Here is a 144,179-nt window from a genome sequence, read left to right as displayed (position 1 = left end):
TTTAAAATTAGGTTAGAAAGAGTTCGGTGTTAGGTAAGTATTGGGTTTAATATTAGGTTAGGACAGAGTTTGGTGTTATGTTACAATTGGGTTTGGATTCAGGTTAGTAGTGAGTTTAATATTAGGTTAGGACAAGTTTTGGTTTTAGGTTAGTATTGGGTTTGGTATTAGGTAAGGGAAGAGTTTGGTTTTAGGTTAGTATTGGGTTTGGTATTAGGTTAGGGAAGAGTTTGGTTTTAGGTTAGTATTGGGTTTGGTATTAGGTTAGGGAAGAGTTTGGTTTTAGGTTAGTATTGGGTTTGGTATTAGGTTAGGATTGTGTTTGATATTAGGTTAGGACAGAGTTTGGTTTAGGTTTGGATTGGGTTTGGTTTCAGGTAAGAACTAGGTTTTGTATTAGGTTAGGACAGAGTTTAGTTTTACGTTAGGATTGGGTTTGATACTAGGTTAGGACAGAGTTAGTGTTCGGTTAGTATTGGGTTTAATATTAGGTTAGGACAGAGTTGGTGTTCGGTTAGTATTGGGTTTAATATTAGGTTAGGACAGAGTTTAATTTTACGTTAGGATTGGTTTTATATATTATGTTAGTATTGGGTTTGATATTAAGTTAGGACAGACGTTGGTTTTAGGTTAGGATAGAGTTTGGTTTTAGGTTAGTATTGGGTTTGATATTAGGTTAAGACCAGTGATGGTATAGTTACTTTGAAAAAGTAATCTGATTACTGATTACTGATTACTCCTTTAAAAAGTAACTTAGTTACTTTATGGATTACTTGATTTTAAAAGTAACTAAGTTACTTTACAAGTTACTTTATTAGTTACTTTCAGCAGCTGCAGACACCACCTCCCGCCGCCTTAATATAAACATTATAAACAGTTTTACCAATACTCCCTTTATTGGAAAATGCATTTTTAACAGCAACAATTTATCTCTATTAAGTTGAACTATTTCCTAAAAAAATAAGTTTTTTTGTATAAAAATAAAAAAATTAACTTAACATAAATATTTTTTTTATAAAAAATTAAATATGGTCTTTCTTGATTTTACTAAACATAAATACTTGTTTTTATAAAAAATATATAAAATAAAGAAAGTCTTTCTTGATCTCACATATTTAACACTGTAAAACTGAACATTGAACTTGTTGTTCTCTGCAGGGCAGCAAGGACTGGTTTTATAAAACAGAACCGTGTATATGGTCTAGACCAGGGATCACATATTTGCAGACTGCGGTCCGGGTCCGGACCCAGACGTTGTCCAATACGGACCCATACCGGACCCAACTACTGAGAAGGATTTAATTCTGACAGTGTTCATTTAAAGCACCGGAACTTTTCTTGTCTTTACGGTATGTGCGCTCTGCGCCACAGTGAACTTCCAATCACGTGTGGTGTAAAATCTTTAAATGCTCTCCTCTGCCAATCAAATTTGTGGCAGACCGCTGCCCTGGCTAGTGAATTGGGATGCGGCCGCAAAAAACGCCTTTATAAAGAGATAGGGAGCCCGAGAACTGGCGAAAAACAAAAACGGGCGGAATAGTAAGGTAATATTGGGTTTGATATTAGGTTTGGACAGAGTTTGGTTTTAGGTTAGTATTGGGTTTGATATTAGGTTAGGACAGAGTTTGGTGTTAGGTTAATATTGGGTTTGATATTAGGTTTGGACAGAGTTTGGTTTTAGGTTAGTATTGGGTTTGATATTAGGTTAGGACAGAGTTTGGTGTTAGGTTAGTATTGGGTTTGATATTAGGTTAGGACAGAGTTTGGTTTTAGGTTAGTATTGGGTTTGATATTAGGTTAGGACAGAGTTTGGTTTTAGGTTAGTATTGGGTTTGATATTAGGTTAGGATAGAGTTTGATTTTAGGTTAGTATTGGGTTTGATATAAGTTAGGACAGAGTTTGGTGTTAGGTTAGTATTGGGTTTGATATTAGGTTAGGACAGAGTTTGGTTTTATGTTAGGACAAAGTATGGTTTTATGTTAGTATTGGGTTTGATATTAGGTTAGGACAGAGTTTGGTGTTAGGTTAATATTGGGTTTGATATTAGGTTAGGGCAGAGTTTGGTTTTAGGTTAGTATTGGGTTTGATATAAGTTAGGACAGAGTTTGGTGTTAGGTTAGTATTGGGTTTGATATTAGGTTAGGACAGTGTTTGTACTTAGGTTAGTATTGGGTTTGATATTAGGTTAGGACAGAGTTTGGTTTAAGGTTAGTATTGAGTTTGATATTAGGTTAGGATAGAGTTTGATTTTAGGTTAGTATTGGGTTTGATATAAGTTAGGACAGAGTTTGGTGTTAGGTTAGTATTGGGTTTGATATTAGGTTAGGACAGAGTTTGGTTTTATGTTAGGACGAAGTATGGTTTTATGTTAGTATTGGGTTTGATATTAGGTTAGGACAGAGTTTGGTGTTAGGTTAATATTGGGTTTGATATTAGGTTAGGACAGAGTTTGGTTTTAGGTTAGTATTGGGTTTGATATAAGTTAGGACAGAGTTTGGTGTTAGGTTAGTATTGGGTTTGATATTTGTTACACCTTAGCCTGTGTCTGTCCAGTGTCTTTCCTTTTTTGGTTCCTTCCTGCTCCTGTCTTCTGTTCTCGTGTTTTGTTTACCTGTCATGTTTCCCAGCCATGTGCTACTGTGTTTTGGTCATGTCTCCGCCTTAGCCCCGCCTTGTCATCTGTAACCCCTCCTGTCTCCTTTGTAACCCCGCCCCCTCATTACCTCCACAGGTGTCCCTAGTGTGTGCCTGTGTATAAATACCCCATGTGCTCCTTTGTAGTTTGTCGCATCTTTTGTCTCTATTTGTCATGTTACTCTGTCCCGATTGTGTTCATCTGTTTTGTTTAGCCACAGACCTGCTGTGTTGTTTGTCCTCAGTGTTTTAGGTTTGCTTTATTTAGTTTGTTTCTTTGTTTGCGTAGCTTGCTTGTTTGGTTCAGTATTTTAGTTTATTCTCTGTTTCATAGTGTTTTGTTTTAGTTACCTTTTCTTTTTATATTCCCTAGTGTTCTTTTCTTTGTTAGTTTAAATATGGAAAATAAAAAAGACTTGCGTTTACATCCTGCCTCCTCCATGTTACATAAGATGCGACCCACTGAGGATGTAGCAAGTCTTTATTCGGCGATGCAGGAACAGCAGGAGTTTTTGGAGAGCCTTGTTTCCATGCTTCAAGATGGACAGCCGCTGGTATTACCCTCATTGATGTCTTCCCCCGGTGAATATGATGGGGAACACGGGACCTGTGAGGGCTTCATCATGCAGTGCTCCCTCTACCTCGACCATTTGTTGTGCCCTACCCTTCCAGAACTTATAAAGGTACTTTTTATCAAGACTTTACTGAGGGGTAGGGCTTCACAATGGGCGGACATTGTGTCGGACCAAAGGCCTGAAAAGGCAAAGACGGTGGAGGGACTCTTTGAGCTACTGAAGCTCAGATTTTCAAGAGCACCAGCAGCTCCCGCTGCTCCAGCCTCAGCTCCAGCTCCAGCACCTGCTGCCCCAGCTCCAGCTCCAGCACCTGCTGCCCCAGCTCCAGCTCCAGCACCTGCTGCCCCAGCTCCAGCTCCAGCACCTGCTGCCCCAGCTCCAGCTCCAGCACCTGCTGCCCCAGCTCCAGCACCTGCTGCCCCAGCTCCAGCTCCAGCACCTGCTGCCCCAGCTCCAGCTCCAGCACCTGCTGCCCCAGCTCCAGCTCCAGCACCTGCTGCCCCAGCTCCAGCTCCAGCAACTGCTGCCTCAGCTCCAGCAACTGCTGCCTCAGCTCCAGCTCCAGCACCTGCTGCTTCAGCTCCAACACCAGCAGCTCCCGCTGCTCCAGCTCCAGCAGCTCCCGCTACTCCAGCACCAGCAGCTCCCGCTGCTTCAGCTCCAGCGCCAGCAGCTCCCGCTCCTTCAGCTCCAGCGCCAGCAGCTCCCGCTGCTCCAGCGTCAGCTCCAGCGCCAGCAGCTCCCGCTGCTCCAGCCTCAGCTCCAGCTCCAGCAGCTCCCGCTGCTCCAGCCTCAGCTCCAGCTCCAGCAGCTCCCGCTGCTCCAGCCTCAGCTCCAGCACCAGCAGTGCCTGCCGCCCACGTGGTACCAACTGCTTCTGACCCTGTGCCAGCGGCTCCGGCCGCCTCTGACCCTGTGCCCGCGGCTCCGGCCGCCTCTGACCCTGTGCCCGCGGCTCCGGCCGCCTCTGACCCTGTGCCCGCGGCTCCGGCCGCCTCTGACCCTGTGCCCGCGGCTCCGGCCGCCTCTGACCCTGTGCCCGCGGCTCCGGCCGCCTCTGACCCTGTGCCCGCGGCTGCCTCTGACCCTGTGCCCGCGGCTCCGGCCGCCTCTGACCCTGTGCCCGCGGCTCCGGCCGCCTCTGACCCTGTGCCCGCGGCTCCGGCCGCCCCTGACTCTGTGCCCGCGGCTCCGGCCGCCCCTGACTCTGTGCCCGCGGCTCCGGCCGTCCCTGACTCTGTGCCCGCGGCTCCGGCCGCCCCTGACTCTTTGCCCACGGCTCTGGCCGCTCCTGACCCTGTACTTACTGCCGCCCCTGTTCATGTACCTGCGGCACCTGTCCCTGATCCTGTTCCCACTCCCAGAACTTTGTACACCCCCAGGCCTGCTCCCAGGCCAACTCCCAGCTCACAATCACCTAGACCCGCCCCAAGTTCTCCTGCACCAGCTCCTAGAGCTATACCCCAGCTGGCCCCTCAGACTTTTGTAAATTTTGGGCCATTATTGTTTGTACATGTTCCTGTATCTCTCCCAGTTGTGGTTCCTGTGTCCGTCTGTGTCCCTGTGCCCTTGTCTAGTTGTGTTTCTGTTCCTGTCCCAGTCACTGTATTGGTTTCTGTCCCCATCCGAGTTATGGTCCCTGTTCCTTTATCTAATTTTGCCCCGTCAACTGCCCAGTCTTTTGCTCGGTCCCCTGTTCAGTCCCCATATGCATCCCTGGTCCAGTCTGTTTCAACCCCTGGTTCTGTGTTCGGCCCTGTTCCACCTTTGTTTCAGCCTCCTGTCCAGTCTTCGTCTATGTTAAGTGTCCAGCCCCTAGTTCAGTCTTTCGTCCAGTCTAAGTCCCCTGTCCAGTCTCAGCCCTCTGTCCAGTCTTTTGTCCAGTCTAAGTCCCCTGTCCTGTCTCAGCCCTCTGTCCAGTCCTTGTCCCCTGTCCAGTCTTTTGTCCAGTCCTTGTCCCCTGTCCAGTCTAAGCCCCCTGTCCAGTCTTTGTTCATGTCCCCTGACCTGTCTGCATCCCTGCCCAATGTCCAGCCCCCTGTACAGTCTGCATCCTTGTCCAATGTCCAGCCACATGTCCAGTCTCTAGTTCAGCCCCCTGTCCAGTCTGTGTCCTTGTCCAATGTACAGCCCTCTGTCCAGTCTCTGTTTCTACCACCTGTCCAGTCTCCGTTCCAGTCCAAATTAGTACCCCCTGTCTAGTTTCCTGACTCTGTTCCAGCCCCTGTGTTCGTCCCCAGGTCTTGTCTAGCCCTGTCTTTTGTTTTTCTGTTCCCTCTCTCTCGGCGCCTCTGGTAGTGGCGCCGTTGAGGGGGGGTAATGTTACACCTTAGCCTGTGTCTGTCCAGTGTCTTTCCTTTTTTGGTTCCTTCCTGCTCCTGTCCTCTGTTCTCGTGTTTTGTTTACCTGTCATGTTTCCCAGCCATGTGCTACTGTGTTTTGGTCATGTCTCCGCCTTAGCCCCGCCTTGTCATCTGTAACCCCTCCTGTCTCCTTTGTAACCCCGCCCCCTCATTACCTCCACAGGTGTCCCTAGTGTGTGCCTGTGTATAAATACCCCATGTGCTCCTTTGTAGTTTGTCGCATCTTTTGTCTCTATTTGTCATGTTACTCTGTCCCGATTGTGTTCATCTGTTTTGTTTAGCCACAGACCTGCTGTGTTGTTTGTCCTCAGTGTTTTAGGTTTGCTTTATTTAGTTTGTTTCTTTGTTTGCGTAGCTTGCTTGTTTGGTTCAGTATTTTAGTTTATTCTCTGTTTCATAGTGTTTTGTTTTAGTTACCTTTTCTTTTTATATTCCCTAGTGTTCTTTTCTTTGTTAGTTTAAATATGGAAAATAAAAAAGACTTGCATTTACATCCTGCCTCCTCCATGTTACAATATTAGGTTAGGACAGTGTTTGTACTTAGGTTAGTATTGGGTTTGATATTAGGTTAGGACAGAGTTTGGTTTAAGGTTAGTATTGAGTTTGATATTAGGTTAGGACAGTGTTTGTTTTTATGTTAGGACAGAGTATGGTTTTAGGTTAGTATTGGGTTTGATATTAGGTTAGGACAGAGTTTGGTGTTAGGTTAATATTGGGTTTGATATTAGGTTAGGACAGAGTTTGGTTTTAGGTTAGTATTGGGTTTGATATTAGGTTAGGACAGAGTTTGGTGTTAGGTTAGTATTGGGTTTGATATTACGTTAGGATAGAGTTGGGTTTTAGGATAATATTGGGTTTGATATTAGGTAAGACAGAGTTTGGTTTTAGGTTAGTATTGGGTTTGATATTAGGTTAGGACAGTGTTAGTGTTTATGTTAGGACAGAGTTTGGTTTTAGGTTAGTATTGCATTTGATAATAGGTTAAGACAGTGTTTGTTTTTGGCTTAGTATTGGGTTTGATATTGGGTTAGGAAAGAGTTTGGTTTTGGGTTAGTATTGGGTTTGATATTAGGTTAGGACAGAGTTTGATGTTAGGTTAGTATTGGGTTTGATAGTAGGTTAGGACAGTGTTTGTTTTTGGGTTAGTATTGGGTTTGATATTACTTTAGGATCGAGTTTGGTTTTAGGTTAGTATTGGGTTTGATATTAGGTTAGGACAGAGTTTGATGTTAGGTTATTATTGGGTTTGATATTAGGTTAGGATAGAGTTTGGTTTTAGTTTATTATTGGGTTTGATATTAGGTTAGGACAGAGTTTAGTTTTAGGTTAGGACAGAGTTTGGTTTTAGGTTAGGACAGAGTTTGGTTTAGGTTAGGACAGAGTTTGGTTTTAGGTTAGGAATAGGTTTGATATTAGGTTAGGACAGGTTAGGTTAGGTTAGGAGTTTGGTTTTTAGATTAGGACAGAGTTGGTTTTTAGGTTAGGACAGAGTTTGGTTTTAGGTTAGGTCAGAGTTTGGTTTAAGGTTAGGAATAGGTTTGGTATTAGGTTAGGACAGAGTTTGATTTTAGTTTAGTATTGTGTTTGATATTAGGTTAGGTCAGAGTTTGGTTTAGGTTAGGACAGAGATTGGTTTTAGGTTAGGAATAGGTTTGATATTAGGTTAGGACAGAGTTTGATTTTAGTTTAGTATTGGGTTTGATATTAGGTTAGGACAGAGTTTGGTTTTAGATTTGTATTGGGTTTGATATTAGGTTAGGACAGAGTTTGGTTTTAGTTTAGAATTGGGTTTGATGTTAGGTTAGGACAGAGTTTGGTTTTAGGTTAGTATTGGGTTTGATATTAGGTTAGGACAGAGTTTGGTTTTAGGGTAGTAATGGGTTTGATATTAGGGTAGGATAGATTTTGGTTTTAGTTTAGCATTGGGTTTGATATTAGGTTAGGACAGAGTTTGGTTTTAGATTAGTATTGGGTTTGATATTAGGTTAGGACAGAGTTTGGTTTTAGTTTAGTATTGGGTTTGATATTAGGTTAGGTCAGAGTTTGGTTTAGGTTAGGACAGAGATTGGTTTTAGGTTAGGAATAGGTTTGATATTAGGTTAGGACAGAGTTTGATTTTAGTTTAGTATTGGGTTTGATATTAGGTTAGGACAGAGTTTGGTTTTAGATTTGTATTGGGTTTGATATTAGGTTAGGACAGAGTTTGGTTTTAGGGTAGTAATGGGTTTGATATTAGGTTAGGACAGAGTTTGGATTTAGGCTAGTATTGGGTTTGATATTAGGTTAGGACAGAGTTTGGTTTTAGTTTAGTATTGGGTTTGATATTAGGTTAGGACAGAGTTTGGTTTTAGTTTAGTATTGGGTTTGATATTAGGTTAGGATAGAGTTTGGTTTTAGGTTAGTATTGGGTTTGATATTAGGTTAGGACAGAGTTTGGATTTAGGCTAGTATTGGGTTTGATATTAGGTTAGGACAGAGTTTGGTTTTAGTTTAGTATTGGGTTTGATATTAGGTTAGGACAGAGTTTGGTTTTAGATATGTATTGGGTTTGATATTAGGTTAGGACAGAGTTTGGATTTAGGCTAGTATTGGGTTTGATATTAGGTTAGGATAGAGTTTGGTTTTAGTTTATTATTGGGTTTGATATTAGGTTAGGACAGAGTTTAGTTTTAGGTTAGGACAGAGTTTGGTTTTAGGTTAGGACAGAGTTTGGTTTAGGTTAGGACAGAGATTGGTTTTAGGTTAGGAATAGGTTTGATATTAGGTTAGGACAGGTTAGGTTAGGTTAGGAGTTTGGTTTTTAGATTAGGACAGAGTTTGTTTTTAGGTTAGGACAGAGTTTGGTTTTAGGTTAGGTCAGAGTTTGGTTTAAGGTTAGGAATAGGTTTGGTATTAGGTTAGGACAGAGTTTGATTTTAGTTTAGTATTGTGTTTGATATTAGGTTAGGACAGAGATTGGTTTTAGGTTAGGAATAGGTTTGATATTAGGTTAGGACAGAGTTTGATTTTAGTTTAGTATTGGGTTTGATATTAGGTTAGGACAGAGTTTGGTTTTAGATTTGTATTGGGTTTGATATTAGGTTAGGACAGAGTTTGGTTTTAGTTTAGAATTTGGTTTGATGTTAGGTTAGGACAGAGTTTGGTTTTAGGTTAGTATTGGGTTTGATATTAGGTTAGGACAGAGTTTGGTTTTAGGGTAGTAATGGGTTTGATATTAGGGTAGGATAGATTTTGGTTTTAGTTTAGCATTGGGTTTGATATTAGGTTAGGACAGAGTTTGGTTTTAGATTTGTATTGGGTTTGATATTAGGTTAGGACAGAGTTTGGTTTTAGGTTAGTATTGGGTTTGATATTAGGTTAGGACAGAGTTTGGATTTAGGCTAGTATTGGGTTTGATATTAGGTTAGGACAGAGTTTGGTTTTAGTTTAGTATTGGGTTTGATATTAGGTTAGGACAGAGTTTGGTTTTAGTTTAGTATTGGGTTTGATATTAGGTTAGGATAGAGTTTGGTTTTAGGTTAGTATTGGGTTTGATATTAGGTTAGGACAGAGTTTGGATTTAGGCTAGTATTGGGTTTGATATTAGGTTAGGACAGAGTTTGGTTTTAGTTTAGTATTGGGTTTGATATTAGGTTAGGACAGAGTTTGGTTTTAGTTTAGCATTGGGTTTGATATTAGGTTAGGACAGAGTTTGGTTTTAGATATGTATTGGGTTTGATATTAGGTTAGGACAGAGTTTGGATTTAGGCTAGTATTGGGTTTGATATTAGGTTAGGACAGAGTTTGGTTTTAGTTTAGTATTGGGTTTGATATTAGGTTAGGACAGAGTTTGGTTTTAGTTTAGTATTGGGTTTGATATTAGGTTAGGACAGAGTTTGGTTTTAGGTTAGTATTGGGTTTGATATTAGGTTAGGACAGAGTTTGGATTTAGGTTAGTATTGGGTTTGATATTAGGTTAGGACAGTGTTAGTGTTTATGTTAGGACAGAGTTTGGTTTTAGGTTAGTATTGCATTTGATAATAGGTTAAGACAGTGTTTGTTTTTGGCTTAGTATTGGGTTTGATATTGGGTTAGGAAAGAGTTTGGTTTTGGGTTAGTATTGGGTTTGATATTAGGTTAGGACAGAGTTTGATGTTAGGTTAGTATTGGGTTTGATAGTAGGTTAGGACAGTGTTTGTTTTTGGGTTAGTATTGGGTTTGATATTACTTTAGGATCGAGTTTGGTTTTAGGTTAGTATTGGGTTTGATATTAGGTTAGGACAGAGTTTGATGTTAGGTTATTATTGGGTTTGATATTAGGTTAGGATAGAGTTTGGTTTTAGTTTATTATTGGGTTTGATATTAGGTTAGGACAGAGTTTAGTTTTAGGTTAGGACAGAGTTTGGTTTTAGGTTAGGACAGAGTTTGGTTTAGGTTAGGACAGAGTTTGGTTTTAGGTTAGGAATAGGTTTGATATTAGGTTAGGACAGGTTAGGTTAGGTTAGGAGTTTGGTTTTTAGATTAGGACAGAGTTTGTTTTTAGGTTAGGACAGAGTTTGGTTTTAGGTTAGGTCAGAGTTTGGTTTAAGGTTAGGAATAGGTTTGGTATTAGGTTAGGACAGAGTTTGATTTTAGTTTAGTATTGTGTTTGATATTAGGTTAGGTCAGAGTTTGGTTTAGGTTAGGACAGAGATTGGTTTTAGGTTAGGAATAGGTTTGATATTAGGTTAGGACAGAGTTTGATTTTAGTTTAGTATTGGGTTTGATATTAGGTTAGGACAGAGTTTGGTTTTAGATTTGTATTGGGTTTGATATTAGGTTAGGACAGAGTTTGGTTTTAGTTTAGAATTGGGTTTGATGTTAGGTTAGGACAGAGTTTGGCTTTAGGTTAGTATTGGGTTTGATATTAGGTTAGGACAGAGTTTGGTTTTAGGGTAGTAATGGGTTTGATATTAGGGTAGGATAGATTTTGGTTTTAGTTTAGCATTGGGTTTGATATTAGGTTAGGACAGAGTTTGGTTTTAGATTTGTATTGGGTTTGATATTAGGTTAGGACAGAGTTTGGTTTTAGGTTAGTATTGGGTTTGATATTAGGTTAGGACAGAGTTTGGATTTAGGCTAGTATTGGGTTTGATATTAGGTTAGGACAGAGTTTGGTTTTAGTTTAGTATTGGGTTTGATATTAGGTTAGGATAGAGTTTGGTTTTAGGTTAGTATTGGGTTTGATATTAGGTTAGGACAGAGTTTGGATTTAGGCTAGTATTGGGTTTGATATTAGGTTAGGACAGAGTTTGGTTTTAGTTTAGTATTGGGTTTGATATTAGGTTAGGACAGAGTTTGGTTTTAGTTTAGCATTGGGTTTGATATTAGGTTAGGACAGAGTTTGGTTTTAGATATGTATTGGGTTTGATATTAGGTTAGGACAGAGTTTGGATTTAGGCTAGTATTGGGTTTGATATTAGGTTAGGACAGAGTTTGGTTTTAGTTTAGTATTGGGTTTGATATTAGGTTAGGACAGAGTTTGGTTTTAGTTTAGTATTGGGTTTGATATTAGGTTAGGACAGAGTTTGGTTTTAGGTTAGTATTGGGTTTGATATTAGGTTAGGACAGAGTTTGGATTTAGGCTAGTATTGGGTTTGATATTAGGTTAGGACAGAGTTTGGTTTTAGGTTAGTATTGGGTTTGATATTAGGTTAGGACAGAGTTTGGATTTAGGTTAGGACAGAGTTTGGTTTTAGGTTAGGACAGAGTTTGGTTTTAGGTTAGTATTGGGTTTGATATTAGGTTAGGACAGAGTTTGGTTTTAGGCTAGTATTGGGTTTGATATTAGGTTAGGACAGAGTTTGGTTTTAGGTCAGGACAGAGTTTGGTTTTAGGTCAGGACAGAGTTTGGTTTTAGGTCAGGACAGAGTTTGGTTTTAGGTCAGGACAGAGTTTGGTTTTAGGTCAGGACAGAGTTTGGTTTTAGGTCAGGACAGAGTTTGGTTTTAGGTCAGGACAGAGTTTGGTTTTAGGTTAGGAATTAGGATAGTTTTCCATAATACTGATCAAGGAATTCATTTCCAAACTACTGCTATTAGGTTTATAAACCCAGTTTGAAAGTTTGAACCTGGATAAAGGAAGTCTGTTGTAAATAAATTTGTATATTTCCATTGTTCACCTCCTTTAAGTTAGGTAAACATTTGCAGCCACATTACATTATATATATTATATACATTCAAATGAGACCTTTGAGATGAATCAGATTATAATAATGGGGTTTAGTTGTTTGCCATTGGAAGCTTCTTTTCCATTGGCTTCTGGTAGCATTTATTTGCATGTTGGATGCTTCCCCCAGTTTCTGAGACACACTGTCACTGTGTAGTCATCCCTCCAGGCTGCCTTAGGTAACTTGTAATTGATTATGTATTAAGTATCTGGCAACTATCCATCAACAAACAAAATTTTAAAGATGCTTACATCAGCGCACTCGACCGAAAGTTCAGTGGTCAGGTCATGTGCCGCATTGCAAAGACAACCAGTGGTCCAACCGCAACACTTACTGGTGACCATATAACTTATGGAGGCAAGTTGAGAGGACATAATAGTCGAGAGTACAACCTGCAGATCGATAGCACAAGCTCCTGCAGTAACTAGCATCAACTCACAAGAAACATAATGTAAGTTTAATGCGTTTAAACTTTGATTAAATAAAGCTATTCATTGATTTATTGATCTGGCCTTGATGTTGTAGTATATAAAATACAAAAGTTTGAACACACCTGTTTTTCAATGCGTTTTCTTTATTTTTATGACTATTTACTTTGTAGATTTTCACTGAAGGCATTAAAACTATGAATAAACACGTGGAGTTTTATGTACTTAACAAAAAAAGGTGAAATAACTGAAAACATGTTTTATATTCTAGTTTCTTCAAAATAGCCACCCAGCTCTGATCACTGCTTTGCACACTCTTGGCATTCTCTCAATGAGCTTCAAGAAGTCGTCACCTGAAATGTTTTTCCCAGAGGTGTTCCCAGAGGTGTCCCCCTTTGCCTTCACTCTGTGGTCCAGCTTACCCCAAACCATCTGGATTGGGTTCAGGTCCGGTGACTGTGGAGGCCAGGTCATTTTTTTGTTGAGAACATAGACTAACTCCACATGTGTTTTCATGCCTTTAGTGAGAATCTACAATGTTAAAAGTCATGAAAATAAAGAAAACGCACTGAATGAAAATGTGTATATATATATATATATATATATATATATATATATATAGATAGATAGATAGATAGATAGATAGATAGATAGATAGATAGATAGATAGATTGTTAATAAATATTTGCCCTTACTTTTCTTTTGTTTTGATACTTTTCTTTTTATCATACTCTATAATTCAGCTAATCCAGGCTTACAGTATGGATAAGTATGGACAGTTGATCCTTTAAATGCATCACTTGTTGGTGGTAACCGACTGCAGCTTAAGGTAGGAATTTTCCTTAAACCAGTCATGAAGGTGATGGGAATGAAAGGGTGCCTGAGACCGGTCAAAAGACCAGAAGGATGGTGTTTGTTTCCAACTTTTTTTTGCTGGCTATTATTTTTTGAGTCAAAACAAAAAGTGAAGACCTCTGTAACTCCTTGATAATAAAGCAGTTTTTTATTGCTTAGTTTCCACTGGTTTGGCCAGAAGCTTTTTTTTTTTTTTTTGCAGTGGACCAAGGCATTCTCTCTAATAAAAAAGAGCTGTATTTGCTGTAATTGGCTTAATTTTGCCTTCATTCTCAGCACCTATTTTCTCCCGGTGCCGCATTAGCAGAAGTGTTCTTTTCTCTTTCTCCTGGGTTGTGTTTATAGATTTTGATTTTATGATTAGATTCTATGTTTTCTTTGTGCATGTGCTTAGGAAAGTTAAGGCTCTTTGCCAATTTGAGCGTGTGTGTTTATGTTTGTACAGAGAGTGTGTTTCTCTCAAGTCTTTCTCTCCTCTGGCCTGTTTGATGTTCAGGGTTGTTTATAAGTTTCTAAGTGCATTTCTTGGATTAGTGCTCACACTTCTAAAGCTCTTGGAGCTAATGTTTAAAGGAATAAGAAAGCTACTGTCTTGCAATTGTCCTGTAGTCGGCTGTGGCCCACTTTACAATGCACATCATTCACTTTTCTCTTCTTATTTTGATTATTTCTCACCTCTTGTATTTGTTTTTTTTTTTATTTGAAGCAAGTGTTTTTTTTACCCCAGTGGACTTCAAAACTGCATTGGCAATGGCATAAAAAGTTATCTAAAACCACACACAGACACATGCAAACTTGCACTACACCATAACAAACTCAATTCATGTAACTGGTGCTGCTACCAATACGTTTGAATATGCTAGCCCTCCCATATTAATGGTAGCTAACATGACTGAATCAATGATATATACAGACATGAGAAAATAAATTGAAATATTCAGGACACACCATAAAGCTCTTTTCCATTTTTAACATAGTCAAACAAACAGGTTTCAAACACATTCCATAGAATCTACTGTAAGCCTCAGCAATATTGTGGGGTATTAAAATAAAACAGCTGAGATGCTATTAAGAGGGAATTTGTCACGGATGAGAGGGATGGACGTAAGTGCAGAATATATTTTATTAAAATAAACAAACTAAAACTAACAAACAAACAAGATAAACAAAAGTTATACTGAAAACAACTGAAAACAAACACTGGTAGGGAAACGCAAAACAAACATTAAACAGTACAAGGATAACTAAACTATGAAAACTAGACAAGGAAAACAAACTCTAAATGACTTAACTAGAAAACAGGAACTTAACTACAAGCAGCATGAGACACAACAAACCTGACAAGACCACAGACACCAAACTAAAGACTAGACAAGGAAGACTTGAAACAAAGGGGCTTATATACACATGAGGAAGGAACAGGAAACTGGAAACACCTGAGGATCTGTTACGAGGGGGCGAGGTTACAAATAACTAATGACAGGGTGGGGCTAGGGCGGAGACAAGACAAAAACACAACAGTTGCACATGGCTGGGAAACATGACAGGAAAACAGAGGGGCAGGAGTACATGGAACCAAAAGAGGGAAAAACAAGACAGACATGGGCTAAGGTGTGACATTACCCCCCCTCAACAGCGCCACTACCAGAGGCGCCGAGAGAGAGGGAACAGAGGAACAAGACAAGACAGAACTAGTACGCAGGAACTCAGGACAAAAGAGGTGACTGGACTGTGGATGGAAATAAAGACTGGACTATAGACAGGACAGGGGCTGAGAATGGACAAACGACTGGACAGGGGGCTGAGACTGGACAGGGGACAAGGACTTTACAAAAGACTGGGCAGGGGGATTAGACTGGACAGAGGAGTGGACAGAGGAGTGGATACTACACTGGATAGAGGGCTGGACACTAGACAGGGACTGGACAGGGGGTTGAAACACAGACTGGACAGTGGCCGGGAACTGGGACTGGACATGGGGCTGAACACTAAACAGAAACGCAGATGGGGTAGTGGACGGGAACGAGGACTGGACAAGACTAGACAGGGGAACTGGGACAAATACATTGACAGGGACGGACACGAACAGTGACATGAACAGGAACTGAAACATGACTAGACACAGGTACAGGGATACAGACAGAAACTGGGACTAAGGCAGGAACTGACACAGGTACAAATACAAAATTAGACTGGAGCCCAGGACTGGTAAAATTCAAAGTCTGTGGAACCAGCCTGGGCAGAGTTAGAGGGGCTGGAGCAGAAGACCTTGGAGCAGGTCTGGGAGCACACGACCTGGGGGCGTGCTTAGTTTTGGGAGCGGGTACAGGATCAGAGGCCGCCGGAGCCGTGGGCACAGGGTCAGAGGTGGCCAGAGCAGCGGGCACAGGGTCAGATACTGCCAGAGCCACGGGCACTGTAGCAGAAGCAGTGGGTACCACATGAGTGGCAGGCACTGCAAACACAGAAGCAGGAGCGGCGGGCACCGCTGGCACTGGAGCAGAAGCAGTGGGTACCACATGAGAAGCAGGCACTGCAGAAACAGAAGCGGCGGGCACCGCTGGCACTGGAGCAGAAGCAGTGGGTACCACATGAGCGGCAGGCACTGCAGAAACAGAAGCGGCGGGCACCGCTGGCACTGGAGCAGAAGCAGTGGGTATCACATGGGCGGCAGGCACTGCAGACACAGGAGCAGGAGAAGCAGGCACTGCTGTCACTGGAGCTGAAGCAGTGGGTACCACGTGGGTGGCAGGCACTGCAGACACTTGAGCTGAAGCTGGAGCAGCGGGAGCTGCTGGTGCTGGAGCTGGAGCCGAGGCTGTAGCAGCGGGAGCTGCTGGTGCTGGAGCTGGAGCTGAGACTGGAGCAGCGGGAGCTGCTGGTGCTGGAGCTGAGGCTGTAGCAGCGGGAGCTGCTGGTGCTGGAGCTGGAGGTGAGGTTGGAGCAGCGGGAGCTGCTGGTGCTGGAGCCGAGGCTGTAGCAGCGGGAGCTGCTGGTGCTGGAGCTGAGGCTGTAGCAGCGGGAGCTGCTGGTGCTGGAGCTGGAGCTGAGACTGGAGCAGCGGGAGCTGCTGGTGCTGGAGCTGGAGCTGAGGCTGTAGCAGCGGGAGCTGCTGGTGCTGGTGCTGGAGCTGAGACTGGAGCAGCGGGAGCTGCTGGTGCTGGTGTTGGAGCTGAGGCCGTAGCAGCGGGAGCTGCTGGTGCTGGAGCTGGAGCTGAGGCTGTAGCAGCGGGAACTGCTGGTGCTGGTGCTGGAGCTGAGGCTGGAGCAGCGGGAGCTGCTGGTGCTGGAGCGGAGGCTGGAGCAGTGTGAGCTGCTGGTGCTGGAGCTGGAGCTGAGGCTGTAGCAGCGTGAGCTGCTGGTGCTGGAGCTGAGGCTGGAGCAGCGGGAGCTGCTGGTGCTGGTGCTGAAGCTGAGGCTGGGGCAGCGTGAGCTGCTGGTGCTGGTGCTGGAGCTGAGACTGGAGCAGCGTGAGCTGCTGGTGCTGGTGCTGGAGCTGAGGCTGGAGCAGCGGGAGCTGCTGGTGCTGGAGCTGAGGCTGGGGCAGCGGGAGCTGCTGGTGCTGGAGCTGAGGCTGGGGCAGCGGGAGCTGCTGGTGCTGGAGCTGGAGCTGAGGCTGTAGCAGCGTGAGCTGCTGGTGCTGGAGCTGAGACTGGAGCAGCGGGAGCTGCTGGTGCTGGAGCTGAGGCTGGAGCAGCGGGAGCTGCTGGTGCTGGTGCTGAAGCTGAGGTTGGGGCAGTGTGAGCTGCTGGTGCTGGAGCTGAGACTGGAGCAGCGGGAGCTGTTGGTGCTGGTGCTGGAGCTGAGGTTGGAGCAGCGGGAGCTGCTGGTGCTGGAGCTGAGACTGGAGCAGCAGGAGCTGCTGGTGCTGGAGCTGGAGCTGAGGCTGTAGCAGCGGGAGCTGCTGGTGCTGGTGCTGGAGCTGAGACTGGAGCAGCGGGAGCTGCTGGTGCTGGAGCTGGAGCTGAGGTTGGAGCAGCGGGAGCTGCTGGTGCTAGAGCTGAGGTTGGAGCAGCGGGAGCTGCTGGTGCTAGAGTTGAGGTTGGAGCAGCGGGAGCTGCTGGAGCTGGAGCTGAGGTTGGAGCAGCGTGAGCTGCTGGTGCTGGTGCTGGAGCTGAGACTGGAGCAGCGGGAGCTGCTGGTGCTGGAGCTGGAGCTGAGGCTGGGGCAGCGGGAGCTGCTGGTGCTGGAGCTGAGGCTGGAGCAGCGGGAGCTACTGGTGCTGGAGCTGGAGCTGAGGCTGGGGCAGCGGGTGCTGCTGGTGCTGGAGCTGAGACTGGAGCAGCGGGAGCTGCTGGAGCTGGAGCTGAGGTTGGAGCAGCGGGAGCTGCTGGTGCTGGAGCTGGAGCTGAGGCTGGGGCAGCGGGTGCTGCTGGAGCTGGCGCTGAAGCTGGGGCAGCGGGTGCTGGAGCTTGAGCTGAGGCAGCAAGTGAGTTCTACCAAACAATGATTAAACAATAATCAAGTCAATGTTTTGGAAAGGCTAATAGGCTAAAATTCCTACAAGCCGGTGTGCAGGACTGATCAATAGTTAATTTAGTTTTTAATTTAGAAGTTATTGCAGCATGGGGGTCACACCAGATACTGAAAGCATAGGTTCACATACTTTTGCAACCAACAAATATGTAATATTGCACCATTTTCCTCAATCTAAAATGTAATTCAGAGAAAGATATTTTTGCACCAGGAGTGGCATAAGGTCACCTAAAAGCAGTGTAAAATACTGGTGGAGGACATGATAAGGTGCATGAAAGTTGTGATTAAAATGCAGGGTCATTCCACCAAATATTGATTTCTGAACTCTTAAAACATTAGTATTGTTGTTTATTAATGAACATGAACTTGTTTTCTTTGCATTATTTAAGGTCTGAAAGCATTGCATCTTATTAGTTATGTTGAACATTTCTCATTTGCTGCAAATAAATGCTCTAAATGACAATAATGACAAACAAAATGTCAAAAAAATGTCAGTTGTAGTTGATTTTACTCAATCATATACCTATAAATAGTAGGTATTATGGAGCTGTATATGGAGCTATATATATATGACGTAAAAGTAAAACAACAGCTGGCATGGCCTGGTCTAGCCATCCTAGCAAGTCATCTAGCTCCTAGGTCCTAGTCTAGGTGTTCTCTGGCAAACACATTGCTTTTGATTTTTTTACATGTTATCATCATGAATTACTTGCTTATCTTATAATAATGCTGGATAACAGTTATAATGTGGTTATAATGTAGTTATAATATAGTGTTGTGATGTGATATAGTGTCTAGAATTCTATTATTTTCTTACTATTATTATGAGATATCTCTTGTTCAGCTAGTTACTATATCTGTGTTGTCTACTGCATTTTGATCATTGGCAGCTATGGCAACAGTAATTAGGATGATGAAAGTTATTTACTGGTTTTAGGAGATTGGTGGTTAAGATACAGTTATTCAGGAAACCTGGTAAAATGTTCATCTCTGTCAATCTTGTCCACCCAGATTTGGAAACCCTTTTCTCAGACCACTGAAAACCCGATCATGCTAACTACTTCACAGACTGACTGATTTAACTTTATTATTTTACATTACATTACATTACATTTGGCAGACGCTTTTGTCCAAAGCGACTTACAATAGTCAAGTACAATGTAAAATAAGTTTAAAGGTAAAACATCTTTGGATAGGGATAAAAGGAGGTCAAAGGGGAATAATAGGATAGAGGAGTGAAGGAGGGGAAGAAGGAAATGAGGTTAGAAGTAGTTAGTGTGTTAGAGGTGTTAAGAGAGGAAGTGCTCTTTGAAGAGCTCTGTCTTCAGGAGTTTCTTAAAGATAGTGAGAGATTCTCCTGATCTGGTAGTGGAAGGTAGTTTGTTCCACCATTGGGGAACTCTGTATGAGAACAGTCTGGATTGCTTTGTGTGAATGTTTGGCTAAGCGAGGCGACGTTCATTGGAGGAGCGCAGCGGCCGGGAGGTAGCGTAAGCCTTCAGGAGTGATCAGTGCAGGTAGGAAGGAGCTGTTCTGTCATCGCCTTGTAGGCGATTGTAAGCGCTTTGAATTTGATGCGAGCATCAACTGGTAGCCAATGGAGCTCAATGAGCAGCGGGGTGACATGTGCCCGTTTTGGCTTGTTGAAGACCAGACGTGCTGCTGCGTTCTGGATCATCTGGAGTGGATTTACTACACAGGCCGGGAGGCCAGTTAGCAGGGCATTGCAGTAGTCGAGGCGTGAGATGACGACCGCTTGCACCAGGAGTTGGGTGGCCTGTTGCGTCAAGAACGGTCTAATTTTTCGGATGTTATAGAGAGCAAAGCGGCAGGACCGAGCAACTGAGGCCACATGGTGCGTGAAGGAGAGTTGGTCATCAACCATAACACCCAGGTTCCTAGCAACCTTTGTCGGTGAGAGAGAGAGAGAGAAGTTGTGTTGAAAAGATGGTTTTGCTGGTATAACCAGAAGTTCAGTCTTTGAGAGATTTAATTGAAGGTGATGCTCCTTCATCCATGAGGATATGCCAGAGAGACACTGCGATATCCGTGCAGAGATTGAGTGATCTTCAGGTGAGAACGACAGGTATAGCTGGGTGTCATCCGCAAAGCAATGGTAGGAAAATCCGTGTGAGCGGACAACCTGACCAAGAGAGGTGGTGTATATGGAGAAGAGAAGGGGTCCCAGTACCGAACCTTGGGGAACGCCAGTGGATAAGGAGCGGGCTGAGGACAGCTGTCCTTGCCACGACACCTTGAACGAGCGCCCAGTGAGGTACGATCTGAACCATGACAGCACATTGTCTGCGATCCCCATGTTTGAGAGTATAGTTAGGAGGAAGTCATGGTTGACTGTGTCAAATGCGGCCAAGAGGTCCAGCAGAATGAGCACTGAGGACTGACCTGCAGCTCTGGCAGGTCAGTGTTTAAGAAATGAACAAGCACATTTTTGCCTCATAAAAACATATGCTTTCTGTGCTGTGAAGAGGTCAGGCTCTGAAAAAACACTTTCCCTTAACAAACAAATCAGCTCCTGAATATGCAGCAAGAAGTGCTAGTTATGCAGTTGGAAGATGTGAATGAAAAAATAAAAAGTATACAAAAATGTAAGGAAATTTACACTTTGCAAGACATTATCTTACATTTTCTTATCTTATACTCTTACAATCGCCTACAAGTTGATGACAGAACAGCTCCTTCCTACCTGCACTCACTCCTGAAGGCTTACTCTACATCCCGGCCGCTCGCCTCGCTTTGCCAAACCTTCACACAAAGCAGACTGTTCTCATACAGAGTTCCCTAATGGTGAAACAAACTACCTTCCACCACCAGATCAGGAGAATCTCGCGCTATCTTAAATAAACTCCTGATGACAGAGCTCTTCAAAGAGCACTTACTCTCCTAACACCTCTAACACACTAACTACTTCTAACCTAATTTCCTTCTTCCCCTCCTTCACTTCTCTATCCCTTTATTTCCCTCCGACCTCCTTTAAGCCCTAGCTAAAAATGTTTTATCTTAACTTCTATTACTTTTGTACTTGACTATTGTAAGTCGCTTTGGACAAAAGCGTCTGCCAAATGTAATGTAATGTAATGTAATGTATATTCATAAACAATATGTGTATTTCATATCAATACTAAATAAACACAATACACAAATTTACACTGAAACTGGAGAAACATAATTGCAGAATAAATATTAATATATTATACAACATATAATGTTATATCAAACATTACCCGCATTTGCTGATTTTAAAAACAACACATCTAGTAGCAAGGATACACTCTCAAAAGGTAACTATAGAATCTGTTAGAACTCTTCAAAATGATTCTGTGTCTGCTATATATGCCACTGAACAAATATGGTGAAGTATATGTTATAAGATACGATGACAAAAACTAATTTTCCTATTAACAAAAGCTTTCCTTTGTATCAGAAATGTTCTCTGTGCATGTGGTGGCAAATCATTTGTGGATCATGTTCAGTTCTCTTTCACATTGTGTTGTGCTCCTCCTTTGTAAATGTGTCAGAATGCTTGATTCTCTCATGCATCAGTATGAGTTCAAGATGTTCATGTCAGTATCACTTATCTTCTCTGCCCTCACCCATAGGCCTTCCTGGGACAGAAAGCCAAGTTAGCAGAGCAGAGCGAACCCAAATCTGTCTTCTCGGAAATGATTGTGTGTCTCGTGCAACTTTGCTTGCACGTGAGGAGCTGTGCCTATATTTAGCAACTACATGAATTATATACAGATTTAAGTGCATGTAACATTCAACACCTTCTACAGAATGACTGGTGTTGTAATTAGAGAGAAAAACATCATTTCAGGGTTGGTGTTTTGACAGGTAGAATGAGTTCATGGAATTATAAGGGATACTCTAATCAATATACAATAGTAATTACAAGTGGTGGCAAAAACTCCTGCTAATAATAAAAAGAGCTCAAGGTACAAACTAAAATCCCTGTGAACATATTTCACATTTTAAATCTCCAGCAAATATTAAGAGAGCATATATATGCTGTGTCATGTTTAAAGTTTAACATTTTCTTTCAGCCGGCTCTCGTTTACCTTAAATGTAAACCTTGATAGCCGACAAATATGAGCCGACAAATATGGCCTAGTTAAGACACCTAAGATGGTATCACATTTCTTGGTAACACATTGCCCACAAACAACCTACAATGATTTTCCAGTATTCCAATGTTGGCTAAAACCTAGCCCAACTGTAGTCAGCTGTGGCTGCGTGTGATCTGAAGGCAGACACATATTTTTATACAACTGTTGTGGTCCCCTTGACTTCATAGTTTAGGTTACTTTTCTTTTTAAAATGTACTTTGCGAAAAGGTAGTTAGTCCTCTAAACCTGTCGCAGGTGATGGATGTTATTTTAAAGTCAAGTTCTTGGTAATAAGCAACGTTAAGATATTGCAGGCGTTTACAGTCCCAGTAAATGCTTGGAAAGTCTGTGTAGAATCATTAGTGTAGAATCAAATGCCAGTATGAGTACCTTTGTTTTATCTTGGGGCTTTTTGGTTGTGGTCATTCGTCTTACAGTTCCAGGTCTTGCTATACTCTGTAGATAATTCCTGTTGATGGTCTCCTGAGACTATTAAGCACAGAGTGCCTCCCTCTTTTTGTTGGAGTGACTCAGGAGGACCTTGATTTACATCTGCACACTGTGCAGAGTTGTAGCTAATGTGCTCCCCCAGGACGTGATTGCACACTTCATCACCACGTTTGGCAGCAGCACAGAGACTAACCCTGTTTGAACCCACTGTTTACTGACCTTAATGCAATCAGCTCTGGCTAATTCAGCCGAGTGCTTGCGTCACAACGGTCTTACTAATGGGGCGGCTACTGTATGTATGCTGGAAACACAGGCCTGGCTTCGTGTTCAGATTTAAATCAGCTGCTGTCTCTTTCTTTCTGTATCTTCTCTTTTTGACAGCTTCAAAGAATGATGTTAGAGGAAAAGGGAGGGATTTGTAAACAACAAGAGAGGAAGTGAGAATGCTAACTCTGAATAGTCCATGTTAGTGGTAAGGACTGAGGTATGAAAAGTAGGAGCAGTAAAGGGACGAAGCTGTCAGCAATGGAATGATCACAGCTGTTATAAAGGTTTAACAGAGATGTATCAAAAGGTGCAATCTATTGTACTTTGCCTTTCTGTAGTAGTACCCTATGAAATAAAAATGTTAAGGAAACTCTCACTCACTCACTCTCTCTCACTATCTCTCTCTCTCTTTATCTCTATATCTACATTATAGCTTGTCCACCTGACTGCCAAATGATTTAGGGTTTCTGAAAGACTTGAATGTTCCTGTTTTTGCTATTTTATGATCCTGTCATAAACATGTTAAAGACCATGGTGGATACATGGACCCTTTAAAATGTTATTACTCTATCCCTATGCCTAAAATGCCAGATGTCCTAAACCAAATTAGATATAGAAAAAAGAATTGTTGACTTAAAGTAAGCTTAAAGGTCTCATTCCACTAAAATCCATTTTTTCTTGTTCTTTGTGAACTACTATGCTGCCTGCTGCATATGATCGTGCTGCCGCGGATAGGGGGTTATTCGCGCTGCTGTGGGGAGACTGGCTCTTGGCCGCTGGGTAGAGGTTAAGTGAAGTTTAGGGGTTAATTTTACCTAGCACTCAGTGCTATATCTATATAACTAAAGCTTTATCTCCGAAAACATTTTGTCCTTTTAGTTTTAAAGCTATAAAATTGACTGTGGAATATGCATGAGCATGAGCCAAAAATCTTGCTTCAGAGACCACTAATTCAGTGATCTAAAACAGGGCTAAATAGAAACACCTGTATACTTTTTCACAAAAAAGTACTTGAGACCACAACTAGACTATTTAAAATGAATGAAAAAACTATGGAATGAGATAATAATTATAGAAATTTTGTTTGATTATGCAAACTATTCAAAATGTCCTTTAGAATGCACTTGAAAAGAAAAACTGGTTATATAGTAAATAGACATTTTAATTAAATGAGTGATGATGACATGTAGGTTTTACATGACATGTCATGAACATCAAGTCTTGCAATGCTCTAAGTTCATTGCCTAGAAGAGACAGTTTAGCTTACTGACCATCAAACTGCTGAAACATCCACAAGAACTGTCTCTTCATCTTGCTGTCTCAGAGCTGCAGGGAGGAGAGGTAACCATAGGTTGGTTAAAGTCACGTCATTTATGTGCATTTGTGTCTTTTTTTTAATATTACTTTACGGTAATTGTAGTTTGTGTGTATTTGTCACACCTGGTGCAAAATCCCTGACTTGTGACTGTATTCAAGATCTAATTAAAGTAACCAGCTTGATTCTACTCTATGTATTCTGGTTTATGACTGCTAAATGAATCTGATGGCCCTGGTTTTGAGGATGAGGACAAACTTGAGACTTGTGTGTTACCAAAATCTTGTATTTGTCTAATGCTGCTGATGATGCAGAACAGTCTCTATATATTGCTGATAGGAATGAGATTTATATTAACAATAAAGATGCAAATAGTTTCCAAGTTCCTGATTTATTATTTTAAACTGAGGAGAAGCATACAATCATTAAATTGTGATGAGTTGGTCTAAGCAGGTGAGCAAGGCTATCAGTTTTTCTGCAGTCCATCATCTTTACAAACTAACTTGGGAAGGATATCAATATTAGGTATTTTATAGAACGCAACATGAAGAGCATGTTTGTTCAAACCAATGACAGATTACAAAATTCTAAAGCACAGATTGCTATTGAACAATCAGCAATGTAATATTCTTTTTGAGATTTATATCAAGTTTTCTGTAATTTTCACAAAACTGACCAGAAACTTGCAGATGTTAAAGTTTTTTTTGTAAGTAGTGCAAGTATAAATCTATAAATCTATAGACATGAGGTAAAGACAAGTAGAAAGAATCCAAGCATGAATTAAAAAAATACAGAAATGTGTGCAACAGACAAGGTTGGTCATGTATATGTATATTTGACAAAATGTATAACAGAGAGCTTTCTCTTGTGCAAGTGAAATGACTAATAGGCGTGTGTATTTAGTCCAGTAAAATGCATCTGGGGAACTGTCTCTCACTGGTGGACTGGTGACCTGTGACTATTATGTAGGAAGGCAGAAGAGGATTGTGGTATCTGTAGTAGGTGGACTTGACAGAAGCAGCAAGACAAACTGGAAGCATTAGAACTTCCTATGAACATGGAGTCTATGACTGGGAAGACTAGGAATGTATCTAACCAATGGTTCACCTGATGGCTTTATTTTAAGTTCTATGATTATTTTTTCTTTTTGTGCTTGCCCTTCCAATTTTGACAGAACTATAATTGAACATTTGCCATCATTGTTATTTTAATGCTACGTGCTTTTGATTAAAACAGTTCTTTTTAAAAAGTTGCTTGAGAAAACCCTGGTGAGAGTGAGTAGAAGCATTCTACATTTGACTTCTCTGGTGTTAGATGTTAGAAGAATAGCTAATAACCCAGGGCATTTCCTGATTTCCACTCACTCATAAAATTCCCAGTGTCATCTTTGATTAGGCCTTAATGCAATAAACAAATATGCTCTGTTTAAGAGGTAGTTCAAGGCTTTTCTGAGAAAAGATATATACTTTTCAGAATTGACTTAAGCCAGTTCTTCTAAAAACAAACCAGTGAATAAACACAGTGCATGTGATTTTAAAAGGTCTTTATTTTCATCTAGACATATTTCTTAGTGTGTTTTTTATTGTACTGTCTCTATTGTCTAGAATTTTCATGGTAATGTAAACATATTAAACGATTGTAAATGTGTACAATTTACAATGTATAGCTTTATTAATTAATAAATAAATTATACAGCAATTATTTGTCTGACTAAATCATTTTTGTTGACTAATGCTTATGCTTGACACTAGTCAAACAACATCCTCTAATTGTCTGTTGATTATTGTTGGCTCTAGTTGCATCAGACCATGAATTATGATAAACTGAAACCGCACCTAGTGACATGTTTAGTAAAGGTGGTTACCTCAAAGATTCTTAGTTTAGAAAATGTTTATGGCATTTTCATGGCACCATGCTGTCTCTTATGGGATATGTCAATTGGTGACCTCGTGGGAACTCACTTTACGAAGCATAAAGGAGGAGTTTTATGGTACCATTTGTACACACTGTACTATGTGCTTGATAACTTTTCCACAACTTCCTCATTTTTTGCTACTTGTTCAAACTCAGGTGTAGAGTGGGTTTCATAAAAAATGTTTAACATGTTAAAGAAAACTTGGCCTAAATGAAATTTGGCCTAAATACATATCTGTACATTACCATTTATTATCCAAAGAAATCAATAAAGTTTAACTCATGATATACCTTTTGAATAGACTCTTTATAGTTGTCATTTTTATGGTCATGTTTTGTCAAGCTGTCAATACATTGCTTCTTCTGTATTGGACCTCTTGTAAATTAAGTCTAATAAACGTCCAATGTCACAAGCCTGTGCGATAACTTGCAAAATACATGTAACTTATAGGGCATATGAAATGTATAAGATCACACAGACACAGAATTCCAAACCTACAGGGGGTCTATGACAGGAGAAGAGGACAGTGAGGCCAACACTATTTTTTTATTTTTATTGGGCTGCACCGATTATAATGCACAATTTAACAAGCAATACACTAGATTGTAATCACATATCAGCCAGAAACTTACACCATTACTTTATATTATGATGTCAGTACTTAGTTAACTTTTAAATAATATATAACTATTTGTTATCAGTCAACACATACCCTTTATTATTGCTTATTTCTCTATATTTGACTATGGCCACACTGGGCTTAATATGCAAACACAATGCATTGTTTTTGATTTCTGGCATTGCATCCCATATACAGTACAGGCCAAAAATTTGGACACACCTACTCATTCAATGCGTTTTCTTTATTTTCATGACTATTTACTTTGAGTCTATGAATGAACACGTGGAGTTATGTACTTAAAAAAAAGGTTAAATAACTGAAAACATGTTTTTTTTTATTCTAGTTTATTCAAAATAGCCAACCTTTGCTCTCATTACTGCTTTGCACACTCTTGGCATTCTCTCAATGAGCTTCAAGAGGTGGTCACCTGAAATGGTTTTCAGGTGTGCCTTATCAGGGTTAATTAGTGGAATTTCTTGCTTTATCAGTTCATCTGAGTCACCATCCTCAGAAATCACAAATTAACAGCAGCTTAGATCAGAGAGCAGTTGAATGCCACACAGAGTTCCAGCAGCAGAATCTCTAGAAAATCTGTTAAGAGGAGACGCACAAATCAGGCCTTCATGGTCAAAGAGCTGCTAGGAAACCACTGCTAAGGAGAGGCAACAAGCAGAAGAGAATTATTTGGGCCAAGAAACACAAGGAATGGACACTAGGCCAGTGGAAATCTGTGCTTTGGTCTGATGAGTACAAATTTGAGATCTTTGGTTCCAACCACCGTGTCTTTGTGAGACACAGAAAAGGTGAACGGATGGATTCCACATGCCTGGTTCCCAATATGAAGCATGCAGGAGGAGCTGTGATGGTGTGAGGGTGTTTTGCTCGTGACACTGTTGGGGATTTATTCTAAATTGAAGGCACACTGAACCAGCATGGCTACCACAGCTTCCTGCAGCAACATGCCATCCCATTTGTTTTGTGTTACTTGGACGATCATTTATTTTTCAACAAGACAACGACCCCAAACACACCTCCAGGCTGTGTAAGGGCTACTTGACTAAGAAGGACAGTGATGGAGTGCTGCGACAGATGACCTGACCTCCACAGTCACAATCCAGATGGTTTGGGGTGAGCAGGACCACAGAGTGAAGGCAAAGGGGCAACAAGTGCTAAACACCTCTGTGAACTCCTTCAAGACTGTTGGAAAACCATTTCAGGTGACGACCTCTTGAAGCTCTTTGAGAGAATGCCAAGAGTGTGCAAAGCAGTGATCAGAGCAAAGAAACTAAAATATAAAACATGTTTTCAGTTATTTCACCTTTTTTGTTAAGTACATAACTCCACATGTGTTTATTCATAGATTTGATGAATTCAGTGAGAAGCTACAATGTAACTAGTCATGACAATAAAGAAAACGCATTAAAAAGAAAAGGTGTGTCCAAACTTTTGGCCTGTATTATTGAAAGTGTTCAGAAAAAATCACAACACATTTGTTTATAAACTTTTCAAGTAGAAAACAATAAAAGCTTCTTGACTTAAATTAACATCATTTAATATGGTTAGTTTCACAACCAAATCAGTTCTCCTTGATAAATATAAAACAATATAGACTTGCGTTACATATATGATATTAATTTGAGATCTATTTTTTTTTGTGTTATTTCATTGTTGAAAGAAGTGTATTCTTTTTCACAGCAGGAGTATTTGGTAGCACGATGCATTTGTATATTTAATTATATTTAAGTTGGATTCAATAAGAATCTGTGGCTAAATGTGCAATTGTGTAGTATAGTGTAGGCAATATTTTGTAAATTGTGAGAGCTACTTGCTTCATCTTTTCTAGACAGGCTTACAAACTAATCCACTACAAAACAAGGACATTTCCCCCTGTCTTGGAATTTTACATAAAGTTTGTTGTTACTCCGGAAATACAAAGTATAATACAGCTTGTGCTTGAAAATTTCTAAAACATTTCTCTTTATTTTCTATTTTTACATTTAAACTTACACTTAAACTTGATCAGAATTTTCATTTTAAGCCACAAAAGTAGAAAAGGGAATCTGGGATCTATCAAAATCACATTTTTGAAAAACATGTTTGTGGAAATGTATTATGGCACAAACAAAAACGATTTCTAGGCTCCTTATAAGACGGGCTGTGGAACTACCCTACTTAAAATTGACCACTGTACACTGAACAACAATTGTGTCACAAAAGGAGAAAGCTGCTGCTTTCAGAAAAGACCATTGCTACTCATCTACAGTATGCTAAAGATCACATGGAGAACCTAAAAGTATGTTGTAGAATTGTTTTGGATGAAAGAGACCAAAATACATCTTTTTGGTTGAATGATTATGTTTATAGAAAGGAAAACAGTGCATACCTGCATAAAACCCTGTCCTATCTGTGAAACTCTGCATTTAGGCACATGCATAACTGTGAAGTACATCACTGTTTTACAAAAGAGAGAATGCCATTAATCAGTGTGTATGTTTTTACTGTTGACAAAGGCTGTAGAACTGTATTTAATATTTGTTGTTATTGATTGACATATACAGTTTATCCTAATTATTGGTAATCCTATATCAATGTTTTTTTTTTTAGTTTTCATTAGCTTTGTTGGCAGAGTAATATAGGATATATTATTATTATTATTATTATTATTATTATTATTATTATTATTATTATTATTATTATTATATAGATATTAACTTTGCTGTACACAGCCTGGTGGATAAAGCAAAAGCAAATATGAGTTTGTTTTCTGTCTGTTCTCTAGACACCCTCTTTTTAATAAGGTTTAAACAATGTTGTAAACTTTTCCCACAGTCTCTCACCTGAAAGGGGTGCTGGGAAATAGCAGAGGGGTACGTGGGCCAGTAGTGCATCTGGAGATTGAGAAGGAAAAAGTCTTTTACTGAGATTCCTGAACAGTTAGCAGTTTGGAACTTATCTACGTGCTGACGCAAGAGGAGGAGGATGGAGTGTGTTTTTGTTTGGAGGAGCAGAGGGGAATAGCACATTTCTGAGGGACTTCCTGGTCTTGCAGATTAGATTGAGGAATGAGATTGGCTGATCCAGGAACCTCTCGGCTGCAGTATGAGAGAACAGCTAGTACCCAGGGGACAATGAAACAAAACCCTCCAATGAAGTATGCCAAATGTGACAAAACACTCCTGACAGGAAATGAGTGAGCACTTAGTGGTCTTAGTGGCCCACTGCAGTAAATAGCCTAGCATTAAGCTCAGCATTGTGACAATTTTTTCTACTCATTTTAAAAGTCATTCTGATCTGACTTCTGATTCTGATCTGAGCAAAGGTTGGAAAAAAATCAAGAAATGTCAGATAATTCAGAAAATTTAAGCAATGAATTTGTGAGCAAAATTCCATTTTTATCGAAACTCTGTTTCTTCTCATGAAAGATTGCCCCTAGTTACCATTCACTTCCATTGGTAAAATTAGTCAAAAAATTGTTATTATTAGTTAAGATATTCTCCATATAGTCAGAATTTTTATATCATAATTTATTTTTCCAAATTAATGTAGGAATAAAGAAGTGTTGTGTTGATTTGCCATGATTGAATCTCACACTGAAATAAATCTACTTTAAGCTCCTGCAATGTGATCCAGGCAGTGAAATCAATCATACCATAGTCATTTGTTGGAGAAGCTCAATTAAATTCAAAATGTTTATGAAACATTTCATTTAAACTGTGTTACACTTCACAACCTCCAATGCTGCTGTGATTAGAAGAGATTTTTTTTTAAAAAGAAGATACTGAGCCCACCAGAATTGCTGGGGTTTATGCATATGAATTATGGAAGGGCAGAAGGACCTGAAAGTGAGTAGTTGTACTCAGGCCCCAGGATCTGTGTAAGCACACTTTTGTGCTCCAGCTCCTGATCCCTTTGTTGAGGTGGAGAGTTTTTCCTGCCAACCTTTAGACAAACACACAGTGATTGCATTGCACACTAACCCCCTGCGTCAAAACCTTTGATAAATAGCTTTATTTGGTATTACTTAAGAATCTTATGGAAACAAATAGCCATTCTATTGGGGCCCAAAAAGGGGAAGTGTTAGAACTATGAATGAGTAAATCATGTTTAAGGGTATGTGCAATGTGGCCTTAAAGCAAACAGGCTGCTTTCCAGCTGTTCACCACTACACCCCTCACCTCTGCTCCCTAGGTGCCAAACAAAGAATGAGAAAGTATTTTTTCATAGTAGTTTCTAATCATTGTGATTAAATTAGGTTAAAAGACCTTACAAGCTTGATAAAAACAGATTAAACACAAGTATCACAAGTGACATTTTTATGTTCTTTAGGAACATAAATCTAAAAATCACATATGAAGCAGAAGGTACAAACTTACGATTAAAGTAGGACTAAGTTCTGTAAGGCAACAGCCAATGCAAATGCTAACAGAAGTGAATTAAATCACCAAAACTTAACTTACAGCTGACAGAATGGGATATATATATATATATATATATATATATATATATATATATATACATGTTTTTTTTTTCATTTCATCTTTAGATCAATTTAGTAAGTAATAATATGATTATTCTCAGGACGTTACTATTGTAAGAATGGAAAAAGGTATGGCCCTCTGGTTCATATACAAGTGGTGCTGCTCTACTTCAGATTTATTGTTATCATCAATCCATGGAACAGTGCTTTGTCTTTCAGTCATATTAAAGCTGTCTGGCAACCTAACCTATTTAATGGTTTCCCATAACCTCCAGCTGGCAGGATAGGAGCTTTATCATATAGATAGAAGAGAGACACATGGCTCTTCTCAACTGTTACACATTTAACAAGCTCATGACTCAGTTATTCATTAAATTCTCTGTGTATGCATGCAAGTGTGTTGCAGGGAGACTGTTTATACATCACTGGATTTAATTGAAGGTTTTGCCACAGTGCTAGCACATTTTCTTATAGAGAGCCTTATCAGGAAAGCTCTATGATACAGTCTATTACCATACTCTCCAAAATCAACCACTCACCTGCTTAAATAAAATCAATAAAATCATAGTCATCTATCAAACACAAAAGTACTAAATTTAAGTATACCACTGAATGTCAGCAAGTAACTCTTATATTCATTGAAAATGTAGCTTTAACCTTATAAATTCACATGTGAAAAAGAAAAAAAGTCTGCATTGTTTTGTTCATACATAAGCAGCTAAGTCTATAAGCTTGAGTCAGTCAGATGCACAGCTGTGGCCCATGTGTCCAAATGGGAATTTGCCATGTGCCTTAATGGGAAAGCAGTGACTGGTGAGTGGAACTGCGTTTTTTACCTGCTTCAGTGCTCTCCACAGAGTACATTCACGGTTCAATGACCAGAAAATAATGAGCTCCTGATTTAAAGTGAGCTACTTATTGACCCCAAATTAAACATTGTTATGGTTATGAATCACACTAATTGATGGGAACTAAAAATTCACCACTCAGTGAAGTATTCTGAGGTTCATTGACTCACCTGGAACACATACTGATAGTGAGTGAGGTAAAATAAGGCCTATGTACACTGACTTAGTGCTGAACTCGGACAAGCTACACTGCTCATGTGGTTCATATTTTTATTTTATCTTGATGTCAATAAACTGCGGATCACCCTTCGTAGACTACTAGTTCAATAGTAGACTACTAGCTTTGTGACAACATAAGTTGTAAAAAGTGCTATACAAATAAATTTTATTTGATTTGATTTACTTGGAATTTGGCACACTCAGAAGATACACACTGTAGTAGAGTAAGAACATGTGTCCGGAGAGGTGGGCAGCCATTGCTGCAGTGTACAAAGAGAAATGAAGAATGAGGGCCTTGCTCAAGGGCTCAAGTGAAAGCCCACCAAACCTGGATGCAGTATCCAGTGTGACTGTAAGTAAAGTGCAGGATCCATGATTATCATGTCAAAAACTAATACTATATAATGATGTAAACAAACACAGGTGTGGGCTGAGGACACAACCCTAAGGGGTTCTGATGTTAAGGGTGTGTGAGGAGACCACTTTGGCCCAATCGCATTTCACCCCTTGGCCCTACCCCTACCCCTCTGTTTGGCGAGTGCACACCAAGGGGTTGGGTATCCCGATTCTTGTTAGGCACACTAGTCAGAGGCACACTTCAAACCAAAGAATATGAGAATCACTGGTAAGAACAGCACAAATGTAAATATTTTCTTGTTAAAAGTGACAATTAGCACTATATTACCATGGTCTAATTTGTAGTTTCAATATATCATGGCCAAATTCTTCATCATTCATTCATTCATTCATTCATTCATTCATTGTCAGTAGACGCTTTATCCACTAAGGGTCATGGGCGGGGATGGGCGTGGGGGCTTGGAGCTGGAGCCTATCCCAGCTGGCATCGGGCAGAAGGCAGTACACACTCTGGACAGGCTGCCAATCCATCGCAGGGCAGACAGGCACAGACAGACACACAGACACACTCACTCACACACTCACACCTAGAAGGCAATTTCAACTGATTCCCAATTAGCCTAAATTTGCTGTCTTTGGACTGTAGGAGGAAACCAGAGGACCCGGAGGAAACCCATGCAGACACGAGGAGGACATGCAAACTCCACACTGAAAGACCCGGGTCACCTCACCCGGGAATCCAACCTGTCTTGCTGTGAGGCAACAGCGCTACCCACTGTGGCACTGTGCCACCCCAAATTCTTCATAACAAGCAGAAAAAGATCATTAATAGTTTTCTCTGTAGCTAGCTAATTTTTCCATTCCACCTTAAATTTAAGGCAGAATAGAAAAATAAAATAAAACAAAAGTTAATAAAAGCTAATTTCAGCTCTCATTTTTAATCATCTCCCCCCTTTCTGAAGACATACAATAAACCCTACAGTTAACTAGTTAACCAGCAGCTAGGTTACTGATCTTTAGAGCTCCTGGATTTCCCCCTTTCCCCTATAACTCTGTTCCAAGGGTAAGTGTTACACTTGAAAAGAAGGGGTTGGGGTAAGTGGTAGGGCCATTGGGTGAAATGGGATTGAGCCTTGCTGTCAGCCAATCAGTTTAAGATTTTGGTATGAACAGAACACATTGCAGCTGGATTAAGGAACTGATGGTTTTAAATACTGACCTGTTGTCCAAAAACAGCATTCTCTTCTAGGTTAGACAGTACAGTGTCAGGGCTAATTGCATCAACAGTGGATCTGTTCCACTTGTATATAGTACACTGCAGTAGAACCAGGGTGGCAGGTATAGGAGCAGATGAACTTTCTAATCAAGTTCTAATCAAGCATTTGTTTATGATGGTGATTAGGGCAACTGGAAGCCAGTCATTTGGGCAAAGTTGCATTGGGTGTTTAAAAACAGTTACAGTAAAAACAGTTTTAAGCATGTCAGCATGACAAAGAGAAAGAATGAGGTGATAAAAATATCTGCAAAAACTCCTGCTGACTGATCAGTGTAAGGATTGAGCACTCTTCCAGGTATGCCAGCAGCTTCTCGTAGATACACTGGTCTGCACAAGATGATACTGTGGGTCTGGAGAGTAGAAAGACTTAGTAATGTCTACGTTTGTCAGTAGCATGCTGAAAAGAAGTGGGCAACTAATGCATTGTCTCAGCCTGACGAGAATTGCTTTTCTAGCTTCTCCTGTAGATGTATTGCTGGGGAACCCACATGAATTGGCTTGGATTGAGTTTATGTACAGTGCTGTGAAAAAATATTTGCACCCTTCAGATTTCTTTTGTATTCGCTTTTGAGTAAATTTAAAATGTATTTTTTAAATGATAATTGTATTTATTAGGGGGAAAAAATCTATTCAAACCAATCTGGCCTTGTGTAAAACGTATTGTTCCCTAACCATATAACTTGGGTGTGCCACCCTAAACAGCAACAACTGCAATCAAGTGTTTGCTAGCAATGAGTCTTTCACTCATCTCTGTTTACACATTGTGTGTTAAGTTATTTTAAGGGCAGAGCAATTTAACACTGTTATATAAGCTGTACACTGACTACTTTACACCAAATCAAGGGGTTGTCCCATGAAAATGTACACTGCCTGCCTAAAAAATGCTCACACATTATAACTGATTGCAGAACGCATTCACTGTGGCATTGTTTAAATAAACTTCTGCAATGTCACAAGATTTATTTCAATCCAGTGTTTCATTAATTTTTCACCAAGATCTTGCATTGATGATGGTCTGAGCACTGCACAAAGTCTTCTCCAGCACATCCCAAAGATTCTCAATGGAGTTATAGTCTGGGCTCTGTGGTGAACAATCCATGTGTAAAAATGATGATCTCGTGCTCCCTGAATCACTTTTTCACAATTCCAGTTCCATGAATCCTGACATTATCATCTTGGAATATGGCCGTGTTCAACAGGGAAGGAAAAAATCATTGATAGAAAAATAACCTGGTCTATATTCAGTATATTCAGGTAGTCAGCTGACCTCATTCTTTCAGCATATACTGTTACTGAACCTAGACCTGACCAACTGCAGCAAACCCAGATCATTTGCTTAGTTAAATCCAGGTTGCAACTTTTTTGGTCAGGCAGTGTATAATAAAACATTTACAAAATTATCACTTTTGTGAGATACTGTTTATGACCCAGATAATGTCATAGACCATAAAATAGTTTTTATTAGGAAATTGATAGCAAAATGAATCACCCCATGCCACCGTGGTGTGACCAGCAACTTACAATTACTTTCCACTAAGCACTGGTGGGACTCCAAGATCACTGATATATAATCAAGGACCGTTCTCACATTCCATCTCACTAAAATTACCTTCATGTTTTTGCAATTACCACTGTATGTATTTATATTCTACAGTGTGTCAAAGACTTTGTGAAGTTTTTCCAAATGTTCCTGTTGTGTGCTGATTGCTTTTATGTTTTGCCTACCTGTTATCAATCTCTGTCTGTTTTTCCTGTATGTTCTTGTTGTTTTGCCCTTTTTTGGTTTGGCTGCCTGGTTGTTTGGTTTGTATGCTTTTGACTCTTTTTGACTTGTATGTTTTTTGATCTCCCATGTCTGTTTTAGTAGCTCTCATATTGTTTCCCACAATTAACTTGCTGTATTCACAATTTTTAGCTCATGAAAACATTTTCAACCATTTATAGCTGTGAACATGTATAATGTATAATGATTCAAAACAGCATTTGTGGTATTAAAGTAAACAACAAACAAATAAACAACATGCTTCAGTTTTCTGTACATCTGCAAACACAGCGCTTGTCTGTCTAATCTACTGTCAAAATACACTTTCAAAAAGTTTTAAACAGTTATATATTTATATATTCAAGTTTCTTCAAAATAGCCACCCTTTGCTCTGATTACTGCTTAGCACGCTCTTGGCATTCTCTCAATGAGCTTCAAGAAGTCGTCACCTGAAATGCTTTTCCAACAGTCCTGATGGAGTTTCCAGAGGTGTTTAGCACTTGTTGCCCCTTTGACTTCACTCTGTGGTCCAGCTCACCCCAAACCATCTGGATTGGGTTCAGGTCCGGTGACTGTGGAGGCCACATGTGTTCATTCATAGTTTTGATGCCTTCAGTGAGAATCTACATAAATCCATGTAAATAATCATAAAAATAAAGAAAACGCATTGAATGAAAAGGTATGTCCAAACTTTTGGCCTGTACTGTAAATGAATATGCTTTACATATATATTTTTTATAAATGTTGTTGTTGTAAAGATTATAATGATGATTTTTTTTTGCATGTCCAGTGCACAGTGCATGATTCACATGGTCAGGGTGCTGGCACTGCATGTGTTTCCTGCATTGTAAACATGCATATGCTCCTCAAGCAGCACACTCCAAAAAATGATGTGCTAATTTTTGCAACCTTGTTTTAAAGTATAACCCACAATGTTTTTTGGTCATTTTTAATACAAACACATAAATGAATCTTAGATCATTTCAAATCAACTAAAACCATGCCAGAGAGGAGCGTCAGGCAAGCTGGATTAGCATCCTTGGCAACCCAGCTTAAAGCGTCAGGCTAGTGGCCTCAGTGTCCCTGAAGCCCAGGCTGGACGCATCAGGCTAGCAGCATTAGCATTCTCGGCAAGTGGAAATTATAGTTAAAAATATATATTTTAATGAGCAAAGTTTACTGGGCTCAAGATTAATTTTTACGGTGCAAGGAACAAGTAGCTTACCGATACCACTAGTGGCTAAATTTAATAAACAAAGAAAAAATGTATTATTACAATTTATCACCACAAGAAGGATTTTTTTTTTTAACCAAAAGTAAAGATTTATGTTTGATTGTTTGCAAATATACATTCACAAGAAGTAACTTCTGCAATGCACTTTTTTATTTTATTTATTTTATATTGAATCATAAATAAAATACTGTCCACAGTTAGATGTGACATGCTCAAAGGTCTACATCAGTAGAACAAACTCTATTTGGCTGATTTAACTTTTGATAGCCATCTTTGGGTATTTATATAAGTAATACACAGGGCAGGAGTATTCTCACTGCACAACATGTTTAAGATTTACATCTAAACTGGGCTATTAAGAAGGCAGCTCACATGTCCAATGATGAATTTTCACAACTACTTCATGGTGGATTTTGATTTTGATGTTTTAGATGATTGTCCTGTAGTAGGAGGCATTCTCTTTTTAACTTTGGTTTACATTGGTCACTTGCTGCCACGCAAGTTTAACAGTTGGCAAGGTGTGCTGTTATATTTACACAGATACTTTTCCTATTCTATAGAAATGTTAACGCCAAAGTAAGTGCCTTGTTGATGAACTTGCAATCACAGCACAGTAGAGACAGTAGAGGTGGAGCCAGACTCACCTACTGATTTGGCAGCTTAAAGGAGCAGAAGCAAAGCAAATTTTTCCCTGGGTATCCAGTTTGTACAGTAAGTGCAATGTTCCAAACGTTAAAGTGAAGTGCATTATTATAAAACAATTTACATTTTCATCAAGTTACGGTACTGGAGCCCTGTTGCGCTCTGTTTGCCACTGAGGGAAAGCAAAGCTTTTGCAAGAGAATCAGTACACACCAGTGATGATACCAGAAAATGAATTATCATATTTTAAATATGATTTTGAATTTATCCATACCAGAAAATGAATAAGATTTCTTGAGAATGCCAGCCGAGTACAAATACTACAGGAAGAACTCAGAAGTCATTATTTCAGAAACGAGATAAAAGGGAAATGACCCACATATCTGAATACCCCGGAAGTTATGAGTGAGGGGGTCTATATTTTAGGCTATGTCTGGAAAATGACAGGCATTAAAAAAGCCACCATATTTAGTTTTTAGAATAAAAGGGTGCTGCTACTCTGTACTTCACTAATATTTCTTAGTGTAACCCACCTTTTTGTGAAACTACAAATTTGGCAATATAAGCACACTAAAAACTGCTGGAGAAGAAACTGGATATGAAAAAAATGGGAATGGGTGGAGCTTCACATCATGCCTACATACAGTCATTGGTCCGAATGTTCCCATCTGTCACAATAAAAAAGATTCTTTAAATATATAATTTAATCTAATATACTAATAATATCCTTGTGCATTAGTATTGTCAACATTTATAAACGTTGTTATAAATTGTTTATAAACAATATATAAACGTCCTTTATAAAATATGTTATTTTTCTAATGCATGCAAACCACCTTTTTTCTATGGCACTAACATTCTCCTTACTGGTCAACAAGCAGTATATTATTAATAGTCCTCAGGTGTGTACTTGAGTTGCATATGGTCTGTTATCTTTTTTTTTACTATTTTACCCCCTGTAAGAGAACAGCAGTGTGGGCTGATTCATTATTGATTTTTATAGCTTTCCAGCATTGCATCTCATTTAGAAGTATCGGTATTATATTGGACCCATTCCCCTGCATTTCACCACTTTATGTTTTTTAAGAGACAGATCCACAACAGGCCTTTCATCCTGCTGTCATCTAGTGTACCATTTACTCTAATTCATGCTGTATTTGATGATTACCAGGGTATGTGATACTTTAAATACAACATTAGCTGTCCTTTATCTGACCTAGGACCGGACGGATCTTTGGGCTTCTTTTGCAGCTTTTCAAACATTCCACCAGTCTGCTGTTCATCAGGGGCAACCAAACCACAAAAGTGAATGTTATTGTGGAGACAGAGACACACATCTATCTAGAACTTTGAATTGCCCTCAGTGGACAAACTTTTTAGTTAACTTTACATCTTCTGAAAAATCTCTTCATTCCTTTTACCTCTTTATTACTGCTGTCCCCCTCTCTATCTATATCATTGATGATGTATTATTACAACAAATATTACACAATTAATAGTTTTTTTGCTCAGGCTAATTGTGTATGCTGAGTGGAGAAGATATAAACACCCACATGAAGTATAAGATCATGCATGGTCTATTATTTCCAGCACATACCATTTATGAATGATTGAACTAAATTTAGAGTGTAAATGTTAGAATTTACCTCATATACAAGATTAGTTGTAACATACTGAGACGCTGGTGGTTACAGTTACTTACGAGTCTGTAAACCTGTATCAGACACAAACTCAAAACAAATGTACATGCTAATATTGGTTGATCATTTTCCCCCACCAACACTGGTTTGGGCATATTGGGTTTGTGCTGCTAGTTTATTTTCAAAATTATGTATTTTATTAGTAGCCTAGCTGCCCAGTTAATGACTAATAGCATAGTTGCAATTCAGCCAATTGGTTTGTTTCCACTTTTAGTTAACAGCACCTGAGGAATCTGATTAGAAAATGTCAGTTTAGGAGCTTTCAACTAAGCATTATAAAAAAAAACTTTAATATGAAAGCAACAAGAATGTTTTGTTTTAAGGTTTGTTATAAACTGTATTATTCTGAGCTGTTGATGTGTAACTGATTATGCTTACTTTTATGTTTTTTGTACATGCTCTTGTAGATGGGCTGTAGTTACAGCCCACCTGTATATATAATATTAGGCAATGATAATGTGAATATTAATATTGTTTGTGTACCATTTGTATATTACTATAAGTTACTTTATAAAACACATAGAATAGCTAGACTATTACTAATCTGTTCTATCGATATTCAGCTTATTTTTAAAAGTTAGATCAAGCACGCCATAGTTCCTGTAGTTAAGGACAAAACCAATTTTGTTCATTAAATAAATATTATGATTAAATGGTTATTTCCTGAGCAGTGTTTCTGATAGCCATTCTGTCATACCAATTTAAAATGAGGTTTTTGTCTTAATTATGGTTAAAAACAAACAGATGGTCAAAACCTTTCAAGTTCTGGGTCAAAGAAATCATAAATGAGCATGCTAGTGTGCTGAGTTAATCATAATAAGTAAAGAAAGAGGAAATATCAGAAAGATACATTTAGATTTATTTTTATTAAACTGTCCTTTGTAGTGTGTTGCAGATGATTCTGTGCATAAACAGACAAAAAAACAGGTCTGAACACCAATTGATGGTGTCCTTAAAAAGGGGGGAATATCATGTGGCTAATCCACACAATTTAAAAATTGAAGAAAAAAACATGTATGATTAGGGTGAATCCTGGGAAATAGTGTGCTGTCAGATTTCTCAAATTATCCAATTATGCAATATGATGCCTGGGGGAAACTACAATAGGAGCAGAGGTTCCAAAACTATGTTTTCTAACAGAACCATATGGAAATATTGTTATGTGTGCACCCCCAGCATTTCCTGTCCTCTCCCCAAATCTTCTGCCTTGCTCTACACGTTTGTGTTTCGTTTCGCAATACCTGGACAGTCTTTCAGCAATTGAGCAACGTCTGCGTTCAGATTTAATATATTTCTACGAAAGCTTGTGGACAGAGACAACATACAAGCTCTCACAGCTGGAAGTTGGGTTTTATGGTATGGAGGTTACTGCGCCCCGGTGTAGTAATCAGGCTGTGCTCAGTTATTGAGCAAAAGCGTGGCTCAGTATCTCTCAGAGACAAAGACAGATTCCATGCTTCAGCGGAATCGATGAGGCTGTTCCGGTCTGTTTAAGCGGCGGGTCTAGTGTGTGTTCTGTGTTCGACTGGCCGCGGGATGTAAAGGAGCAGCTCTGTGGCGTGTGCTGTTATGGACTGCCTCGACAGAAACGGGACGCTGGCCAGTTTCCTACGGAGCGAGCGGCACGGCGGAGCGCTGAGAGGAGCGAGTACGGACCGCGGCCGAGGCTGATGGCCGTGTCTGCGGGAGCGGGGGTTGATAGATTGAGGCTCTGAAGCTCGGCTGAGGGAAGAAAAGGCGGACGCTGTGCGGAGCGGAGAGAGGCTGGCGCGCGGGGCTGCTGCAGAGAGGGCGGAGGAACAGAGGGAAGACATTCAGTCGCTGATGTGGAGAAAAGCAATGGCCTCCGTGCGCGAGACGGCAGTAGCTTTTCTTCCCTCTGCTTCGCTGCTGGACGAGCACGATCACTGTTGTTGTTGTTAGGCTGGCTTGTTATGGCGCGCAAGGGGACTGGTGAGGACTGAGGTTGGTGCGTTAAAAGCGAGAAATCCTGGCCGTGTGCATGGCATGTGTGTATCCCACAACGACCCCCCTTCCAACGAACAAACAGACACGCGCGCGCACGCGCGCACACACACTCGCACACAAGCGCGCGCACAGCACAATTCATTTTTTAGCACATGAACTTTTTTTGTATTTTTGTTTACGAAGGCATAAATATGTATGTTTAGTGCGAAAAAGATTTGAAAGCGATTCGATTTGCACCGAATATTCGGCATCCGAAAAAAGCACTGCCGATGTTCGGGCGAATAAGTGAACAGACAACATAATTTACACCGAGCAATGTTTTTTTTATAACTAGCTGGTATTCAAAAAAATATTTAAAGTACAATGTAAATGTAACTATTTTTAAATTGTAGTTTTGTAACAGTAACTTTGTAAAAAGTCGGCCTTTTGCCAAATGTTTTATTTTGTTCGGTTTCGACCAAAAAATTAAATGTCGGTGCATCTGCAGCAGCAAAACACCGCCATCCCGCCAATTCCACCGATCCCCCGCGTCCTAAAGCACTCCCGCGCAGCTTACGCCATGAAACTCCTCCGGCCGCAGCGCCTGCAGGCGTAGAGCGGACTCGGCGCGCTCGGCGTTCTCCACTTGGCGCTGACCGATGGCTGCGGCGGCGGACTGTGACAGCGGAAGAGGAGCAGCAGCAGCATCAGCAGAGCACAGGAGCCCGCGGGCCAGCGAGCGCAACGGCTACGTGAGCACGTGCGTCACCCCTCTGGAACAGGACTGCTGCTGTGAGTGCGCGCAGGGGTGCGGCGGACTCGCATCTGCGGCGTGCGTCGCCTTCGTCTCCGTTCTCCTCGCTCTGCTGCTGCAGCTGGTGGACTGGGATGCGGAGCGTGGCGGGACGAGTGGCGGCGGCGGCGGATGCAGCTCGCGGACAGCCTCTCTTTGTGCTCCTCAGCTGGTAGACGGCGGCGCCCTGTGCCACCTGATCTCGCCCGCCTTCACACTCTTATGTGCCTTCTTCTGGCTCGGCCTGTACCTGATCCGCGGCGGCGCGCTCGCCGGCAGCGTCGTGCTCCTGCTCGCCTCGTGTCACGTGGGCGAGGCGGCGGCGCAGTGGCTCGTGCGCGGCGCGGACGAGCAGCTGCTATCTTTCACGGCTAGCGCGGCGGTGCTCGCGTGCCTGGCCGGCGGGGCACTCATGGTGGTTAGACTGGGCCAGGGTGTCTCCGTCATCGTCTTCGTCAGCGTCGTGCGCGCCCTCGCGCTCATCTCTCTGCAGAAAGTGCGCGCGGGTTGGAGACCGTACGTGGCCTACCTACTGGGGGTCCTTGGAATCCTGCTGGCACGCTATGCTGATCGGCTGCTGCCGAGTCCGGGCCAGCAGCAGCAGCAGCGCGAGGGCTGTGCCTTCGTGACAGGCGCGCGAGGAGACATTCCCGTCTTTAAAAGGCGCAGGAGGTCCAGCTCCGTTGTATCTTCGGAAATGGCACACCACGCGCTGTCCAGCAGCAAGTCGCACAGGAGGACATCGCTGCCATGCATCCAGAGGGAACAGGTAAAACTTTAATTTGACTGTTAAATCATTTATACACTGCTATTGAGTTCTGTAATTCTTAAACATTAACATAAACATGCATTTATTGTTATTTTATAATATGCATAAAATAGCCAACATGAAACGAAGCAGGGTGGATGATAATGATGATGAACAGACAAGATGCTCATTCGTGCGAATGCATTGAATATTGTGTGTTTGTGTGCAATGGCAAGTCTAAAATCTAAAGGTTTTGTTTAGCACCTCGTCCAGTCTTTTTGGACTTGTTTAAGATCTGGAAACTTCTCCAATTTGTAATTTTTAAGCGATTTTCTATTTGCCTGCCACCTTTTAGTATTATGAATCTGCGTTTGAATTCATGGCACTTTATTTATTAGATGTTTTTCCTAAAAAATTCCATTGGGCACTGAAAAAAACTGTAAAAATGCTGAAATGTGGTAAAACGTTATTTGGTGATTTCACACTGAGCAGATCTAATTTGGAACAGTGGTGCAAAGTGGTTATGTTTTCACAGTTGTTTATTGGCGTGTTTTTGAAAGAGGCTAGCTTGCCTATTTTACATCGTGCGCGATAGAGAACAGCTTCGTTATAAAAGCCCAAATGTAACTGATCCACTAAATCAGAATTTCTTGTGTTGATTCTATAATGTTTTCAGAGTGCATTTTGCATGGGGACTTGACTGTTAAGTTTAATATTGTAAATAGGGTTTTACCAAAAAGTAAGTTGTTGATTGGTATTCTTGGTTTTCCTCGACTTTGAAACGGGAAAGGACATCACTGTGACAAATAGGTCCAGTAAAATAAGATGTGTAAAACATTACATGTGTAAAAAAAGAGTAAAATGCATCTGTACTTGTGCAGTTAACCACAACCTATATAATTTGTATAATTTATAAGCAATGTAGTTTTGTGAGTTATTGCTACATGTAATAGAGGTTTTGCTGCTTCTTGTCTTTTTATTCAGCAGTTTAATACAGCCTTATTTCACTTTCTGACAGCCTGCTCAATAGGCTGCGCCCTCTAGTGATAATATTTTGCGATTAAGAGCCTTTTTAAACCAATCCTCTCCTAGCACAATCATTTCTGTTACAAATACGTTACTGTTTTGAAGGCGCACTGTGTATTTATCTTGGCTTTGGAATGTAAATGAAACAGATTTCCCCCCCACACACACACAAACACGTACAACCGTGTACATTTACTTGCATGCATACACCTGGTGCCCACGTGTGCTGCCTGCAATGATGCTTATCCAGAAAGGGCATGTGCAGTTGTCCCATCTGGCAGTGTAAACACATCATTGCACATTTTCTGCACTCATCATGCTTCTGTGGTCCTGTGTTACTCAGTGGAGCCACACACTATAGCCATCACCGGCTACACAAACACACACACAAAATTCATTATTTTTCAATTATTGTAATAGTAAGTGATATTTGCATTAATAAAGCACTGCTTAGTGCTGCTACTCTCTGCTTTCATGTAGCATGTACTGATTGGACAGGTTTTTTTTTCGTTATTTTTCTAGCTTGTTGTTCAAAAAGGTGTGTAAAGAACAATGTATTTTTCATATAATGTATTGTGGATTTGCATTTGTAAAAAAAAAAAAAAAAAAAAAAAAAAAACTTTTTAGTACCTGGAAAATAAATTGTCTTTTTTGTTACAATAGAACTAAAATTAATTTTGTGTGACACCAATACACCAATCAGGCTTTAGTGCATTAGTTTATGCATTTAAGTTATCATTCAGCATTAACACACACAAATACAGAGTGCTGTAACTAGTGTTAGCGTTGGTGGGATGTTGTTAATACAGATGTTGGAACTGAAAGAGTAGCTGTGCAGGAGAGGGTGTCAGCGTTTGAACAGCTCGGATGTCCATTAGCAGCCCCCATTAGCCTGGCAGGCAGTGAGGAGATGAGGAAGTGGACTCAGAGACATGGCTGCGCTGACTGTGACATTATCTGTCACCCACTCCACAGAGCACATGCCCTGGGCACTGTCAATGGCAGAGATAAAATTTGGTACGCTATGAGCATTGTTGCCGTGTGAAGTGTATTACATAAGCCTCTTTAGAAGGACCCTGTGCCTGCTAACATGACTGAAAAAGTGACTTTTTTTTCCTTAATTGCATGACTTTGTCATATAACACATGGCACAGATGCTTGGCAGTCTATAGAGGTGAGGTTTCAATAAATGTGAATGAAAGGAGAATTTATATAGTGTTGCTTAGAATCATGAGCGAATGTCCCTTTACTGTTGCATTCACATTTTTACCTGTGGTGTGCAATCTTTGGAAATGGGAATGCTGGCTTTAATATTTTTTTATGGGAGAATTATTAAATGAATACAGTTAATTGTGATAATGACCCCAAATAAAAATGAAAGTGAAGCATGACACAAAGAAGCCAATCTTACCAAAGCTGTGTGCATACATAAATTGTATACATTTGTTATTAAATTGTATAAAAGGCACTGGTATAAATTATACTTAAAAAGTTATATATTCTAAATGTGAAATAAGAACGAAATTCAGCCTCCGTCTTACAGTATATACAGTCTTTTATGTTCGTACTAAATACATAAGGAATTGTTGAAATCACTGTTATTAGTAAGATGTATATCGATTAGATAAAAATGTCACTGCTTCATAGGGCACAGTCAGATCATGGTTTAGATTCAGATGAGCTTTTAGTGGGTTGATAATTACAGGTCCAACTGGATTCTAGTTGCAGTACCCTAGGTCAGTGTGTCTTAAGGCAGGTTTTAAAATGCTAAGGCTGCCATCGTATAGTTGCTATACACTTTTGTTTTTCACAAATTCTAGCAGATGTTGTTTGGTGATAGGTCCTCAGTATGTGACTACAGTGATGTTCAGTGTGTATCTAAAATGTGTGATTTACAGTAGCTTTGATATTTTTGTTTTTTATTATAATGGGAAGGATAATAGATGAAGTTTTTGAAGGAGAAAAAGGGTGTGCTATGATCTATTTGAGGAAGAACAATATTCCCTCACTGACGCAAATGGTGTTCCATGGAGACCGGGAGTATATTTTGGTGCCGTGGATGCTTTAGGGGTCCAAGCACTGAAGGTGCTGGAACCTTTGGAATTGCAAGGATTTTTCCTCCACCTCGTCCTCTTCTTTTACTTTTTCCTTCTTATTTTTCTCTACTTGTTTCCATTAAACTTTTATGTGCTTTTTTCACACAAAGGCCTTAGTCTACCATGATATTTTGGAGATGACTGGTTTTACACATGATTTTTCACAGAATAGGCAATATTAAATACATAAAATCACAAAATCACACAGATATACTATCTCATCCTTTTAAATACATAAAGGATAGAGGAATCTAATTCCAATGCCCATTAATCTCCAGCAGATAGGGGTTTGGGGGTGGGGTGTGCAACCTGCTGGCCTCATTATACATGTTTTTAACAGAGTGAAGCTGTAAAATGGAGGGAGGGAGCTTGATTGCACATCGCTCTCAGCAGACGATGTGCTCTGAAGCTGATGGCTTCCTGTCATAAGTGGAACATATTCCTTCACATGCAGTTCCGTTCCATCTTTACCTGCTGTAGCTTCTCATCCAAGCTGAGAGAATTTTAAGCTGCGTCAAAGTACTTTACACATGGAAGGTTGTTTTCTTCCTCTTGTGGTTCTCTCTCTCACTTTCCTGCTCTTTCTTGTTCTCTCCCCCCTCTTTCTAATTGGCCTCGTCTGCATTACTGCTGCAGACAGAGAGCGCTTTGACATCAGTAGGGCCAACACTCCGTATTTTACTTGTGAGGGGCCTTGCGTCCGGCCCGTCTGTGCCCAGCTTGGAATGTGTAGTTTCAGCTGTCTTGCCTGCTTGGCCAGCCGCCTGACAAAAACCTCATCCATTTTAAACGTGAGAGCAGCCAGGGCAAGCTGGAATTACACAGGTAGACATTCTAATGGAAAGCCATGATCCTGTCCTAACGAGTCTACAGCTGATTCAGAGACCTTCATGATCAGGGAATTTACTGAAATCATCAGCTGTGCCTAATTAATACCCATCACCTTTATGCTACAGTTCGTTCTCTGTTTAATCATGTCTTCCAGCTGTTCCGTTTCTTACCTCAGCAGGCACTGTGCAACATTTCACCATAAAACTAAGCAATGAACGATTATTAAGTAATTAACTAAATCACTTAATTGTGTTACTGATGGAATGTGTGTATATGTGAGCACCACATGCGTTTCAGTGAGCTCAGCGGCCGATGGCTGCTGAGAGGCAGCTTGTTATTTTAACCTGGACTAGCCAGGGCCCAGTGTGCCTCTCTCTCGTTGGACTCCTGCTAGCCCTCCATATGAGCTCTATGCCCTAGACAAGGCCTGTCTTGTTACCCCACTCAATGGTGTGTTTTAGTTTCGAAAATATGCCAAGCAGATGGAGAGGGGGCCGGGGGCGTATTTGAGGGCTGAGCCAGCCGTTAACAAAAAGTATGCCTGTACATCCATCTATTGGTCAGAGAGTTTCTCACCCTTATTTGCTACTTTATAAAGGGTTTCAGGGGTTAAGGCAATGTTTGCTTTGTCTGCATGATTTTGTGGATATAATTTGCATTGGATTCACTTGTTTTTGGTTGTGAGATGCATACGGGTAAATCAAGCAACAGACTTACTTAGGCTAAAGTTTAAAGGCACCTGACTTCAAGGCTGTCCCCGCAGACACAAGCATAAATGTTTAAAAAGGAAACAAATATAAGCCCATGTTCCAGACTAAGGGTTAGTAATATACCTGATACCTAACATATAAAATACACTGCATTGCTGACACAAAAGAAAAGTAAACAACCATTACTTTCAAATTGCTTGTCTGTACACAAATACCCCAAAAAAGTGCACTGAAAATTATGCAAATCAAAATGATATATTTCCTTATTTTTGACTGGAGTTATTCATGACTGGATATTGGCTATTCAAATGTGTTTAGTTTGAAATTAAAGATTAAATATGCATTGTGTTATCTTGTAATTTTTTAGTTAAAAAGTGTGATTCAGAACCACTCAATATAAGCATCTTATATAATACATCAGAAAGAAATAGCCAATGAAGTTGGGCTGGCAAATTAAAAATAAATGCTGATTAATTGCCTTTCTTGTAGCACCTCGACCCAGCGCTACAGTTCTGGGCACTTTAACATGATGATAGCTCTGATTGGTTATTTTGGCTCATTCTGGTGTTGTGACTTTCATAATTGAAGACCAGAGTAATGTACAGACTTTATACACATATCATATCAAACAGAATCAAATGTTTGGACACACTTTTTTGCATTGGATGTTTTTTTTCCTGGTTTTCTACATTGCATAGTTAATACGGATTACATTAAAGCTATACAGAAACAAACAAAAAGTGTTAAACAAACCAGAATATGTTTAATACTTTAGATTGTTCTTAGTACCACATTTAGCATTAAGGACAGATCTGCACACTCTTGGTATTTTCATGAGGTAGTGTCACCTGGATTAGATTTATTAGATTTAGTCTTGAAGGACTTCCTGGAGATGCTTTAGTCACCATTTTAGTTGAGTTTAGGTCAGGGGATTGTGGAGGATAAACATTTTAAATAAAGAAACAAAGAAAAATATTGAATGAGAAGGTGTTTTCATTCATTTCAACATTAGACTAATACTGTACTCTATGATATTAAACTAATTTTAATTTAAAAAAATCTGTTTTTAGTTCAGCTCGAAAACAGTTAACATCACCTGCTAGCTGGCAGTCATCATTGCATCATTCCACCAAGTCCCTGGACCAGATTATATTAGTAAAAAGATATATATATATATATTAAAATAATAAATAACATGTTTTTATTTTGATGGGACTATTTTATTCAAATAGTTCTAAATATGGTCAAATGTTTAAATTGTGTTATTATTTGAATCTCATTTTATGCATTTATGCTTTTTGTATGTTATTATTACAAAACCATATACTTTAGTTATTATTGTAAAAATGTCTTAGAGTCTTAGAGATTTTAATAAATATTTGAGTAGCCTAGAATCTCCTGAAATTACCTCTGGCATGTGTGATAGAAATTCTTTGTAATTCTTTGGTGAATAAATGTGCAGCTATTAAAACTGGTCAAGAGTTGTCTATGCACATTATTCATTCATTTATTTGCTCCTCAGCTAAAATTATTTGAAGTGCAGTGTTAAATGGAATTAATTTAGATGAATACAGTATGTAGATAATTAGATATTTTTTGAATCATTTAACAGCACTAGTTTAACTAGTTTTTTTGGTAGCAATTATTTAGCCGATCTAACAAAAAGCACATAATCCTCTTCATACCTTCAAATTGTTTCTATATTGCCACAGTTTACAAAGTAGTTACTGTCTTTTTGATTATGTTGCTTTTATTGCATCTCATCCTGCATTGTTTTAAACAACTAAGAAATAATGTTCCTTATTTAATTAATGTGAAACAATCAATCTGCCAACAACTACTAAATGTTACAATAGATAGAGAAACTGGTTTGCGTTAACATATTTACCATAGTAATATTCTGTTATCCACACAACATATATAAAATTTTAGACAGAACAAAGCACTATTACACCACTATATATGGCACCGTGAAACCTTGAGGGCCATGAAAGAGTGCGTAATTTGTAGATACAGATGGATGTGTCTTTCAGGCAACTCTTGCAGACTGGATTATCCAGGTTTGTTCTCTCCCTTTTTTATTTATAATCAATAAACTAATTTGCTAAACTCTTAGCTAGCACGAGAGGGCTTGTTTGTTTTATTCCAATGATTGTCAGTGTGTGATATCACCAATCAGCATGCTCCCTCAGCCCTCACCTTCTAAACATGTGTACTAAATAGAGACCTAACATAACTTTGGACCCCTCACACACATCATAACTTTAAAATGTAAAATTTACTCTCATGTCGCAAATGTGAAGATCACTGCCCTGACCTGGGTATGCATGTGGCGCCTTCTGCATTGAATGTGTATGTGATTTCTGTTTGCACAGAGAGTTCTATCACGATGTCGCTGGTCATCATAATAACTATCCAGTGGACTGTCCTCTGTGGGTGATAATGCCTTCTTTGGCATTTTTCCAGCATAAGGTACCACGGTACCACATGACATTGTAAAAAGAGGAGTGTTAAATACATGCACAACTTCAAAAATAGGATGTCCCATTCATCTGGTACTCACTATCGGGCCTCATTGGAATAATTCACATTGCCTTGCCTTGAGCACGCTGTCCATTGTTCAACCTCACTCACAAAATAACACCTCACAGCCTATACAGGTGTGCGCATTCCCAAGCTGTGCCCTGAGGTAACATTTTATGATCAGTTTACCTACTGTTGTCCCATGACTTCTGGCAAGTTATGGACTGACTTCATTTTGAGATACTGTCAACTTTTTAAAATGCTATTGTGGTAGACTCAGGGACATGCACAAAGTATAAACCCAGGACCCATGGCAAAGTTAATCCATTCCTATTAATAAATAAAGGAAGTATTATTGAAGAGTACACTATTTTCTTTCATTCATAGAGCGTGTCATTACAATTCTTTGCAGAGCTTATTATTCAGGTACTTTAATTATATTGTATTTTTAGTGTACCAGTGTTTAAATATAAAGTATACAGTTTGAATAAAAGTGTTTTATTCTCAAATACCCACGATGCATACTCAGTTTTTGATTGCGGATATAATGGACAGTATTATCGCACAATCCAACGTGAGTAGAGGAGCTACTCATGTCTGGAGTGATTAAAAAAGCAGCAGCAATGGTGTCTGGAGAACTTGTACAGTGATGTATGTTGGCATAGCAATGCTACATCACTTCCTGTTATCACAAAACAGGTTAATGTGTTCATATTTTGTGTAATAACCTGCCAAACCTGCACTGTTAAGATGAGTTAATAGTATATATGTGTGTGTATGTTATTGTGCAAAACACAATTGGGATTCAGCCAGTCTTCTGTATATTTCTCTCTGTTATGAGCAGTGCACCCAAAGAGCAATTTAAAATAAATAAATGTAAGACCAAATCTTCCTAGTCTTAGTCCTGAAAAGTTCGGTTCGTGGGGCGCGTGAAGTTGCGTTCAGAACCAGAAAAAACAGCTCAAAACAGGGTGTTCGCTATGAGCGTGAGAAGCCGCTGCACTACTGCACATCGAAATCTTGGTCCAGAATGTGAACATAAAGAGAGTGAAATAAATTTTATTCTCTTTTCCCCATTTTCCGAAAAAAAAAAAAAAAAAAAAAACACAATAAAAACATTAAACAAGGCTGTGTATGGGGAGGAAAAGTAGCAAATCCTGGAACACTAGTAGAAAGATCACAGTTTGTCTTGTGTATATGGTGGCTTATGTAATACAGAGGAACACAGCTGGTAGTATTTTCAGCCTGTGTGTTTGTAAGTGAGCGTGTGAAACTCAGTGTGTAGACACCTGGCTAGCATGCATAACTCAGCTAACTATTAGAAGCTTATACTGCTACCAGCTGTGCTGTTTGTCTGAAGCTGCCACCCAACAGGTATGTCCGGAGATAGATCTGACTCGGACCTCCTGTGCTTTCTCCTCTGCACTCAGTGACAGTGATGGGGAGGCAGAGCAACAGTTTTTCAAGTCAGCTGATGCTTTCTGCAGTTTAGTAATCCCTTTGAGGGGAGGTCAACAGGGGCTGACCTAGATGTAGTGGTGGCCCAGTCAGTCAAGTACAAACAGCTTTTAGTACACCAACAGTGTCCCAAAGACAAAGAGCAGTGTATAATAAAAACTAGAATGTCTTAAAAAAACTAATATGGGAACACGGTATTGGAAAGATCTGGGCAAAAGAAAATTCAAATGTAGTTAAAGTGACAGTCGTTTTTGGTTAAAAAGAGTAATTGCACCAAACATACTAAAAAGCACTTGCAATATTGCAGAGGCTATTTTAAATTGGGTGACTTCGAGGGCTTTATTACACTCTCTTTTATCTTTCCAGCTCTATTTAGCTCTAATTCTGTATTTCTTTGTGAAGTGTTCTGACATCCCTGTGTTCACAGTAGCCCTTGTCTCAGCACCATAAGCACCAACATGGTTGCTCAGGTAACCAACAAAAGAAAAAAAAAACAATAGCCAGAAAAAATCCTGGGACCTACCAGACACCCTGTTTATTTTATAATGAATAAACAGTATTATTTTCATTTTATTATTTTCACAGTAGTGTAAAGTGTTTTCTTTCATGACGGGGAAAATCTTGCCTTATCTGTGTTCATATTTAGAAAGTTTTTAAACCCACCTTAACAAATGAAAATTAGCCGCCTTGTTCCTATCAGCTAACTTTTGATTATGGCCATTAGAGGCAAGCATTAAATTGCAGTATTACACATCAACACATAAAGCAAAAAAAGCAAACAAACAATAATCTAAACTAGATAAATAATGAGCAATAAGAAAATGACCACTGACCAATGTGTCTTCCATATCCCCTTTTAACTGCAGTTTGCCAACAATTAACAAAATTTATAGTTTAAAATATAAATAAAGAGGTTTTCTGTGAGCCTTACCAAAATGATGCTGGTATGTTTGGTGTCGTCTCTCTCTGCCTGCTCTGTGTAGTTCTGTTGTTTGTGTTACTATTGTGTGGTAGTGCTTTTCGTGCTACAATTGTTTATGATTGTCAAATGCTACTCTGGTTTTCTACACTATCTTTATGTAGGATATCGGGAACCAAAATCCTAAGGGACTGTAGCTGTTATTTCCGGGCTCCGTCTCCCTGGCCCAGGGAGGTTTGGTGTAATCCCTGCACCATAGAAAAAGGGGAACCGGACATTTCTCTGCTCCTGTTTCAGGCTATTTGTCCAGATATAAGAGTTTATCCACAGCTAATGATTTCTCCAGATTTTTTAGAGAGACACTAAAGTCGTCCAGCCATGGTTTGGCTCTTTTCTTGTCTTGTTGATTTAGTCACTGCATTATATTAGAATTGTTTTTAATACTTTGCATACTGTTGCACTCTTGAGAACTGTTCAATTGTAAAGTTCAACACTGGTAGAAATCCTCGCAGGATTACAGCCTGTAAGATAGCTTTGGAAGAATGGAAAAAACCACAGACAACAAATAAACTTACATTTTAAAGATGTTTTTTCAAGTACTATTGGTAAAAAAAACAAGAGTTTATTAATGCTTTACTTTAATGAAATTGGATTTGGTAGACCTGTTACAATAACACAATTTTCAGGATGATATATTGTCCCAGAAATTATTGCGATTAATGTTAATATTGTCATTTTAAAGCGCCACTATATAAAATGCTTTTTTCTGCTTCTAGGCTCCCAAAGGATGTGCCACAGTAATCAATTACTAACATAATAATACTATTATACCATTTTACAGTTAAACTAACTTTTTATTATTAAGAACAGACATTGGGCTTCTAATATAAAAATATTTTAACATCCTAAATAACTAAAACAAATAAAGTACAACCACCCTGAGGCTCTGTGGCTTCTGAATATTACATTTTTATTTTATATTATTATAAAAAATTAAGTAACGACATATAGATTCAAGTAACATTTACATTAATTATTTTTTAAACTCTGGACACAAAGGCACTTGCAGATTCTTTTTCTCTGATTATATATATTTATACTATAAAATACAAATTAGCTCAAAGACACAAGTGTTCATATTATCCATATAGCTCTTGCTATAAATGTATTTTTTTTTATATCAGACAAACAATATTCAGCTCAGAAAATGGGCTGGACGGTTGTGTTTTAAATGAGATCTCAGCTTCATTGTCACTGTTTTGAAACAAAGTCAACATACCGCCTCGTTCACGTTGATGGGTTCTCCTAACTCATTTGGCTTAAAGCCAAAATACTCCCACACCAGAGCCGTGGACCGGACTACTCTAAACCTTATAAACGTTCTCTAAAACTGTTTAGCCTTGGATACGTGCGCAAGCTAACATCTCCACACACTCAGTCTCCGCTTTGTGTGTGTGTGCGTGTGTGTGTGTGGAGGCTCTGCGTGCACTACAATAATTTCCTAGCTGATAGATGTATCTAGCTGCAGTTTGTTCTCATGTAAACAAATTCATGCGGAACCCAATGGCTATAATCGACGTCGGCAAAAATGGTTGAGGTTAAAAAAGTATCGGACGATAAGTCAATAACCTAATTATCACACCAGGCCTAGGATTTGGTCATAATCCTTTCTCTGGAGTAAGTGAAGATTTTTTTTGAATGATTTATTGAAAAGACAGACACTATTAGATTTTGTAGGGTAATTTATTACAGCATGACTTTTAGTTCAGAATTTAAAATATATTACAGTTTTTTACAACTGCTAAGAAGCGTTAATCAGTACTTTAGACACTTTTTTAAAACTCTAAATACAGCAACACATCTACCTCATTCAATCAACCGAATAGATGATTTCCTGCACAAAAGCACATTCTGTTGTCAAAACACAAAAAACTGGATCAACATCAACTAATTCTTTCAAATCACTAACGCATGTTCTCTGGTCCAGAGCTACGTATAGTCAATCACTCAGCAACCACCGTCAAAATAATAAAAGCTAGTGACATTACAGAAACAGCATCACAATTGTTTTTTTAACAATTTAAAAAATGCACTTAAGTTTCAAATGTGTGCAACATTTTGTCTACAAGTAATTGAGTGATATTTATTTTATAGAACTACAGTGCAGACTAAAAATTGTCTGTGGCCATTCATTCAGGAAAAAACAGTAGGGACATGACGCTGGTGCCAAACTCTGCAAAAATATTAATATAAACTTCATTAGCCTTAGTCCCATATGTGCAAAATTGAAATACAAAAATAATCCTTACTTTTATTTGAACACCACCACACATTCTTACTCCTCTCTCTTATCCTGGAACAACTACTTATTTCCAGAGGTGTCAAATCACGAAGAATAAATATTGATACTGTTACTTTACTAAAGTAGAAATGTTGATTACCTATATTTTTACAGGAGTAATTATTTTTACATTTTCACATAATTATCTAAACTTTTTACATTTTAAAAATAGCCTCGTTTTATCCTGGCTTCTCATCGTTCAATAAAACCCCTATCCAGATAAATCTCTCCATCCAGACAGAGTGAATCTGATTGTGACTGGATAATAAGAAGTAAAAACATTCAGCCTGTTGGTTTACTTTTACAATTTTACTTACTAAACCTTTTCCTGGACTAACTATTACTTTATCCCCATCCAGACATATTATTTTCTCTCAAAGAGCAAATTATTTTAATGCAAAGATTCAGAACCAGCTGTGATTGGCTTATTTATTATCAATAATCTGTAAATTTTAAATTGTGTATTAATCATAATAGCTTTACACCTGCTATAACTGCAGAAGCAGTAGTTATATATTGTATTTAAGGTGTGGAAATGAGGTATTTAATTTTGGCATGCTGTATTCAAGCAATTGTAAAGAAGATAAGAAAGATCCAGAGTGTGTTAATAAAATGTAAGCATGTTTAAAACATGTTAATTAATTGTATATTGTGTGATAGCAATATAGATTGTATGAACAGTATAGTCCAAAACAGACAGATGTTGTGTTAAGTGTATTTAGAGTTTTGAAAATGGGACTACAGATTGGACAAATGCATGTTAGCAGCTGTAAAAAACTGTAAGAGTGAAATAGAAACTAAAACCCAGGCCAGCAGGTGAGGACCCTTTGGCGTCTCCTCCTCTAACCCAACAATGTCAAATGACCTCTTAAATCTAGATTTTCCATTTTCTCCACCAGGCCCATGTGTGTTTAGATCATTTGAAACAGTGGCAGTGTTGATTTGGTGCTGAACATAAATGCCCCCACAGCTGGATAAGAAGACTTGTGGTGTTTAGGGATGTATCTGTGGTGAGGTGGTCAGTACCTATCACCCAATCTTTAAAATGACCAATATCACATGAACTGGAATTGAAGGAAAAGGTTGTGTATCAGCATGTTTAACCGTTTGGTAAAAATAATGTCTACGATTTTTCTGTCTGTTTTTAAGCAGCACTGGTTTTAAAACAATCGACTACAACATTTTTACTGGTTACTGAGAAGACTGGGAGGTGGCGCTATAGGGGTCTTATCCTGAACGTAGAACCTTTGTTCTCCTCTGCTGAAATGACTGATGGTGTTCGACAGGGGTCCATATTAGGACCCATTCTCTTTTCATTATACATCATTATGATAAACTGTTCTACATTTAAATTGTCATGAGAATTAAGAGGTTAATGGCTGTCAATTTCATGCAGGTGAATAAAGACAAGACAGAGGTCATTGTTTTTGCTGCTCTTTATCTCTTTGAGCCTAGTGCATTTTACCTCTTGAGTTAAGCTTTCTGTGAGACAGGAGAAGCTTAGTACTGCTTGGGTTTAGATTCAGGTGGTGAGGTGCTGAGACCTGTGAGTCAGAAAGGATGAAATAAGTATCATCATCATAAAAGATGTAGGAAAAGCTATATGAGGATATTAGAACTCCTTGTGAGTAAGTATAATGTGAGAAGGGAAGGGACCCTGCACTGAGCCTTGTGGGACACCAGTGGTGAGTTTGAATGAAGCAGATGTTGAACCCCTCCTCCATGTAACATAATACAGATAGGACTTAAATCACTTCCACACATAGCCAGTGATGCCAAGGTCAGAAAGAAGGAATAGAAGGAATAATCTTGTGAATTGTGAAGTAACTGGTTATTATTTAGATAAAGTGTATATGTATTACAAGTGTACCCAAACAATTTCATAACATTTGCATAAAGACTTTTTTTTACTTATGTTTTGTCTTACCAATGAGGCATGTTTTATGTGGTGGCAAGGCCTGGATGAGTCCTAGATTACAGTTATTTCATTATAGAGAGCTATGAAACTGTTTTGCTGTGTCACTAGACAGAGTAAAAATAAACAAACTGGATGTTACCAATTTAAATGATTATGAAAGGTGCACACCAGCTTACTTGTAGTAATCGCTACCTAAAAACAGATAAAAATTCGCTATCAGTTTTTTTGTCCTACTGCATGGATTATAAATACCACCACAGAAAGATAAACAGAAAATGGAAAGGGTGGTTGGTGAGTACTAAATGTGCGTTTACATATATTGCTACATGAAACCACCATAACAATGCTTATAATGTGGACTGACTTAGTTAAAAGTATGATACTCCATATCCCATGAGAGAGTTTCTGACAAAAAGCATTCGTTTTTCACGCACACACGCTTTATACTTACAGTATGTATATGTGTAAAATGCTTTTTAAAGATGACTGTTTTAAATGACTGTCATAGCTGGTATCGCTTTGGTTCTTGTCTTCTGCAGTTGTAGTTTTTATTAGTGTGTTCAGTGGTGCTCTGAAGTAGCTTTCCATTGTCTGACCTTCTTACATCTGCTGCAGAAAGCTGTAATGTGCTGTCAAAGTGAAATTTGTAAGGAGTGCACTGGAAGTGTGTAGTCTTTTCCAGCTGTGGGCTTTGTGAGCAGTGTAGACTCTGGGGGCTAACCCCTCCCCCACTTATTCCTCGCCCCCATTCCTCTAGTTCTTGCTTTCCTTGTAACAGAGCATCTCACGTTTCAAACAAATGTGGAAGCAGACAGCCCTGTCAAATAAACACAGCAAGGCTGCTCTGGCTGTTCTCTCTCACTCTGCTGCTCTGATCCAGCCTCGCTCTATAGAATAACCTAATTTATTACACGTCTAGCATCAAATGAGTCAAAACCGTCTCTTGTGGATAAATTGCTCATTAAAATTTGTGCATAAATATGGTGTGTCCTGCTGCTTGTGATGCAGTGAGAGTCATTGTGCTTTTTTTCTGGGTGTAAAAAGAAGAAGAGCCTTTCTGTTGGCTTGAGCACAACCTCATTACTGGCATTGGACTTTTCTATTATATACTTGTTGTTGCAAATGTTTCTTTTAGCTGATTTCCAGAAATTACTGACGATGCACATCTTCACTTCAGCATCTGTCTATCTGTAGTTCACTGTCTGTCTGTCTGTCTGTCACACAACACACACCACACACAACACACACACCACAAACAACACACACACCACAAACAACACACACACCACACACACCACAAACAACATACACCACAAACACAACACACCACACACACCACACACACCACACACCACACACACCACACACACACCACACACAACACACACACCACAAACAACACACACACCACACACACCACAAACAACATACACCACAAACACAACACACCACACACACCACACACCACACACACCACACACACACCACACACAACACACCACAACACACACCACACACCACAAACAACACACACCACACAACACAACACACCACAACACACACCACACACACAACACACACCACAAACACAACACACACCACACACACCACACCACACACTACAACACACACCACAACACACACCACAAACACAACACACACCACACACACCACAAACACAACACACACCACACACACAACACACACCACACACACCACAAACACACCACACACCACAACACACACCACAAACACAACACACACCACACACACAACACACACCACACACACCACAAACACACCACAAACACAACACACACCACAAACACAACACACACCACACACACAACACACACCACACACACCACAACACACACCACAAACACACCACACACCACAACACACACCACAAACACAACACACACCACACACACACCACACACCACACACACACACCACACACCACAACACACACCACAAACACAACACACACCACACACACCACAAACACACCACACACCACAACACACACCACAAACACAACACACACCACACACACAACACACACCACACACACCACAACACACACCACAAACACACCACACACCACAACACACACCACAAACACAACACACACCACACACACACCACACACCACACACACACACCACACACCACAACACACACCACAAACACAACACACACCACACACACCACAACACACACCACAAACACCACACACAACACACACACCACAAACAACACACACACCACACACACCACAAACAACATACACCACAAACACAACACACCACACACACCACACACACCACACACACACCACACACACCACACACCACACATACACCACACACAACACACCACAACACACACCACACACCACAAACAACACACACCACACAACACAACACACACCACACACACAACACACACCACAAACACACCACACACCACAACACACACCACAAACACAACACACACCACACACACCACACATACAACACACACCACAAACACAACACACACACCACACACGCAACACACACCACACACAACACACACCACACACAACACACACCACACAACACACACCACACACACACCACACACACCACAAACACAACACACACCACACACAACACACACCACACACACACACAACACACACCACAAACACACCACACACCACACACACACCACAAACACAACACAAACACAACACACACCACACACACAACACACACCACACACACAAACAACACACACCACAACACACACCACAACACAACACACACCACACACAACACACACCACACACACACCACAACACACACCGCAAACACAACACACACCACACACACAACACACACCACACACACACCACACACACCACAAACACAACACACACCACACACACAACACACACCACACACACACCACACACACCACAACATACACCACAACACACACCACAAACACAACACACACCACAACACAACACAAACCACACACACCACAACACACACCACAACACACACCACACACACACCACACACACACCACACACACCACACACCACAACACACACCACAACACACACCACAAACACACCACACACCACACACACACCACACACCACAAACACAACACAAACACAACACACACCACACACACAACGCACACCACACACACAAACAACACACACCACACACCACAACACACACCACAACACAACACACACCACACACACAACACACACCACACACACACCACACACACCACAACACACACCGCAAACACAACACACCACACACAACACACAACACACACCACACACCACAACACACACCACAAACACAACACACACCACACACACCACACACACCACACACACACCACACACCACACACACCACAACACACACCACAAACACAACACACACCACAACACACACCACAACACACACCACACACACACCACACACACCACAACACACACCACAACACACACCACAAATACAACACACAACACACACCACACACACCACACACACCACAAACACAACACACACCACACACAACACACACCACACAACACACACAACACACCCCACACACACACCACAAACACCACAACACACACCACAACACACACCACAAATACAACACACACCACAAACACAACACACACCACACACACAACACACACCACACACACCACAACACACACCACAACACACACCACAAATACAACACACAACACACACCACACACACCACACACACCACACACACCACAAACACAACACACACCACACACAACACACACCACACAACACACACAACACACACCACAACACACACCACACACACCACAACACACACCACAACACACACCACACACACACCACACACACCACACACCACAACACACACCACACATACAACACACACCACAAACACAACACACACACCACACACACACCACACACCATACACCACACACACAACACACCAGAAACACAACACACACCGCACACAACACACACCACACAACACAACACACCACAAACACAACACACACCACACACACACCACACACACCACAACACACACCACACACACCACAAACACAACACACACCACACACAACACACACCACACAACACAACACACCACAACACACACCACACACCACAACACACACCACACACAACACACACACCACAACACACACCACAAACAAAACACACACCACATACACTACACACACCACACACACACACCACACACCACAACACACACCACAAACACAACACACACCACACACACCACACACACCACAACATACACCACAAACACAACACACACCACACACACAACACACACCACAAACACAACACACACCACAAACACAACACACACCACAACACACACCACAACACACACCACGAATACAACACACACCACACAACACAACACACGCCACAACACAACACACACCACACAACATACCACAACACACACCACAACATACACCACAAACACAACACACACCACAAACACAACACACACCACAACACACACCACAACACACACCACGAATACAACACACACCACAACATACACCACAAACACAACACACACCACAAACACACACCACAACATACACCACAAACACAACACACACCACAAACACAACACACACACAACACACACCACAAACACAACACACACCACACACCACAACACACACCACACACACACCACAACATACACCACGAATACAACACACACCACAAACACAACACACACCACAACATACACCACAAACACAACACACACCACAAACACAACACACAACACACACCACAACACACACCACAAACACAACACACACCACAACACACACCACAACATACACCACGAATACAACACACACCACAAACACAACACACAACACACACCACAACACACACCACAACACACACCACAACATACACCACAAACACAACACACACCACAAACACAACACACAACACACACCACAACATACACCACAAACACAACACACACCACAAACACAACACACACCACAACACACACCACAAACACAACACACACCACAACACACACCACAACATACACCACGAATACAACACACACCACAAACACAACACACAACACACACCACAACATACACCACAAACACAACACACACCACAAACACAACACACAACACACACCACAACACACACCACAAACACAACACATACCACATAATGGAAGGAGAACACAGCATTCCAAGAAAAAACATTTGCTACCCACATGCTGTGGGGCTGTGTGATCAGTGCAGGTACTGGGAATCTTGTTAAAGTAAAGAGTCACATGAATTTCAGTCAATATCAGCAGATTCTTGAGAACAATGTTTAAGAATCAGTGAGAAAGTTGACGTTGCGCCGGGCTGGATACTTTAACAAGACAACGACCCTAAACATAAACACTGCTCAAACTCTACTAAAGCATTCATGCAGAGGAACAAGTACAACGTTCTGGAATGATCATCTCAGTTCCCAGACCTGAATATTACTGAAAATCTGTGCTGTGATTTTAAACTGGCTGTTTATGCTCAGAAACCATCAAACCTGACTGAACTGGAGATGTTTAGTAAAGAAGAATTATCCAAAATACCTTCAACCAGAAGCCAGACTCTCATTGGAAGCTATAGGAAGAATTTAGAGGCTGTTATTTCTGCAAAAGAAGGATCTACTAAATGTTGATGTAATTTTATGTTGGGGTGCCAAAATTTATGCACCTGCCTAATTTAGTTTAAATAATTATTGCACACTTTCTGTAAATCCTATAAACTTCATTTCATTTCTCAAATATCACTGTGGTCGTCTGCTATATGATATATTTAACTGGAAAATAAAGGAAGATCTGGAAAATTATTAGGGGTGCCCAAACATTTTGATACCACTGTACTATTTTATAGACTTATATTTAAGATACTTTCTTTGCTCTTCCCAGATCAGATCAGTTATTAACAGTATTTATTTATTGTATAACCAGGCTTATATTAGATTCCTATGCTGGATAATGTCATATATTTGTTGATTGGTCTGCGCACCATCTTTAAAGAGTAAGTGATTACAATAAAATAGTATATAGCATGCTATTACAGTTCTGCCTGTAATAGAGCTTAGTAAACATACACACATTGGGAATTTGTGCTTATCTGGGTCACATATCAGCATGTGACGTTGGTTGACATTGCTTAGGGCAGATACACACACACACAATGTGTAAAGTCTTGTTGGTCATTCTATCTCACTTAGAAGGCAGTGTAGTGATGAAGGTCTCTGGTTCTTAAAGAAAATAAATACATCTGGACATTTTCAAGGTTTCGACAGCTTACTGATACAAATAAGGGTTTAGCTGTGTTGTCTTTAGCTATTAGCATTATGGCCCAATAAAATAGAAGGATTTATAACATAACTTTAATTCAGAAATGACTTTGTGGCTCAGAAGAGTAGGCAGCATTTCTTATATTTCAGACACAGTGCTAGTATTTTTCTCTTCAATTGTTCTAGAAACCAGGATCTATTAAAAAGTGCTAGAAACATCTCATCTATAAGATGAAGAAGGGGATGGTGAATTTCAGAGGAACTGTTTTGGTGAAGGCCCTGGTAAACTCCTAAGAGTCAGACAACCAAAACGATGGGCAGAATTAGCTCTAGTTCCTGTGAAGGCTGTGCTACGTTGATGTGTTTAGTGTAATTGTCTGTGCTGCAGTGTTCTGGGATAATGGCATAAACTATGAGAGTGCCAAACAGTTCAAGTCCAAGTTCAGGTTTATTTATATAGTGCTTAGACATTGCCACAAAGCTGCCATACAGAGATCTGGGTCTGAGGCACTAAGCGAGAATGATTCTCTTCTGATGGACATTAGATAGCAAAAAAAAAGACAGCAAATGCATGAAATGGACAAAGGTAATAATGGTTATTTAACCATTGAAAAGAATAAAGGAATAAAGATTACTTTACATACTACACAAAATGCTTGGATTAAACCAATAAATGTCAGAGATGATTGGAAGAAATTTGATCAGAATGATCATGTAAATATGAATATGTAAGGAACTTAGTATAATTCTGTTTGTGATTAGGGTTTAATAAGAGTCTCTGTAAGGATCGCTGGTGATGTTTGGGGTGAATGGTTCATGTAGGTGGCTGCATGATGGTGGCAGATGAAAGCAGACACAAGGATGCATCAGTTAAGTTCTGTGATGGTGACTGGGAATATAAGACAGATATAAATGTTGTTCTCAGTGAATCCTGTGATCTATTGAATGGACCAGTAAAACCTCATATTGTTATTATGTGTAAGTACATTCTAATATGTCTGATAAAATTAAATCCTGTAAAATCTCAGTAGAAGTCTGTAGATTATAGTCAATACAAACTATTTTTTGTTGCTGGGTCTGCAACTTAGAGAATGGTGTGTATGTAACTGTGGACTGTGGGTGGTGTTGTTTAAGCCATTTGTCTGGTCTAATCCAAGTTTCTGCAATTAAAATTTCAGACTTTTTTCTGAAATTGTGTTGAGTGTAGAGATCATAAACAGTCTCTATTCACTTTACAGTATAATGTATTCTGTAAAGTATATAAAGTGTGTGATTGTGAACTGAGATGTTTCAACGTAGATAGCAGATGCATATGATAGCTCTGGTTATAAGTAGTTATAAGTTTTATTTGCAGCAGCATGAGAGCAGTGATGTCTCTTACACCAAACATGGCAGGGTGCACTTTTATCAAAGTCTTTAACATGTGACCCACCTGTCTATAGAATACTGTTTTATTTGAGATTTGGAAATTTAAGCAGTCTTTCTTGAATTAGAAATTTAAATTATCAGCAATGTTTTTAAAGAGGTGTAACGGTGGTCCTGATTTTTTGAACAAAAGAATGTAATGAACAAAGACAGATCCTTGTGTATAACCATTGTATTTGCCATTTATTGAATGATTCTACAACATGTATATCATGTATATCATTACAATTATATATATATATATATATGTGAGAATGCTGACTCATTGCAGATATAGCATGAATAGTGTAATTTTTGTCTGTAAATTCTGACTGTGGGCTGAGGGAAGTCTAATAAAACGTACGTGTACGTGTGATGAGCTTCAGTAGCTTTTTTCTGATGTCCTCCAAAAACTTTTTGGACTGAATCTGATGTACTTAAGCAGAATTCTTCTCTTTAGACCAGGTATCCAAAACTGTGAGGTTTTCTTGTATAGCTGAGTAAGCCAAACCCACACATGAACTGTTGAGAACATCTGAATGCAATTATCCTAGATCATTATCTTAGAGGTTCACAGACATTTTCCTCTAATAGCCTTTAGAATTTGTTCACTTTATAATACTGTATGTATTCTATTTACGTTTATAAAGTTATAATTCTGTTTCTAACCTGTAACTGGTAACACACATATACATAGTACATGTAGTACATGTAAAAAAACCCGTTGTGATTAGATGTGATTAGATCTGCCGTACGTAGCTTTTAACTCAGGCTTGGTTTCTGGCTCTCTGCCTCCTGCTTCTTATGTTGGTCACAATAACAAATTACTGTATATTATTAGCAGAGCAATTGTGTATTATGTATACTTTTTATCATGGTTTAAAAAAAGTCTGGATGGTCTGCATTTTATCTTGTTTATGTTGTTGCCACTTTACAGTTTAGTGCATAGCAAAGAAGTAAGATGACCATTAGACTATAAGATTGCCTGAGAAGTTCCGGCTAAAAACAAACAACCGAACATTGACTTAATGTGTAGTATTTTAGACAAAGGCCCAACAGTGTGGTGTTCTGCAAGCTCTGCAAATTAGAAATGGCCTATTAAAACAGCACAGCTCCTATGCACAAACAATTGAAAAAAAAAATCATCCAGGAGGGTTTTGTGAAAATGGCAGCAAATCTGTACTGTATTAGTGAGGCCCAATACTCCCCTTATTAAACTTTTGTACCCCATTTCAGGTGTCATTATCATTACCCGGTTCTACCTGTGTGAGAAATGGTATGTTCATGGGAGGGGTTAATGGTATAAAAGGTGTACTGGATCTATGAGTAAGGGGGGCAGATAGTTTGGGATATCGGCCATGAAAAGAAGCTCTATACGACTGTATAGGAGATAGACCTTATTCTCTGCGTGAAGAGATTATTTTGTGTTTGTTTACTTTTTCGTTTTCTTTTCTCGTCAAGTACGTACGCCTGTAAATTTGTAAATATTAGTGTTGGTGTGTAAATAAACGGTGCCGGATAAACTGTACCTCCTTGTTGCCATGGTTACTGGCCCTGCTTCTGAGCGCTCGCCCTACACTACCCATAAAGTTTCGTTCTGTCCTTGCTAGATATGAACGCGCTTTATCACACATGGTGGCAGCAGTTGCCGTAACTAAAGTTTGGCAGAGGTAATACAGTAACTAACGAGGGCTTCGGACGCCAGAGAAAGAGACGCCGCAGCCATTTTGCAGCGTGCTACTGAGCGGCCCCAGCCAGGAGAGGGCGATGGCACCAAAAAAGCCCACCGTCACCCAATCATCAACACATACACGCAGTGACGACCAGGAATGCGAATCCTCCGAAGCGCAAACAACAGAGAGTGCGTCGGAGATCGCTTGTCTTCAGAAGACGTTTCAAAACTTCATGGATATGCAGCTGCAGAAAGACGAGGAGCTGTGCAGAGAAGCGGCGAAACAAGACCAGAGGTGGCGCTCGATGCAACTTCAGTTCGGACTCCTGCAGCAGGAGGTTAGGCGCGGCAGAGAGGAAGAAGACACCGGAGCACCACACATTTAGTTCCGCTGCTGGAAGGGAAAGCCAGGGCAGCTTGTGTCGCTATGTGCGCTGAGGACATTAACGACTTTGATGCGGTGAAAGAGGCTGTGCTCAGGAAATTCCAGATAAGCTGAGGGAGGATTTCGGCTGGGAAACCAGATTCCGGCAGGCAGAGGGGTGAGTTTGAGCAACGTGAACATGGTGTTGTGATGAATCAGCTTAGACCAGCCTTTAAGACGCAATGGCGCAAGAGTCCCAGTAAGAACCCTATAGATAAACAAAAGATCAGATGCTTTAACTGTAACCAAATAGGCCATAAAAGCAATGAATGTCAGTACCCGCCAAGTAGTGCTAATCATCTATGCTACATACCTAGAAAGGAAAACTCTTTTACTACAAGGGAAGGTAGTGACGAGACCACAGTTTTTGTTAAAATCAAAGGCAAACAGTATAAAGCATTGGTAGACACAGGGGCTAGCCAAACACTAGTGACGCAAACGTGTCTAGACCACCTGCAATACAACTGGACAGGCAAACTTAGGGTTAAATGTATCCACGGTGACGAGCAGACATATCCTACTACAGAGATTACCATCTCAATTAAAGGCCAGGCGTACCTGGTAAATGTAGGAATTGTACAAAACGCACCTTAAGCTGTCATATTAGGTAGAGATATCCCAGTACTGGTGGATCTACTAAATAGCGACAAGGAAGGCACAGCAGAGGTCATGGTTATTACCAGGCAACAAGCAAAAAATACACCAAAAGACAATTTGGACATGCTCAGCAAACTACCCTATGCTCATGAAATAAAGCGTAAAAAGTCGAAGATGGAAAGGCGTAAAGAGAAGATTAAAGGCACCAAAGTAGCAGAGAAAATAGAGCAGCCAGCTGCTAATATCTTTAGCCTACCCTTTAACATTGAGGAACAGCAGAGGGAAGATATAACATTAAAACCACTTTTCTCTAAAGCAGCACAGGACGGTGATAATAGAGAAGGTTGTCACTTAGCTGTAAAGGACAACAAGCTTTACAGAATCTCTGAGAAGGGAGAACAGCTAGTACTTCCACAGGGTTTGAGACCTGAAGCGCTTAAAATGGGACACTCAGACCCATGGGCAGGCCATTTTGGCCAAACTAAAACCTTTTTTCGTGTAGCTGACAGATTCTACTGGCCAGGACAATTTACTGACGTGGTGCAGTATTGTAAAAATTGGCTCGAATGCCAATTAACCGCACCACAGAAAAAATCAAACAGAGTACCAATGATAAGTATGCCAATCATAGATGTGCCATTCACGCGCATAGCCATGGACGTTGTAGGTCCATTACCACGCACTAAAAATGGCAACCGTTACATCCTGGTAGTGTGCGATTACGCCACTAAATATCCCGAATGTTTTCCGCTTAGAAACGTCAAAACACGCCAGATCTTCAATGCCCTCATCCAACTCATCTCCAGAGTAGGGATCCCTCGGGAGATATTGACAGATTGTGGTACCAATTTTACATCTAAGCAGATTAAGGCAGTTTACTCCCTGTTGGGCATTAAAGGGATACATACAACACCATTTCACCCTCAAACTGACGGTCTGACAGAACGCTTTAAGAAGACCCTAAAGCAAGCATTAAAGAAACTCACCAACACCAACGGAACGGATTGGGACACATGGCTACCATACGTCATGTTTGCATACCGTGAGGTGCCCCAATCTTCCACCGGTTTCTCCCCATTTGAACTTTTGTACGGACGCCAGGTGAGAGGCCCTCTGGATATCCTGAAAGAAGCTCTGGAGGGAGACAACAGAGAACAAGGCCTAAACATTCTGTCATACGTCATGAAAATGAGAGAGAAACTGAGCCAGCTCGTTGAGACTGTCCATGAGAATATGGGAAAGGCTCAGGTGCAACAGAAGCAGTGGTACGACCAAGCAGCACGGACCAGAGTGCTACAGGAAGGACAACAAGTACTCATCCTGTTACCCACTAGCGACACAGGACTGTTGGCTAAGTGGCAGGGTCCTTACAAAGTGCACAGACAGGTCGGCGATACCACGTATGAACTGTACATGCCAGACAGGAGGAAGAAACTCCAAAGCTTCCACATCAACATGCTGAGGCCATGGAACGAGCCTGAGGCTGCATGCTCGGAGCAGCTATGGGTCAGAGCAGTGGAGGAAGATGAGGAAGCAAAGGAGCAGTATTTCCCTACAGGTGGCGCCAAGTCAGTTCTTCCAGAAGTGTCACACCTGGGTGTACTGCAGAAAGAGGAGTTACTGCAAGTAATTCCACAAGGTGTGTTCTCAGAGGAACCTGGACGGACAGAGGTCACGCAACACAACATTCGACTCATCAAAGACGGGCCGATTCGTCAGACATCCTGCAGAGTTCCAGCTTGACTCGTCCCAGCTCTAAAGAAAGAGGTGGAGGACATGCTGAAGATGGGCATCATAGAGCCTTCGAGCAGTGAATGGTGCAGTCCTGTTGTGTTGGTCCCGAAAAAGGATGGAGGACTGCGCTTTTGTGTAGACTTTTCCAAACTAAATGCAGTTTCAGCCTTTGACCCGTACCCTATGCCACGAGCAGACGAGCTCATTGAGAGGTTGGGCAAGGCTAAAATTTTGTCCACGTTGGATTTATGTAAGGGATACTGGCAAGTCCCACTTAGCCAGGCATCTAGGAGACTTACTGCTTTTAAAGCTGCTTCTGGATTGTATCATTTTCGGACAATGCCTTTCAGACTTCATGGAGCAGCTGCTACGTTCCAGCGTCTCATGGATACAGTTCTGAAGGGTACAGAGGAGTTTGCGGCAGCATATATTGATGATGTCGTGGTCTTCAGTGCTTCGTGGGAGGAGCACCGACGTCTTCTGGGCATTGTTCTCAGAAAGATCGCAGAGGCAGGACTGACTGCTAACCCAGCTAAGTGTCATCTAGCTCGCAGTGAGGTGTCGTACCTTGGATTCATCCTAGGTGGTGGGCAGGTCAGACCTCAGGTGGACAAAGTGGAAGCAGTGCGAGCCACACCACAACCTACGACAAAAAGGCGGGTGCGGTCGTTTTTGGGTCTAGTTGGATGGTACCGTAGGTTCATCCCGGACTTTGCGACCAAAGCGACAGCTCTAACGGACCTTACAAAGAAGGATATGCCACAAAGGGTCAGATGGACGCCGGAGTGTGACATTGCATTCAATGTACTCAAAGACAGCCTGTGCAAGGAACCAGTTTTAGCCAGTCCAGACTTTTCAAAGCCCTTCTGTGTGCAGACCGACACATCAGGCACAGGTCTGGGCGCAGTCTTGTTACAGGGAGAGGGTGAGGATCGGCAACCCATCCTGTACATAAGCAGGAAGCTTTTCCCCAGAGAGGTAAGGTACTCCACTATAGAAAAGGAGGCTCTCGCCATTAAGTGGGCACTTGACTCTCTGAAATACTATTTGTTGCAGACTGAGTTTCTTTTGGAGACTGATCACAAAGCATTACAGTGGATGAAGAGGATGAAAGACTCTAACGCCAGAATTACTCGCTGGTATCTGGCACTACAGCCCTTTAAGTTTGACATTCGCTATAGAAAGGGCTCGGAAAATGTCACTGCAGACTTCCTTTCTCGACACTGGGAGAGTGCAGAGCTTGAAGGGGGGGTGTGTGATGAAGTAGGCTATACCCCTCTTCATCACCATAAAGACTATATTACTTACCTGTGTACACTCATGCTCAGCCTGTTGAGACAAAAGGGTACTACACGTAACTCAAAACCTTTTACTTACCTGGGTGAGTCCATCCTTGCAGAAGAGAGGGGGAGTGTGTACCTGTAAAAGAAAGGGAAGAAATGTGAATGTGTATTTTATATGTACATTGAAATTCGTACAGATTTCAGCACTTACAAACTGATTAGAGTTTGCTACTATTATTATTAGGGTTCAAGCACCGAAGGTGCGTAGAACCCTATTGTTTTTGCTAAGATTTTTCTTCTTATTATTATTATTATTAGGGTTCAAGCACCGAAGGTGCGTAGAACCCTATTGTTTTTGCTAAGATTTTTCTTCTTCTTCTTCTTCTTCTTATTATTATTCTTTTTCTCCTGTAAAAACAGTTGTGCAGCCTAAACCGTAAGTCATAGAGAAATGAAACTTGGTAGGTAGATGTAGGATCAGTGCATCTCGGTGAACAACAAAAATGGCACCGATTGGTCAAGTGGTGGCGCTATAAACAAGGAAATTCATTTTTCACGATTTTCTCAATAACTCAAAAACCATAAGACCTACATTCAAAATTCTTTTTTTGATGGATTCCTTGGGTCAATACCAACAACTCAACTTCCAATTTGGACCATGCACTTCCGTCTATATAGATTTTGTGCTAATTTGCATAATATGCAAAACCTACTTTTGCAAACTAGTCCTAGGAATTTTGACCAATCCTGGCATGTTTGGTATCAAAACACTCGTGAGAGCATGCGCTTCAATATTCATTAAGAAAAAGTTGAAATATGTAAACAATATGGCCGCCATATGCAAATTAGTCCGTCCGGATATATGCCCCATTCACTTCAAGAGGTAAATTTGGAGCACTGTTTCTCAGCAACCGTGCAACCTAGCAAGTTGAAACTTTGCATGCAGAATCTATCATACAGCCTCTAAAGGATGTTCAAAGGGCAACTTAATCAATCAACATGGCTGAACAGCATCAGCCAATCAGCATTCAGCAGACATTTTGGCAGGCTGAATGTTGCCCAATCTGGATGATATTTGGCAGTTATGTTCAGGTGGAGACACTGTAGTGACCTGCAAAGTGCTGAAACAATCCGCCCACTGGGGGGCGCTGTTCCAAAAAAACGAGTATATGTCAATCATGCTGTACTATTTTGACATCTAATTGTTTTTGCCATATTTAGTACAGTGGCTCTGACAAATTTCTCAATACAACTATGTTTAAAAAGTGCTTTGTTCATTCATAATTGCTAATTGTTTGAAAATAGCTATATTGAAACTACTCTCTGGATATTTGGCCTATCACCTCCATTTCAGTCTTGCTGCACACTGTAGAGTCTCTAGGTAAATGTTCATTAAAAACATTTGTGAAAATTTCACATACAATACTCTCCAGGCATCAAGCAATCTGTGCGTCCTTGGAATTTCTAACCTAAATTGCTGTAACTCTGCAGTATTTGCTGTAATCTCACAATGTTATAGACCTCTGTACAATATCACTCTGATGAAGCGCCATTTAATACAGAACTAGATTAAGAATAACTTGACATTACATGTCACAGGGTTTCCGCCACGTTGATTTCAGTGCGGCGGTCCGCCACGCCTTCGTTCTTCCCCGCCACCCTTCATGAAAATTCGGAGCCTGGCGTTTTTCCCGCGCTTGATCAGCGTTGCCCCGCCCTCTCTCGTTTCTGACACTGGAATTTGATCATCTCGACAGGACACCGGCTGTCAAACTGGACAACTGAATCCGAGGTATGTGGCGCTGAAATGATGTTTTTTTATATTTGTGAACAAGTTGTTGAACATTGTTCAAGGGTTATATCGGTAATATGTTGTAGACGTAGCCTACACAACACGGCTGGTTTCGCATGTTGCATCTATTTCGGGAGGCTACAGGTGAGGGCTTCTCTAGCCGTAATTCCTAAACGCACAGCTGTGTTCCAGTCCTGCACATGTAGCAGGGTGGCCGCGGGTCCTTAAAAAGTCTTAAATGGTATTAAATTTCATTTTTGTCAAATAAGGCCTTGAAAAGTCTTATTTTGTCTTAAAATTTCAACCAAAATGTCTTAAATTTGCCGGAGCTAAATTTAGGGGGGAATAATTCCGTCAGCCATGTGTTGAACTTCGGGGGTGGAAATCGGTAGTTAGTCATGCAGTGCCAACATAACGCGCGCGCGAGAGAGAGAGTGTGAGTATAGGACACAGCGAGAGAGAGAGACTGAAACATAACGCGAGAGAGAGAGAGAGAGCGAGAGCGCGCCTGTAAATAGCGAGAGAGAGAGACTGAAACATAATGCGAGAGAGAGAGAGAGAGAGAGACTGAAACATAATGCGCGCGCGCGAGAGAGATGAATTAAACAGTGATTAAACAGCTTCAACTTACGCAGGTGTCCACTCAGGCTCACTCACCTGGTGGAGTGAAAATCACGCTATGTTTCTGTTTCTGGAGCTGTCATAAAGCAAGGATGTAGGGCCCTAGAATAGAGGCACCCTAGAACAGCTCTGTGATGCATTTGTTTTCACGGTCCAGTAAACATTTTATTGTAATTAAATTAAAGATTAAAGATATTGATATGTATAATTTAACATTTTGTGTTGCACACTTTTACGTTTACCGTATCTGAAAAAAGAACAATAAGGATTTATTTTAAAGAAACCTACTTTTTGCAACTTTTTGTTTTAAGTGGGCATTTTTCAGTGACAGTTGGAAATAAAGAAAATAACTGGAAACATGTGTAATTGTGTTATATCGTGATATCATTAACGTGATATAAATTATCGGTTCCCAACCGGGGGGTCCTGCCACCACACCTTCAAGGAAATCCTGGGGGAAACCCTGTGTCATATCAGAACATTCACTCCTTTGTGCCTCTTCTCAACATTAATAACAGGTGAAAGACTTTTGATCATTTTAAATGTGACAGAATGTCTCCAATTGTGTTAGACATTCTTACACATCACCATCCTATGCTCTAGTAGGCACCATTGTGCTAGTTGGTGCTTGATGAAGCGCCATTTAATTCAGAACTAGATTTATAATAACTTCGTAATTACATGTCATATCAGAACATTCACTCCTTTGTGTTAATTTAAACTTGTTTGGTCAAACATTTCAGCTTGTTCTGCAAAGGTTCAAAGGTCAATCTGAATACCACTTTGTGAACATTCTGGTTGAAGCCACCTGATCAATACCAATAACATGTAGACACCTTTTGACTAGTTCTAACTCACTTAATGAATATCCTACAAAGTTCACTAGATTTACATGTGAATTTAAGCACTGATCAGGTTGAAAGGCCTCTGCTCAACATTAATAACAGGTGAAAAACTTGATAATTTCTAAATGTGACAGGGCATCTCCAATCATATTAGACCTTCTTACACATCACCATTCAATGCTCCAGTAGGCACCATTGTGCAAGTTGGTGCTTGAACCCGATGATTGCCGCTTGCGGCTATATTTATTATTATTATTATTAATATTGTTATTCTTATTATATCATAGTACCATGTACTTGGTGTATCATTACCAAGTACTTGGTTCTACCTGTGTGAGAAATGGTATGTTCATGGGAGGGGTTAATGGTATAAAAGGTGTACTGGATCTATGTGTAAGGGGGGCAGATAGTTTGGGATATCGGCCATGAAAAGAAGCTCTATACGACTGTATAGGAGATAGACCTTATTCTCTGCGTGAAGAGATTATTTTGTGTTTGTTTACTTTTTCGTTTTCTTTTCTCGTCAAGTACGTACGCCTGTAAATTTGTAAATATTAGTGTTGGTGTGTAAATAAACGGTGTCGGATAAACTGTACCTCCTTGTTGCCATGGTTACTGGCCCTGCTTCTGAGCGCTCGCCCTACACTACCCATAAAGTTTCGTTCTGTCCTTGCTGGATATGAACGCGCTTTATCACACTAATAAATAATTATATTCCACAATTGTAATAGTTCTATTGCTTCATTTGTCTCTAGCCCATATGGTAAACGTGAATCTGCTTCGGAGAGTTCTTTTTTAACTATTAGCTAATACATATCATTTTGGAGTTTCCTATCCTGTTCTTGACAGCTGTCTAGCTATTTTAGTAAAATATGTCAGTAAAATCAAAAGATTCCATAATTTCATATTTTTTCAGTGTTTAAAACAATTACATCACAAAGTTTCATAGTATCATAATGTAGTTTTATAGCTCTTAATTCCTTATTCTGTTAATTAAGGTAATGTAATTAATGTACAGAATTTCTTTGAGAGAAGGCAGCATCTAAAATCTAAAATTGTTGACTTATGCTGTTGACTTTTGCTTATGCTTATGCTGAATTTAACAAATAATTTGTTAGTTATTCCGGTGCAGAAAAGCTGGATAAAGTATGTGAAAGATACAGAAATTCTAGTCCTGTTGGCATGTCATTAGCACAATGGATTGTGAAAGAATTGAAAGAGCTGTGTGTTAGGGTTAACCCAGGCTTCATTTCTAAATCTGAAATCGATTATTTCAGTCTTGTGAAAGCCAAAACGCATACATAAGATTTGTCTTGTCTCAGTGAATCTTAGAAGGAGCATGCACATAGTGTAGTCACAGTCATTAGTGAATGCATGTGTGAAAGGGGTATTCATGCAAGGGAGATTTTGAGGAGCTTACAGCTGAGTCTCATCATGGCTGACTTTATGTGCCTGCGTCAGAGCTTCCTAACTTCACTTAGGGTTAAGTAAATAAGCTATTCCAATTAAATTATCTGGAAAGGGAAAATAACACTAAACTATTTAGGGACAAAAGCCAAAAATGCCTTATGTTCCACTGTAACTATAGCCTTGTATGAAAAATTCACAGTTCATCTAATGAAACACTTTCATCTGAATTTGGTTTAATTAAGGACATTTTCTTCTTCTGTCAGCTTAAACAAATGTCAAACACAAGTAGCCAATATTCTACTACATTTATTTTAGATTTTATGACTGATGTTTCTCAAATTATGATCCAGCGTTTCTACACTCTTCATTAAGTTCTTCGTTTGTGCATTGTATTACCTGGACTGTGTTTTCACTACTGCCTCTTGGATTACCTCTGACATTGGATCTCTCGTGTATGAACTCTGGACTGTCTCTCGTTTATGGTATGGTTTTGTCTACATTGCTCTGGTTTCTGGTGATTACCCATTTTCTGTATCAACCACGTCTTACATCTGTTTATTTTTATAATAAACGTATTGTTTTATCAGTATCTGCACGTGTCTGCAATTCTGTGCTCACCATGACAGTTATAACATTTCTCCCAAATTCCAAATAAAAATATTGTCATTTAGAGCATTTATTTGCAGAAAATTAGAAATGGTTGAAATAACAAAAAAGATGCAGAGCTTTCAGACCACAAATAATGCAAAGAAAACAAGTTCATATTCATGAAGTTTTAGAAGTTCAGAAATCAATATTTGGTGGAATAACCCTGTTTTTTAAGGACAGTTTTCATGCCTCTTGGCATGTTCTCCTCCACCAGTCTAACACACTGCTTTTGGATAATTTTATGCCAATCTTGAAGCAAAAATTTAAGTAGTTTAGCTTTGGTTAATGGATGTGATCATTCATCTTCCTCTTGATTATCTTCCAGGTTTTCAATTTGGTACAATCAAAGAAACTCTTTTTTTTTTCAAATGATCTCAAAATGATCAGTTTATCTGATTTTACCATTTATAGGTATATATTTAAGTAAAATGAACATTGTGGTTTTATCCTATAAGCCAATTACATAATTTCTCCCAAGTTCCAAATAAAAATATTTTAATTTAGAGCATTTATTTACAGTGGGGTTCAGGTCTGGAGATGTGTCATGGCCAGCCCAATCTCCAGCCCTGAACCCCATTAAAACCTCTGGAATGTAATCAAGAGGAAGATAAATGGTCACAATCCATCAAACAAAGCTGCACTGCTTGACTTTTTGTGCCATGTCACCCAAAATCAGTGTGAAAGACTGGTGGAGAGCATGCAGAGACACATAAAAGCTGGGATAAACAATCTGGGTTATTTTACCAATTATTGATTCTGAACTCTCCTTAGATATAACATTAGTATATGTTTCTAAATAAATATGAACTTGATTTCTTTGCATTATTTGAGGTTTGAAAGCTCTTCATATTTCTCGTTAATTTGACCATTTCTCATTTTCTACAAATAAATGTTCTAAATTATAATATATTTATTTGGTATTTGGGAGAAATGTCGTCAGTAGTTTATAGAATAAAACCACAATGTTCATTTTACTCAAACATCATCCTGCACCATCCAGACCTACCAATAACCAGAACTAATAAAAACTTCAAGACAAGTACTTATCCCTACTGCTTTTAAGCAGCCTCTAGATGTGAAACCAGACAGGTCCTAAGTGTTAAGCATTTTCAAAGCACATTGATTTTTTCACACAGTGCCAGATTGGTCTGGATAGATTTTCCTTTAATAAATGAAATTATCATTAAATAAAAACATTTTTACATTTACTCAGGTTATATTTGTCTGATATTAAAATGTGTTATTCTGAGAAATGTGTAATGTATATAAAATAAAAAGCAAAAATAATAGCAGGGAGGGAAATACTTTTTCACAGCACTGTATATATATATATACACACCCCTATCTTTAGTAGATAGATTTCTCCTTTATAAATACATTTTTTTTGTATTTTAATTCATAGCACTGTAATATAATGTAACATTATACTTAAATATTTGATGCCTCTTTAGCGCATGACTGAAACGCACTGGTCTGCAAATGGTTAGTTGTAATCACAGTTGTGATTGCCAGTTAAGATGGCTAGAAAGCATGCTGCACTCACACAGTCACATACAATGGAGTGCCCTTAAAAGGTGCCAGCTTATTGTGCTATCATGTCAATCAGCAGGGAAAAAGTATTCATGCAAGCTATGACGCAGATGATTTAACTGAGTTCATTACTGAGCGGCGCCAAAAGCAACATGAGTAACTTAAGAGAAACAGGACTTTATTTTTAAGGTGAAATGTCCAAAGTGGTCAAAAATGCAGGCGTAGGTAAAAAATGATGTACTGTATACATTAACTACTCCTCTTGCATGTTTTCACACTCTTTGTAGTTCTGTAATTACAGACTGTAGTCCTGTGTCTGTTTTTCTGCATACATTATTATTCTTTTTTCACATTGTTTTTCAATGGTCAGGAACCCACAGGAGAAACCATCACAGAGCCGTTATTATCTGGGTGGTGGGTTTATTCTCAGCTGTCACTGGCATGATATTGGTGTGTTAATGTGTTGTGCTGGTATGACTGGATCAGACGCAGCAGTGCTGCTGGAGTTTTTAAACACTGTGTTCATTGTTCAAGTCCCGCAGTTACATTGAGATGTTTATAAAATCCACTTATACCAGCACAACACACACTAAGACACTAACGATCATGCCAGTTTCATTGCAGTGCTGAAAATTACCCACAACCCAAATAATAGCTGCTCTGTGGTCCTGTGGGGTCCTGATCGTTTTTTGTTGACAAATCTGCAATAAGAAAAACAGCAAAAAAACGTTTGCAAAAGAGCACCTGGATGTTCCACAGCAGTACTGGCTAAATATACTGTGGGCAGATGAAACCGAAATTAAGTTGTTTGGAAGGAACACACAATGCTATGTGTAGAGAAAAAAGGCACAGCACACCATCATCAAAACCTCATCCCAACTGTGAAATATGATGGAGGAGGCATCATGGTTTGGAGCTGCTTTGCTGCCTCAGGGCCTTGACGGATTGCCGTCATCAATGGAATAATGAATTCCAAAGTTTACCAAGACATTTTGCAGGAAAACATAAAACCATCTGTCTGCCAAAAATTCCAAAATTCCTCCTGACTGTGGTGCAGGTCTGATCTGCAACTACAGGAAACGTTTGGTTGAGGTTATTGCTGCCAAAGGAGGATCAACCAGTTATTAAATCCAAAGGTTCACATACCCCCCCCAATCCCCCCCCCCCCCCCCCACTGTACATGTTAACATGTTGTGCTCAACAAAACCATGTTGTGACTTTATATGAAGATCAGTACACATTTAATGACCAATCTATGCAGAAATCCAAGTAATTCCAATTTCATATACTTTTTCTTGCAACTGCATATACCTATACACTCTTGCACACAGTTAAAATGCATAATGCTTTTATTTGAGACTTTGTTATGATTGTGACTGAAATAGAAATGTTTAACCTTTCATTTAAAAAGTTAAAATGTTAACAGTGTTAGTAGTGTGTTAAAAAGCAGGCAACCCATTTCAGAGCATGTGTAGCAAACACAGTTCAACAAGAGCACATTGAAAAATGAGTAGGAAAAATGTGACATTTATTTTAAGGTTTGGATGGGAGGATATAGGTAGAGTTCTGTAATAAGGCATATATCTAAGACAAGTTAATTGTCTGAGGAAGGTTGGTAGAAATTAAATTTGTGGTGGCATCATGCATGTTTGTTGCTTTGATTTGTTTTTAAATATATAAAAAAATAATAAACACATTCCTGGGAAATGTCTTAAACAATCCAAAAAAATATATATATAAGATGGGATAATATTGGGTAACGTTTGAGAATGACTGTCACCAGCTGAGCTGCTTGTAATCCTACACTTTAAAAAGTTGTTAAACTGAATATTATCAGTATAAAAGGACGTTTCTGACTCATTTTCTGGAGGCTTGATAAATAATGAAAGAACAATAAACAATCAGTTCTTAAACAAAATGCTGATAAAATGTCAACCTTAACAATGTAATGCTTAAACAACGCACAAACATGCTTTAGTTTCCTGTTGTCTAATCACAGAGAGAAAAACCTGAGACTTGTAGCAGCAGTGTGTACTAAACGACCACAGGCTAAAGACTCTGTTCCTAAAGATTTTCTTTTCTTAGTTGAAATGAATTTATTACTAGATCTCTTACACTGTAAAATATATGAGGGCGTTAATTTTGTTAAAGAATAAATGAGATTTGTATCAATAATAATATTTTTTGTAGTTATTTTACTTAAATTGTTTTATTGCGATATCCCTGGTTGTTATATGCGAAAAAAACAGGAACCTAAAGGCTGGTTCACTGCTATCTACTGTAGGGCTGCACGATATATTGTTTAAGTGTCGTCATTGTGATGTACGCATGCGTGATAGTCACATCACATTTCCGGTTGTACCTGAATTCACGCTTTTAATCATAGAAAAACGTTCTTATTTACCTTATAAAAAGACATTAAAATATCTGATTAAAGGGCTGATTACAGTTGCTTTTCGGTTTTCCTCTGGGTTTTGAGTGCTCGGCGCAGACTCAGGGAGAGCGGGGGTGGGGCTACTGACGTCATGGGCCCTGCATTGTTTAATATCGTCGAAAAAAGAACATTTGCAATGTTAAAACCTTCCAATATCAAGCCCTAATCTACTTTGGATGCCAGTTCTAGAATGGCCTATTCATATTTGCTTTAAAGATTTTGAATTTATAAAGAAAAATCATAAAAATGATCAGGGTTGCCCAAACTTTCTCATACCTCTGTATGATCAGTGGTGTTTAAAAATGGATAAAGTATGTAGATAGAAGGAGGTGATCACGTTTTGCTTGATTGTTTATATAAAAAGCACTTCACTAAAACAAGAATCTGTTGGGAAATGTGTGGAGCAGTGAATAAAGCAGTCTGTTTAGATCTTTTGAGGAAAACATGACAGAAGGTTATAGAAGGTTGAGGGGGATTGATTCAGACCAGGCATGTCTGTTTTGTTCAGTTTTTTCTCTTTTGTTTTTGTTTTTTATCAGGGATGATTATTGTTGGGCCTGTATATATTTGCGTGTGTGTTGGTGTGTATATTGTGTATATTGTTTGCCTGTGTTTGCACGTATCTCCTTTGGGTTTCTGGTGTGTCCTGTTACCCTCATTTGGTACACCAGACACGCTCTTATTAGTGCTGGGAATGTAATCAGCACAGTGGTTGTGTGGATTGCTGCATGAGGGGTTAATGCAGTCCCTCCACAGGCCAGGCCATTAACGTGGCCTAACCCAATCAAAACCCAGCCAGAGCCCCCTTTTAGCCCTGCGCTGATGTCACCTACACTAAAGAGAGTGGAAAAAACACCCTTTGTTCACCTCATTCAGAGGAGTCACTGTTGCCCCACTGGGAAAATTAGACGGTCGATGTTCACCCTGGTCCGTGATTTAGTGTATGCTATTACATTTGGAATCTTTTCAGGTCTATTTTTGTTTCTATCATTTAAATCCCTCGAGATGTTTTGTCTATGGGAGAAGATACAGTGCTTATGAAAGTGTACCGCTTTTATTGTATTTTAAAGGAAGGGTAATACTCACACTAGGCCTGCTTGACAGTGCTAGAGAATGATTGCCCCCCCTCCCCACCCCCCCGCTGGCCTGCTTTCACATGCTGCAACGTGCTGACGTCCAGGGCCAGAACATGCTCACGTCATCATGATAACGGCTATTTCTGTTGAAGAAAAGTGTCACTTCCAGAACTGCATTACCTGCCTGATATGGACTGCGTGTGCACACAACGTCAAAGAATGATTCCAGCCAATCTAAAAATATTAAACTGAACTGAATAATGCATTATATGACAAAAAGATGACAAACTTAATATGCAATATGAAATTACCACTTTGATCCCATTGTAAATAATTGAGCCTTTTTTGTAAACTAGTATGATTGTCCTTGATTGAGTTTTAACAATAATAAAAATAAGAAGAAGGATAATAAGCAGGTCAGGCCAGTCTAAAATGAAAGTGTATTTATATGGTAGATTTTCTGAGCTCATGAGGCTTGGTGGATTGCAAGTCCACAACTCTTATTTAATGTGAGATTAGCACAAATATTTCAGAAATCCATACATTTTATTAACAAAATGCAAAGATCTGCTTTACTTCTCATAAGACAAAGAAAAGTCCACTTATCTTTAAATTCTATAAACAAATTAGTGCAACATTTCGGAACCCTTGTCGTTTGATTGATTTGAATACGTTTAGCACAAATTATTGGGATACAACATTTGTTGGGTAAGCTCATTGACCCTTAACCTACATACACAGGTGAATCCAATTATGAGAAAGGGTTAATGTGGCCAACTGCAAGTTTTCCTCCTTTTTGCATCTTCTCTGAAAAGAGGCAACATGGAAGCCTCAAAACAAAAGTCTCAAATGACCTGAAAACTAAGATTGTTCAACATCATGGTTTAGAGGAAGAATACAAAAAGCTATCTCAGAGATATCAGCTGTCAGTTTCCACTGTAGAGATAGAAAACCACAGACACAGTTCTAGTTAAGGCTTGAAGTGGCAGGTCAAGAAAAATCTCAGATAATCAGAGGAGAAGGATGGAGAGAATCGTCATAGTCAACCTACAGGTCAGCTCCAAACACCTACAAAATCTTACTGCAGATAAAAATTAGTAAAATTAGTAAAATTTGGTGGTGGTTCCATCATGCTGTGGGGCTGTGGGACCAGTGCAGGTACTGGGATTATTGTTAAATATCAGTCAGTATCAGCAGACCCTAAACACTGCACAACATCTACTAAAGCATTCATGTAGAGAAACAAGTACAACGTTCTGGCATGATCATCTCAGTCCCCAGACCTGAATATTACTGAAAATTTGGGCTGTGATTTAAATCAGGCTGTTCATGCTCAGAAACCATCAAACCTGACTGAAATGAAGATGTTTTATAAAGAAGAATGTACACATACCTACAACAAGAAGCCAGACTCTCATTGGAAGCTATAGGAAGTTTTTAGAGGCTGTTATTTATGCAAAAGGAGGATTTACTAAATATTGATGGCGTTTTTTGTTGGGATGCCCAAATGTATGCACCTGCTTAGCTTTCTTTAAGCTTTAACAGAAATTGCTGATCTGAACAACCAATGATTTATAAATAAAAACCATGAAAATGATCAGTGGTTTCATTTATAACAATGTGTAGTCCAAGACTATGTTTAGAAGAAGCCATCCCATGTTAAAATCCTCTTCACATAATGCAATAATTAAAAGTTTTCATAGAATTCTACAGCCAAGCCAAGAAGCATGTGAGCAGTCCATTGTTAAGATTGCTGTTGCTATATTTAAATGTGGTGGTGATGCAGTTTCCTTTTGCACTTGTGTTTTCTGCCTTCACGTTCATAGGTCTGGTGTAATCTTATCTTACGCTGACATAAGCATCTTAGTATTGTGCTTGACATTTATGGGCCATAGTTTATTTGAGTATAACACGAGAGGAGGAAAACACTGCATTATCCCTGCGTGTTGTGGCTATGGGTGTGAGGCTTAGCTGGGCCTTGTGAAGTGGAGCTCTTCCATGGGAACACAAAGGTGAATTTATGGATATCTTCTCTGCCACTTACTCACCGAGATAAATATTTACAATGAATAGATAACACTTTAGAGCATCAGAAAAGTAACACACGTAGCATGCGGTCAGTCATCTGCATATGACATGACCTTGTGTCAGTAATCAGTTCCATGCGGAAAAAAAACACTGCTGCTTTAAGGCTGACCTACATACCTGACCTGGCCTGATAGCATAACCCCTCCATTCCTAGTGTTTCCCCCTTTGCAAGAGCTTCATTTTCCCCTGCAGACGCTGTCGAGTGTGATGCTTTAGCGGCCAGCTGACCACAATATGTAAATGTGTTGTGTTCTAATGCTGCAGAGGTGCTGCAGGGTTTATTAAAACACTTTGCCCAGCCCCATTGTGTGGCCTTCGCTGTGCTATTGAGGTCAGGGCCCTCTCCAGATCCGGAGCAGAGATGTCGTGAGCATGCAGGCCGGGGACATGGTGCCCACCTTGAGCAATGACCACTTAGAGGGGTGGGGGTTGCACTTGAGTCAACTGTGTGCTCTTTCCAGGCCATAATGTGGCTGGCAGCCTCTTCTCTTGCAGCCTCTCTACAGCTTTTATTCCTTACAAGGCCTTGCCAGAGGGAGCATGGACACGCCATGAGTTGATGCTTCTGTCCACGTCACTCTCACTCACTGCCTCAGAGCAACCTGGAGAGAAACAACAGGGAGGGAGGGAGAGAGGGAGGGAAGAGAGAGAAAGACAGCCACAGAGAGGGAGAGAAAAGAGAAAGAGGGAGGAGCTTCTACTGGCCAGGGGCTGTTTGACTGAACATGCTGTCCTCAGTTGATTTCTAAAGGGCCACGTTGTTAGGGAAAGAAGAGATTTGTCACATCATTTATTCAGGACTAGTTCACCCTCTGCCCGTAGCTGGAACGTGAAGGTTACATACCATGTTTTTTCTTGACATTTTAATAGCAAGTGAAGTGAAAGCATTGTTTAGATTGAGGACTCCTAAATGGGCACATGTGGAAAAACAAGCAGCTCGAGCACCAATAACTCACCTTTTGAAGAGCAGGAGGCAAATTTGTCCCTGACGTTTACTGCCGTATTTATGTTCCGAGTTCATAGCTATGAGGATATACAATACTGGGTGGTCCAGCACGGGTTATAGTGAGCAACCTGCTCGAGAAGAACGCTCACGACCATATGTTCTCCAACGAGTGTGTGAATGGATGAGGAAAGGCAGCTGGATGCAAAACAATAACCCAGGGAGGTTATGTTTCTTCTTAGCTCTCACCTGCACAGACTTTTATAACTGGCCGGTTAACAGCACAGTCTACACAATGACTTCATACCTGCTATATTAGTGTAACTGGCTTAAGGCTGGCCACCACCTTTTAAGGCCATAGAATACTTTTTACAGTAAAATTAGCAAAAGTATTTATTCATCAAAATATATACAGACAGGTCTCGTTTCAGCGGTTCAAAGGTAGTATATGAATATACTCTATATAGACAAATTAATGTAAGCCTATGAAAAGGATTATATTTAATACTGGAATGCAAATGATCCGTTTATGAGTGTGCGGAGAGTGTTTTAAGCTCTGTTTCAGAGCCCAAAAGTGTATGCTGGTGTTAGGTAGACATGGCCAGTCATAAGAACTGATGGGAAGACTGATGTGTTGGCTGGAGGAGTACAAATCTGCATGGACCTGAAACTTGAGATGCTCTGCCAGGTGTTTCCTGCAGCCACCTCAATGCCAAACATACACAAGAAGACTGTACATTCTTTTAAAAGAGGAAAAAAAACAGAATATTAAAGGAACCCTTAGAAGACTGCAGTTAGATTCCCATCATGCTCATGGTGTAACATTACTAAAAGAGAAACTGTTGAACAGTGCAGCAGAAACAGAAGTAGCTTTTGGCCAGTGCTTTTCTTGTTCACAGGTTTTTTTTTTCAGATTTTTTGTAGGAGTAAGGTTGGTATTAGTTGCTGCTTCTTTATGGGTGTATTTTGCCTACAGTTTTGTCTCCACTACACTGTTGGGTTTACTTCTGGTGACTTGCCTTGGCCAAAAAAGAAAATGTTATTGCCTTTGCCTTAAATGTATAATGTTTTGCATGATTATCAATAGGTACAGCAAAGCCCCATCCTCTCAGTTTTTCAGAACATCTCAGTCTGAGAAGAAAACAGAAATTAACTTCAAAATTCAGCTACTTTTATCAGAAGTTACATAATCAATAAACACCACTGACCAAGTTGGCCCATGTCATCACAGAGGGAAGTTTTAGTCACCACAGGAGCTGTCAGCAGTGCTGTGAACTCCTCAGCTGGCTTGTAGGTCACTCCCAGGTTACTAGGCAGTGCTGTGGATTCCCCGGTTGGCTTGAAGGCCTCCACAGGGGCACTGTACAGCGCTGTGGGTCCCCCCTTAGTGTCACCAGCCTTCTCACACCGACACAGTTCATCAGACAATGCTTAGAAACACAAAGGCATCACAAGTAGCATTCAAAACCACTGCAGCTGTGTGAGATGAGTGTCAGGTGAGAGATGGAGCCCAATAAAAACACACTGAGGCACATGGCCATTCACAGTTCCTGCTGAGGCCAGGAGAGGAAGCCATTACACAGGTACGTACACAGGTGAGTAATATCAAGAAAAAAACTGGAGGGACTGTAGCTGCTGCTGCTCGCGCCACTGGCATGGAGACAGGTGCGGCTGGCACAGGAGCAGGAGCCACTGGCACAGAGACTGGAATGGCTGGCACGGGTGCTGGTGCCCCTGGCATGGAGACAAAATGAGACCACTGAAGCTGGTTTAGGAGCAGGTGACTTTGAAGCCACTACAGGAGCAGTGCCCTGAATTCCTGCAAAATTCAGCGGATAGAAATGAAACTTAAGGTGTTGATTTGATCATGTGAGACATGAAAATGGTCGACGATGGTGGACATTCAGCATTCTGTTAGTTCTAACATGACTGACAGATGGTCTCATGATGCATGGTTAAATGTACACAGATAATTATTATTTAACCCCTCAACAACTTCACCAAAGACTGCAATGGTGTTGTTTTAGACCAGGGGTGTCCAAACCATTTCCGTCCCGTTTCCTGTTTTGGAGCGGCCCGCGAGGTATTTTAGAAATAGAATGAAAGTTGGCCCGCTGTTAAGCAGGTTTTATAATGTGAGATTCAAAGTTTGAACGCTAGGTGTCAGAAACGAGCCAACGAGTCTAAAAGCGGAGAGGGAGCGCATTTCTAACACAGAAAAACGGATCAAAAGAGTCTAAAAGCGGAGAGGGTGCATTTCTAGCGCAGAAAAACGGGGCAAAAGAGTCTAAAAGCGGAGAGGGTGCATTTCTAGCGCAGAAAAATGGGCCAAAGAAAGTAATTAAGGAGTTGAATATTTGGAGACATCATGAAATTAAACATCAAATTGAAAAATCTTAGTTTACACAACACTGTTAAACAAGTCAAATGGTGTGTAAATGACATAATTAGGAAAAAAGTATTATTTAAAGTGGTATATTTCATTATTTGTTTTATTACAGAGTGTGGCCCGTGACTTCAAATATATTTCTCCTTCTGGCCCCCAACAAAAAAAGTTTGGACACCCTGTTTACACGGTCATGGAGGAATGCTGAATAGCTTTAGAAATGAATTCTGCTTTTGTCTTGGTGGACTGTGGCCAACACAAAGATGAATGGGTAATTGTCATGCATTACACAGCAGTAATGTCAAGGTGTGCAATGTTGTACAGATCACATTTGGTTTTCATTATATTGGTCTTGTAGCCAGCAGTGCTTTTCTGAACACTGCATGTTTAATGCATGTTCACACACTGCTGCCATCTCTAAAGCTTGCCTTGAAGACCAATATGCTTTGCTGTGGCCAAATACATCACCATGCTTATCCCAGATCGAAAATGTGTTGTATTACATTGGATCTGCTATCAACACTCTAGACCTACCATAAAATGTATTAGAATATTCAAACTGCATAGAATAGATAATCATAAACCACCATGAGGAACCTCTACAACAATTACACATGCATTACACACTACTACTGTATGTGTAGCTCAGTAAATATTGCCCATATCAGTAACACAATGCAGTGTTCATCTCAGTGTTTATCTTCTTTCTGAATAACATTGCTACTTGACATTTCCTTCTGGTTGCAGAATTGTTCTGAATAATGAGTGCATGTGTGCTGTGTGCTGATATGAGCCTTAGATGAGGGGCACAGCACACCAAATCACAATATACAGGACTGGAGCAGTGAAGTTGTGCAAAGTTAGAGAATCATAATTACTGAAATACCGCATTTGGCAAATCTCCCACCAGGAGCTTTTTGTGACCATAAAAAAACAGGACAGGCAGATCGTGTCTCCTGTAGTATCTCCTGATTTTCAGAATAAAGGGAGAAGTTCACTTGTTTTGTGTATCATAGCTAACCGGATCAGCCCTGTTTAAAAGTAGAATTAGTTACTACATTACAGTATGGTGTGTCTTCAGCTGCTTAACATAACTCACATTCCACCTATGTGTAATCTAAATATCCTAGGCAACTAAACTAAACCCGCAAGTCGTATTTACAGACTGAGTGCTTCACATTAGAACAGTTGAGAATATCCTTCAAGGGACACTGAGCTGTCTGGCTGCACCCTGGAATGCTTGGTTTTCCTTAATGTAGACTACGTGGAATATTACTCTACCCAAGACTGGCCTGTCCTCTTTACTCAATTTCATGCTACAATATAAAAAAAAAAAACTTTGAAAGGAATACTTCACACTTTAACCTAATTTGTGTTAATAAATAATGTTCTGTCAACATTCCTTTTCCATGGTCTGTTTTTAAGGTATATGGGTTATATATGGGAATGAATTTTAATGCCCCTCTAGGTTAGATGTGAAGGCCTTCTTATTAACATTTATAATCCTTTAGCTCTTCCTTTTTGTTTATTAAGCATTGCTTACAAAACAATATCATAATATTAGTCATACAATTAGAATATATACATTAGAGCACTTTCATGTACAGCAGAATCTTTGCTATTATCCTGTATTGCCATTTTGCAGAAAACTTGGTCCTTTAAAGTTATACTAGTATTAGATGATCAGATTTTTTTGCCCAATACAAAACCAAGCATATTCTCCTGGCATACAGATATTTTTATTTTTAGACATGATTTGTAAATCTTTGACAACATGTTGTTACATGCTGCTGCTAACGATAACTGTTGCAAAGGATATCTGGAACTATATTTATGTCTTATCCTACTATACTGTTCCCAATCCCAAAAATGTATTTCTTTTGTAATCAAAATGAATGAAAGTGAATTCAGTGTTTCTAAGCTAGGTCTGGAGTACGTTTCTGTGATCTGTGTGGTGCTTGAAGTCTGTTGGAGTTATGTGATATATGGGCTTTACATTTCTTGTTCTCATAAACTCTAAAACCCTGCTGCAGTATTCTCTTACACAGTGCGCTCCACTGTGCAAAGTGCCACACTCACAGCAGCAAACACAATATTGCAGACTCGCCCTTTATTTAATATTTGAACTTCTAACACTCTGTATATTGCATTCTAACATTTCTGTATACGCTTCAGTCTTCAGGGAGCCACAGCAAAGCTGCTGATGCGTGAACTAGTGTTATTGATTAGTCAGAGAACACAAGTAAGCTTGTGTTCCATTCTTTGTCAAGCACTGTCAGCTTTGTGTGTGGATCATCGTCATCAACAGTATTATACTGTAAATGCTATTATTATAAGGGCTGTCAAATTGACGTGTTAATTTTGATTAATTAATCACAGAGCAATTCATTATTTCGATTATTTTTTTTATTTTATTGAACAGCATTATTCTTGTATTAATTGTATGTATTAATTAATGTTTTTATTTATATTTTACTGTATTAGAAAAAAACACAAATCACAATACTCTACACCAGGGGTCGGCATGAGACATCTGGCCTGTGAGGTTCTTTAAATTATAAAAAAAATAAAATAAAAATGCTTCTCTGGTGAGCTTTTGTTTACAATCCTTCCCTGTCTATCTCATTACACTTCATTTTCCAAAACAGAATTTTTTTATGACCCGCTGCCAAACTTAACCCGCTCTACACAAACAAACTAAATCTCTTATAGGACCAGATATATTGACATTATTTTTTGAATAGAAAATAGTATCATAGTAGACTGTTATTTTCTGGTGGGTGGTTTCAGACTGTTTAATACAAAACATCACAGTTTCATTACACCATGTAAATATGAGCATAATATTGTTGTGTCTATGTGTGATTGTATGTTTTTGAGCTGCAATGTAACAAAATCCTCTCACTCTAGTAGTGATACCACAATAAACTTTTAAACCTGGAACCCAAAAAACATCACCAAATACCTACTTCGAATTTCAATGAGCTGGAAGTGAGAAATGAGTAAACAATAATAAAGGATTATTTTTTCTATTCAATAAAGTGCTGTGATCTGAATAAGATACATTAATTAAGATCACAGGAGTAAGTAATGGGCAAGCTGATAATTCATTTGCAAATATTAGTTCTACCATTAAAACATCTGAGTAAAATTGTAGATATTTATTAATGATCTGTAGTACAAACATAAAAATCATGAATGCTAAAATAACCTTTACAGCCTTGAGATTTTTAAAAGAAAATTAAGTGAGAGGGAGAAAGAAAGAGAGTATAATCTGCAGATCTCACATTGCAGTAGGGCTGAGCAATAGGGCCGACATTTATATCATGATATATTCCTTATTTTTGCTTCTCATCATCCAATTTAACAGGATGTTTAGAATCTTTATAATAAAATGTACAGTTGTGTCAGTGTTCTTTAAGCACTGGTGATATTCTCGATATGCTTATTAAAGTGTATTGTCAATTCGATAAGAAAATGAATCGCAGTGTGATAAAATATCACTATATTGCCCAGATCTACTTTGCAGTCTTTAAACACATGCCATACAAACTAAGCAGATAAATAAGTGGGTATGGATAAACATGTTACTCACTGTTGGCCTGCTCCATTATTTCAGTGTGCATTTCCACTTCTTGGAAAGCAGCCTGGAAAAAAGAGCCCACTCCAAATAATTGAATGAAGCTACTGACGTGCTGTCGTGTGTTAGTCATCTGTGCAGGCTAGTGAATGTGCATGAATGCTAGTTATGAATAAATCAGTGTGAAGTAAGCACTAATGTAGCGGTGGCCCCCGTGCTGAGTGTGCACAAGATTTGCATCCCTCGTCCTCCTGTAGTCTCTGCATTATTAAAAGGCCCTGAAAAGCAGAAAGGGCATGCAGTGGGGTTCAGGGTTGGTTTCCACAAGGCCTGGCTTTCTACCACTGCTATCGCCTGGCATTCTCATGCATCTGTGAAAGACCAATAGCGAGGAGGGGTGGGGGAAGCTATGGTAGAAGCAAGCAGTATCTCATTCATGCTAAATTAAGACAGCAATGCATCTTCTGACTTATTATGAAGATTACATCATCTGTCACTTAGCGAGATGGAGTCAGTGGAGGAGCACTGTTCGTCCCTGTCACTGCCTCTTCATTCTCATTCATTTCTTTCACAAGACACGGAGCCATGCTTATCAGGCTGTAATAAAGTGAATGCCAACATTTTATGATGTGCTGCTCATCAAATAATGTGCTTTCACTGCTCATGTTTGTGAACTCTCTGCAGTAAGATGGAAAGTCTTTTAAATGCACTGAAAAGACTCGACTGTTCTGTTTCTTTTCTGTTTATGAATGAATCATGGACGGTCAGTGCCATATGCAGTCAATACAGTACAGTCCTGCTGCCCATTTGGGGAAATAACGCAATGACCATCAATTCTCTGGAAATCCTGGAGGGAATACATATGAAATTTTGCTACAAAAAAAACTCCTTCATGTAAGGCTGTGACAAATGGTTGTCTATTACAGTACTGCTGAATACATTTTTTGTCAATGAGTTTAAAATTTTGGTTTAAAATAAGGAATTAATCTTATTGATTTGATCACAACAAAATCCTGTGATTAATCAGGGTTATACCTTTTTCCTTCTTTTTAAGATTAAGTTTGTAACATTGAGTATTTAATTGTAAATTAAAGGATCAGTGTTAGATTGGCAAAATAGAATTAAATCGATTTTAGTGGTGTCAACCGCTTAAAAATTAATTTTATTAAACACAACTATATACTGAATAATCATTCATAAAATTATGATACAAAGAAAATGTAAATGCTGGCACTTTCAGTTTGTTTTTGTCCAAGAGACAAAAATATTAATATTGTAGTGAGGTATACTGGCAGAATAGAGACCTTTTTTACTTTATTTAAATATCTTAGTTTTAATGCTTATTAAAGTAGAATCTTAACATTCTACTTTAGAATGCTGCATAAAAAATAACTTTAGCAATGAAGATGCGGTAACTTTAATGGAGCAAATAGCTCCATATTCCGCCTTCTAGAATTTGGAAAAAAAAACATGTCAGCAGCTGTGCATGTGTGTTTGAGAGAGAGAGTGAGAGAGAAAAAGAAATAAAGAATAGAAAGCAATGTACTCGACAGTAACGCTTCCATACTTACGTATGGAGCTCAAAAAAATACTAATGATTAGGTGTTGATAGCACCAATTAAAATGTATCAGTCTATAAACTTCTGTACTGTCTTTTATTTCACCCTCTCACCACTTCTTCTCGTGCATGATTCTCAGTGCTCAGCGCTGCCGATGTGCATCGTGAGGAGCGGGAGCAGGGTCACACGTCTGTCTGTTTAGCTTAAAGCAGAAAGCTCTGAGACCGCCAGGGCGAGTTCACAGAGTTCTCGTATACTCATACCGTCTTTATACGATGACCATATGTTGGGGCATGGTCCAAAGTGGCAAATACTGTAGTTTGTTATTGGTTGACAGAGATGTATGTGTTCCTGCGTCTAGTAGTAAATACATTACAGCATAGAACACAGAATCAGTAAATGATATTGGATCGTGAATGGCTGTAGCTTTCTGAAGCCTGGGTGCTGGAACATGCGTTGTCAAATAAGAGGATGAGGAGTTATTGTTATGTAACATAACGTTATGTAATTTACTCTGGCCCTGCCAATGCATAGTCAGAGATAGGGAGCCTGACTGTGATGACGAATGATGACTCTGAGAGAAATCAGGAGAGAGAGAGAGAGCAAATCTTTCATGGTGGATGTGGGAGAGTAAGTTGTTAAGGACCTCAGTTTACAATTTCCAGTTCAGTTACAGTGGGAGTTTGGTATTTTAGTATATAGGAACTACAAAGCTAGCTACAGAATGATTAGTTGGAGTCTGGCTTCTTATTTGCCAGGTTACCGTGTGATGGCGTGTGATGGTGCTGTGGGCAGGTCTATGCTGTTCTTCAGGCTGGATTTGTTACAGGATCAGATTCAGTACTTCTTTTTCCTTTGATCTTTAGTTTATCATGCATTACTTCTGTTAGTTTGAGAGTCATATTGGACATGCAATATTCAGCAGTGATCAATGTCTGTCAATATTGGAAAGATATTTTGATTTGACTGATAATTCAAACCAATATTTGATTTTTATTTTGCATTAATTAAGCATTACTTTTTTTTCTCCAGCACGGCACAAAAATTCTCAGTGAGGTTAAGATCTGGGCTCCGTGGTGAACCATGAATCCATGTGTGGAAATGATGATCTCAGGCTTTCTGAATCACTCGTTCACAATTCCAGCCCCATGAATCCTGACATTGTCATCTTGGAATATGCCCGTTCCATCATACTGCTGCTGAACCTAGACCTGACCAACTGCAGCATCCATATATATATATATATGTCCCTAATTAGCCTGAGTGTTGTAGTCATGCAACCTAGTTATCCCCTCTTGGCTTGGTGCAGTAGTTTCATGAAGCCGGCCATGTGCATGCAATGTTGGCTAATAGTGCCAGGTCACATAGTGTGCCAGGGAACTGACAGGGCTGAGAGTGGGCGGCGTGGACACAAATATTATTAATTAATGGCCATTCTTGCTAAATAAACAGCAGTCAGGATACTGTTTGTTTGGCTCGCTCCCCTCCCCCTTTCTGTCTAAAAGAATATATTCTTAGACTGAGCTCCCACGACATTATATAAATGTCCCATGTCCCGGCCCTGAAGTCAGTAGATCTTGATGTGGCATTATGTCAGAGTTTCTGCAGGATAAAGCAGGACTCTGAATGTTTTAAGATATATTAAGATATATATAAGGCATATTCTGAGCATAAATTAAGCAAAATTGTGTTTTATCTGTCTCTTCTTCTTCAAAAAAAAACTTTGTAAGTATACAAAGGAGTGTCCTCTTTCTGTTAAAGTGTATTGAGTTTACAGCTTGGATAAGCCATTAAGCCATGACAAGCATAGAACGAAATGGAGACTGGCTGTGAACTTGAATTATGAGTGCGCATCATTGAACAAAATGGAAAATGTACAAGCACAGCGTGTCTGTTTTTGGGGGTAGTGGGGTTGCGGGGATTAGAACTAGCGTCACTGCTGTCCTGATGAGTCTCTCTCTCTCTCTCTCTCTCTCTCTCTCTCTCTCACTCTCCCTCTCTCTCTCTCCTTTTCTATCAGCTATCTATGGTTGTGTTTTTCTGTTCTATTGTGTGCTGTCTATCCCTGTATTTATAGGTGTTTTATAGAATACTGGCTCAGTTGTTTTTGTTTGAAGTGTTTGGGTTTCCTGTGTGAGTGACAGTTTGCGTCCTCTTTTCTACAGATGATCCCGCCACACGAATGGGACCACAAGAGGAGTGCCCGTGGATCACAGGTCAGTTTCTGTGTGTTCATTCAGACTGCTGTATTTGAGAACAAGAGATGCCATGTGCAATAATTTATTGCCACTTTAGACAACATATATTATTTATGGTCTGCGCACAGATGCATGCACACTAGCAAGGGCTAAGTTGTTTTAGAAAGGCATTTTGTGTGGCACGTCTGAAAGAGTTAGTATATAAGGAATAATATATCATATTGTATCATTGTAATACTGGGCTGTCGATCAATCAATAATATTTTGCCTATTAGTGGAAATTCTCTTTTTATTTTTAGTATTAGTATTATTCAAAAGGAGAAAATACACACTGTATTGTCAGAGTTGTGCATCAGTGTTTGGAACCAGCTTGTTTTTTACTGAAAACTTCACAACACAAATAAAACAACTGTCCTAATATCATGAAAAATGAGAGATAATGGTGAACAACTAAAGGCAAATGTTGTTGTTTTAACTAAACTCTAACTAAAGTGGAATAAAGATTTCAAATAATTTTTAGTCTGCCGTGGTGCTTTGCCAGTGATGTAAGAATGTCACGCAGCAACAAAAAAAATTGGGAAATATAATTTTTATTTGTATTTCAAACCACAAATTACCATGTTAAATAGTGGGTAATTGGTTAGTATATGTTGCCAGGTTGTTGCTTTAACTGTAAAAATGAGTGCAGTTTCTAAAAACAACTTTGTCCAAATATTTATGCACCTAACTGTAAGTGAAATGTTGACATATGTACTGTGTAGTTTGACGTTACTGGCCCAGTTTTATGTCATAAATCTAAATCATCTGGCAGTGGAGAGACATATCAGCACTCAGGATGGTGGTTGTATGTACAAAACTTAAAGGCTTGACTTCAATAGTCATCAATCCTCATCTGAATTTTGGACCACATGACTTATTTAAAGTTAACATTTTGAAGCTAATAGCACAATAAAAATTGACACGCAATAATTGGTCATAAACAGAATTCCTATAATTCCTATGATTGTAGCAGGGACCATGAGTTGACTCCTGACTTCCATCATAATGTAATAGGGAAGTGCTGGTCATTGGGCAAAGGGATATAGCCTACTATAAGACAGGGTTTACAGGAGAGCATGGTGCATACACTAAGCAGAACCTGAAAAAAACAACTGTTCATCATACTGTCCTACAATAGAGCTGTCATGGTTAAAAGAGTCAGCAAGGGCCCACGGGAAAATGTATCGAGCCTCTGCACGGCCATGTGACCAACTACTGATAGCAGCGAGCACAATGGGAGACTGCTGTGTGTGTGTATGTGTGTGTGTGTGTTTTTGTGTGTGTGTTTTTTGTGTGTGTGTAGGAAGGGGAATAAAATATTGTGACGTGTTTTGATAGTGTCATTCCAGTATAGATTACAATGTGAGAGTTTTGATTAGATTTTTTTGGTTTGGTTTTACAAGATTTCCTAGCAGAAACTGATTTACATCCATTGATTTGTAGGGGCACGTTTCCTCTAGAAGTAACATGGTAATGTATTCAGAGTTGTTTTTTCCACACGGAAAACATTAACTGGCATTTTGGTAGATGCACTGTAAAACATTTTAAGTTGTTTAAACTCGGGAAACTTATGTGCTGAGTTTAAACAACTTAAAATGTTTTACAGTGCATCTACCAAAATTAATGAGGATTTTAACAACTTGTTTAACTTAACATGTTGAGTTGATACAAAGGTTGTTATCAAGTTGAGTTTGATAACAACCTCAGCTTGATAACAACCTTTGTATCAACTCAACATGTTAAGTTAAACAAGTTGTTAAAATCCTCATTAATTATTATTTCAACTTGATACACTGATTTAAAACAACTTAAGTTTTTAATTTGTCTTTTTTAAAAAAGATCATTTTTGAAAAAGGACAAAATAAACACTTAAGTTGTTTTTTGATTAGTCAAATAAACTAACAATTCATCTTTCAAGTTAATAAAACCTTAGTAATATTCACATAGCTTATCATTTTAATTTAACCAGGGGTATTCTCAACATATTTAGTACATTATTATTTAACTGCCAATACTGACAGTATAATACTGGAGCAGTATAAGAGTAACCTCTGTAAATACTCTGTAGGAACACAGAATAAAGTTAATGTGCTCTTACAGCCTTCAACACTGAGGCCTGGCAATCAACACATATATTATATTAGTGTAGGACCAGGATAAGTTAGCTTTGGGCAACAGACAACACAAAGATGGTAAGTAAGGGAGAGGCCACACCCAATATGCAAATATATTGTACCAGGAGCCTATAGGAAAGCTGCATGAATGAACACTCTAGAACGAGCATTGAAACAGGTAGTGACTAAAAGTTGGTTGGAATCACAGTTTTTCTTTGGCTCAACATACATTTTGAAGTTTACAGGTTGAAGTTCTCTGAACTCATTTTATTGAGTTGTTCTGGCCGATAAGTTCACTCAACTTAATACTATTAGTTCTCCTGACCAAAACGCAGAATTACTTTTAAGAGTGTGGGTGTGTGTCACAGTGTTAGAGACTGTGGAAAGTGGTGGTGGTGTATTAACTGTGCATTGTGAATTCTATGAGTTTAAGAAAACTTATTTTACTTTTACCTTGTACTAGAGCTGCAATGATTAGTCGGCATAATCAACAGTATTGATTATATAAGTTTGACAACTCTAAATTTAGGCATTGACTAATCATTAGGTTGTAACTTCAACACACTACACAAAATACTTCATCCTGTAGGTCTCTCTCTCTCTCTCCCTCTCTCTCTCTTTGCTACAGTATTCAGATTTCATGATAAAAATCTTCCAAAGTACACAGCTTCTATGCTTCTGCTACTTAATATGCTGCAACTTAATTCTGGGGTAGAGACTACTACTTTCAGATACATATTTGCATATTGTAATAAAAAAAAAAACTTGCACTTTAATTTGTATTGTTTATTTCTTTCTTTCATTTTGTTACATTTTTATTATGATTTAAGGACAAATGTTATCAAAACATTTGATTAAATGATCAAGCTTAAGTTTATATTTGTGTGATCTGAGTACATGGCAGAAGTAATCGCTGACTAGTCGACTAATGAAAAAAATATAAGCCTGCCGACCAGCGCAGTGTGATTGTGATCTGAGGCAGAGAGAGCACACATGGCTTTGCTCTCTCTGGGTGGGTAGATCACAGTTAGGGTGATGTTGGTCAGCACAGGTGACGTCTGTTAGCTGATGTATCAGAGCTGGGTTGCTGGGCTTTCCTCTAAGAGTGCTGGCTCTGAAGCTGCATCAGATCAGCGGCTGTTTAAGAAGAGATGGTAGCTGACTTCACTCGTATCGCAGGAGTCATGTGTCTTCACCCTCTTTCTCCTAAAAGAAATGTATCTAGAATTTTTTTTTTAATTATTATTTGATCATATGGTTTTCACATACTTTAATAGGTTATAGGTTTCTTATAAGAATGTATGGCAATTTTTTTGGTGGCAAAAGTATTTTCACCCAGTTTTGTGTTTTGACATTTACTCAACAGCCAACCTGAGAAATCATGTTGCAGTAAGTTATGGATTTGGCTAATGGAGTTGATGGATTGGTGAAGTAAGCAGCTAAAGTGTCAGTAATAAGACTACAGAGTATTATTCATGTGCCTTAAGTTAACATTAGTTTACATAGCTTTACATCATTTTAGCTATGGTACATTAGTAATGTTCATTGCAATCACTGAGTAAAAATGTTTTTTCTAATTTGTCGGTCTGTGATGTTCAATTTGTAAGCTATGTTTCATTCTAATATTTGGGATCAAGATTGTTATGAATGCATTCAGCAACTACTACACTGTAAACCCAGAAATTGTTGAACTCAAATAAATTAAGTCTGTTTTACATAAAATTAGTGATTTCTAAACAATACTCAACTATTTTGAGCTAGTTGAACATTCGTGGGCACATATACACTTAAACTGAGATATTTAAGTTGAATCAACTTATGATAACTAAGTTTAGTCTGTTGCCATTATCAGCTTCTTTTCCATTGGCTTCAGTCACAATCGATTTGCATACTGGGTGTGTCCCCCAATTTCTGGCACTCACCATCAGTGTGTAGTGATTCATCCGGGGCTATCTTAGGTAAACTTGTAGCTCACAGATTATGATTAAATGCTTGGTCTCTGTGTTGTTGGCTGTGGAACGAGCATCATTTACAGTACTGAGCTGCAGTAACTCTGTGTTCTCGCTGTGCTCTCAGTGCTTTCAATTCTTTACTGTTTTAGCTGATTGAAACCAGAAAGAAGACTAAAAAGAAGTTCAGGAAAATATTAATTTAAAATATATATGTATTTGTTGAGTTCACTGTATTTAAAAATTATATTACATGAACTTAAAATTTATTAGGTAATGGGTTACAAAAAAACAAAAGTTTTAGTTTTGAGTTTAGTAAACTTATCAGGTTTTACACACTTAAAAAAACAACTTGCATTCACAGGCTATTTAAAGTAGAAACAACTCAAGTAAACTGTGTAGATTTAACTATGATTTGAGTACACTTAAATAGCAAGCATTAAGGGAACTTAACTTGAAAATAACAGTTATAATTGCTTAACTTTTTCAAGGCAACCGGTTTCCTCATTTTTTTTTAAGTAAGATCAACTTATCACATTTTACAGTGTACATTGCAGCTATTGCTAACACAGTTCTATACAGTCCAGTACCTGCAAAGAAGTGCTGCCATTAGAATACACCATGCCTAATGTCTGGCATGGTCTAGAGTAGAGGGATATAAAGCCCCACAGTATTGAACTGCCTCCAGGAATGATGGTGATGAAGCTAGATTTACTTTGCTTTTAGAGCTAAACATTCTTCTCTGGTATTTTAATGGAGCATTGGAATTAGTCCTCATTTAGGTTGGCAATGGCTTTTTTGTTTAGGACACTTCACCAGGAAAGATGCAGACAAAATCACTAAAGAAGATAGTCTGCATGCTCTGAGCCATAGATAGAAATATTAACAAACTGCATGTTTTTTTGCTGTGGAGCAGCATCCCTAAAAGCTCCAACTTAGCTTAGAGTTAACATGCACCCGAGCTCTGCACAGAAACACTAAAGTTCTTAGTGTTTACTCTTCCAAGGCCACGTCTCAAATCACATCCTTATCCCTACGTAGTGCCCTTTATGTTGGACCACTGTGCAAACAGTGCTTGATAGGTCTGACCAAAGGACAATTAAATTTAGCAATACACAATCCAAAATTTCATTGATTGGCAATAAACAAACTCTCGTTGCATGCTGCACCTGCGCAGCCATGTCTGGGAGGTTGCAGTGGACTTGCAGTGGTAGTTGCTGTACAGCATTTAATCAGAATTTTTTTTGTTTGTTTAAAGTCAAACACTATCAAATGCCCACATAGTAGATTTGTGTTGTTGGTCTAGGCGATATTCAGACTGCACGTAGGTTGTTTCTGAAATCTGTTGGGATGACTGTATTTGCTACTGATCAGATTGGTTTTATGTGTCTGAACATCTCAGCCTCTCTGTGGGTTGCTGTGGTATTGAGGATGGTGTCAGTAACTAACCTTTTGTGCTGTTCTTGGATGCCCACACTTCCGTCACTCTAGATTTGATGAGGTTATTGTTTGTCTTGTTGTGAGCAAAAATAAAATACATTAAAATGTAATTTAACTGTCCAGACTGAGGCACATTTGTACACATCCAACTGTAATCTCATTTCAAACCACCTCGTATTTCATGCAGTTCAATTCTTCTGCATAAAACAGATTTGCAAAAAATCTAATTTGACCTGGTAATCTGAACAGAGCCTGAAATGCTTTTTATGTACAAGGCATTCTCTTGTTAGCACATTTTGTTTCATTTTGTTGATTTTAAATGCCTATGTTTATAAATGATGAACTAAAAGCAAGGTATCAGAAAAATATGCTGTTCAGCTCTTTCCTCTACTCACATCCTAGCAGTGAGCGCTGATCTAGCTTCTTCTGCGGAGGTGTGAGTGGAGGAAAGAGCTGAACGAATCAGTGTTGTTTTCTCTGTTACACATGGTTGCACCTGTTAGGCCGGTGGATGTAGTTCACCATCTGTGTAGTGGATCGCTGTTTTCTGCATGATGAGTCCTTATGGCACTGTTCCTTTGTGCAGCTTCACAGTAAGAAAAGGCATGCACATCTGAACATTGCCGTTTGGAACTGGAGCTCTCACTCTGAATAATATCTGTGCTCATCATCCCTTTTTTATTATATCTGCTTTTGGTCCCTTTTCTGGTCTTATATTTCTTTTAGCGCTTCCATTTTCAAAAGGTTTTTGATGTATGTTTGATTAGCTACAGATGCTATTTATACTACTTCTAAAACAAACGCAAAAAGATGAAAATTTGTCATTGGCCTGGGGTGTACAAACAAAATGAAAACTTTGTTTTGCAGAAAACTGTGTTGGCACACTTTTCTTTACCTTCTTTTCTAATGTTCATTTTTTAAAATCTTTTATTAGTGTAACATTTCTGTGAAGCATTATTGTGTGGTCACTGATTGTGATGTCATAAATCGAATGCATTACTTCTGTTTCTGCTAGATGATATTCATACAGAACCCCCCTTACAGTCGATATTATCGGAATCCTGTACGAAGACACATGGATACATGCACAGTTATATACCCGTAATCATATACCCATGACTAAAAGCCATTAAGTCTTAAGTGCGTCTGTTTCTGTGAATGAGACTATTACAGGATGTCATAAAGGTGGGGATGAGCAGGTGGATAATGTGTTTTGTTCAGCCTCAGGTGAGAGTAAAGTGAAGCACTGCAATAAAGCAACCACACGTTGAATAACTGCCTTTACCTTTTAATCACATACTCGTTAAAGATGTGATAGATATCATGTAAACCGCAAAAATAAAAAAGGATGAGCTTGTTAATTAGTCAGGAATAGTACAGTCAAATGACTGACACTGCTAGCTGTGGGATTAGCAAACTATGTTAATGTTGTTGTGAATCTAAGTGAAATGTTCATTTTACTGCATATATATTTTATATTATATTTTCATTTGTACCATTTTCTGATTTGTGGTTGCACGCACAAGCTCTAGCAAAGTCAGCTTATCAATCAATCAATCAATCAACCTTTATTTATTTAATACATTAGAGTAACCCTCATTTTTAATGCAGCCGAGCATTTACAAAATTAAAGGGACTGAAAAACTAAACAAGGAAACAATATAAGATTTAATTAAAAATAAATAAAATAATTTAGAATAGAATAAGAATAATAGAAAATAAACACAATTTAAGAAATAAAGGACTAAAATAACACCACAATTTAAAAAAAAAGTAAATGATAATAAAGTATAAAAAATTGTAAGAAAGAAATAAATGAAACAAAAAGGGAAAAGGCCAAAAGTAAAACCAGTAATAAAATAAATAAAATGATGAAATGAACAAAATAAATAAAATAAAAGAGCTAAAAGTTAAAACATAAAATTAGATAAATAATATTGCTCAAATATAATAACACTAGATTTGTGCAATGTAATATCAATCCATAGTTGTTATGGGTAAAACGATGCACTCACATTTCGATTCTATTAAAAATTCTGGAATCATGATTCAATTTTGTAATGAAAATAAGGGGGAATTCTGTCTTTAATTTCTTAAGTGTATAAACAATGCAAAACAAATTGTATAAGCTGTCTAAGTTAAACAGTGGTGGACAGCATCAAAGACAATGTAATCTGTTACTGTACTAGAATTTTGACTAAAAAAAAATTTAAATTCCAATGTCTCACTTTTCATTCCACTCCATTATTGAAAATCTGTCATTTCTTTTAGCTTGTGAGTGCTGGGTGTAGGGCGTTTGAGCCCCGACTGGGGGATCTGTTGTTTTTTTAGGCTTGTTGAGCCAAAGTCAAACACAGAGAGCCAAATCTTGAGCCACGCCAGCCTCGTCCAGCACTCGTTCCCTCTGCGCATCATGGTGGAGTTTAGTGGCTGGTTGTGAGGACAGAGACGCCACAACCTGGAAGATCTTTTCCGCACACATGCATCGCACCACTAATAGCGCAGGGAGGCGATGATTGGCTTTACAACAAGTGACTGACTTTTGATTGGCTTCTAACAAAAAAGATTAACATATCCTCCACCTTTATTGACGTCCACATGGTGTCACAATGCTTCATTACAACCCTAATAGTTATACCATGTTATATCCCATGAGTTTTCATTAAATTAAAAAGTGAGCATACGCATTCTCTTTTTCAGACCTTTCTTGTTCCTAGGCTGGACTCAGGGATCCACAATTGATAAAACCTTTCTCCTTATTTTCCATAAGCTGAAACAAAAACAAAGAAAACAGACGTGCTAATAGTCCACTGGTAACAATGCACATGTGCACTATATTACCTGCTCTTCCTCCTAAACGGCTATTCAAACCACCAGACAAATACTCAACAAAACCTCTGCTGCCAAACACCCCCACAGTAAAGAGCCATCTGACCTGCAGCCAGTCCTATTTCCCCTAACCCTTATTAAACGCCTGATTCAGAAACTCATCCTAGTTGGTTCCAGTTTGAGTTGAAGCCTATTTATAGAGTGAAGAACTTTTAAAAAGAGATACTGTAACATACTATCAGAAAAAGTGCTCCTGGGTCTGAGGGGAAAACACTAGTGTGAAAATACCAGGTTATTGCCATATGTAACACCACATCTGTTTTCCTTTCATGTTCTTTCAGTTTATGTACCATTAATTCTGCCTCAGTCTAGATCTTCTCTAAATCAAATGAAATCATCCAGTCAAATGTATATACATGGAACTTTTCACAGTTGATGTTGCAAAGCACCTGCACAGAAATCTGGTAGTAGGACAGAGTCAAATGGCATCAGTGGTAAGGAATCAGTGCTTATAAGTGGACCCATCCTCCTGTGGTCAAAGTAGCTTAAGACTTACTTGCAACTTAGTGATTTGTTCTTCATCATCGTTTGGACCACTATGGAGCTGGTCCTGTGATTTCAATCATGTTCTGTCATTTTTTATCAGGATATCGTGGTCTGTTGTGTCAAATGCTTCATTCAGATTGAGTAACACCAATAGGGATACACAGCCTTGATCAAAGTCTTTGCTATAGCATGCCTAGTATTAAACAAACTTAGCCCTAATGGATGTTCTAATCTAAAGAGTAGAGAATATGTTGTGAAGTAATGGAACCAATATAATGCAGTATCTTGAACCAATTATTGTGGCTTACAATTACAGTACAGTTTAAATATTATAACTTGGCTTATCAGGGCCTTCTGATTCACAACTGGGACAAGAAGGAGACACTCAGGAGGAATCTTAACCAGTCAAATCTGAGCTCAGATGTATTTCAAACTGCAGTCATAGTCATAGATGTAAACTACTGATTTGACTGCATTCCAGACAAACAGTCAGATATCAGTTAAGATTGCCCCAGGTTATCATTTACATTTAAGGTTGTTTAGCAGATTCCCCTTATCCAGAGTGACTTACAGAATGCTTTATTGTTTACTTTGAAAATCTGAATTTGTATAGACTATAATCAGAAAGATTTACCAAGCTTCAGTAATGTTTAGACACCTAGGAGAAAGCGTTTGGTTTAGGTCGAGTCTTTAGTCTGGATTGTATGACAGAGTGACTCAGTGAACGTTCCATCACTTTGGTGCACAACAGGTAAGAGTCAAGATGTCCGTCTTCCATGGAAGGAATGGTGGGTCAAGCTGAGCTGTACAGGAAGTTTAAAGAGATCTTGGTACAGATCTGGCTTTGACCATTGCCATCAAGTATGAAGGAGCTCGTCTATTTTTGTAGTATATTTTGTAGGCCAGCGTCAGGGTTTTGACAGCAAGCCAGTAAAGTAAAAACAACAAAGGAGTCACATGACTACTTTTTCGAAGATTGAAGATTGGTGCTAATTCTGAATCAGTTGCAATAGAAGACTAGAGGAGAAAATGACAAGAGACTGCAAAAACACTAGAGTGACTTCCTTAAAGAATAACAGTCAAATTCTCTGGATGTCATAAAGCTGAGTCAGATTTGTAACATGGCTTGAGAATTATAACTGCTAGGAGCGATTCAATCATTGTAAATCATTGTTAGCGATAAGTTGATATTGCTTTATGCCGTATTTTACGCCACAGATAAAAGTTGGACAGTACTGTGTACTGGTTTTACTAGTGTTGATGTGCAGTGCAGCCATCTTGAATTCTGAACACAAGGGTTGGTAAGTCTTAACTTTCCTAGTTGGAAATCCAACTTGTAGAAATATCCTACTTGAAACTAGTAAATTCCAATGTCTAAACTCAAATCAATGTAGCATATAATATTACTATATAATTCTATTCTTGTGTTGTTGTTTTTTGTCATCGTGACTGTATTCAGTAGCCTGCTATCTCTGAGTCTTGTGCAATCACTGTCATTTGTTAGGTGAGTAAGCCATTACATCAGCTCTACATAGCATCACCACTGAGGTGCAGATGATGCTGAGGATGATGTTGCTCATGCTCCCTTTGTTCTATCTCCCCCTCCCCCTTACTTCTGTCTTTTCCCTCATACCACTCTCTCTCTCTCTTCCTCTCTTTCTCTGTAGTCCTCAGGAACAAATGTGATGGTGGACATTGCAGTGATGGGTGAAGCCCATGGGCTGATCTCAGACTTGCTGGCTGACCCTTCACTGCCCCCAAACACCTGCAGCTCACTACGGGCTGTCAGTAACCTGCTCAGTACCCAACTCACCTTCCAGCCCCTCCACCACCGGCCACGCCTCTGCCCCCTGCTGGCCTTCAGCGATGGACACACCTGTTCAGACTCTGAAGAAGCTCCTGAGAGGAGTGAGAGGCTAGCCATCCCTAAGGTAGGTCTCAGTGTTTTACCTTGATTGGGCTGAGCTGCGTGCTCGCATCTGTTCTGAATCAGAAACGCACACTGCGGATGGATGAAATGGAACGATGCGGTAGTCTACTCTGTTTTATTAATGACTAGTTCCATCCATGCAAAAGTAGTGTCCTATTGAACCTGAAGAGCTTCCAGTGTGTTAAAATGTCAACTGCCACAGACTAATACCCTCTATCTGTCTCATGTGTATACACACTCAGGCACACACTCCCCTATTCTCATGCACATCAGCACGGCCTGTGATGACGCCTGTGACGCACCTTCTCTGTGAAACCTTTTAATGATTAACTGGCGCAGCACTTAAAAATTTATGCTGGCACTGAGGATGTAGGATAGCAGAGTGTTACAAGCCAAAGTCACTACCCCCTTACTTCACAGCTCTCGAGTTCTGCACACGTGCTACAACATCTTAGCAAACATTGAGAGATGTTTATTAAAAGCCTCATTAAATCAGGCTCTTATGTAGGTCACACTGTACTGATCCTACACAGACCGCTGCTAGTAAAACAGCTGTGTAGACTCCATTGACTGTGGTGGTTTTAAGTTTTGGATGAATATAAGGTGATTTTTGACAGTGAGAGTGAAGAAAAACATGAACAGGACTGGCTTCCTTGAGGGCTGTTTTATCTGTCACCTCTGCAGCTGTGTCAACAGAGACGTCTCAGAATGAGACAGGGTGAAAAGTAAGGAACGACTAGAGTTCCAGTATACTTGACTCCAGTAACCACAGCACAATTTGCAGAAGGTCGCAGAAACCCCACACTCGGCTCTTACATTCCAAACTAATGCCTGTCCGGGTGTGAGATTTGGCCGTAATTTGTTAATGGAAGTTTGAAAATGGAAGAGGAAGCACATTCTAATCACATTCTCCAGCTCCTCATTTAAGATTCCAGGTTATCTGACATTTTTTCTCTTAAGTGTGAGAAGTATACAACGTCAGGAGAAGGCTTACTTCCCTGTCTATCAGTGTAAACAGTAGGTTTTGGGACACTGTCCCTGTTTATGTTTAAACAGTCTTCTCCTAGGCTTTTTACACTCTTTAAATATCTACTTTCACCAGTGTTTCTTTAACCTTGACACTGGAATGTATTTCTTAACCTTGTTCAACCAAGCTGAATGTGTTTACATACTCAGATCCTGATGACAGTCTATTTGAGTTAATAATCTAAATAAAGCATGGTTCAGATTCTGAATCTTTCTTTTTTTCCCCCTGAGACTTAAAAACACGGTAGTGATGACACATTGAATATAGGAAGATGTGCAGCATCTAAAGAAATATATCATTACTTCCTACAATTATAGGAATATCCTGGACAAGTAGTATTATAATAGTAATACAATAGTATTCATTTAAGTTGTTTAGCTCCGTTCAGCTCTCACAATAAAACAGGGGACTGAAAAGTAGATAGGCTCCCCAAACACTAGCGTTGGCAAAACAACCAGCAAAGCAAATGTCTATGATGCCATGTCTCTTCTGAAGTTGCTGCAGTACAAAAAAAGCACTGTTCTCTTCCATCTTGCCTGTTGAGAGTTTTTTTAGATTTCATTTTAGACATTTTAGATTTTTTTTTTTAAGTTTAGGGACAAAGTTTTCTGGCTAAAATTGCCTTCCAAAATGACAAGATATTATCCATTCTGGTTGAACTTGTGCTCAGAGACCCATCAATTAACCTCATGTTGTCACTAAATCCACATACAATAGTCCTTATTCCTTACATTACCCATGGTTCAGTTATGCAGTCTTGTAAATAATCACTTCTTATTGTTATTATTCTGGGATCAATAACTCAAAAAACATTGAAATTCTGGCATCAATAACTCAAAAAACATTGAAACATTGAAACTTTGTTTTGTAGGTCTTGTACATGGTTTAGACTTTTCTCATTTCAACATGTTATTAAGATATTAATGGAAATTAATGGAATTGACAGCCCTATTTAAAATAAATAACATTAGAAACATTGGGACATTTATCTAAATATCATATGTACTCTATATCCATATCCAGAGCAATCTATAAAAGCAAAGTTAATTAGCAGACAGAATTAGATAAAAATGAGACATGAAAGTTAAACATGACATTAAAGAAGTCAAGAAGGAGTGAGTTCATGCTTTTTGTTATGTCTTCCTGGTTTCAGTAAGGACTGCAGAGGCCCAGTCATGTGCTGTGGCTATGCTCCGCCCCTCAAGAGAACACTAAAAATAGCATCTCCACTCTCTAACTATAAACTTTACCATGACATATAATGATTAAAATATTATTAATTATTAATTGTTATATGACTCAAAATCTCATCTATGCTTTAAAAATATTTTCATAATAAATCCATTATATTATGGATTAAAATACACACTTTAGTTGTGTCCCTGGGTTTCACTCAGTCCTGTTACTGTAACACATTTTCCCCATCTGAAATTAGACCATTCTACAAGTCACATCTACAACAGGAAGTTACATCAGTTGTTTTTTCTGAAGATCATGGGAAGACCAAAATTAAATTCCCTCATTAGTTTTTCTGTATATTTGATCTTATTGTAATTATGACTGAGGAGGTCAATCTCAACACTCTGTCCTGTTACCTACATTAATTCTTATATCTTACTTGTTTATTTTTTAAATAAAATTGGGGAAATCAGTGAAATGTGCTCAGTGTCCTCATGTTATTAGCATAGCCGCCATTTAGATATTTTTCATGTTTTTGCAAATTCTATGCTAAAAACTCCTGTTACTTTCAATCCTGTTACTGATAACATAAACAGTAGCAGGAGTGAGTGTCAGTAACAGAAGTGAGTACCAGTAACAGGAGTGAGTGCCAGTAACAGGAGTGAGTGCCAGTAACAGGAGTAAGTTTCAGTAACAGGAGTGAGTTTCAATAACAGGAATAAATGCCAGTAACAGGAGTGAGTTTAAGTAACAGGAGTGAGTTCCAGTAACATGAGTCAGTGCCAGCAACAGGAATGAATGCCAGTTACAGGAGTGAGTTTCAGTAACAGGAGTGAGTTCCAGTAACAGGAGTCAGTGCCAGTAACAGGAATGAATGCCAGTAACAGGAGTGAGTTTCAGTAACAGGAGTGAGTTTCAGTAACAGAAGTGAGTTTCAGTAACAGGAGTGAGTTCCAGTAACAGGAGTCAGTACCAGGAACAGGAATGAATGCCAGTATAACAGGAGTGAGTTTCAGTAACAGGAGTGAGTTCCAGTAACAGGAGTTAGTTTCAATAACAGGAGTGTGTTTCAGTAACAGGAGTGAGTTCCAGTAACAGGAGTGAGTGTCAGTAACAGGAGTGAGTTTCAATAACAGGAGTGTGTTTCAGTAACAGGAGTGAGTTCCAGTAACAGGAGTGAGTGTCAGTAACAGGAAAGAGTGTCAGTAACAGGAGTGAGTTTCAGTAACAGGAGTGAGTTCCAGTAACAGGAGTCAGTACCAGGAACAGGAATGAATGCCAGTATAACAGGAGTGAGTTTCAGTAACAGGAGTGAGTTCCAGTAACAGGAGTTAGTTTCAATAACAGGAGTGTGTTTCAGTAACAGGAGTGAGTTTCAATAACAGGAGTGTGTTTCAGTAACAGGAGTGAGTTCCAGTAACAGGAGTGAGTGTCAGTAACAGGAGTGAGTTTCAATAACAGGAGTGTGTTTCAGTAACAGGAGTGAGTTCCAGTAACAGGAGTGAGTGTCAGTAACAGGAAAGAGTGTCAGTAACAGGAGTGAGTTTCAGTAACAGGAGTGAGTTCCAGTAACAGGAGTCAGTGCCAGCAACAGGAATGAATGCCAGTAACAAGAATGGGTATTGTCCCCTGGTTTATTGATTTATTAATTTGAAAAAACACTTTCATCATGTATCCATTAGGTTAATACATTACATGTTAATAAATTTGATCAATTTCAGGTTTGGGTCTTCTTGATAAGATAAAAATAGCTTTACATATTTTGGAAAAAAACACACATGCAGGCATGCAAATATAGTGATTTTTTGGTCATAAATATCAATTATTTAAACATGCAGTCAACCATTTCTTTAAAATAAACATTTTCTTGAAAGAAAATCAAAGGACAATCTTTCGGCTTTAAATCCTTGTAAAAAATGAATTAAAGCTCTAATTATTGGATTAGAGTGGGAAAAATGTATAGTTAAAAGCATAGTATAAAAATAAGTTAAATATTTTTACAACAAGCTGAATTACAACAAGCAAATGGCACCCATTCGGAATGGCCCATAAAACAGAAGTACAGCTCACAATATCACCAGACATAAACACTGTGAGCAGAGGCCTTTAAGTCTGCTGATTGTACCAATGTGAGAAAAGGTAAGTCTGGTGGTCAGTAAAATATTGGTTTTAATATAAAGTTCAGGAAAAAGCCAATTTTATAATTTTATTTATGATATTTCGACATTAGAGGATTTACTTAAATATTTTACAGTTAGGCTTTTCAGTAATGTTCCTTTTTATGTAATGCTTGAATAGAAGTCCTCCAGATTTAGTGGTGTAATGTCATGCAGACAACTGACTAAAATCCTGGTGTGTTAAGGGGTTAAATGACTCTAGCCATGCCATGCAACTTAGATTCATGTCTTGTTTTACAGGTTTGGGTTTTTGGCAGACACAGTGCATTAAGTGTTTATGTAATTTTTAGCCAAATCTGGAGTTTGGGAACTCCCTGGCCTGTCAACCTTTTCTTCATTATCAGATAAAAAAAAACTACAGGAAAAGTTGTGATCTAGGTTTTTTGGCACTCAAGACATCACAATACTGCTCTGTTGGTTTGATGCGTAATTTCTCAGATACCAGCAGGAGAACGTTTATTCTGCTGAAATGTGTGTTCTCCTACAGCACTGACGGGCAAAAGCATTAGTATAGTAGAAGCACCTATGATGAATGGCATCTGTTTTGTAGCAGCGCTCTAATGAACTCCCGGTGGTAAAGATAAATAAAGAAATATTATACAGTAAAACAGTGGAGTGTTGTCAGCAGGACTTGGTTTCCTCCAGTTACCTAATAATCTACAACCATTTCTGCATCTTTGCATATTGTGTGTATTGTGATTTGCCACTCGATGTGCCGTAGGATGGATGATTAGACTGACTCTGCCGCCTTTTTAACATTGAAAATAGGGTAAAAGGTGGAAGACCCCAATGTAATTTCTACTTTAAGTCTCCTATAATACATGCTTCTCCACAGTATACACTAATCAAGTTTAATTCTATTGCTGTTTGTGCTGAATTAAAGACAATAGAGAATATATACGCTTAAACTTTTTAATGCTTTGTAGTAATAATTCTAACAGAAGTTAGGCTAACAATTGATCAAATATGATAAAAGTAGCACATCTACCTACGCTGGTGATTTATTGTGTTGATAATGAATCAACATGTCAATACTTTTTTAAGGTTACAAAGTTCTTAGCCTCAATGATGTTTGAATAACGCACTGCTGATCTGTATATTAGTCCTACAAGCTGCCTGCAGTCAGCTAGCATTGCTCTGTATATACAGACAGAAAGCAGCAGTGTTTCTCCAGTCAACAGTGAATATGAACCTTTCCGTTCCTGATCAGATTGCTCTGATGTAGAGGAAGTCATCGATTGATTCCAACTCTATAAATTGTCTTTTTTCTTCCTGAAGCTTTTTCTATGTTCATTTGAGTATCAGTTGGCTAGTGTTTTTTGTAATTTGTGAATGTGACTTATTTTGTTTTATCGTCTACCTGGCTATTCTACTACCACTATCCCACCCTCAGAAGCAGCTTTAGATTTAGGATACACAATTGTACACTAAACAAAATAAGTAATATACAGATGGCTTCACTGCATCATACAGTACAGGAGCGATATCTTTGTTTTGTTTTTTTGCTTCGTGTGTAGAATAAAATGATCACAGCCATTATACACAGGCCACACACAGAACTGCAGGACTTGTGCAGTCACTGATTGGCGGCCAAGACTATTAACATGCTTTTAGCATGTCATTTGATACAGTCGAAACAGATCAGCTGTCCCATTTCACCAATTACTGCCTGTTACTCCATTCCTCCTGTTATTGTCCTCCCCTGACTCATCCACATTCATCCAGGGTGAGAGAGGAGAAGTAGCAGGGGAGGAAGAGGACAAAAGTTCCTGGACACCGCCTACAGAATACATTAACTACACCAACTGCTAAACCAAACATGAGTGAAGAAACTGAGAGCAAAAACACTCTGTTCAACTAATCTCTAACTCTAAAGGGATCCTGTTAATGAAGGAAAACACTAAAATGTGTACTCCGGGATAAGATTTAGGAACCTGTGATTTGGGTTGGGCGGTATTTCCTTTTTTTTATACCATCATAAACATTACGTCACCATGTGTGACCGTGTTCCAGGTAAATTGAGGCTAAAATCACAAACACTTAGAAGATACAGCGTTAAACCTGCACACAGTCGAGTCAAACTTTCAGACACACCTTGCAGACTTCTATTTAAAAAAGATTCAGTATCTTTGCCTTTGTCACATAGTCATAAAACTTGCAACTAGTCAAATTCAGTAAGCGCTCCCATCCTGTGGTCACCTTAAATGCAAATAAATAAATGAGCCATTTTGGCCTGTGTTAGACCCAGAGCATTCACATAGAATGTTTTAATACCACACTGTGCATTATTACCCTCATACCCCCCAACTATACCTGTGATTTACATACATCCCCTTTTTTGCAGTATGTCTGATAACACATAATTAATCAGGTTTTCACTCTGGAAACTTTAAAAATGACAAGAAGATCGTTACAGCAACAATTTTGAAAAACGTTGTGTGAATGTAAATTACATTAAAATTAGCTTATGACTAAAGTGTCAAATGTTTTTCTTACCGCAGCGCTTACGGCGGAGTTTACCTCCTGGGCTTCTCCGACGCATCTCCTCTTCATGGACAACCACCACCTCTGCCACGGGGCTCCCCACCATTGAGCCTGGCCCTGTAAGGCGAGACCACAGTGTGAGCACCAAACCCATTCATGACAGTCCCTCCAACAGGTAATATACTCTATACTCTTAATCTCTCATATCTAAGGCCTAGTCCCTTTTCTCATTTGTAGTTTTTTGTGTCATCATTATCCATGAAACTCAGTTACAAGGGGGAATCGCCCCATGTCTTTATTGCATAATAAAGACATGGGACAACCCTTCAAGAGCCTGATACAAATATAACACTGCATTATAACCAGGCTACTAGCTGTGCTCTGTAAGCAACACTGCCAGTCTGTTACGATTGCAAAGTTCATTATCCCTGCAGCTGAACTCTGTATATGTATATAATGGGGGGCGCAATTATTTATTACCTTAAAATAAAATAAGATTGGACCCAATTCTATTTAATATGTTATTTTCCTAATAGAGAGCTTGGTTAGGAAATCTCATTACATAGACCAATTTCATAGGTTTAAAGACAAGAGGCTATACGAAAAGTGTAAGTAGCATAGTATACTAAACACTTGGAAATGTTCATCATTTATGTTACAAAATTCAGAAAACTCTTTTTCTTTACCTACTCAGACTCTTTCTGTATCTTTCTTGCATTTACATCCGTATCTAATGATACTGTAAAACACCTGTATCTGCCTGTATCTCTCACTAATTGTTAGATGACTAGTCCCAATTGCCTGGACCTCTGTTGAATTAAGTCACTCACTTTAAAGTGGATGAATGTGATCACAAATTTTACATTCTATTCTATTCTATTTCGATTCAATGAACTTTGTAAAACATTTGTGTTACATTCTTTTGTAAATTCTTGTCAGGAAAAAATGTTTACCATGATTTAATTTAAAATTACATATAAAGAGAAAACACCTCCCAATCCCCCTTCCTCTCCTCTCAAATTATTATATACTGATGGCTTGGCTATTATATGCATGCTTAAACTGGCATGCTCACTTTTATAGTATATTTGCTCAGTTTATAGTATGTTACAGTCTTGCTAATTCTACAAATCTCCAAATCCAGGTCCATGTCTGCCACCTTTGTCACCTCTGCCCCTAACTACCTCCACAGCAAAAGCAGGAGAGGTAAGATATTGTACCCCTGTTTTTGTTTTACTATCTGTATGAGCACTAAATTAATATTTAATTTCTTATTATTTTTAGATTTAAAACGTCAGACTCGTTTTGTAACTGAACTGCTCAGTACATTTATGTGTTGTATTTAAGCTTTAATAAATGCACATCCACTACAGACAACACACATCTGCATAATATAAAGCAAAATAACCCAAATTGTATGACTATTACATTTTAACTATGAAATAGGCTTACAACAGAGTTATAAAATGCATTATACAGTATATAAGTATATAGAGTATATAAATACTGTAGAAAAAATGCATTTAAATGAATATTTTTATGCATTTAAATGAATATATTTATTAGGCTCATTTTTAGAGCATGGTAAATTGTAAGGAAAATTTAATTAATTGTTGCAAGATGAACAAGTGGACATAATCATTGTATTTATTGAATTGGTTTTCTGACAGCTCTGTAATTATGTGTATTATTTTTTGTACTTGATCAGCAGGCTACCCTCCATTTAACATCTCGCCCATGGTCTCCCCATGTCAATCACCTCCAGTCCAGGGAACCCCCGTCAACAGCCCCACCACCAAAGTCCCCACAGTGGACCTGCCTGACCCTGGGGCAATGCAAAGCAACTGCCCCTCATCAGTAACCCTTCACAAAGCCTTAACCCACAGTCAAAGCGCCCCATCATCCAGCACCACAAACTGGGTACCTCCACCACTCTGTAGCAGGTAAGATCAACATATTGTCAATAGCATTGATATTAGAGGCCATGACACAGTAACAGTTGTTGAGCAGAAATTTGTAATCAAATGGAAAATTGTTTTTAGCAGTTTAACACTCTTGGTTCTCTTGTCACTATGGATGCAATAGAGATGATTTGTGCTTAAATGCACTACACTGCCTTTCTTATTAACTTATTTTGTAAGTAATGCTAGATAGAGATCGATCTCATCAGGGAACTGGTTCCTGATGGCCACACAATTTAATTAAATGATTTATTTAAATGTACATACATATTAAACCTCAACATTACAGATAATTATCAAAAAATGTATTTAAAACTGTTTTTGAGCAGTAAATCACTTGTGGACTTTCCCACTCCAAGACCAAAGTTGAATATCCTTACAGAGACACCTACCGTCAAAACGTGTTTTTTTTTTTTTTTTTTTTTTCAAATTCTTTTTTTTATGAGAAATGGAAACGGTCAGTATAGGTACTAATAAATTGCAAATATGGCAGCACCAAGTTTCCTTTATAATTGCTTAAGTAAGTATTTGGTGGGATACAATTCTACATTGCTTTCCTGGTTCCTTTTTACATGCAGTACCAGTCAAGTTTGGATATGCCTTAAATGTACTGCTTTTCCATAATTTTACAATTTTCTGCATTGTAAATTAATACAGTCATCAAAACTATAAAGAAAACATATATTATATTATTGAGTAAAAAAGGGTTAAACAAACCAGAGTATGTTTTATATTTTAAATTCTTTAAAGTAGCACCTCTTGCCTAGATGACAGTTTGGTCTTTTTCGTGGCCGGGTTTTTTCTAAGTCAGCTTTATGAGGTAGTCCCCTGGAATGGCTTTCAGTTAACAGCTGTGCTGAACTTGTCAAGAGTTAATTACATGAATTTATTTTTAGTTTCATGTGTTTGAGGACAGTCTGAATAGTTACAGTATGGCAAAAGAATAAAAACATTGAATGACAAGGTGTGTCCAAACCTTTGACTGGTACTGTATTTTGCCACATGTGTTGGTGTATGTGTCTAAACAGTAACAGATATACTTGGCAGTCTCTTTCCCTCCTTATCTCTGCATTTTTGTAATTGATATTGCGTCTACCCTGCTACCCTGATTCACAAAACTACACAGCGGTGATGAGGATTAGTACAGACACAGCAGAAGCATCACTTTTTCCCTACAGCAGAATTGATCAGAAAAAATCTAAATATAAAAAAATATATGCTGCCTGACCAAAAAAAGTTCACCACCTGTATTTAACTAAGAAATAGGTAAGAGCCTCCCATTGGATAATTACCGCATGTGTGATCATGTTCTATCGTTTGTTAAACAACTCATCCTGTGGTTGTGGAAGAGATGTTGATCTGTTTTAGAAGGTTCAAATTATTGCCATTCATGCAGCAGGGAAAAAATTTAAAGGAGATTGCTGAAACTCATAAAATTGTGTTAACTCATGTAACTTATGGAATTATGGAGAGCGCTGGTGTATGGTCAGTGGAGCGGAACAGATGGACAGTGGGTGTATAAATAAGGAGGTGGTCATAATTTTCTGACTGGACTGTGTATGCTAACCTTTTATGCTTTTTTTGCAGCTGTGGAAGGCCATATAGTAAACTGTGGCATGGGGAGGGCTCCACAGACAAAGGTGACAAAATGCATTTTAAGTTTTTAGTATTGATTGTATATATATTTTGCTGTTTCAAACATTATGAATTAATATACAGATCCCACTCAGCTTTGTTCTCTTTTGAATTGTAGCCTGAAAGCTTGCTGTGTATATTGAAAAAATCGAGTAGGAACTCAGAAACAGGAATAGCAGGGTTGGAAAAAAAAAGTACCTCATCATTACCATAGAAGCACATTCAGTTCCTACTCTTCAATGTACGACCGGGTCAGTAACAAGTGCAGTTGCTGGAAGCTTCATGGTTAATGCAGAAAGAATGAGTGAGATTGTGCATCCTTATCACACTCACATTTTAAAGTAAAAAGGTGAAGGACTTATCCAAACTTACAGACTCATACAAACTTACTGCTTCTAGGAAAAGGGAACTTTAATTTGAATTGTAATATAGTTATTAAATATTTCAAAAACATTACAAACATTAAACATTGAAAAATGAGTTCCATATAGATCCTATGGGCTCAGAGTTTTACTACTCTGCACAGCTGGAATGGCTGTGTGAATTGTGTTATAGTTTCTGCAGTAAGAGGGGCCTCTAGTTCTGCCCTAGCTTTAGGGGCTACTGCATTGGAATTGGACAAGTGGAGCGTCAGCCTCAGAGGGGTACCATGATGTACTTTAGGAGCAAGAATTCTGCACACACACTCAAGCTACAGTGTCTATATTGAGAAATATTGTCACCATATCTCTTTTTTATTAGAAAATGCACAATGTGTGCTACAAAAATGTGTTTTACTTTTTATACACAAACAAAAAAAAAAACTGGAGAAAAAAAACATATCTTTCCATACAGAACCCGATATATTTAATTGAACCAGCTAATTGTCATTGCCATTTCAAAACTGTTACAACAATTTTGATCCATTTTTTACATCTTTGTTTTTGTAGCAAGTAATGCGTAGTGGAAATATGGGAAGTGCCCAAAACCAAACAGATCCCTAGAGATCTTAGTAATACTGTGTGCAATGAGTTTAAGAGGATTTTAGTCTATTGTATTGTAACAAACTCCTATGGATGTGGATGGAAGCAAAAAGCTGATGGAATACTCCATCAAAGTATTGTTTTAATGGTGGCTAAAGAATCTAAATCAACATCCGAATAAATAAAGCTTGCAGACTTAAGATAACAAGCCACAATTCCTCTGGAAGAATGTCCGGTGGGCAGATAAAAAGAGTTTTTATTTTTTTTTAATCGCATCAGTAAAACATTTAACATGGTGCCGATCATCATGTGCAATGTGAGGTCTACCACAAAATAAATGAATGTTGAATGCAGTTTAGGGCTCAGTGTCAGAAAACTGAGGATGGAAATGATTTAATACACAGCAATAGAGAGTCTTAAACTCTCCAACGGTCCAAGTGTGGGTCAAAATTCCACTACAGCGGTGTAAGAAACAGTTTTGTTTTTTGTTTTTATTCGCTAATGTCATTTTGTCTCAATCCATCAGATGATCTAGCAGTGGCATCTTCTGACTATGACAGCACCTATGAGACCAATCACAGTGACAGCAGCGATTTTGCACAGAATGAAGATGGAGAGGCCCAAAGAAAGCTCTGTTACACACAAGAAACATGCGGGACATTCCAAACAGAGGCTCTAGTCCTACGCCCCTTAATACCAACAGAGGTAATCTGTTTAAAAGTATGTTAGTACTGTAAGGAGCAGTATCCTGATTTAAAACAGGAAAAAAAAATATTCTGTTTATATAAAGAGATTTTAACATCAATGACTTGCTACTGAACATGACAGCCTTGTGTAATGTATTTTTTATTTTTTTCTAAATGAATGTACATACATATCATACCTAACTTTTAAAACATGCCCTCATTACAGGACAAGCCTATTCTAGCCCCAGCACCACTGCTAATGGAGGGCCTGGAGTTTTTCATGAATCAGATAAACAATTGGAACTTTCCTATTTTTAACCTTGTAGAGAAAACACATGGCAAGTGTGGCCGCATCTTAAGCCAGGTGAGTAGTCCTCTGCTGCCATCTACTGAGGAAAGAAGCACTAGCTTTAAAACTCTTTTTTCATAACACAAACTAATCATAATGCTTATGAAAGACAATATATATATATATATATACATTTACAGAATAGGAAAAGTCATGTCCATGTCTCATGGAAGATAAAGAATGCTGCACTGACCTGTGGGATATGAATGTAGATGTGATTTCTGTCAGAGTCGCTTGTTTGTTTGCATAGATAAATCCAGCCAGATAGTGCTGGTCATGATCATAACCACCAACCCACTGTACTGTCTACTGTGGGTGGTAATTCCTTCTATTATTACTGGTTAAAATAGTCAATCCCAATGTACAGTCAATTTATAAATAGACAGAATAGACAATGGCTAAAGAAAAGTGAAAAGTAAAAAAAAAAAACATTTAACATTAAACTTCCCATAGTGAAATCTTGTAATTATGTTTTTAATGTTATTAATGTTTATGTTTTTAGAGTTTGTTACTTTCATGTCCTGCTAAAAGCCAATTTTCTTCTTTTTTCCAATTATAATAATTTTTTAAAAGACAGCAACAATCTGTATTGCTGAATTCCAGCACACTTTTAAATGTGTTAAATATAAAAAAGTAAAAACTACTTATTGCATACATATACATGATTTTGAAAAATTCTGTAAAAATCCTATAATTAGCTGTGCTAAGCAAAGTAGCTCTACACTTCATTCGTAGAATACTGGGGGCACTGACATTTAAAACAAGACACCGAGAATAAAAAAAAAAAAAAACACTGTTTATACTCACGGTACCTTAATGTAGTTCTTCCTGCACCGCCAATTAAGTCATGATACGTCGACTGACAAGTACAAACGAATAGGTAGGACAGGAAACCTTTTTGCAAAATTTATACAGGGAAAATGCATGAATTTCATGTTGCTGAAAATATCTCTATAATATTCACGTATCTCTCATTTCCCAGTGCCTCATTTTAAATGCCAGTGCTCTCAAAACTAAACCAGTGAAGTGTGAAGCTACTTTGAGATTGTTAATGGTGTAAAACTATTACTAGTATTGTAGGTCTGTTGGGAGCATTGACTAATTTGTGGGATATCTGGTGTGTAAAGAGAAGGTAAAGGTCAGGGTACTTCCAGGAACATGTGTTTCTTACAGTATTGAACACAGGAGTAGTGTTAGAAGAGCTGATGATCACTTATCACTTGCTAGATATTTTAAAATGACAATCATAATCATCATAATTTGCTTTACATAATAAACTCTTCAATGAGAAGAATTATAAGGAGAAAGCACAAATGCTGTTATAATGTGAGATCAGAAAATTAGATATGGTTTGTTTAGTACATCCCATTAGGATTCTTGTCTTACAGAGACACGACAATCATATTGGTACTGACCCTGTTTGAAAAGTGCCACTTTGAATACACCATTTTCATAGAGTTGCTACCTATGGATTAAGCCTAATCCTAGACTAAATGTTCAGTTCAGTGGGAAATCTCGTTTTAAAAAGCACAGCAGTGCAAGACTAGGAAAACTGCCCCTATAGTAGTAATTATTATATGAGTAATTGTTTTGTCGAACTTTTACTATAAATTATATAGTAAGTCTGTGCATAAAGTGTTGTATTTAATGATGGTTTGTATTGTGGATATCTTTATTATCTTTATTTTGTCACATATTTGTCACATTGATGAGTTTTTATCCACAAAGGAAAGTTGTATTTGTGTATCTTATATAAAATGTGCTCTTATTAAATTATTATTAAATCTCAAGGAAATCAACCAATAGACTGAAACACAAGTCAAAGCACAATATTATGAGCGTCTCTTTGTTTCTACACTCACTGTGCTCAGCTCCACTGAGTATATAGTAGCACTTTAAAGTTCTGTTATTACAGACTGCATACTTTACTATCCTCTTTTCAGCCTGGAGTCAGGACCCCACAGAACCATCACAGAGCAGGTTTTGGGGGGGAGGGTCATCTTTAGCACTGCAGTGACACTGGCGAAGTAGTTGTTGGTGTGTTAGGGTAGTTTTTAAACACTGTAAGTACTTGTAGATAAAAAGTCAGAGACAGAAGCTCATCTGTTGCTGCACGGTTTGTGTTGGACATTCTCTAGGCCTTAATCAGTGGCCACTGTGTTGTTCCTGTGGGGTCCTGACTATTTATGAACAGGTTGAATAAGTGCATTTGAGTGTAGAAACTAGTAGTGGGTCATACTCCTGTGACTTGTGACATTCTGGTTTTGTTTTAGGCTTCTATATTGGGTAGTGTGTTATGTTATTATTGTATGCTACAGGTGTCTTACAGACTGTTTGAAGACACTGGCCTTTTTGAAACCTTCAAGATCCCACTGAAGGAGTTTATGAATTACTTCCATGCCTTGGAGAATGGTTACAGGGACATCCCATGTAAGCATGAACTCACTGTTTACATGTTTCCAAGGAAGTTTGTCTGTTTAACAAAGAAAGCTTGTATTTTAAAACTGGAGTCTTTTATAGTTAAGCACATTTCCATCACTGGGTCATGTAGAGACTCATGTATGTACATCAAAAGCCACGTATCCGGTCCTTATGTTTAGCTGATGAAAGAGTATACTGCCCTCTAGTGGCTGGAAATAGTACCACCTTCTCCCACCCTTTTCCAGATCATAACCGGATCCATGCAACAGACGTCCTTCACGCTGTCTGGTATTTATCCACTCAGCCTGTGCCTGGCTTGCCTACATTGGCCCACAGTTCTGCATTAGTCAGTGAGTCAGGTAAGTATTATTTCTTTATGTGTTTGTAAGAATGTGTGTGTTGTGTTTGTGTGCGTATATGTGTCCTAATGTTCTAATCCTTGCTCTCTCCATGCTTTTGGCAGACTCTGTCAGTGGGCTTGCTCATGGTCACATGGGTTATGTGTTCTCGAAGACCTACCCAACATTGGAAGATGGCTATGGCTGTCTTTCAGGGCTCATTCCTGCCCTTGAGCTGATGGCCCTGTATGTGGCAGCAGCCATGCATGATTATGACCATCCTGGCAGAACCAACGCCTTTTTGGTGGCCACCAGTGCTCCACAGGTAGGACAGCAATATATATGTAATCAAGACCGTTACTGAATCTTTTTTTCTCTGACAAAGTTTTCAACAGAAAAAACTCTTATAGAATCGTAAGAAAACAAACAATACAGTGATATAAAAAAAAGTTTGGCCAGCCCTGATAATTTGTATGATTTTTCTTTATAAATCATTGGTTGTTCAGATCAGCAATTTCAGTTATATATATTATATAGCAGCTGAACACAGTGATATCTGAGAAAGTGAAATTGCGTTTATAGGATTTACAGAAAGTGTGCAATTTTTTTTAACAAAATTAGGCAGGTGCATAAATTTGGGCACCCCAACAGAAAAACTACATCAATATTTAGTAGATCCTCCTTTTGCAGAAATAACAGCCTCTAAACTCTTCCTAAAAGTGAGAGTCTGGCTTCTGGTTGAAGGTATTTTGGATCATTCTTCTTTACAAAAAAGCAAAGAAGAATGTTTAGTTCAATCAGGTGATTTTAGGTCATTTGAGAGTTTCGTTTTGAGGCGACCATGTTGCTTCTCTTCACAGAAGATGCAAAGAGGAGACTCAATTGATCACATTAACCCCTTCTTATAATTGGATTTGCATGTGTATGTAACTCAAGGTCAACAAATTTTGTGTTCCAATAATTTGTGCTAAAGGTATTTAAATCAATGAAACCACAAGGGTGCCCAAATTTATGCACCTGCCTAATTTTGATAAAAAAAACTATAAACTTAATTTCACTTCTTAAATATCACTGTGTTTATCTGATATATGATATATTTAACTGAAATTGTTAATCTGAACAACCAAAGATTTCTAAAAAAAAATCATGAAAATAATTAAACTGTTTCATATATTAACAAAAAGCACATTGCCTTGAAGTTAGTGTGGAATGTCACCCCCACCCCACCCCCAATAAATAAAGGGATATGTGCAATTAACTCATTTTCTGTTTCTATGACAACAGTTTCTGCAATTCATGTAGCCCCTGGCAAGCTAATACATTGACCTGTATACAGCAAATTTAACTCTGATGCAAATTTACTGGGGATAACGTCACTTTTGTAAACATTAAAACCTCAACACCAAAAGCCGTGCCCGCAGCCATGTCTAAAAGCTGAGGATGCAGCTGAGTAGGCCGCTTGTTATGTCAACAAGGCAGTTCCATTTAATCAGATCTTTCAGAAGCAGCCAAGAAATATGGCCTTTGTTTCTGAGAGGATGAATGAGTCATCTGGTAGGGCAGTCAAGACCTTTAGTATTTTATAATCCTTCACATGCATTCTTTACATCCAAAACCTGTTTGAGTGTCAGACAGTGTCAGACGCAGCTGTGAGCACTAATGTTATGAGGAGAAAGGTTATAAGAAGCTATACTGGCTAATTGATCGCACATTCATGTATATAACCATCTGCGCACTGGTCACATTTTTGTCTATGTTCTGTCGTTGTTACTGGAGCCTTTCAGTAACTATAAACAACTTCCAGATTTACATTATAAAACATGGCAACCCTTTAGATTTGTCTTTGTATAATTGTGCCATGAAACATTTAAACACTGGGGCCTTACAGATGCTGTATGCAAAAATACAACATACATAACAAAACATTGTGAAATATTGTGAAAGTGTCAAGTATTTGTCTTTCTTTAAAACATTCCACCAGTTTGATGCTGCTGGGTGCGTGCCCTGCCCCTACTGCACATGTGTCAAACACAAGGCCCGCGAGAGCTTGTAAAATCTTAGTGTCTATAATAAATAGGTCAGAAGCGTTCTTTGACCAAAAAATACATTTCCCACAATGCTTGTCGATTGTATTACCCGCAAAGTTACGGCTTACTGCCACTACACGGCAGTGTAGTCATTGGCTGTATTCGGAATGGCATACTACTATACTGCGTACTGCATACTGCACTAGTATGTACTGCATACTACACGCTGCCCAGTATGTAGTATTCGGTACTGTAACACTTTTGATTGTAGTACCCTACGCGGTCCTGCTGTGACACACCAGTCAGTGCTCTGTAGTGCTCCGAATTCCTCAGAGTGAGTTGTAAACAGAAAGAACATGAAAAATGTCCTACCTTTTCATTATTAAAACTAATGAGATCTGCATACTGTCCAGAACAGCAATTGCTGCTTTTATTTTAGAGTTTAGCAGCTAACCCAATTCTAACAACCAATTAGCAGCAGCCCCCACAACCCAAGTATGTTCCAGTTATATTTAAATATGTTTTTCTATTTATTTTAGTAGATTACTATTTTCATCTATGTAAGTACCAACAAGAAGAAAACATTTAAACAAACTCTCATTCATATTTACACAATCTCAACACAAATCAAACAATTTTATTAATTTGTATTCAAATAATTCCCTTATTTAAAAGAAAAATATGTATTTAAACACAGGGAATTATTTATTAAATCAACAGAACGATTTATTAAACAAAGGTAATTATTTATTAAATAAAGAGAACGATTTATTAAAACTGAGGGAATTTTTTATTAAAGTAACAGAATAATTTATTAAAACTGAGGGAATCATTTATTAAAATAACAGAATAATTTATTAAAACTGAGGGAATCATTTATTAAAACTGAGGGAATCATTTATTAAAATAACAGAATAATTTATTAAAACTGAGGGAATCATTTATTAAAACTGAGGGAATCATTTATTAAAATAACAGAATAATTTATTAAAACTGAGGGAATTATTTACTGCATCAAGGAAAGTAATGGCTCACCGCTGTCGAGACCCTCCGCTGTCCCGGCCGCGGAAAGCGCTCGGTCGCGGCAGCGGTGGGTCCCCGCCGCGGAGAACGCGCGGCCGCGGCAGCGGAGGGTCCCCACTCGCGGAGAACGCGCGGCAGCGGAGAGTCCCGGCGGCGGACAGCGCTCGGCCGCGGCAGCGGAGGGGGCTCGACAGCGGTGAGCCAATACTTTCCAAAATAATTCCCTTAATTTAAAAATATATTTATTTATACAATTTAAAAATCTCTCGCACTCGCCTCCATCTTGTTTTTTTCTGAAGCGAGCTGGAGAAGCCAGTCGCAATGCATGTTGGGATGCAGTACACCGCGAAGATAGCTCTCCATGCACACTGCGGAATCGGAGCGGAGTAGTACACCATCCGGGTACCTGTAGTGCACTACAGATCCTCAGTTTGGTCACATACTGTGTACTGCATACTGGCTTTAGGCAGATTTAGTACGCGAGTAGTATGTAGTATGCCATTCCGAATACAGCCATAGATGTGGAAACCCTGCCGGAGGGAAGGTGGGTGGAATTGAGACATGTTTATCCCATAATATCCAGAAAAAGAAAAGTTGATGCAGACGGACGGCTGTGCTTCAAGGCGAAAGACCGGTATGCATTTTGTGTTACTGACCAAAATAAACGCTTTTTAGAAGAGATATAAATTATGTGTAAATATTTATAAGACAATAGCTGATAAAATCTGTTTTAATGAGGTTAATAAACATCACTGTGACATCGCTAGTCGCAGTTTCACCTCAGCAAAGGACGAGGAGGTGAATCACTTATCTAACCAGCCTTTACTGATTTCTGCCCCCAATAACCCTTTCAATAACCTCCAATAGCCTTTAATAGTCTTCAGTAGCCTTCAACAGTCTAACCTTGCAGCCGTGGTGTGTTCTAAACTCCGTAGTTATAAACATCCTGAGGTTAGCAGCGCGCTAACTGACCTGTTTATAATGTAATCCGAGCAGTGACTCCGGGATGGCTGCTCTAAACTGCTGCTGTTAGCTGCTTGGGCTGAAATATGAACTGTAGAGAGCTGTATTATCCGGTTAGTGGGGTTATTTTATTTCATACACAGAAGAACTTAAAATCCTGTAGCCCGTGGCTGGGCTGTAGCTCTGACTCAGTAAAGACTGTGGGCTTGTGCTGCTGCAGCTCCCACTAGTGGTTGGATGAGGAAATGCTAAATCTGAGGAAATGCTAAATCTGTCACAGCTCACAATTTTTGATTTTATATTTATTAAGCCTCTTTTCAGTATCAAACGTTTTGATCAAAGTTAATATAACTTGTATTTTATGTCATTTCTATTCACTTGTATAGTTTCGTTCTTGATTGATGGAGTTTTTGGATTTCATAACAGGATTTATGTTAATAGAGCAACAAGCAAACATTTTTTCCATGCAACTGTAATATTTGATTGAATAAATAATATATTGAGAGTTATTTAACATTAAGGAGTAATTACATTCATTTACATATATTACATTTGGTTACATTTTCTTATATTTATAAGTTACATCTGGCCCTCGGAGGACAGCCAATATGCCAATGTGGCCCTCGGCCAAAATGAGTTTGACACCCCTGCCCTACTGCTTTGGTGTGTTTTTATGCTCCTTGCAGTTTCATAGTGTTTATTTCTGGGGACATGGACAGGGACAGGGTGGAGTAATGGAGAACTAAAGTAGGTGTTGTACAGTGACTGACAGGACATCAGAGTGAACACAAGAGCTGGACTGAGGTTCTGACTTTTTCAGGAACTTCATAAACTTTTTTTTTTTGGCAGCTCTCCCAACTTTTTTTTCTGATATAGGTTACATTAGGAAAATTCATTTATTACAACATTATGTGAGATATTTCTTCCTTCTTTTTATTACTTCTTTTTTTGCTACAGTTGTCGAGTGTTATTTGCTTTAACATCACTTCAATAAATGTAAATCAAGCTTTGCGCCAGCCTCAGTGAAACCTGAGAAATAGAACCATGATATAGAACAAAGTGGAGTGACAAGGTATTATTACCATTAATACTATTATTTCCAGATTTTAAACAAATATGTTAAAAATAATAGTTAAACGAGTTACACGCCTACATCACTTTAGCTGTATCCTTTACTTTGAGTCATGAGAGTAAGGCCAGTTGACCATGAGTGACTATTAATTGCTGTGTTTTGCTTGTGATTAGTATTATTCCCAGTCATTTAATTGATATCTAAAAGTCATTTTATTTTTGTACTGACAAATAATTGCTGAAATAAATGAATTGTCTGAATTGCATCAGTTTACCTTCACAGAGCTAAGTATATTTATTTTGGTTGATTTGTATAGGCGGTGCTGTACAATGACCGTTCAGTTCTGGAGAATCACCACGCTGCCTCTGCCTGGAACCTCTTCATGTCTCGGCCTGAATACAACTTCCTGGCCAATCTGGACCATGTGGAATTCAAGCGCTTCCGCTTTTTGGTGATTGAGGCCATCCTAGCCACAGACCTGAAGAAGCACTTTGACTTTTTAGCTGAGTTCAACGCTAAGGTGATAATTTACCTCTTTATTATAACAGTTATTTATAATCAAACATTCAACTCGAATGTAACCTTGTCATATTCATACAGGTGGGCCATGAGGGATGCTCAAGTATTGACTGGACCAATGAGAATGACCGGCTCCTGGTGTGCCAAATGTGTATCAAGCTGGCCGACATTAATGGGCCTCTGAAACACAAAGATCTTCATCTACAGTGGACAGAAGGCATTGTTAATGAGTTCTATGAGCAGGTTTGCAATGTATTTTTACATATATGCTCATATTCTTCTTTGTGGCTGTCATGTATTTACTATTTAGTAAGAAGTTTGCTTTTCAAGCAGGGCATAGAGCTTTTATGCTGAATGAAAGCTGAGCAGCTGTGTCACGGATTCCCGGTAACACTCTGTTGTGTGATTGGTGGAATAATACAAATGCAAATCCTAAGCAACCCGTTGCCGCCTAAGTAACGCTGACCCTGAGTGGCTACAGAGAAACAAGGACACGTTGTTTCCTGGCAACCAGCCATTTTCTCCTCAGAAGTGCTGAGGATAATAGCTTTTATAGACGTAATGCTGACAGCAATGAGCAGTAATCAATTGCAACATTGTGGCAACCTCAGATTATTTATAAGTGTTTGTGTTTAATGGCATAAGCAGTTAACTGTACCCACAGATCTTAGTGATACTGTACTAAATACTTTAATAATGTGTAAGGCACCTTATTCAACAGGAAACCGCGCTTGACTCGACACATCATTAGGTCCTACAATTTCACGTTTTGTTTATTTAATCTCCTTCAAAAATGGAAACAATCTATTTGTGTAGGCCCTGGCTGCGTGAGATAGAGGCGTGCCTCTCACTGTGAAGAGCAAAGAGAAGATGACCCAGTTATGTCAGGACCACTTCACTACATTAAAAAACCCTGTCACATGACTGCTACTGGCTGCATTCAGACCATCTCAAAAAGAGGCCAAAACTTACAAGATGCAAACAGACTCTCTCTCTCTCTCTCTCTCTCTCTCCCCCTGTTCTTTCATTTCTTGAATGACTCATTCCACCAGCACCTGACAGAAGAAAGCACGCATATGTTATGGTCCTTTGAGTGATGTTGCCACTAGTTACCATGGCAACAAGAGCTTGGCAGCTATCAGCTCTTATTGCTTATGCCCTGATGTCATGAAGCAAACATATTCAGTTAGGTAATGCTGATGTCTTATTAACCACTGATAATTTCTGATTCCTAATGTCAGGAGATTTTTTTTCCCTCCACGGGAAGGTTGACCTAGATTTACAGCAGCACTGCCACTGTGAGATCCAATAATTACTATATGTAGCTCCTGTTTAGAGCCTGCTGTGTTTTTATTAGTGTAGTGGTACAACTCATTTATTTTTCATTCATTAAATAAAAACAGAGCAATAACAATAGACAATACAAATGTTCTTAATTATACTAAGCTAACAAACATTTTCCCTGTCGTCAACCACAGATTTTCATCTTTTATGACCACTTGCCACCGTTTTTGTCATTTTGCCTGTGTACATCACTTCAGTGGATTTGGTCAGCTACTACGGTGTTTTGTTTACACAGTCCGTTTTCACAGACTGAAATATAACATAATATTATGAGTAATGCAATACTTGGATTAAAATGACATTACATCATGGACATGACCCAAAAGTTCAGTTTCCTACCGGAGGATGCCTAATTGCAGCTGATTTTAGCTATAGCTTTCACCCTGTGTCCGTGTGGGCTTGGTGTGATGACTGTGGGTTCTTTCCACAATTAATTGAATACCCAAATTGCCCAGGAAAATTGATTACTCTAAATTCACTTTTTGTTTATGTGGATGTGTGTGTGTGTGTGTGTGTGTGTGTGTGTGAGGGTGTGTGTGTGTGTGTATCTGTATGACTGTATGCACAGAAATGTCCTGTGTCAGTACCTTAGTGCCTGATGGAGTCATCCAGGTAGATGGTCTTTCAGGTTAAGAGTATGCTGTGCTTGATTGGCTGCAGCTTCTTTCCAGTGTGTGTGTTGAGGGTTGAGGGTTAAATGTAATGTGTGATAGTGTTGATTGTACAGCAGTATTGGGTTTCTTGAAAGGTTCTATAAAAGTGTAACTTTGTTCAGTCATGCATTAGGTGAAAAGTGTGATCAGTCAGGTTAAGATCAGATGACTGAGCTAGCCATTTATAAACATTTCTTTAAATTATTAAATTATTAATCATTAAAACCATGAAAACTTGTACACATGTACACATAATTACATTGAATTGCTTTAATTACATTTTATTTGGACCCAACTGTGTATGGTAGTTTTTGCCCTATGAAATTCCTATATATAAAAGTCACATACAGTTTCACATTAAAATGGACAAAAAAGTTCATGTGCCAAAGCCTTCCCAAAGGATAACACTCCCACCACCACACTTCACAGCTGGTGTCAGGTTCTTATTTAGAAAAGCAATATGATAGAAAAAAGGCCAGTGTTCTCCAAAAGGCTCAACTTTTGATCTATCTGTCCATATTATATTGTTCCCGAACTCAGAGGGATCATCCAGATGTTTCTTGTTGATCTTGGAAATGGTTGGTGAGGAGAATGTATATGTAGACTATATTATTCTTGGCTAGCAATGTTTCTGCTTAGTATTGTTTTTGATGGCTGAGCATTGAACACAAGAACTCAGTTGAGGCAAGAGAGTCCTGCAGCTCATTAGATGTTATTCTTGGTTTGGTTTCACTTCCTCAGTAATTTTAGACCGTGCTTTAGAGAGATATTGGAATTATTCGGGAAGATGGACGACTGTTCTAAACATTTTCCATTTGAATTATATTTATAGAATAAATATAATGTAAAATGTGCACAATATTTGTTCACATTTGACAGATTGCATGTAAACTGTGCAGGAAAAAATCATACAAATGATATTAAATCAACACTGTTGCACAATGGGCTACTTATGGTCACAAAATGGTTATAACACTAATATTAGAAATATAACCAAAAATGAAACATTATTTTGTATATATGCTTATGAATTCAGTCTAATGGAGAATCTATTAGGACTGCATGTTGTTGAAAAGAGAATTGTATTATTATGTGGTGCACGTGTGTTCTACCCAACACCTAGCTCTTCAGTCATTTGTTTATTCAGGGCGATGAGGAGGCCAGTCTGGGATTACCCATCAGCCCCTTCATGGACCGCTCAGCACCACAACTAGCCAAGTTGCAGGAGTCCTTCATCACACACATTGTTGGACCACTCTGCAGTTCCTATGACACAGCAGCCCTAATGCCGGGTCGGTGGGTGGAGCCTTTACCAGACGAGGTTGAAGAAACAGTAACTGGTGTGGAGGAAACTGATGAAGAAGACGAGGAAACCGAGGAAGATGCCTCTACTAGTTCAGAGCAGTCTCGTATGTTTATGTCACCATTTTTTCACTTCCATTTGTTAAAGAGGATGTTAGAAGTGAAGCTGATCATATTAATGACTTGAGTTGATGTTTTTGTTGTTTTTACCTGTTGCAGAGAAACTGATGCCCAAAAGGCGGCGAAAGGTCTTCTGTCAGATCACGCAGCACCTTTTGGAGAACCACGAAATGTGGAAGAAGGTCATTGCTGAAGAGGCCCAAAGTCAAACAGAAGAGGAGTCCTCATGCCTCATTAATGCCTCTGAGCCAATCCTAGCCATTTGTGAAGAGGAGGAGGAAGCAGGAAGCAGGGATGCTGCAGTAGAGGACCAGGATGAAGAAACAGAAGAAGAGGAAATAGGGCCAATAGAAGCCCCAGCAACAGAAGAACACTCTGACGAGAGTGAGGAGACACTGGTCCAAAATAATCAGGAGACTGTAAATCAAGACACAGAATCTGTAGAAAAAGCAAGAGAGGCAATGCAGGAATGGGACACTCCGGAGTGAACGAGAGACTTGCAGTCTGCTTGAGTTTAAGAGCATTGTCTGAATGATTTTATTTCCAAACAAGACTCCTAATAAATGGTTGCCAGCACATCACTTAGACACAACACTGTAGATGCTTTAGGGGAACATGTGCCTAAAAGGAAACAGGGTGGGAGGGATCTGAGTGTCCTGGGATGGGGTTTAGTTCACCAGGTCCAAAACAGTTGCTACTAAGGGTCAGGACTTAGAGTAGCATGAAGCTTAAATCTTTTTTTTTTTACATATTACCTTGAGTGGATTTTTTCGGTGGTGCCCACACTGCAACTTAGTGCTGAAGTGCCACTTAACGTCCATGACAGGGGTCTCAGTGACCTGCACTTTAGCCAAGCATTTTCTGAGTGTTCTGGTGCCAATTAGAGGAAACCTGACAGTAGGACATCCACATTTTCTTTTTGTTGCCATTTGTTTTTTTTGTGGAGGTAGGTAGCATGTCCCAGCAAGTTTGCCAGCAGAAGTGCCACAATAGTGAATGTTCCAAGATGGTGTTGTTGCTGCTTTTTCCACAGCTTTATTCTGAATTAGTGGTTGGCACTTTTTTTTGATTGCATTTTCCTAGTTTTTGACCTGATTCCTGTTCCTCAGGAGACAATGTCATTGTAAATATTGTGTAACCTTTTGCTGGTCGGTTATTTTCAGTTCTGCCTGTGCGCACTGGGGAAGGAAGGGAATACCTTGTTGTATATGGTAAACTGTTTTCTTTGAAGACCTCACTATTTTCTACAGGGATAATTATTTTGCAAGATACTTTAATACATACATTTGTGTTCACAGGAGCTTAACACTAATGGTTCTACTTCCCAGCTTCAAGTATATGACTTAGGGGTTTTTGTATGATTCTTTAATGATGGATGCAATGTAACTGTTTTAAGTGCTCATTCAAGGACAAGCTAATGTCTGAACCTATCCTTCTCCGTTTGATGGGATAGTCATACTTGCAACATCTTCTCTCTTGTTGGACTAGCACTATTCTAACTGTAGAATCTTAGTCAATGCATTGGTGCTTCTAATAATGCTTTGGCTCATCTTCATATACTTGCACCAGAACAGTATAGGGGTTACCATCTTCAGGTCGAATTGTGAGTTGAATAGAGAAACCAAACAAGGAAGGCCACTCATACTGCAGCAGTGAAAATAGCAGCCATGTCCTAGGGGCAGTGTAGTCATGCACACATGTGAGCAGCTGAGAGATTCCTATCCCAGCAACCCAAGGGAGCCACACACGCGCACACACACACACAAGACATGAGCTGTGCTCTGTGCATCACGAAGAGAGACAGCAATGTTACGTGCGCGACCCATGCTGTCTTTGATGTGTGGAGAGAGGCGGTAGTATTGGAAGAGGTAAAGGGTTGAAGCCTTCTGCAGGCCTTATCAGCCTGTGCCCAGTACTGCTGCACCATAGCCTTGAAGAAGAGCCAATTAAAACGTGGGATTGGAAGGTGGGGATTGGGTGTTAGTCATACATGTCAGTTTAGTACAACATTCGCTCTCCTTTTGAAATCTCTACTTCATTTGCAGCGCAATGCAGGCCTCAGTATCAGTGGCCAGCACAGCAGAATCCAAAAGAATCCAATGAATTATTCAAGCAATACTGACACATTCTGTAGGCAGATGGTGTTTTTTGAATAACGCCATCATATTGTGAAGTAGGGCACAATTCACATTTTTTTGTATTTTATTTTCTCACACAATGTGGTTGTGCATGCCAAATATGACTTCAAAATGTTTCTTTCACGTTGTCCAAAGCATGCACCGGTGTAATTGTCTAAATGTGGACTACACTGTCGGGGCTTTTTTTTTAATGAGTCATATTTTATTTCTCCAGTTTTTGGAGACAAAAGGGAAATAATGTTGGGAAAGTTGATTATGTCAATTTAGGTCCATAATGGCCTATTAAACAATGGTGGTTCAAAGTATTATTACAGTACTGTGCAAAAGCCTTATGCAGCCAAGAAAGTAGTTTAAAACGTAGTACAAATAAGTCTCAGTAGTATATAAACTTTTGCTAGTAAACATTAGAATAAATTCAAGTAAACTCAAACACAGTAAATGTTAATGTTCTCTAAATGTCTTGTTTTCACTTTTTTTGAAGTTATTATGTGTTTAAAATAATATCACTTAGAAGAACGATGGTTTGGTTGTTGACTTTTCTATGCACTTCAGCCCCTGTATGTAATTGTTTGTTTGTTCTGATTCATGGTAATGAAGGAATATTAGATAATCTGTGTATTGAAGGTAACTTTAAATGCTGGGCTTCCTTGAGAGACACACATAAATACACCCTTTAGTTTTTTTTTTTTTGCTAAGGTATCACTTTCTCAACTGCCTACGACTTTTGCACTGTACTTTGCATGTGTATATGTATGTTTAAACATTTTAAAATGGTAAGGAATCACATTTTTGTAGGTGTAGTGAGAGAATAGATTCGAAAGCTGTGTTCCAACCTGTATGAACAATTATTTCACTCACTGTGCCATCCATGAGTAATCTCTTATAATCAAACTATTTTTACCCCAGTAGTTAAGCAATATTTTCGCTTTACATTCTATTGATGTATAGTTTCTTAATCCTTTAAACTAGCTTTGAGAATGGAGCTTGCATATTGTGCAGATATCTGAATCTGTGTTCAGTATAGTCAGTGCCTGATATACTCGTTTTAGTCTTTATCTTGGCAGAAATTGTTTTTGGACCCACTCAGTAAAAGATCTCATTCCAAATAGTAGCGACTTCCTGTTGGAATCACTACTAATTTTAATTGCCTCAGGGTAATTTTTAATGGAAGCGTTTACACTTTGTCCTTCTTCTTTAAGATCTGACCCTTACAAATCATTTAAATTCACATATTACTCTAGACTAACAGTTACAATTTATATTTAATCTAACATTTATATTACAACACCCAAAGAAACTCGACAAAACTGGAGAATTAGACATGTACTGTGTTTAGTAGGTTCTTTAAAAAAATCATATTTTAATTTATAGTGTCCTCATGTGATTAGATTGATTAGATAATAGATTATGAAGGTATTCAGTACCATTTTGTTGACATCACAGCTTTGTTTTACTGTCCTCCACTGTGCCTCTTAATAACGGCCCTTCTCCCACTGCTTGGCCTTCAGTTCAGTCAGAACATTCAGACTTCTCCTGTGTGTTTTTTTTTTATGTACGTCATACAACAATCATTTGATAGCACATTTCCTTCTTTTTTGATGTGTTTTGCTTGCTTTTATCATTCTGCTGATATGTGTATATGTGTAAATGTTTTGTGAGCCTCCAAGCCCTAATGTATTTTTGAAAGTATCTCCATTATATATTCTAGACATGTGCAATGGCTTGCCCTCTGAGGCACCAGAGTAAATCAACCAAATGCACCAGATTCATCCATCAGTCCTTTCTGCATTCTAATCACAACAGTCTGTTGGAGGAAGATTACACTTATAACTTAAAACCTAGTTCTTCCTTCACTGTCTTTATTATGTGCATTTAGTTTGTATTCCTGTTCTAAGCTGGTTTGGCCTATGTCATCCTTTTCTATTGTTTGATCTAAACTATATGCATCTACTAACTGTAGTCGCTGGGCACTCTTTTCTTTCACCAAAAGTAACAAACAAGCTTTACACCTCTCTCAAAATGAGAAATGAGACTTGTAATATTTTATATGTAGTGGGCACCTCACTGACTATTTTTTTTTCTCACTAGTATGTTGCACTTAATACATGTAGCAATACCTGTAGAAAGGGGAGATGTGTAATTCACCAGTATTCATTAAGTGAAATACTCATTTTTTTGCTGGTTATGGTTCCATTTTTTACAAACAATATGCTGTACAGGTATAAAGTGAGGAGGCCGAAAAGTAAAATGACAAATGTCTTTTGGATAAACATTATTTATTTTTACTGTTTTGTAATTTAGACACTATACTGTAGCTCCTCTATGGCCAGAAATGCTGGAAGTGCCTCTCGGTATAATGTATTATACAGTAAATATATATTATTAGAACTTGTCACAAGCTGAAAATTGTGGATGTTGTAATGTGAATACAGTTTAATATGTGTTAAATTGTGTGATATTTAATGTGTCTTTTATTGTTTTTAAAATATACATTTACTTTGCAATTAGAAAGAATGAATCAAGCATAGAGTGCACTGCAAACACGACCGAGTACACTACTGTTCTCAAAACAACATTGTAAGAGATTCTGTTAACATGTCTAACAAAAGGTATCATGATGTAAGGAGAGATTTCATTCTTTGTGTTGAGTTGTGAGAAGCAATATACAGAGGTATGAGAAGTTTAGGCAGCCCTGATCATTTTTATGGATTTTCTTTATAAATCATTGGTTGTTCGGATAAGCAATTTCCGTTAAATATATCATATAGCAGATAAACACAGTGATGTTTGAGAAATGAAATGAAGTTTATAGGATTTACAGAAAGTGTGCAATAATTATTTAAACTAAATTAGGTAGGTGCATAAATTTGGGCACCCCAACAGAAAAAACTTATCAATATTTAGTAGATCCTCCTTTAGCAGAAATAACAGCCTCTTCCTATAGCTTCCAATGAGAGTCTGGCTTCTGGTTGAAGGTATTTTGGATAATTCTTCTTTACAAAACATCTCCAGTTCAGTCAGGTTTGATGGTTTCTGAACATGAACAGCCAGCTTAAAATCACACCACAGATTTTCAATAATATTTAGAGGGACTGAGATGATCATTCCAGAACGTTGTACTTGTTCCTCTGCATGAATGCTTTAGTAGATGTTGTGCAGTGTTTAGGGTCGTTGTCTTGTTGAAGTATCCAGCCCTGACACCACTTCAACTTTCTCACCAATTCTTAAACATTGTTCTCACGAATCTGCTGATATTGACTGAAATCTATTTCACAAGATTAACAAGATTCCCAGTACCTGCACTGATCACACAGCCCCACAGCATGATGAACCAACACCAAATTTTACTGTTGGGAGCAAGTGTTAGTCTTGGAATGCTGTGTTCTCTTTCCTCCATGCATACCGCCCTCCTAATAACTCAATTGTAGTTCATTAGTCGGCAGAACCTTATTCCAACATGAAGCTGGCTTGTCCAAATGTGCTTTAGCATACCTGAAGCATCTCTGTTTGTGGCGTGTGCTCAGAAAAGTAGGTCAAGAGTCAATGAGCTTACCAACAAATTTTGTGTTCCAACAGTTAATACTAAAGTTATTTAAATCAATAAAACAACAAGGGTGCCCAAATTTATTCACCTGCCTAACTTTAATTAAATAATTAGATACCACTTTAAAATAAGACTACCTTTACCCTTACAATTAGTTTATTAATGGTTACTAATTAGGTTGTAAATGCCTTAAAAATCATAAATAATCAGTTATAACACATACGTAGAAAGGGCAACAATGTTGTTTGCCAAATAGTGAACCCACAGCCATCTATATTGTTGCCCTTTCTAATTATGTGTTATGACTGATTATTAATGATTTTTAAGGCATTTACAACCTAGTTAGTAACCATTAATAAACGAATTTTAAACCCTTTATAAAGGTAGTCTTATTTTATAGTGGTACCAATAATTATTGCACACGTTCTGTAAATCTTATAAACTTAATTTCACTTCTCAAGTGTCACTGTGTTCATCTGCTATATGATATATTTAACTTAAATTGTTAATCCAAACAACCAATGATTTATAGGGAAAATCATGAAAATGATCAGGGGTGCCCAAACTTTTTCATACTACTGTATACTTAAAATCAGTGCATGTGATTTTGGAAAAAAAAATACGCTTTTTAAAATATCTAGCATTAAGAAATGCGTTTATTATTAACCCCAACTTTCTTCAGGCTTATTAAGAGACTAGAATTAAGAGATACAATTTTTGAGAAGAACTGAACTGATGAAACCCTTAATAACTCTGTTGTTTTAGGAATGCAGCTGAATATTTTAGAATGGGTTCAGCTACTGTACCATTATTCACACTGTTTAGCTGTTGTTGAAGAATGAAGAAAGAAAGGGAAGTCTTATGTAAGTGGATTGAGGGGGACTAAAGGGATGTGTTGCTTTGAACTCATTAGTTGTGGATTTGCCTAAAACCATAGATTTATAATGCTGACAGGCACAATGTTCTTAATCAGCCTTCCAAATGACAGATTTAGAAAGAATAAGATTAGTAAACGTATTAATAAACTTCTCCGAAACAGAGCTAAAGAAATGTATTCTAAAAGTTTCATCACTTTTACCACCCTTGTTTCAAAAGCTGTGTCTTACTCTGTACTCTGTTCTCCTCTGATCAGGGCAGTCTATCAGACTAACTACAGTGAGAAGCAGAACATATGATATATATAATAAATATACTTTTTGTACAAATAACCATATTTGTTCCATTGTTGGACAGTAAATCATTAAACCACATTAAAAAAGGCAAATGGTACTATCCCACTTTCTCTCCGCTCTGTGGTGCACTGAGAGTGCACGCTCACCATAAACCGCACTCTTCAGTTGTTATAGCCTGATGCTTTTTAATTTGGTAAGCTAATGCTGCAGGCTGCAGCCACTGTCCACTTGTTAAACTGGAGTGAAAAAGACTAGCTCTGCTGCTATTGGTCAGTCTGGGGTTTTATTTTAAAGTCAGTGTGCTGGACGGATCATTAGTGTTACAGAACAATCAAAAATATGTGGAGACAGGTCCCACACAGCTGTGGCTGGTATTGCTGGGTACTCAGCTCCCCTAAACCTCTGATCCTATAATCAACCCTGATTATGTTATATTAATATCATAGATAAAGTACATTTTGCTAGAAGCACACATGAGCACATAACTCTTGTCATTAATCATTAATTTACTGGCTTCAATATTAATTTCTAGTATTATGCAGAGATATTATAAATACGCTTATTCTTGCTCAAATGATCTATAAGCACTGTGACTGACCTCACAAGGCATGCACTCTGTAAAAAACTAGTGATGCAGACTGACACAGACACTAGCATGACCAATTAACAGTATACAAAGTGAAAGGCAAATCAGAAATATATACTCTTTTTTATGTAATATTGGATTAATAATATACAGGTCAGGAAACTGGGTTGAGTTCAGGCCATTGGTGACTTAACTGGACAATGCATAACTTTGAAAAAACATGGGCCAAGACGGATATGAAAGCTGGTGATAATGGTGAATTTTTCAATGAAATCAGAAGGATTTGCTGAAGCACATGAATTAAAAATGGGAATTATAAATTCCTAGGCAGACTGTTGGGATTTGGAACCCATTCAGATCTAACAGTGTAAGCCATTAGGCATTGTAGGGCCTATGCTGCACAGGTAAAGCATTCTGTAATTATACAGATGTGGATATTAGTCTGTCAGCTTCCCAGAATCCATTTCAAACACCTTAGATTTTCACAGTGATAAGTGTCAACTTCCTCACCTGGCTAAAATATCCATATAACTGATGCTGACGTGATATTACACATTCTGCTGAATCCTCGCTCAGCCAGTTCAGGTAACAGTTTAATTAAATCTTTCTGTTCCTCTTCTGTATGCCACCATAAGGCCTTTTTACATGGTGGTCATGTTTGTTGGGGTTTTCCTTAAACTTAAAGTCCCATAATTCTTTAAGTGATATTTTTCCCCATTTTTAGTTTACAGTTTACAAGGCCAATTACCCAACCCACTTATTAGGCAAGACACCATCTGACCACCCAGATAGAGCCCAGCCAATTGTGCTCTCTCTCGGGGCTCTGGCAGCTGATAGCAAGCTGCATGACTGGGATTTAAACCAAAGATCTTCCAATTACATGCTAGTTTTTATTTAGCAAATTAGCACATTTAAAAATTAGCCAACTACTCATTTTGTTTGTATAACAATGTTTATTTTACAGGGGAAATGTATTGTTGCTCAGAAACAGTGTCTCACTAGTGCAGCCTTTTTATCTTGTCTTTAAAATATGCTTTAGTTATGAAGGTGTATTTATTTAAAGAATGATTTGATTTTTTGTCATGTGTGTTTTTTATTTGTGTTTTTTTTCCCCTTCAGGGCCACTATATATAACAGACCATCTTAACCTGGTAAATAGCTGTACTAGGATTCCCAAAAGCATTTTGGCTTAAAGGTGATTTCTAAAATGTACAGAGAGCACAGAACACCCTCTCTACCACTAAGTATGACAAAGATGCTTTTCAGAGCACTGAAAAAAGACAGGATATCAGCAGGTCTACACTAGATATGGTAAACATAGATCAGAAAGAAAGAAGGACACACTGAGGGGGATATTTCACAAAACTGCACAGATAAAAAAATATTATTTATAAGTATTATTAAAATATAAGTAACTTGGTGAGCTAAGAAATCCAGCTTTGCAAAACATCCTCTACACATCAAGATTAAACACAACTAGATTGCAGTTCCTACAGAAACTGCGAGTGTGATTGCAGTGCTGGCTGGTATCTGCTATGGTGTTGCTAAGGTGTTGCTATGGTATCCGGGGTGGTTGCTAAGGTGTTGCTAGGTGGTTGCTAAGGTGTTGCTAGGCGGTTGCTAAGGTGTTGCTATGGTATCCGGGGTGGTTGCTAAGGTGTTGCTAGGTGGTTGCTAGGGTGTTGCTAGGCGGTTGCTAAGGTGTTGCTATGGTATCCGGGGTGGTTGCTAAGGTGTTGCTAGGTGGTTGCTAGGGTGTTGCTAGGCGGTTGCTAAGGTGTTGCTATGGTATCCGGGGTGGTTGCTAAGGTGTTGCTAGGTGGTTGCTAGGTGGTTGCTAGGGTGTTGCTAGGCGGTTGCTAAGGTGTTGCTATGGTATCCGGGGTGGTTGCTAAGGTGTTGCTAGGTGGTTGCTAGGTGGTTTCTAGGGTGTTGCTAGGCGGTTGCTAAGGTGTTGCTATGGTATCTGGGGTGGTTGCTAAGGTGTTGCTAGATGGTTGCTAGGTGGTTGCTAAGGTGTTGCTAGGCGGTTGCTAAGGTGTTGCTATGGTATCCAGGGTGGTTGCTATGTTGTTGCTAAGTGGTTGGTAGGTCACTCCTAAGCAGTTGCTAGGTGGTTGCTAAGGTGTTGCTATGGTATCCGGGGTGGTTGCTATGGTGTTTCTAGGTGGTTGCTAGGTGATGTATATGCATAAATTTGATTAAATGGTGTTTGCACGTTGCTACGCAACGTGCAAATACATCAATCAGCTATGCACGCTAGGTTGCTCTGGCCGTTCGGGGGTGTCCAAACTTTTGACCCGTGGCTCCATTGCACACAGTACTGGGGGGCCGGGGTGTCCAAACTTTTGACCCATGGCTCCATTACACACAGTACTGGGGGGGGCCGGGGTGTCCAAACTTTTGACCTAACGCTGATTTATCCCATAGCTGCTCCATACACTCACAGTACTGGAGTTCTAGCTACCTGTCCTTCGATCTAGCTGCCGTCCTCCGATTGGCCCCATTCATTCCAATGGGGCCACTTCGTACGACATTCGTACGAAATCCGTACGTCGTAACTTTTCGTAACGCATATTTTCGGAAAGAGCTCAATAAGTTCTACAGGTCCTCAATTGGTTTCATCTTAGTATTTAAAAAATTGCGACGTCCACGGGCGTGCAAAGTTCTGCCCATTCATTTTCAATGGGCAAAAAAACGCGTACTTACGAAGTTTTTACGAAAAACGTAAGTCCGATCGGAAAGCTGTATACAAGCCCACCATTCCCGATATGGACGAACGTTTTCTCTTTTGAACGAAGTCGATATTTCGAAAACTGCGGCACTAGTTAACCGGACAAAAAACAGGTGGAATAATAATAAGAAGAAGAAGAAGAAGAAGAAGAAGAAGAAGAAGACTTAAGAAGAACAATACTGTGATTGCATTACTGCAATCACACTAATGAGCTGCATCCATCAACCATTCTTATGACAATGCAACAATGCAGCTTTTATGGATATTAATTTGTTTTAGTTTTGTTTAATTGTTAAAACAAGGACAGATTGTTCAAAATCTAAACACTGACAAAAATCGGATATACATATAGATTTTGAACAATCTGTCCCAGTGCAAAGTGCATATATATATATATATATATATATATATATATATATATATATATATATATATATATATATTTCAGTGCACTTTGCACAAGGAGAGGCTGTGTGGGAAAGAAAAGCAGAAGAAGCCTTTTCTGAGCACACGCCAAAAACAGAGTTGCTTCAGGTATGCTAAAGCTAAAGCAAATTTGAACAAGCCAGCTTCATGTTGGAATAAGGTGCTGTGGAGTGATGAAACTAAACACTTGCTCCCCACAAATGTGGTGGTGGTTCATCATGCTGTGGGACTGTGTGATCAGTGCAGGTACTGGGAATCTTGTTAAAGTTAAGGGTCGCATGAATTTCAGTCAATATCAGCAGATTCTTGAGAACAATGTTTAAGAATCAGTGAGAAAGTTGAAGTTGTGTCGGGGCTGGATACTTCAACAAGACCACGACCCTAAACATAAACACTGCTCAACATCTAATAAATCATGTAGAGGAACAAGTACAACGTTCTGGAATGATCATCTCAGTCCCCAGATCTGAATATTACTGAAAATCTGTGGTGTGATTTAAATCGGGCCGTTTATGCTCAGAAACCATCAAACCTGACTGAACTGGAGATGTTTAGTAAAAAAGAATGATCCAAAATACCTTCAACCAGAAGAAATCATGAAAATTATCAGGGGTGCCCAAACTTTTTAATACTACTGTAGTTGGGAAAAGGGACAGACCCTGGAAAAACTGTTCACTGCAGTTTTGTCAGTCAGAAAAGTGATCTTGAGCACCTTCCAGCCAATGTTACCATTCTTTGGAAGCAGTTTCATCTCTAGCAATTCATAATTCCTAATACTATAAGCAGGAGTTAGTTAATGAGATAATAATTGAATGGGGAATCTCGGACAAAAAACGGAAGTTCTGGGATGGGATGTTTTAGAACGGGTGCAGAGACCAATGCGGACTTAGGAGTGTCAGGATTGTAGTGCCGTGATTTTTGAGAGCAGTGAGGAGTGAAGCTTTGGAACTGAAATTACGAATGAAACAGTGCTAAAAGTTAGCAAAGCCTAGAAAACGCTGAAGGTCTTTAATGGACTGCAGAACGGGTCAATTAGTAATAGCTTCAGCTTTCTCGTCGTTCATGGCCACCCCCTTTAGAGCTGATCACATAGCCGAGAAATGTGACCTTTTCTAGGTTAAATTCCCATTTCTCTGCTTTGGCATAGATTGTGTGTTCTGAGAGACGTTCTAAAGACGTTTTATTTATTTATTTATTTATTTTATTTTTTTTTATTTTCCCATTTTCTCCCCAATTTACTACCCAACTACCCAACCCACTCATTAGGACTCCCTCTATCACTAGTAATGCCCCAACACACCAGAAGGGAGAAGACTAACACATGCTTTCTCTGATATATGTGAAGTCAGCTACCGCTTCTTTTGGAAAGAGCAAAAGGAACGCTTGGAGGAAAGCGCAGCGACTCGGTTCTGATACATAGCTTGATGGCAAACTACTCAGCGCCATTGTAAAACCTGACGAACATGAGACAGGCGGATCAGGTGAGTAAATCAAGATATCATCTATAAAAATGAGAAAGAATTTCCCAATCATATCCTGAAAAATGTCGTTCATGAATGATTGAAAAATGGCTGGGGCATTAGCAAGAACGTAGCTCATAACCAAATACTTGTAGTGCCCTCTTGTGCTTGTTAAGGCTGTCTTCCATCCCCCTCCCTTATGCGGACCAAATTGTACGTCTATATAGGTTGAGCTTAGTGGATTGGGATGTGCCCCTTAGTTGTTCGAGCGCAACTGGAATGAGAGGGAGCGGATAAGCATTGTTGTGTGTAATGTCATTTAAACCACTATAGTCTATACAGGGCCGTAGCCCACCGTCTTTTTTCTTAACAAAGAAAAAAACAGACTCAACAGAAGATTTTCAGATAAAACCCTGAGTGCTTTGTATATATACTCCTCCATATCTTTTTCCTCATCACGAGTGAGTGGGTAGACTGGTAGGTGAGTGGGTGTAGCCCCCGCCACTAAGCCTATGACACTATCATAAGGGCGGTGTGAAGGACGTTTTGTAACATTAGTTTTGCTAAAATACTCAGCAGGAAAAGATATACTAGAAACTGAATTGGGACTTTTGACTGAAGTAGATTGTATGGCTAATTTATCTAGAGCGAAGCAATTCTTGAAGCAAAAAGGGGACAGGCAGTGATTTTAACCAGATACCAGTAGATATTGGGATCATGAGTCTTTAACCAAGGGAGTCCCAAAACGAAAGGATGTTCAGTGCGTGGGTGGACAAACAGGGGCAGTTCTTCCTCAAGAAGGGAGGAAGCTTGAGAGGTAGCTGGAAGCTTGAGAGGTAGAGTCTGCAGAGTGATGGGTCGGGATCGGATTGCCTAGCAATTTACAGCATTAATCGAAATGGTGCATAGCACTAACCAGGTCGGCGCTGATGAAATTTCCCTAGGCACCAGAGTCAATCAGAGCTGTGGCAGAAAAAACAAACAGATTGGCAAATAACACTGACAAGTGTAGAAAGGCATTTGGAAGTCAACCCCGAGGAGTAATCACGTACTACATTAGTGCATAGAGGGGTCTCCACGCACTTTCCTGGGGTTGATGCCGTAAGAGAGTTAGGACGGAGACCACTGCCAGCCTTGAAGTGACCGGATCCACCACAGTACAGGCACAAATGTAGTCCGATACAGCGCTGGTACTCCGTCGCAGTAAGTCTGCCTCTCTCGATCTGCAGTGGCTCAGGATCAGATGCGGTGAGCTCATGAGGAGTGCGTGGAACAGGAGCAGCCACAGGAACAGTTGTACACAGAGCTGGAGCAGGCAAAGGATCAGGAGTAGAGACCAGGTGAGGAGAGGTTTTAGGACGCCGTGACAGCAGTTGGTCCAGACGGATGGCCAATGAAATAAGCTGATCTAGGGTACATGAGTCATCTCTGCAGGTGAGTTCTTTCTGAATATCTTGATTTAAACCTTTACGGAACACACTTAGTAGAGTGGAGTTATTACACCCGCTGCTGGCAGCCAGGGTACAAAACTATAACGAGTAGGCTGCAACCGATCTTCTGCCCTGAGTAGTGATAAGCAGTAATTCACCACTAGAATGTCCTTAAAGTAAGTGGTCAAAAACTTTGCAAAAAATAGTCAAAAAATCAACTAAGTAAGTTCCAGACAGCGGTGGCCCACTCCAGTGCTTTGTAACAAAAAAACACTACATTTCTTGGGATCTCCATCAAAAAGTTCCAGTTTGCATACAGGGAAAGAGTGGGACGTGGTAGGTAATACTGGGTTGGTAGGCACTGGGGCTAGACCACAAAGGTTCCCTAAGACGCGGGAGAGTTGGTCTGGTGCTGACCAATTAGCCGGCCCTGGTTAGCTAAACCAGATTTAATAAGTTCTGTGTCCACTGTCTGATCTTTTAAGGCAGAGTTTTCTGTCATGGCTGGGCAGAATACAGGCACACGCATACGTAATAAAATCAGAGATTTATTAACTGTAACATGAGATGAAGGAGTGGTCAGACAGAAAAGGGTCAAAACCAGCAAACAGTAACAATACAGAGAGCGCATACCAGAGTAGGACAGTTCAGAGAAATACACAGCAAGGCAATGGCAAAGGGCAGGCAAAAAACAAGGTCAGAAAAATGAAAACAGGTCAAAACACAGCAAGACAAAAACATGATCAGCTTTGTATGAGGAACATCCGTCAATACTTGGCAAGGGTGGAGCAAGAAATGAGCTGCTTATATAGTGCTAAGAATCTGTGTGATTAGTTCCTGAATGTGTCTGGTGTGGTGTCATGTGATCGGGAGTGCATGCAATGTCAGAGTGAGGTGACAATTTTAGTATGTTATATTCTCATTAAGATTCATTAATTATTATATATTTTTACTATTTTAGAATAATGTTGTATTGTTAATGAACAATATTTTTTACAGCTTTTTACATAAACATTTATTATTATCTTGCAGAGCTGTGCATTTCTTACCCAGTTTCTTAACTAGACAAGAGTATTCAGCATGATGCAACCTCAACCTTTATTTGTAGTCACATCATATTAGAATTATATTTTTTTGGCCTGCTACATCTATTTAAAAAAGTTTAAAAAGAACCAGTGTTATAGACTAATTACTTGTGGCAGAATCGCAAGGTATATTGTGTGGCCTAGGTCACCAGTATCATAATATTAAAAATATAGATTCAAAAGCTTAAAAAAGGCTACCTCTAAAGCTTGGTGATAAGTACAAAGAGATAAGTATGAAGAGGACAGAAAGTTCAGTATGTTCTCTCTATTTGATGTCCCTGTTTACATTACAGCAATAATCAATTAGATATTTTAAACAGTTCTAGGGACATTTGCATGTTCTCTGTCTCTACATTGACAATTAAAAGCTGTATCCATAGGGGTGTGGATTGTGTCTGAAAAACTGTCATGCGACACTAAAGTGTTTTTACTACAAGACAATATTTTACCTCAGTCTTACAGAAAACAAGTACAGCTACAGCACAGCAGAAATTAAAAAACTGACTGAAAATTGGCTTCATAGGACAATGCCATGTTGACAGTCACTAAACTCTTTGTTATGACTTATTCTACAGTATTTGTCTTAGGTCTGCACACGTGAATGCTACTGAGTCATTGTGCCTTTTAGCAATAAATGTAGTTGACATTAGAAGGAGTGTCCACATACTTCTGGCTATATAGAATTCGCCAGACGTGCATCAGATTGTGTGATGCTCAGATGAGTAGCAGTGGGCTGTGCATTCTCGTGTAAGAATGGATAACTGGATCATTTTGAAAGCAGTGGCTGGGGTTGGAGCACCTGCCCCTTTGGCTCTTACTGCTCAAAGTGCCCCTTTGTCTTTTTTAAGTGTATGTGTAAAATCCATACCTGTTTTGGCCGGGAAACTACCGTATTTTACTCTTTTTTCCCACCGTCTTCACGTATTAGTATTTTCCTGTAAATTTCCGTATTATATTAAAAGAAAAAACTGACCGCTGTGTGAATGGGAAAGCCAATCATGGTGCCGCTTTAAGGACAGAGTCCCATCTTTCAGGAGAAACAGCCAATAAGCTTGCTGGATTTGCGGAGTGTGGAGGAGAGTTAATGTAAGTGGGGAAGCAACCCCAGCTCTAACAGGACTTCTGTTTATTTGTAGTTTACAGTAACACCACAGTAAGACGTTTATATTGTAAGGTATGTTTCTGAATAGTGTTTTAAATTTGTGCTCGATGTGCCTCCTTTTGACTTTGAGCACCTTCCTCTCCAAAGGTCTCTGCACGGCCCTGCATCACTGTGTGTGTCTTCTGAGTGTACTCACTGCTGTCTATATGTGTATTTACTGCATGGATGGGTTAAAGGCAGATAATAAATCCCATTTTTACCCATCACTAGTATGGTATTTATGGTTGTCTTGTCAATTTGTTTAAAAGAAAACATTTGTTTAAAAGTGACACACCTAATATGCCAATAGTTTGGAGACTATTGAGTGAGTGCGAAGGGTGCAAGGAGGAGGGGCCGCGGACAATGGCATCTCAATTCCATCATGCACTACTGACCAATTCTTAAGAGTGTTCTGGTACAGGTCATTATACCATGTGTTGTAATGCTGCTGGTTTGGGTATTGTGTTAACTGTGGTTGTTTAGCCGACTATGAGCTGTCTTTATGGCTGGTCTGGCCACCTCCCTCCTTTATATGCTATCTGTTGGTTTCACCCACCCAGTGCTTGTTAGTGCTACAGGTGTGCAAAAAACCTAATAAAGAGCTTTCTAAAAGAACCATGCAGCATATTAATACAAGATTAATACCATGACGTAGTGGATCGCTGTTTGATCACATCTTGTGAAAAT

General features: G+C 39.2%; 1 protein-coding gene across 2 annotated transcripts; it reads left to right on the top strand.

Annotated features, from left to right (window-relative positions):
• The first annotated feature begins 39,953 nt into the window (after positions 1–39,953).
• Positions 39,954–132,362, top strand: pde3a (phosphodiesterase 3A, cGMP-inhibited). 2 transcript variants are annotated; one of them, XM_049475098.1, is made up of 16 exons: positions 39,954–42,236; positions 92,655–92,705; positions 103,272–103,535; positions 110,419–110,576; positions 111,546–111,607; positions 112,113–112,344; positions 113,950–114,002; positions 115,486–115,664; positions 115,872–116,009; positions 118,313–118,424; positions 118,661–118,774; positions 118,879–119,078; positions 124,155–124,358; positions 124,439–124,600; positions 127,502–127,763; positions 127,876–132,362. In XM_049475098.1, the coding sequence occupies exons 1-16, from the start codon at positions 41,334–41,336 to the stop codon at positions 128,262–128,264; spliced, it is 3,483 nt and encodes a 1,160-aa protein (XP_049331055.1). In that variant the 5' UTR covers positions 39,954–41,333; the 3' UTR covers positions 128,265–132,362. The 2 variants fall into 2 exon arrangements, with proteins under 2 accessions (XP_049331055.1, XP_049331054.1); XM_049475097.1 differs by having other exon boundaries at positions 112,110–112,344.
• Positions 132,363–144,179: the final 11,817 nt, after the last annotated feature.

The sequence above is a fragment of the Astyanax mexicanus genome, chromosome 2 (assembly GCF_023375975.1).
Source record: "Astyanax mexicanus isolate ESR-SI-001 chromosome 2, AstMex3_surface, whole genome shotgun sequence".
Taxonomy (NCBI): domain Eukaryota; kingdom Metazoa; phylum Chordata; class Actinopteri; order Characiformes; family Acestrorhamphidae; genus Astyanax; species Astyanax mexicanus.
The sequence above is the reverse complement of the archived record's forward strand: the minus strand, read 5'-3'. Positions and strand labels throughout refer to the sequence as shown.

Bases quoted from the DNA above. Each gene is read 5' to 3' on its own strand.
- pde3a (XM_049475097.1), top strand. From the start codon at position 41,334: ATGGCTGCGGCGGCGGACTGTGACAGCGGAAGAGGAGCAGCAGCAGCA. The intron at 42,237-92,654 runs GTAAAACTTTAA...TCTTTTCTACAG, and splicing joins CATGCATCCAGAGGGAACAG to ATGATCCCGCCACACGAATG. The intron at 118,775-118,878 runs GTAAGTATTATT...TGCTTTTGGCAG, and splicing joins TGCATTAGTCAGTGAGTCAG to ACTCTGTCAGTGGGCTTGCT.